Source organism: Phyllobates terribilis, unplaced genomic scaffold (genome assembly GCF_046119375.1).
Source record: "Phyllobates terribilis strain yellow unplaced genomic scaffold, ASM4611937v1 Scaffold_49__1_contigs__length_9717188, whole genome shotgun sequence".
NCBI lineage: Eukaryota > Metazoa > Chordata > Amphibia > Anura > Dendrobatidae > Phyllobates > Phyllobates terribilis.
Window position 1 is genome coordinate 7,744,515 of NW_027362809.1, and position 123,440 is coordinate 7,867,954.

A 123,440-nucleotide genomic window follows, 5' to 3' on the forward strand; every position below is an offset into this window, starting at 1 on the left:
TTCACACTGAAGGCATCAAAACTATGAATTAACACATGTGGAATTATATACTTAACAAAAAAGTGTGAAACAACTGAAAATATGTCTTATATTCTAGGTTCTTCAAAGTAGCCACCTTTTGCTTTGATGACTGCTTTGCACACTCTTGGCATTCTCTTGATGAGCTTCAAGAGGTAGTCACCGGAAATGGTCTTCCAACAATCTTGAAGGAGTTCACAGAGATGCTTAGCACTTGTTGGCCCTTTTGCCTTCACTCTGCGGTCCAGCTCACCCCAAACCATCTTGATTGGGTTCAGGTCTGGTGACTGTGGAGGCCAGGTCATCTGGCGTAGCACCCCATCACTCTACTTCTTGGTCAAATAGCCCTTACACAGCCTGGAGGTGTGTTTGGGGTCATTGTCCTGTTGAAAAATAAATGATGGTCCAACTAAATGCAAACCGGATGGAATAGCATGCCGCTGCAAGATGGTGTGGTAGCCATGCTGGTTCAGTATGCCTTCAATTTTGAATAAATCCCCAACAACGTCACCAGCAAAGCACCCCCACACCATCACACCTCCTCCTCCATGCTTCACGGTGGGAACCAGGCATGTAGAGTCCATCCGTTCACCTTTCCTGCGTCGCACAAAGACACGGTGGTTGGAACCAAAGATCTCAAATTTGGACTCATCAGACCAAAGCACACATTTCCACTGGTCTAATGTCCATTCCTTGTGTTCTTTAGCCCAAACAAGTCTCTTCTGCTTGCTCCCTGTCCTTAGCAGTGGTTTCCTAGCAGCTATTTTACCATGAAGGCCTGCTGCACAAAGTCTCCTCTTAACAGTTGTTGTAGAGATGTGTCTGCTGCTAGAACTCTGTGTGGCATTGACCTGGTCTCTAATCTGAGCTGCTGTTAACCTGCGATTTCTGAGGCTGGTGACTCGGATAAACTTATCCTCAGAAGCAGAGGTGACTCTTGGTCTTCCTTTCCTGGGGCGGTCCTCATGTGAGCCAGTTTCTTTGTAGCGCTTGATGGTTTTTGCAACTGCACTTGGGGACACTTTCAAAGTTTGCCCAATTTTTCGGACTGACTGACCTTCATTTCTTAAAGTAATGATGGCCACTCGTTTTTCTTTACTTAGAATTTGTATTATGGCAAGAAAAAAGCAGCTAACAGTGTATTCAGTAGGACTATCAGCTGTGTATCCACCTGACTTCTGCACAACACAACTGATGGTCCCAACCCCATTTATAAGGCAAGAAATCCCACTTATTAAACCTGACAGGGCACACCTGTGAAGTGAAAACCATTTCCAGTGACTACCTCTTGAAGCTCATCAAGAGAATGCCAAGAGTGTGCAAAGCAGTCATCAAAGCAAAAGTTGGCTACTTTGAAGAACCTAGAATATAAGACATATTTTCAGTTGTTTCACACTTTTTTGTTAAGTATATAATTCCACATGTGTTAATTCATAGTTTTGATGCCTTCAGTGTGAATGTACAATTTTCATAGTCATGAAAATACAGAAAAATCTTTAAATGAGGTGTGTCCAAACTTTTGGTCTGTACTGTATATACTAGCAAAATTACAAGCTCAATGGCTTTCTGTGGATGTATATAAACAGACGTAAACAATGATGCTGAATAATTGATACAGTCACTACCTTACCCTACCCCATACCTAAACAAAGAGTTTTCTGCCTAGCTGCGGAGGTTGGCACCCTAAGGACGATAATGGTGCCCCCGCTCACTGGTGGCTGTACCTCAGAAGCCCTAGTTAACTGTGATATACACTACCGTTCAAAAGTTTGGGGTCAACCAGACAATTTTAAGTTTTCCATGAAAACTCATACTTTTATTTATCAAATGAGTTGCAAAATGATTAGAAAATATAGTCCAGACATTGACAAGGTTAGAAATAATGATTTTTATTAGAAAGAATACTTTTCTCCTTCAACCTTTGCTTTCGTTAAAGAATGCTCCCTTTGCAGCAATCACAGCATTACAGACCTTTGGCATTCTAGCTGTTGATGAGGTAATCTTGAGAAATTTTCCCCCATGATGCCTGAAGCCCCTCCCACAAGTTGAATTGGCTTGATGGGCACTTTTTGCGTACCATAAGGTCAAGCTGCTCCCACAACAGCACAATGGGGTTGAGATCTGGTGACTGTCCTGGCCACTCCATTACAGATATAATACCAGCTGCCTGCTTCTTCCCTAAATAGTTCATGCATAATTTGGAGGTGTGTTTTGGGTCATTGTCCTGTTGTAGGATGAAATTGGCTCCAATCGAGCGCTGTCTACAGGGAATGGCATGGCATTGCAAAATAGAGTGATAGCCTTCCTTATTCAAAATCCCATTTACCTTGTACAAATCTCCCACTTTACCAGCACCAAAGAAACCCCAGACCATCACATTACCTCCACCATGCTTGACAGATGGAGTCAGGCACTCTTCCAGCATCTTTTCAGTTGTTCTGCGTCTCACAAATGTTCTTCTGTGTGATCCAAACACCTCAAACTTTGATTTGTCTGTCCATAAAACTTTTTTCCAATCTTCCTCTGTCCAGTGTCTGTGTTCTTTTGCCCATATTAATCTTTTGCTTTTATTAGCCACTCTCAGATATGGCTTTTTCTTTGTCAATTTGCCCTGAAGGCCAGCATCCCGGAGTTGCATCTTCACTGTAGACGTTGACACTGCCGTTTTGCATGTACTATTTAATGAAGCTGCCAGTTGAGGAGCTGTGAGGCGTCGATTTCTCAAACTAGAGACTCCAATGTACTTGTCTTGTTGCTCAGTTTTGCAGCGGGGCCTCCCACTTCTCTTTCTACTCTGGTTAGAGCCTGTTTGTGCTCTCCTCTGAAGGGAGTAGTACACACCGTTGGAGGAAATCTTCAGTTTCTTGGCAATTTCTCGCATGGAATAGCCTTAATTTCTAAGAACAAGAATAGACTGTCGAGTTTCACATGAAAGTTATCTTTTTCTGGCCATTTTTAGAGTTTCATAGAACAAACAAATGTAATGCTCCCGATTCTCAACTAGCTCAAAGGAAGGTCAATTTTATAGCTTCTCAAATCAGCCAAACCATTTTCAGCTGGGCTAACACACTTGTGCAAGGGTTTTCTAAACATCCATTAGCCTTCTTACACAGTTAGCAAACACAATGTATCATTAAAACACTGGAGTAGTGGTTGTTGGAAATGGGCCACTATACACCTACGTAGATATTGCAATAAAAACAAGACGTTTGCAGCTAGAATAGTCATTTACCACATTTACAATGTATAGAGTGTATTTCTGATTCATTTAATGTTAGCTTCATTGAAAAAAAATGTGCTTTGCCTTCAAAAATAATGAAATTTCTAAATGACCCCAAACTTTTGAACGGTAGTGTATCAAAAAATACACTGATACATTAAATAGAAGCAGATATATCGCAAGGTATATATAAAGGAAAGGGTATGGTACACATCAGAGTATGGTTCAATAATCCGCCTCAACGTGTTTCCCCAACAGCTTCATCAGGAGGGATGATAATTCATGATGTTCAGCATAGTGTACCTAATAGCCAGGTGTCCATGTATAAATATCCCACTTCATCCAAAAACCCCTCCCCAGACTAGGAGACCCATTCCCATTTCTAAAGGTGAATGGTCATAGGATATATAGAATGGAGTCTGTCTACAAAAATGTACTGCGCCTGCGCTACTTCTCATGAGCTAGAGGTCCTATAATGTCCGTCCCCTAGTGTGCATATCCGGAAGTGACGTGGTTTACACTGAAACACCAGATAAACTGATTGCCGCCGCGCCACTTGTACCCGTGACTGCGCATATCATATAATGGGGCATTACACTGTGTGGGGGGCATCATACATCCTGCATAAGGGGCATTACACTGTGGGGGCATCATACATACTGCATAAGTGGCATAATGGGGGCATTACACTGTGTGGGGGCATCATACATACTGCATAAGGGGCATTACACTGTGTGGGGGCATCATACATACTACATAAGGGGCATAATGGGGGCATTACACTGTGTGGGGGCATCATACATCCTGTATAAGGGGCATAATGGGGGCATTACACTGTGGGGGGCATCATACATCCTGCATAAGGGGCAAAATGGGGGCATTACACTGTGTGGGGGCATCATACATCCTGCATAAGGGGCATAATGGGGGCATTACACTGTGTGGAGGCATCATACATCCTGAATAAGGGGTATAATGGGGGCATTACACTGTGTGGGGGCATCATACATCCTGAATAAGGGGTATAATGGGGGCATTACACTGTGGGGCCAGTAAAGGGGTCCTGTACTATGAGAACAATACGTTTCCTCCTTCCTGTCTCCATAGTTGGGTCGTATGTATCTATTACAGGAAACAGAACAAAAACCTTATGATTCTTATAAAGGGGCAACACAAGACCCCAAAAGAGTCTCCGTGCTGAAGGGGTTAATGCCCCCTGCGCCCAGTAATGGGGTCTCCACATACCTCCACCTGCAGAGCCGCCACCACATATATGGCTGCTCTGTGCGCACAGGAGCTGTGATGAGGTCACAGGAGGGGAGGAGTCAGGGGTCACATGATCAGGGGCCTCAGTGGATGCAGGACTCTGCTGTGCTGGTTGTCATGGTGCTGGATGAGCTGAAGTTTATGTGTGGGGTCAGGAGGGGTTTACAGTGTGGATGTAGCAGAGCCGCGTGTGTACGAGGCGTATGGAGCGGAGCCGCGTGTGTACGAGGTGTACGGAGCAGAGCCGCGTGTGTACGGGGTGTACGGAGCAGAGCCGCGTGTGTACGGGGTGTACGGAGCGGAGCCGTGTGTGTACGAGGTGTACGGAGCGGAGCAGCGTGTGTACGAGATGTACGGAGCAGAGCCGCGTGTGTACGGGGTGTACGGAGCGGAGCCGCGTGTGTACGAGGTGTACGGAGCAGAGCCGGGTGTGTACGAGGTGTACGGAGCCGTGTGTGTACGAGGTGTACGGAGCGGAGCAGCGTGTGTACGAGGTGTACGGAGCAGAGCCGCGTGTGTACGGGGTGTACGGAGCGGAGCCGCGTGTGTACGAGGTGTACGGAGCAGAGCCGGGTGTGTACGAGGTGTACGGAGCAGAGCTGTGTGTGTACGGAGCGGAGCCGTGTGTGTAAGAGGCGTATGGAGCGGAGCCGCGTGTGTATTAGGTGTACGGAGCGGAGCCGCGTGTGTACGGAGCGGAGCCATGTGTGTACGGAGCGGAGCAGCGTGTGTACGAGGTGTACGGAGCGGAGCCGCACGTGTACGAGGTGTACGGAGCGGAGCCGCGCGTGTACGAGGAGTACGGAGCGGAGCCGTGCGTGTACGGAGCTGAGCCGCGCGTGTACGAAGTGTACGGAGCGGAGCCGCGCGTGTACGAGGTGTACGGAGCGGAGCCGCGTGTGTACGAGGTGTACGGAGCGGAGCCGCGCGTGTACGAGGTGTACAGAGCGGAGCCGCCCGTGTACGGTGTGTACGGAGCGGAGCCGCGCGTGTACGAGGTGTACGGAGCGGAGCCGTGTGTGTACGAGGTGTACGGAGCAGAGCCGCGTGTGTACGAGGTGTACGGAGCAGAGCCGTGTGTGTAAGAGGCGTACGGAGCGGAGCCGCGTGTGTATTAGGTGTACGGAGCGGAGCCGCGTGTGTACGAGGTGTACGGAGCGGAGCCATGTGTGTACGAGGTGTTCGGAGCCGCGCGTGGACGAGGTGTATGGAGCGGAGCCGCGCGTGTACGAGGTGTACGGAGCAGAGCCACGCGTGTACGAGGAGTACGGAGCGGAGCCGTGCGTGTACGGAGCGGAGCCGCGCGTGTACGAGGTGTACGGAGCGGAGCCGCGTGTGTACGGAGCGGAGTCGCGCGTGTACGAGGTGTACGGAGCGGAGCCGCGCGTGTACGAGGTGTACGGAGCGGAGCCGCCCGTGTACGGTGTGTACGGAGCGGAGTCGCGTGTGTACGAGGTGTACGGAGCGGAGCCGCGTGTGTACGGAGCGGAGTCGCGCGTGTACGAGGTGTACGGAGCAGAGCCGCCCGTGTACGGTGTGTACGGAGCGGAGCCGCGCGTGTACGAGGTGTACGGAGCGGAGCCGCCCGTGTACTGTGTGTACGGAGCGGAGTCGCGCGTGTACGAGGTGTACGGAGCGGAGCCGCCCGTGTACGGTGTGTACGGAGTGGAGTCGCGCGTGTACGGGGTGTACGGAGCGGAGCCGCGTGTGTACAGAGCGGAGCCGTGTGTGTTCGAGGTGTACGGAGCAGAGCCGCGTGTGTACGAGGTGTACGGAGCGGAGCCGCGTGTGTACGAGGTGTACGGAGCAGAGCCGCGTGTGTACGAGGTGTACGGAGCAGAGCCGTGTGTGTACGGAGCGGAGCCGTGTGTGTAAGAGGCGTACGGAGCGGAGCCGCGTGTGGATGAGGTGTACGGAGCGGAGCCGCGTGTGTACGAGGCGTACGGAGTGGAGCCGCGGGTGTACGAGGTGTACGGAGCGGAGCCACGTGTGTACGAGGCGTACGGAGCGGAGCCGCGGGTGTACGAGGTGTACGGAGCGGAGCCGTGCGTGTACGAGGCGTACGGAGCGGAGCCGCGCGTGTACGAGGCGTACGGAGCGGAGCCGCTCGTGTACGAGGCTTATAGAGCGGAGCCGCACGTGTACGAGGCGTACGGAGTGGAGCCGCGTGTGTACGAGGCGTACGGAGCAGAGCCGCGTGTGTACGAGGTGTACGGAGCGGAGCCGTGTGTACGAGGTGTACGGAGTGGAGCCGCGGGTGTACGAGGTGTACAGGGCGGCGCCGCGCGTGTACGACGTGTACGGAGGTGAGCTGCGCGTGTACGGAGCGGAGCCGCGCATGTAGGAGGTGTACGGAGCGGAGCCGCGCGTGTACGAGGTGTACGGAGCTGAGCCGCGCATGTATGAGGTGTGCGGAGCTGCGTGTGTACGAGGCGTACAGAGCAGAGCCGCGTGTATACGAGGTCTACGGAGCGGAGCCGCACGTGTACTAGGTGTACGGAGCAGAGCCACGCGTGTACGAGGTGTACGGAGCAGAGCCGCGCATGTATGAGGTGCACGGAGCGGAGCCGAATGTGTACGAGGCGTACGGAGCAGAGCCGCGTGTGTACGAGGCCTACGGAGTAGAGCCGCGTGTGTACGAGGTGTATGGCGCGGAGCCGTGTGTGTACGAGGTGTACGGAGCGGAGCCGTGTGTGTATGAGGTGTACGGATCGGACCTGTCTACGAGGTGTACGGAGCAGAGCCGTGTATGAGGTGTAAGGATCAGAGCCGCGCGTGTACGAGGTGTACGGAGCGGATCCGCGCGTGTACGAGGTGCACGGAGCGGAGCCGTGTGTGTACGAGGCGTACGGAGCAGAGCCGCGTGTGTACGAGGCGTACGGAGCAGAGCCGCGTCTGTACGAGGTGTACGGAGCGGAGCCGCGTCTGTACGAGGTGTACGGAGCGGAGCCGCTTGTGTACGAGGTGTACGGAGCGGAGCCGTGTGTATGAAGTTTACGGAGCGGAGCCGCGTGTGTACGAGGTGTACAGAGCAGAGCCGTGTGTGTACGAGGTGTACGGAGCAGAGCCGTGTGTGTACGAGGTGTACGGAGCAGAGCCGTGTTTGTATGAGGTGTACGGACCGGAGCTGTCTACGAGGTGTACGGAGCAGAGCCGTGTATGAGGTGTAAGGATCAGAGCTGTGTGTGTACGAGGTGTACGGAGCGGAGCCACGTGTGTACGAGGTGTATGGACCGGAGCTGTCTACGAGGTGTATGGAGCGGAGCCGTGTATGAGGTGTACGGAGCAGAGCCGTGTGTGTACAAGGTGTACGGACCGGAGCTGTCTACGAGGTGTACGGAGTGGAGCTGTGTACGGAGCGGAGCCGTGTGTGTTTATATTCTGTCTGTCAAAACATGGATAGAACATGAACGTGAAAAGCAGAGGTGTGAACGAGCCCTAGGACTGACACTGCGCCTCCTTTATTTCATCCATGCTGAGGTCTTCATTGAGGCTGTGGAGATGATGGGGCTGATTTATTGCAGGTTCATGCTGTTTGATCAATGTGCACGTGTTTAGGCTAAGTTTACACAAACCACTAGGTGGCGCTTCCTCTGTGCTAGGAATGTGTGCTTCCGTTTTGCAGCATCTTTCAGTGCGCGATGCCTCGCTCTAGACCATGCCCCTTTCCAGTAAGGCGACGCCCAGTTGTTGCAGAATGTCCTGAATAAGGTATAAATGATGAAACAAGTTGACCACATAGGCGGCTTCTGTTGAATGAAATGAGAGAGTTGTAGCTGTGGAATATTGTACAATGGATAATACAAAAAAAAATAGGACTCGCACACCTTTAGTATTTAATTAATCCTCTATGTTGCCAATATACCAACATACTAATACTCGATGTGTCAGCGCACTGCGACTACTGATTACATGAACTCCAATATTGCTGTAAACATTAGGTGCTTAGTTAGCGGTTTTTGATCAACAAGCACAAAGGTTCCAACCACATCAAGGTGACATTTTAATATGGATGGTCCCTAACGACTATATGTCCTACCTCTCTATGTGCCAAACATTGAAAGTTACCATATTATGGTCGCTGCTTCCCAAATGCTCCCAGACCTGTAGATCTGAAAAATAGGACCCGCACACTTTTAGTATTAAAGTACAGGTGCACAAATACGCTATGTGGCAATGTACTAACATACACATGTTACACGATGCGTCAGAGCGCTGCGACTAATGATTACATTAACTCCAATATTGCTGTAAACGTTAAAAACGCAAGGTATTTAGTTAGCGTTTTTGATCAACAAGCACAAAGCCTCCAACCACGTCAAGGTGACCTTTTAATATGGATGGTCCCTAACCACTATATGTCCTACCTCTCTATGTGCCAAACCTTGTGTTGGAAAGATGGGTGGATAAGGGTGTTGAGCCCTGGAGGGGGCCATAGTGTGCTTACTAGTGATGAGCGAGTATGTTCGGTTAACCCTTTCAGCGAGTATGCTCGGGCGAGAACCGAGTATTTTCAGCGTATCACTCCCGTGTGCATGATTTGCGACTGTTTGACTGCTTTAATACATGTAAGGAATGCTTGTTTCTTAAGCATTAGTGCGCTTCTGGTCGGGTCTTCTGTTTACTTGCCCCTGTATCATCAAATGATGCACAACGCACTTACGGTAGTCTATAGTCGCCCCAATCATTTTGATGATGGCTCCTTCGCAATTTAGTGCAACCTCTTGAAGTGAGCTGGGTGTAAGTTAACTTTAGGAGCACGGTCTGGTCATTTTACACATTTTCGTGGATTAAACACTTTTGACTGTGCCAGGAAAGTTCTGATGTTACTTATCAATTACTTTTGTAAAGCCGCCTCTTCAGAGGGGAAGAGGACTAGAGTTCTAGCTCCACAATTTACCAGAGGAGCATGCATGGCTTATAAGTCTCCTCACTCTGACATGCCAGGCTTGGCTTGTCACTCTCCACAAGCAGAAATGTTTTCCCATAGACATGTTTTGTAAAGCTGAAAAGCCCAACCACATCTGCCATTGTTATACGAGCTTGTATCGTACCGTCCATACTCCGTGAATATTATATGCCTTACAGCATACATGTCAAACTCTGGCTTGTGGGCCAAATCTGGCCCGCAGGGTTGTTATATTTGGCCCGCAATACCAGAACCGCCATCCCCATGTGGGGCTATTATTTGTATGGAGGACTAGGTGGGACCCATCATACTGTATACTGGATGACACGTGACTTTGTCCAAGTTTTTCATTTTGACCCTCTGTGTGTTGGAGCTTGACATCCCTGCCTTACAGCAATGTGCTCAGGATTATATACACTGCTCAAAAAAATAAAGGGAACACTCAAACATCTCATCCTAGATCTGAATGAATGAAATATTCTCATTGAATACTTTGTTCTGTACAAAGCTGAATGTGCTGACAGCAAAATCACACAAAAATCATCAATGGAAATCAAATTTATTAACCAATGGAGGCCTGGATTTGGAGTCACCCCCAAAATTAAAGTGGAAAAACACACTACAGGCTGATCCAACTTTGATGTAATGTCCTTAAAACAAGTCAAAATGAGGCTCAGTATTGTGTGTGGCCTCCACGTGCCTGTATGACCTCCCTACAATGCCTGGGCACGCTCCTGATGAGGTTGCGGATGGTCTCCTGTGGGATCTCCTCCCAGACCTGCACTAAAGCATCCGCCAACTCCTGGACAGTCTGTGGTGCAACGTGACGTTGGTGGATGCAGCGAGACATGATGTCCCAGATGTGCTCAATCGGATTCAGGTCTGGGGAACGGGCGGGACAGTCCATAGCTTCAATGCCTTCATCTTGCAGGAACTGCTGACACACTCCAGCCACATGAGGTCTTGCATTGTCCTGCATTAAGAGGAACCCAGGGCCAACCGCACCAGCATATGGTCTCACAAGGGGTCTGAGGATCTCATCTCGGTACCTAATGACAGTCAGGCTACCTCTGGCGAGCACATGGAGGGCTGTGCGGCCCTCCAAAGAAATGCCACCCTACACCATTACTGACCCACTGCCAAATTAGTCATGCTGAAGGATGTTGCAGGGAGCAGATCGCTCTCCACGGCGTCTCCGGACTCTGTCACGTCTGTCACATGTGCTCAGTGTGAACCTGCTTTCATCTGAGAAGAGCACAGGTCTCCAGTGGCGACTTTGCCATTCCTGGTGTTCTGTGGCAAATGCCAATCATCCTGCACGGTGTTGGGCTGTCAGCACAACCCCCATCTGTGGACGTCGGGCCCTCATACCACCTCATACCAGACACATGCACATTTGTGGCCTGCTGGAGTTCATTTTGCAGGGCTCTGGCAGTGCTCCTCCTGTTCCTCCTTGCACAAAGGAGGAGGTAACGGTCCAGCTGCTGGGTTGTTGCCCTCCTATGGCTCCCTCCACATCTCCTGGTATCTGCTCCATGCTCTGGACACTGTGCTGACAGACACAGCTACCCTTCTTGCCACAGCTCGCACTGATGTGCCATCCTGGATGAACTGCACTACCTGAGCAACTTCTGTGGATTGTACTGTAGACACCGCCTCATGCTACTGTACCTCTAGGGGTGAGAGCAACGGCAAAATGAAAAAGTGACCAAAACAACAGCCCAAAAGGATGAGAACAGAGAAATGGTCTGTGGTCACCACCTGCAGAACCGCTCCTTCATAGGGGGTATCTTGCTAATTGCCGATCATTTCTACCAGTTGTCTGTTCCATTTGCACAACAGCAGGAGAAATTGATTCACAATCAGTTTTGCTTCATAACTGGACAGGTAGATTTCACAGAAGTGTGATTGACTTGGGAGTTACATTGTGTTGTTTAAGTGTTCCCTTTATTTTTTTGAGCAGTGTACTTTTCCAAACTGTCTTTATCTGGTAATACACATCACAAGAAGGGGTTAAAACAATAAGAGTCCCAGTTTGTTTTCTTGTACCATATACCTTCCATAATAAAACCTTCAGATAAGCTTTAGTGGTTCTCCTGAAATGACCCCGATAGAGGACTCAAACCTGCACTATGTCTACAAGACTGAAGAATGTTCAAGTTACCTCTGTGTCAAATGAACTGGGGTCAATATGTAGAGTTGTGTCCAGTGGCGGAAAACTGCGGCTTCAGATGATGGGCAAGCTCAGATGATGTTCATCACCATTATAAACAAGCTTGTGAATCAACTTTTGAAGACTCAACATGCTGGGGAGTACAGATGATTAAAGTGGTTGTTTGGTCACAGAATACTGATTAATTGGATCGGTCATCCATATGAGATCGGTAGGGTCCAACATCTAACAACCCCGTAATGAACTGTTATTTGTTCTGGTGTCTGCAGATTAGAAACACTAAGAACAAAGCTGCAAAGTATAGCTGCATTTAATCTGTAGTAGTCAGTACAAATTACTTGTGAGGCCACATCTAGAATGTGGGATCCAGTTTTGGGCTTCACATTTTAAAACAGTATTCGGAAGTTAGAGTCAGTTCAGAGGCAGCAGCTAGATTATTACAAGGGACGGAGACTTCTCATATGTTGAGAGGTTGGAAAAGTTGGGCTTTTTTAGCTTAGAAAAACGAAGCCTCAGAGGAGATCTCACTTATATGTATAAATACATGTGAGATCAATACAAAGGACTTGTGTAACGGGATGGGTGGTGGAGCCACTGTGCCGTGGTGCAAGGAGAGACTCGGGAAAATAACTAGGGACCTCACGAAATTCAACTTCGGATGTACAGCGGCTTGACTACTCCATGACCCAAGGAGGGGCGAGGAAGGTGGACCAGGTGCTAATCCGGGTCTGACATCGGGAAGATAGCAACTGACCCCCAAGGGACAGGAGGCAGGAACAAGCGGGCACGGCTGGTAGACTGGCAGGTGGGCACGGTTGGTAGACTGGCAGGCGGGCACGATTGGTAGACAGGCTGACGGACAGGCAGGTAAATGGAGATACATGCACTGGGACCTGAGAACTAACAAGAGTGTTTAGCAAACAAATTTACAACATTGCACAGGCACCTCCATGTTGGAGGAGGTGCCTTAAGTAGTTTATTTTATTTATTTTACTCACTTACATAGCGCCATTAATTCCACAGCGCTTTACAGACATTATGGGCACTGTTCCCATTGGGGCTCACAATCTACATTCGCTATCATTATGTCTTTTGGAGTATGGGAGGAAACCGGAGAACCAGGAGGAAACCCACACAAACTCCTTGCAGATGTTGTCCTTTTAGTGTAATCCAACCATTGGCCAGGGACATTCAGAATGGTGTGCGGCCCCTTAAGAGGCAGGAAGTGCACGTGGGACACTCTAGCCGGGGGCTGTGGCAGTAAGGGGGTCGGCGTCTCTGCCACGGGAGAGGGGCAGGAGGCAGAGACGCAGGCGCTACAACTTGCACATGACTTATTCCTTCCAAGAACCAGGGGCACTCATTACGTTTGGAGGAGAGGAGATTCCGGCAGCTAAATAGGAAAGGGTTCTTTACAAATAGAGCAGTCAGACTGTGGAATGCCGACCACAAGAGGTAGTAATGGCAGACACTAGAACAGTTTTTAAAAAATGGCTGGATGTTTTTATCACAACAAATGGCATTGGGGGTTTTAAATAATCTAGCGATAGAGAACGTATAACTGGTGGAGGAAGGTTGACCTTGATGGACCGGAGTCTTTTTTTTAACAATCTTTATAACACCAGCTACTTAAGCTCGGCTACTATTCTTTGCGGCCACTGCAGCTCAGCTCCATTGCAGTGACTGACAGAGGCCGGAAATGTAGAGGGAGAAATTGTGCGAATGCCTGTACAGGTCGAATTAACTTGTTCATAAAATCTGTTATGGCAATCTGCCAACAGCAGGGGGTGTCATTGCGCCCAGGCGTCACGATGGGAGGGAATAAAGGAGACCACAACCCGGTGATGCTCAGCAAGAGTCCCTCACTGTGGGAGGGTCAAGCGTATATTTTTATAGGTTTTCCAAGGGGGTTTCCAGAACTGGGGCCCCTCTACAAAGACACTCAATTGTCTAATTAATCCAGTAGTCTTACTTAATTGGTTACACCCAGTTATGCAACATTACATCTATTACTTATCTACTTTAACATAATACTCTTGGCAGGTGGCCATCATCATCTCAAGTTCACTTTAAGCAAAGTCATTCTTGTTCTTAAAGTTATATGAAGCTCTCAATCGCCATCTTGGATATCTGTATGTCGCAGCAGAAATTCTTCTTAGCACAAAGTCTTATATAATTCAAACACATCACACAATTAATATAAGAATCTGTTCCTTCACAAAATCCTTGCGGAAAGTGCGATATCCATTGAAGATGTTGATTAGGGTTAAGAGAATCAGTTGCACAGTGGAACTCTCTCATAGTAATGGTTATCTATCTCATTCACTTGAGTAGGATGGTACATCAAGAGGAGGCAAGAACATATACAAGAGAGCAGAAAGTAGTCATAGCTAAGATTGTAACTTTCATTACTGATGCTTTGCAGAGGTGAAATCTAGTACCATTGGATGAGAGACTTGGGGAGGAAACCTGAATCAAATTAATTTGGAATGGAAAATCTGTGAAACTGAGAAGGAAGTTGGCAAAATCCTGCTTTAACTCCCACAAAGACAGCTATTTATGAAGTGCAACCAAAAGAGTCATTCCACATACAGTTCCTGATGGTTTAATGGGAATGACTCCAAAACATTTACTAGGTGTCCATCATTTTTGAAGGTTGGTACTGTAAAATCTTTGGAAGTGCACCCCAGCCACCACCATGCTTCACCATAGGCAGGATGTTCTTTTTAGCATTTGCTTCATTCATCCTCTTTCAATAATACTTTTATCCATAGGCCTGAAAATGTTCAGTTTTGTTTCATCGCTCGACAGGACAGAATCCCAAAATTCCTGTGACTTATTGACATGATTTTGACACTGTTAGAGCTGACAACTCTGGTCAGTGAAGGTGTACTTCTTGGAGATGGGTCATGCTTCCTTCAAGTCCAGGTAATGTAGTCAGTGTTACTGGGACTTTGAATGTTTTTAGAGTTACAGCTGGAAGCAGTCTTTACAAGTTCAATATCTTTGCAATTCTTTTGTATTCTTTTCCTTGTTTCCACTAAGCAATGGTCTCTTCACAACTTTTTCAACCACTCTCGAGAACACAAGAATATTAATGAACCAAAGGGAGTTAACCATAAAGACTGGGCTAAGATTCCTCAGGAATGAGGCAAAACCGATGTCTGGGTATGTAGCAATGTTTACAGCTGGTGATAACTGCCATAATGATAATAATTTTTATAGCGCCAACATATTCCGCAGCACTTTACAATTTTAGGGGGACTTATACAGACAATACAGACGTTACAAAATAAGCATAACTCATATCAAAAGGAGTGAGGGCCCTGCTCGCAAGCTTACAGTCTATGAGGACATAGGGGGGGGCACAAAAGGTATCATGTACATATGTTATATAATATAGCCATAATATACTAAATAGGGTATGTACATAACACTACATGAACTGTTCGCCAGTCAGTACGTGTACATTACAGACTATTATGTGCATGAATGGTATGAATATGAATTTGAAGAAAATTTTAATATGGGCTAAACTAGGACAGTTAGATAAGTATGTTAAGGCGATAGGCCAGTCTAAAGAAATGGGTTTTTAGGGCACGCTTAAAACTGTGGGTATTGGGAATTAATCGAATTGTCCTGAGTAGTGCATTCCAAAGAATTGGCGCAGCACATGAGAAATCTTGGAGACGAGAGTGGGAAGTTCGGATTATGGAGGATTTTAGTTTAAAGTCATTGGCAGAACAGAGGGCATGGGTAGGGTGGTAGACTGCGATGAGGGAGGAGATGTAGGGCGGTGCTGAAGCATGGAGCGCTTTGTGAGTAAGCATGATAAGTTTATATTGAACTCTGTATTGGATGGGCATAGGGAACAGGCATTGGTGTAGCGGTTGGAGAGGAATATGATCCTTGCTGTTGCGTTAAGGACAGATTGGAGATGGGAAAGTTTAGAAAGAGGGAGACCGATTAGTAAAGAGTTGCAGTAGTCCAGGCGAGAATGAATAAGAGCTACAGTAAGAGTTTTTGCCGAGTCAAAGGTAAGAAAAGTTCTGAGTCTAGAGATGTTTTTGAGGTGTAGATGACATGAACGAACGAGTGATTTGATGAGAGGAGTGAAGGAAAAATCTGAATCAAATATGACCCCAAGACAGCGGGCATGTTGCTGGGAGTAATGGTAGAGCCACAAACGGAAATAGGAATAAAGGGCATAGGTAGGTTAGTGGAGGGAGGAAATACAAGTAGTTCAGTTTTTGGCAGATTCAGTTTTAGATAGAGGGAGGACATACTGTTAGAGACAGCGGAAAGACAATCACTGGTCTTTTGTAATAATGCAGGGGTGATATCTGGAGCTGAGGTTTATAATTGGGTGTCATCAGCATAGAGATGGTACTGGAAATCAAATCTGCTGTTTGTTTGTCCAATAGGAGCAGTGTATAAGGAGAAAAGAAGGGGGCCTAAGGCTGAGTTCACACGATGCGTTTTTCATGCGTTTCCGCGGCGTTTTTGCAGCTGCGTAAACGCCGCGGAAACGCATGAAAAACGCATGGTAGAAGGGCAGCAATGTTCCCCAATTGAAATCCGCATGTGCTGTGCCCATGATGCGGATTTTTCCGCAGCGTAAACACTGCGGTCAAGAGTCCGCAGCATGTCAATTAATTTTGCGGAAACGCTGCTCTTTTGCCGCCATTGACTTGCATTAGACCGCATGGAATCCGCATCACTGTATATGTTGATGCGCTTTTCATGCGGTCTAATGTGCGGATGGTACCCGGGTGTGGATGAGAGGACTCTCATCCAGACCCAGGTACCATTAAAAAAAAAAGAATAAAATAAAAAATATATATATTCTCACCTTCTGACGGCCCGCGCTGCTTCCTGCTGGCTTCCCGGGCACTTCGCGGTTGAATGAAGGACCTTCGCTGACGTCAGAGTCATGTGACGGGTCACGTGACGCTGACGTCGGAAGGTCCTAAAGTCTTCACTGCCGGCAGCCGGGACCGATGAAGCAGGACACCGGGGGCCATCAGAGGGTAAAGTATAGATTTATTTTTTATTTTTTGACATTCACACACTATATAAATCCATGCCGGTTGCATGGATTTATATAGTGTAAAGTTGACAAGCACTTTCCAACTGATGCTAAAATCGCTTGGGAAGCGCTTGTCAACCCACATGCGGAAATGAAAGTGAAGACCGCTTCATTTCCGCATGTCCCTGGCAGGAAAACGCATGTACAATCCGCATGCGTTTTTTCCTGCCAGAGAGATGCAGAAACGCTCAGGAAAAAATCCTGAGCATTTCTGCATCGTGTGCACATACCCTTAGACTGATCCTTGAGGAACACTGACAGTAAGGGGAAGGAGAGAGGAGGAGGAGCCGGCAAAAGATACAGTGAAGGAGCGGTCAGAGAGGTAGGAGAACCAGGAGAGAACAGTGTCGTTGAGGCCAATAGTGAGGAGCATAGTGAGCAGGAGCTGGTGATCCACAGTGTTGAATGCTGCAAAGAGATCCAGGAGAATCAGCAGGGAGTAGTGGCCATTAGATTTAGATGTTAGTAGATCATTAGAGACTTTAGGGAGTGCAGTTTCAGTAGAGTCTAAAGAGCGGAAACCAGATTGGTAAGGGTCAAGAAGAGAGTTATCTGAGAGATAGCGGATTAGACGGGAGTGGACCAGGCATTCCAGGAGTTTAGAGATAAAGGGAAGATTGGAAACAGGTCTGTAGTTAGCAGCGCAGTTCTGGTCAAGGGATAGTTTTTTAAGTAATAGATGTATGCTGGCGTGTTTAAAAGAGGAGGGGAAAAATACCAGATGAGAGGGAGAGGTTGAATATTTTAGGTAGGTGAGTGGTGACAGCTGGAGAAAGGGACTGAAGATGTGAGGGAATAGGGTCACTGGTGCAGGTGGTAGGGCGAGAAGATACAAGGAGCCTGGTCACTTCTTCCGTGACTGCATCTTGCTCATTTTCTGACTTTGAACCAATGTTGGAGGGAGGAGCATGCATAACATTTGGGGATTGGGAGAAAATTTCCTATCGGATATGGTCAAATTTTTCTTTGAAATAATTGGCCAGATTTTCAGCGCTGAGGTCGGTGGTCGAGGCCTGTGCTGTTTGATTAAGGAGAGAATGAAAAGTGTCATAGAGGTGTTCAGGATTATTGGACAGTAAGATGATGAAGTTGTTAAAGTTGGTTTGTTTGGAGAGGTGAAGGGCGGAGTTATATGTTTTAAGCATAAATTTATAATGGATGAAATCTTCGGCCAGGTTAGATTTTCAGCACAGCCGTTCAGCGCACCTGGAGCACCGCTAGAGAAAACGTGTTTGCGGCGTGTGCCAGGGTTGTTGCCATGTGTGCCGAGTTGTTCTAAGTGTAGGAGGTGCGGCTTCATCCAGGGCGCATTACAATATTTCGTTATAGTGCTTCAGTGCAGGGTCAGGACATGAGAGGGAGGAGATTGGGGCCAATGATGATTGCAACGTTTTCATAAATCTCTGGGTGTTAATGGCGCATATATTTCTATAAGTGTGGAAAGTGGGGGTGTCTTGAGTAGGGTTACAGTTCTTGACAGATAATGAAAGAAGGTTGTGGTTAGAGAGCGGAAGAGGAGAGTTAGTCAAGTCATGTACTGAGCATAGCCGGGAGAAGATCAGGTCCAGTGTGTTCCCGTCTTCATGTGTAGGAGAATTAGTAAGTTGTGAAAGGCCGAAGGAGAAGGTTAGCGATAAAAGATGAGCGAAAGATGGGGAAAGGGGATCGCCAATTGGGATGTTAAAGTCCCCCACGATGAGAGTGGGGATGTCACAAGATAGAAAATTTGGAAGCCAAGTGGAAAAGTGATCCAGAAACTGATGGGAGGTGCCCGGAGGGTGATACATACATGCCACTCACAGGGAGAAAGGCCGGTAGAGTCTGACAGTCTGGACCTCAAAAAGAAGGGAAGATAAGGGAGGGGTACTGGGGGTAAAAAAGTGCATTTTGTTGAAAGGAGCAGACCAACACCTCCGCCTGATCTGTTGTTAGTTCTCGGGGTATGAGAGAAGTGTAGGCCACCATATGAGAGAGAGCAGCGGCGGTGGTATCCGACTGCTGGATCCAGGTTTCAGTGAGAACAAGAAGGTTGAGGGAATTGAGAGGAAAAAGTCATGGATGTAGGAGAGTTTATTACATGCTGACTGCACATTTCAAAGGGCACAACTGAAAGAGACAGAAGGCATGCAAGGAATATTAATGAGGTTAGCAGGGTTTCTGAATGTAGCAGGGAAAGGGTTCTACTAAGTACTCAAGATGGAAAAAAGAGAACCACCGAATGATAGGTCCAATCATACAAAGGATTAAATAAATCACTTTATTTATGTAAGGGTGACAAGTGGCACTACATGCAAAGAAAAAGCCGCATTGTAGAGTCCAAAACACAGAAATAAATACAGAGTACAATTACATGATGAGCTGCATAATAAACATAATGGTAATGCAACAGGTACAAGTATTAGAAATATATATATATATATAGAACGAGTCCCCCAAGCATCCCCTAAGAATCTAGGAGAAAGAGCAGAAGTATGCTCAAGGATATAGAGCAAGAAAATGGACAACCAATATATATAGAAGTACTATGTGTACGTCACCCCCTGACGAAGGACGTGGTGTCCGAAACGCGCGTCGGGGTTTGCCGCGGAGTGCCACTCACACTGGCTGCAGTTTACACAGGTACGCTACACATCTTTCTCCCATACATATTCTTCTAATTGATTGTATGTTGTCCCTTTGGTATTGCTTGTACGTATATATTGGATATTTGATATAGATATGGTCAGTATTACAGTACACATAGTACTTCTATATATATTGGTTGTCCATTTTCTTGCTCTATATCCTTGAGCATACTTCTGCTCTTTCTCCTAGATTCTTAGGGGATGCTTGGGGGACTCGTTCTATATATATATATATTTCTAATACTTGTACCTGTTGCATTACCATTATGTTTATTATGCAGCTCATCATGTAATTGTACTCTGTATTTATTTCTGTGTTTTGGACTCTACAATGCGGCTTTTTCTTTGCATGTAGTGCCACTTGTCACCCTTACATAAATAAAGTGATTTATTTAATCCTTTGTATGATTGGACCTATCATTCGGTGGTTCTCTTTTTTCCATGTGTGTTACCGAATGGTCTGCCATTCCTTATTGGTCCATACACTAAGCACTTGACATAAGTTTGACCAGGCCAACCTACAGGTGATAGTATGGTCTGTGTCCTGTGCTTTAAGATTCAGTGTTTTCTGTCTCTCCTAAGTACTCAAGATGCAGCTCATGAAGGGATGGAATCATTCTTGGATGGCAGGAGTCATTAAACGTGCAATTTTGTGGTGAATTTAGAGAAAACACATGTTATATTAGTTGTGTTGAGCTTTTTATATTGTTCTTGTTTCATTAGTTTATTGCAAACAGCAAAACGTTTGTAAGTTTTGGAAATAAAAGGAATTTGGAAAGGAAGTTGAATAATTTTTATTGCAACTATATGTATAATTACTTTTATATTTGGCAGCACTTTACAATGCACAGGGCACTTGTACAAATAAGACTTTTCCATAGAATAAGCTTGGTTATTATTCAAGGCAGCTCATAAAATGGTAGAGACAGAATCTAAAAATAAAAAACAGAAAATCCCATTGTATGATTTTTGCATAATTAATTTGCATTTTATTGCATGATATAAGTATTTGATCACCCACCAACCAGAAAGAATTCTGCCGGTTTTTCTTTAAGAAGCCCTCCTACACTGCATTCATAACCTGTATTAATTACACCTACATTTCCCACATTCTGAACATGAAAAAGGCTTCTTCCCTGTGTGGGCTTTCTGGTGGCTATCAAGATACTCTTTCCGAATAAAACATTTCCCACATTCTGAACATGAAAAAGGCTTCTCCCCGGTGTGGGTTCTCTGATGTTTGAGAAGATTTGATTTGTCTGTAAAACATTTCCCACATTCTGAACATGAAAAAGGCTTCTCCCCTGTGTGGGTTTTCTGGTGGTTATTAAGATGCGCTTTCTGCATAAAACATTTCCCACATTCTGAACATGAATATGGCTTCTCCCCTGTGTGAGTTTTCACATGCTCAATAAGATTTGATCTCTGATAAAAACATTTCCCACATTCTGAACATGAAAAAGGCTTCTCCTTTGTGTGGGTTCTCTGGTGTCGATCAAGATCCGCTTTCCGAATAAAACATTTCCCACATTCTGAACATGAAAAAGGCTTCTCCTCTGTGTGGGTTTTCTGGTGGTTATCAAGGTGCTCTTTCCGAATAAAACATTTCCCACATTCTGAACATGAAAAAAGCTCCTTCCCTGTGTGGGTTTTCTGGTGGTTATCAAGATACTCTTTCCGAATAAAACATTTCCCACATTCTGAACATGAAAAAGGCTTCTCCCCGGTGTGGGTTCTCTGATGTTTGAGAAGATTTGATTTGTCTGTAAAACATTTCCCACATTCTGAACATGAATATGGCTTCTCCCCTGTGTGAATTCTCTGATGTATAACAAGATCTGATTTATGATTAAAACGTTTACAACATTCTGAACATGAATATGGCTTCTCCCCTGTGTGAATTCTCTGATGTATAACAAGATCTGATTTATGATTAAAACGTTTACAACATTCTGAACATGAATATGGCTTCACCGCTGAGTGAGCGCTCCGCTCCTTAGCTCCCTTTCTTTGCTCAACATTCTGTAATAAATCAGAAGATAGGACCACTTGATCATAAAATAGATCTTTTCTGTGAAGGGCTGATGTTATATCTGAAGCAATGGCATACTCTTCATATGTATCTGGTGTGATACCATGATCATCGGCTTTCAAATCTGAGGATATCATATGTCTTTCTGAGTTCATGGTAAAGGCATCTGCCAAGAATAAAACAAACATATTTGTAATAATGTAACTGTATATTTATATTGTTAATGTTATATTTATTAGGATTTCTATATGAAATAGCAAAATTCAGCTATTAACCAAATAAAAGTGTGATGACAAAATAGATCTCAATCTATCGATAGAGCAAGATACTGATATTAGGACACTACACAGTTTTTCAGCAGTTTTCTGATTTCAGTGTTGATCCTTAAATGAACTTTAGCAGAGCAGGGAAGCGCGGTGGAGCAGGGCAGCACGGTGGGGCAGGGCAGCGCGGTGGAGCAGTATGGTAATGAACAGTGAAGCCCTGCCATTAAACCAGATGCAAGCCAGAATTTATTAATTTATGTGCAATGACCATCTAAAATTATGTCATTCAGTCGAGGCGGAGAAGGAATTTTGTTACACAGCCACCATCTGCCTTTAGCAGTAGTGGCTGAGTGGCATTTAAACAGTTAGGTACACATCGCTTCCCCCCCATGAGTTATTATTGCAGCTGTGGGTCTGGTAAAGTCCCCCATGGCTGCCATGTTGGTCCCCAGTGGCTCCCAATGCGCGGACTGTGTACAGAAGACACTGACTGTATGACTGTATGACTGTATGATGTCAGCCAGGTGCGTTTCATTCTGAAATTCTGCGGCGTTTTAGAGAAATTCATACTGTAATAGACTAGTCGGACAGGCGGGTTCCCGGCGGCTTCTCTCTGCCTGCTGTCTTAGATTGACAGGCCTCTGCCTACGTGATCTATTACTTGTATATGGGGAATTATTTTTGCATAACGAGCTGTGGTTTTTAATGGTGTTTTTTTTTTGTGTTTTGGTCACTTTTTGATTTTTTTTTTATTATGCAGAATAAGCAAAAGCTGCAATTCAGACATAGTTTCTCATCTTTTTTTAAGTCTGTTCATTGTGCTAGATAAATATTGAAATAGTTTTATACATACAAGTTGTTATGGAAATGGTGATACCAAATATGCCAGGTTTGTTTTTTATCTTTCAAATTAAGCTATTTTTTATTGGCAGCATTGGGCATTTGGGGATTTTTTCTTGCATTGTTTAACACTTTTTTTTAGACTTTATTTACAGAATAATATAATTAATTATTGAGATAATACAGTGCAGAACCAGAAAATTACACCCAGCATTTCAATTTTTGTTCTCAGATTCTTCATTGTAAAGTCTTACCGATAACAGGATTATGACCGCACCATGAGAGAGGGGATCCGCCCTTCAAGGACAGGAAACCGGCAGGCTTAAAAGGTTGGCACCTCTCCTCCCCATCAGTTGGATTACAGAGCACGATAGGACCTCCATTGGTTGTTGCCAAAACACAAATCTTACCCGCACCACAAATCACAACTAAAACTGTGAACTTATAACACTAGTGAAAGAAGTGCTCACACACACGTGACGGGAGGGATTATAAGGGTGCTGTCATGGGTTCCGAAAAAACACATTACTGGTAAGTAACTAAGACTCACCCATGACAGCACCATGACAGAATTACAGAGAAAATTATGAATTTAGGGAGGGACCACAGCCTGGAGCACCCTTCTTTCAAAGGTGAGGCCACGCCATCAAATGAAGATTGGCTACTTGTGGATAGTGAATTGGCCCCAGAGAGGAGATTTGGAATCTGCGGGAGGACCCACGAGTCGGTGACAGACATTGTCCTCAACCATGAAAAGCCCCTGACATGATGACTCTGCAGGAACGCAAGGAGTCGAGTCTTCTTACTGCCAACTCAACTGCAAGTAATTCCTTCAAGTTTGAGGAAAAAACTCTCTCGTCCCCTTGTCCAAAAGCCCTGGTTTACTACGTCTTCTGGATGAGCCCCCCAATCCCTGTGACTCACATCCGTGGTGAACAACTGTGTGACTTTATTTACCCAGAGAGCCCACCTGGACAGATTAGTGACATTCAGCCACCAAAGGAGGGACTGCACTGACATTGGAGATAGCGTCAACCTTCATTCCAGGTGTCCTCTAAAGGAAATGCCATTTCTTAACACATCCTACTGCAAGGCTCTAGTATGGAACTGGGCTCACAAGACTGCCGGAATGCATGAAGTTAGAAACCTAGAAGGGACACAGCGCTTCTTCTAAGGGACAGGATGGGGAATTTCAGGGCCCTTAACATCTGGCCTCAGATCTTTTCTTTTTTATCGCCTGGGAAATTATACTCCTGCACCTCTGAGTCCAGCAGAAGCCCAAAATAGTCCTGTATTTTTAGGGGCTCTATCTTTGACTTTTTAAGGTTCAATAGCCAACCTAAACATTCTTAGGTGGATATCACCTCCTGTAACTGACTAGTGCAATGCCGGGTCGAATTGCCTACAACCAGAAAATTATACAAATACGGTATAGTCAATACATTCTTCTCCCGGAGATGGGCCATCACCTCTTCTGGGAAGAGTAACTTTATTGCAGATTTTACACATTCCATTTTGAATGAAAGGATTCTCAGAAATTTAAAAAATCCCTTCAAATTTATTATCATCTTGAAAGAGCAGTCTGGTTTCTTGATTAGAAAGAGAGGGGATTAAAACCCCTTCCCTCTTTCTGACACTGAAACTTCTAATAGGACAGCCTTCTGTACCAGCTGAGACTTCGGCCTCTGGGGCCCGTTGCCCTGCTGACAAAGACCTAGAGGGTATTGCCACGAATCTTCCATGCGGGATTGAGCGGAACTCCATTTCTAGACCGGATTTTATCAGGCCGAGACTCCAACTGTTTCCCGATATTTTTTCCCAGGCCGGGAAGAAGGACGAAAGTCTCCCCCCACCTGGGTTGGAAATCACTGACTTTTCGGAATCCTGGGAGGAGGTTCCGAACATGAAGCTGCTACCTTTTCTTCTTTGATCTTTCCATTTGTCTTGATCTGTGGAGGTCTTCCAACGAGTGAACCTTCTTTTCCGGAATGATCGCTTGTAGGCTGGGATGGACAAGTTAGGATATCCCTTTTTAGCATCGCCTGCCTTTTCCAAAGCTGGGCCAAACAGGTGTTCCCCCTCATATGGAATGGCACACAGTTTCATTCTAGCCTGGAGTTTCCCTGGCCAACATTTTAACCATAAGTGTTTGAAATGGCTGCTGATCTTGATGCTAAACAAACTTGAAACAGCCGAAGCGAAGATAGAAAAGCTGCAGCCCCTCGCATAAGTGGGACAGTGGCCAAGATATTGTGTCTTGATATTGTGTCTTTTAACTGGGTTTCCAGATGAACCAACCAGATGATTAAGGATCTGGCTGCACATGTAGCAGCCATTGTTGGCTTTAAAGCACCAGTCAACATCTCCCATGTACATCTAAGCCGCTTTTGCTATGACCGAATGCAGTTTTGGGGCTTTGTCCCCGTTTGACAAGGAAGGCTCATCCAAGGGAAATCTCCTCTTAATTGATAGGGGAAGGGAGCCTCTCTTTTCAGATCTTTTCCATTCCCTCTAAATTAGGGGGCAGATTTTTTCATACCTATGCTTTTTTTGGTCCAAGCCTCCAAACATAATGTCCTGAACTGATTTCTCGAGTTTTGACTCGACTATCCCCATTGTGGTCCAAACTGCCTTTATGAGTTTGTCCATCTCATCTATAGGAAAACAAAGAATGACAGCGTTACCGTCTGAGGAGAATTCGTCATCATTATTTGAAACGCTAGACACATGTAACCCCGGGACCACTGGCTAGCCCTTTTTGCTCTTCTTACCTCTATGAACCTCTTCCTGGGAAAGGAATTTAAGGGACTTCCGCCATGATAATTGATCTTAAATCGGTGGCAGAGTTAGTGGTCTCCTCCGCTACTGTCTGCTCTATACAAGACTGGCAAAGTTTTTTTTTGGTTGGAGTCAGGCAATAGATTTCTGCAAAGAGCACACTCCTTGTGCTTAGACTTTGCTGCACACTTCTTTCCCTGGCAATAACTGCCAAAAAAGGGAAAGGCTACATCACTGAGTGAACTTTCACAAAGATCACTTACCAGTGTGAGGCAATCAAATAGTACGAGATTTAAAGGGGAACCCACCTCAGCCAAAAGACCATCTCTAGAGGCCGAAAACTCGTCTACTTTCCTGGAGCTCCTCTGTCTGGATTCGCCACTGCCTGCAGACCTCTGTCTCTCACAGATACTGCCACCAAAACTACTGCTACGGGGTCGACACTGTTCCGCCTGCTTCTGGGGCTTCTTATCAGGCTGCTGCTGCTCAGTGATATCCATTATTCTGGAGGGAACAATGAGCAAGGAAGCACCGATCCATGCTCCTGCCGTCATTTAGATGCCGGAGAAACGCTATTCCCCACCTCTCCAGGCCCTTCCGGAACCACCGGTTCCCACACAGTTCCGGTCAAGTGGCTCACGCTTCATCCAGGAATGCCCCAGTTGTGCAATCTGGACACGCCCCGGCCGCTGTTAACATGCTGTTCAGGCGCATCCTGGCATTGAACACGCCTTCTTCGCATCGGAGAGGCGCACCTTCAGACTGGAAAACGCCAGCTGGCGTGAATTCCAAGGAAGCACTGCACATGCTGCTGCCCTGTATCTCACTTCCAGGCATGTGCCAACACCCGATGAGCCACGCTATCCTCTCCCAGGATGCTGCTCACCTGCGCCCGCACACAACCGTGAAAGTCCTCCTGGACCCACTGTGGCGCTTCTAGGGACCCTGCACTGGGAGAGGCAGGGAAAATACCGCTGTCTGAACCGTCCGTCTGGGCCTGGGAGAATAATCTTCCGGTACAAAGGTTCACTCATCAAGGACAGGAAAACAACTGATCTGTGGGAGAGGTGCTGCCCTTTTAAGCCTGTGGGTATCCTGTCCTTGAAGGACGAATCCCCTCTCTCGTGGTGCTGTCATGGGTGATCGATAAAATTCATTTTATATAATTCATCAATTATATTTTATTTTACATAATGCATCTGTGGCGCCCCTGCGGGTTCAGTCGCCACAGAGGTACAGCATCTCACCCAGAGATGTCGTATCTCACGCTCAGGTAAGGAAAGAGTACTGCCCGGGACCCTAACACCTGCATCCAACACTACACTACTCCAGACCGGCAGGAGGGGCAAGATGCGTCGCTTCCTGCTGAGCCCTGTCCCTGGCTGAAGCAAGGGGAACCAAAGTCAGTGGGAACCATGTAGTGGGTGTGGGTGGAGGAAGAAGTTCAGGGGAGCACTTGTTAGGGATAGTATATAGAGAGAAGCCATCTTGAAGAGATCAGGTCAGTCAGAAGAGGCCAGTGAGAGGAGCAGGAGCTCTAATCTGGAGGAGGGCCTAGCCAGAGAGGCCCAAGGCTGGAGAGAGAGAGAGGAGCAGGAAAGGCTCCAGAAACGTGGAAGGGACCCCAGGGGTACAGGTAGTGCTGGATGCCACCCGTACGCCCGAATCTGCCAGGAGGTGGAGGGGTCAGGACGCACAGAGGGGACCGGTCCCTAAATTAACAGAGTTTTTTAAGCCACAACTAGGAAACCGGAGGCTGCAGTATTTCAGGTACTGTAGCCACAAGCCACATCTAATCACCAGAAAGGTGGCCATAGAGGACCTAGGGGACAGAGAAGACGTCGCCCGGCAAGATCCACGGCCACTGGCCTGATACACTGAGTGTGAGGTGCAGGGAGACGGCCAGAAGGAACACATAGAAGGGGGTCCCGTTACGTACTCCGGAGAGACCTGGGAGTTTGCTGAACCCCTCCCTGAGTAAGCACAGAACGTCGTGGGAAGTTACTCTAGTACTGGTAACTGGAAGTCTAAGAAACCGTGAGTAAACCCTGAGGACTGCACCTTACTGTCTCAATGATCATTATCTGCGCCATCCTCTGCACTACACCATAACAGCAACATCTACACTGCCCTGGAGCTTAGCTCTACCTGTGGAGAGCTATACCAACTCTGCTGCATTACCAACAGCTCCAGAGGACCTGCTCCGCAGCGGTGGCTCCCTTTAGCCGCATACCACAGGTGGCGTCACGAACCGTATCTAAGAACTATAAATCCCCTGTAAATAAATATTCCCCTTTTGATTGAACGCCCTGGGTCACGGACCGGATCACCGCCGCTGTGACATCTCCCCTAGCAACGACCGGCCAGGCACCGTGTACCCCGCGGCCCAGGGGGGCGCGTCACATCTAGTAGTGCGGGCCTAGGTAAAATAGGAAGCAGGTCAGTGAAGGCACAGTGAGCTGTCATAAGAGCATACAGATGAGTATGTAAGCAGCGCACCAGATAGAGCACCTCCCACAAGCCGCCCCGAAGCATAGCATTATCTCCAAACTGAAAGTAAAGATTACACAAGAACCACAAGATTTCATCAACCAAGGTATCATATTAACCAGTGTAATGTCGCCCACTAGACAGTGTATGTAGCTTACGGAGCACAATCCTGCTGACAGATGCGCTTTAAGTTTACGAAAATCTGAAAATTTGTCCGAAAATTTAGAAAATTTTGCAATTTTGTAAATTGGAATTTTCATGCCCTTAAATCAGAGAATTATGCTACACAAAATAGTTAATAAATAACATTTGTCACATGTCAACTTTACATCAGCACAATTTTGGAACCAAATTTCTTTTTTGGGTTAGGAAGTTATAAGGGTTAATAGTTGACCAGCGATTTTTCATTTTCCCAACAAAATTTACAAAACCATTTTTTTTTAGGGACCACATCACATTTGAAGCGATTTTGAGGGGCCTTTATGACAGAAAATACCTAAAAGTGACACCATTCTAAAAACTGCACCTCTCAAGGTGCTCAAAAACACATTCAAAAAGTTTATTAACCATTCAGGTGCTTCACAGGAATTTTTGGAATGTGGAAGAAAACAATGAACATTTAACTTTTTTTCACAAAAATGTTAATTTAGACCCAAATTAATTTATTTTCGCAAGGGTGACTGGAAAAAAATTGACAGCAAAATTTGTTGTGCAATTTTTCCTGAGCACGCATATACCCCATATGTGGGGGAAAACCACTGTTTGGGCGCACGAATTGAAGATGCGCCATTTGACTTCTTGAATGTAAAATTTGCTTAAATAATTAGCAGATGCCATGTCGCGTTTGGAGAGTCCCTGAAGTGCCGAAACAGTGGAAACTGCCCACAACGGACCCCATTTTGGAAACTAGACCCCTCAAGGAACTTCTCTAGATGTGTGGTGAACACCCTGAACCCCCAGGTGCTTCACAGAAGTTTATAACGTAAAGCCGTGAAAATAAAAAAAAAAATTACTTTTTCCACAAAAATGATCTTTTAGCCCCAATTTTTTTATTTTCACAAGAGTGAGAGGAGAAAATTTACCCCAAAAACTGTTGTGCAATTTCTTCTGAGTACGCAGATACCCCATATATGGGGAAAATACACTGGGTGCACGGCAGGGTTCAGAAGGAGAGGAGCACTGTGTGACTTTTTGAACTCAAAATTGGCTGGAATCAAGAGGGGACGCCATGTAGCGTTTGGGGAGCCCCTGATGTGCCTATATAGTGGAAACTCCCCAAGTGACCCCATTTTGAAAACTAGACCCCTTAAGGATTTTATCAAGGGGTATGGTGAACATTTTGAACCCAGAGGTACGACACAGAATTTGATAACATTAGGTCATCATATTGAAATAGTTGTCATTAGTCTTGAGTGCAAGTGCTCGTTACTTGAGTTTGCATCGGGTACTCGGGTATGCACCATGTATCGCGGGTGCTCGAGTGACATGTGCGAGTCCCCGCCCCGCATGTTTCACGGTTGTTAAGACACCCAAAAAAACATGTGGGGATCGCTCGTGCATGGCAGGCAATCCCCGCAATGTTTTTTTGGCCACAAAGCATATGGGGCAGAAACTCGAGCATGTCACTAGAGCACCCGCTATACTCAGTGCATACCCGAACACCCGATGCAAACTCAAGTAACGAGCACTTGTGCTCAACACTAGTCATCATTTTTTTCTTTACTTTTAAAAAAATCATAACCCTAACACAGCCCTAACCCCTAACACAACCCTAAGCCTAGCACAACCCTAACCCTAGCACAACCCTAACCCTAGCACAACCTTAACCCTAGCACAACCCTAACCCTAGCACAACCTTAACCCTAGCACAACCCTAACCCTAGCACAACCCTAACTCTAGAGTTTATTTTTTTCACCGTTCCTCGTGCGATATAAGTGATTAGACAACTTTATTCTTCAGGTCGGTGCGATTACAGCGATACCAGATTCATATAGGGTTTCTATATTTGGCAGCTGTCACCCCCTAAAGCGCAGAAAAATAATTTTTCCATATTTCGGCTGAAGAGTCATGTAAGGGCTTGTTTTTTGCGGCACAAGTTGACACTTTTCTTGGTTCTGTTTTCGGGCATGTGACATTTTCTGATCGCTTTCTATTCTGATTTTTGGGAGGCAATTCAGGAATTGCTTTTTTTTTTTTTTTTTTTTTTTTTTTTTTTTTTTTTTTTTTTTTTTTTAATGCCATTCCGCGTGTGGTAAAATTTATTCTTCTGGTCAGTACCACATTTATATTGTTTTTTAAGGTTTGGGGCTTTTATACAATAAAAACTATTTTATAGAAAAAAATATTTTTTTGCATCGCTTTATTCTGAGGGCTATAACTTTTATTTTTCGGCTGATGGAGCTGTATGGTGGCTTGTTTTTTGCAGGACAAGATGAAGTTTTCAGCAGTATTATTTTTAATAACATTTGTCTTTTTGATCGCGTTTTATTTCATTTTTTGTTTGGCGGTATGATGATAAAGCATAATTTTTTTCTTCGTTTTTTATTTTTTGACTGTGTTTACTAAAGGGGTTAACTAGTGGGACAGTTTTATAGGTCAGGTCATTCCGGATGTGACGATACCAAATGTGTGTACTTTCAATGTTTTTTTTTTTTATAATAATATTTATTTATGGATACAGTATATTTTGATTTTTTCATTATTTTTAATTTTTAATTTTTAATTTTTTTAAATATTTTTACAATTTTTATTTTATTTTTCCCCACTTTCTGGCACTTTTTTAATTACTTTTACACTTTGTCCCACTATGGGACTTTCACTTTTTGCAGCCTGATCACTTGCATAGAATAAAGATGCAGGAGCATCTCTGTGCTATGCAGGCTGTCAGTCTTGCACTGGCACAAGTTAGTTAGAACGTGCACTGAGAACGATCTAACTAACTTGCTAATGCCTGGTGACCCGGATGTTGTCATGACGACATCAGGTCACACGGCAACTACCGGACCCAGCAGACACAGCGCGGGATCCCGGATACAAGGTAAGAGGGGTTACCTCCCCTTGCTCCCGGAATGATGCAATCAACTTTGATCGCAGCATTTTGGGGGTTAATCTGCCGCTGTGGGACAGCTCCTGGCACATATTACCGGGTGTTAGCCATAAGGCCCAGGGCACAGGGACGTACTATTACTGACATTGTCAGTAGGGGGTTAATAAACAATTAATATAACGATTACAAATCCGGACAGGACACAGATTCTTACATGTAATACAATTTTTTGTAATCCGTGACTTCTCTGCATTTAGTGGTCACTACTCACCTGGATAGTCATATGTAGGAATCTCCTCTCTACACCGCTCATCACCCCTCACACATGTTTCTGTAGTAGTAATATGGGTCAGATCTTCACCCTGAAACAAATATTATAAAAGTCACAGACAGATGAGAAGTCACATCTATGATCAGCTCTAATCCTGCCATCTCCACCATTCTCATTACACAAGTATAAAACATATAATACTGGTGGATAAAACAAGACTGAACACAAGACCTTCACAGCCGTCTACACATCATAGAGAAGATCTCATGACACCTTCTCTCCATCTACCTGATGATCCTGAGGAACATTGGGGTCTTCTTGTTTACAGTCCCGTGGAAGAAGAGGACGGGGACATCTCTCTGGTGTTGTCCTCTTACTGGATAGATCTGGAGGAAACACATACAGGGACTGAATTCATTCTTTACATACAGATAATTATAGGTCGTGTGTATTTAGTCCAGTCTATTACCTGGTGATGTGAGGGGCTGGGGAACCTCCATCATGACGTCCTTGTACAGATCTTTGTGTCCTTCTAAATACTCCCACTCTTCCATGGAGAAATAGATGGCGACATCCTGACACCTTATAGGAACCTGACACATACAATGATAATGTCACCACTGCGATCCCTTCATAGCTTTACTGTATAATGTCCCAGCATTCCCAGCAGTGTCACCTCTCCAGTCAGCAGCTCAATCATCTTGTAGGTGAGATCTAGGATCTTCTGGTCATTGATGTCCTCATGTATCAGGGGGTGAGATGGAGGCCATGTGATTGGGCTCAGGCGTCTTCCCCATCCCTCAGACACAGGGTCCTGACAGCGCTCACTAGAGGTCTTCTTCACTACTGTGTAATCCTGGTTATGGAGAGTCACATTAATAAATCTCACTCCAGACATTTCCAGAGTCCTCACCTCTCCAGTTCTGTCCATCTGTTATTCCCATAGATAAGAATGGTGTCATGTGACGTCATCAGAATCTCTCACCTCTCCAGTAAGCCGGAAGAGGATCTCTAGGGTGAGGGGTAATATCCTCTCCACCATCTTGTCTCTGTCCATATCCATCTTTGATGGGTAATTCTGAAAAATTCTCTTATATAGAAGATCTTCACTGAGAGGATCTGATATTGTAGAGACCTGAATGAGAAGATGAGAAGATGTAAGATCATCAATAATTCTATGTAATAATACAATTACTGATTCTGGTATAAAGTAGTAATCTGTGGATCTGATCCTGGATGATGCCGGAAGAAGTGGAGGATTTTTATGGCAGCCATTAATGAGCTTCGCTCTGAGGACCAGAGGAGGTTCGGCCTGAACGCTGCACTCGTGGTGTGAACACGGACATAGTCGATTATTTAGGGATATTCTCTTGTTCTTCCCTCCGGTGATTTGTGGACTAAACTCGCTCATTCAAGAGAAGAGGTCCAGGAAAAAGAACGGACTGTCCACGGACCATATCTGAGCCAGTGTCTGAGCAGAGCCGTGACGGACTGCTCCTGCCGGTGACTCAGCGGCTCCTGATGAGTCACGTAGACGGAGCAGCGGCTTCTCTTTGGCTCTGCTTTCTTGATGGGACGTGACTGACGACATCACACTGATTGTCAGCTGCCTCCCTGCGAGCAGCCAATCAGAGGGATGATTTATTTCACCATGCAAGAAAAACAGACACAAAATAGATGCACAGTGTGAATAATGGCTAATCCTGATAGGGAGTAATGGAGACGGCACATACCTCCACCTGCAGAGCCGCCACCACATATATGGCTGCTCTGTGCGCACAGGAGCTGTGATGAGGTCACAGGAGGGGAGGAGTCAGGGGTCACATGATCAGGGGCCTCAGTGGATGCAGGACTCTGCTGTGCTGGTTGTCATGGTGCTGGATGAGCTGAAGTTTATGTGTGGGGTCAGGAGGGGTTTACAGTGTGGATGTAGCAGAGTCGCGTGTGTACGAGGTGTACGGAGCAGAGCCGCGCGTGTACGAGGTGTACGGAGCAGAGCCGCGCGTGTACGAGGTGTACGGAGCAGAGCCGCGTGTGTACGGAGCGGAGCCGCGTGTGTACGAGGTGTACGGAGCAGAGCCGCGCGTGTACGAGGTGTACGGAGCAGAGCCGCGTGTGTACGAGGTGTACGGAGCAGAGCCGCGCGTGTACGAGGTGTACGGAGCAGAGCCGCGCGTGTACGAGGTGTACGGAGCAGAGCCGCGCGTGTACGAGGTGTACGGAGCAGAGCCGCGCGTGTACGAGGTGTACGGAGCAGAGCCGCGCGTGTACGAGGTGTACGGAGCAGAGCCGCGCGTGTACGAGGTGTACGGAGCAGAGCCGCGCGTGTACGAGGTGTACGGAGCAGAGCCGTGTGTGTACGAGGTGTACGGAGCGGAGCCGCGCGTGTACGGAGCAGAGCCGTGTGTGTACGAGGTGTACGGAGCAGAGCCGCGTGTGTACGAGGTGTACGGAGCAGAGCCGCGTGTGTACGAGGTGTACGGAGCAGAGCCGCGTGTGTACGAGGTGTACGGAGCGAAGCCGCGTGTGTACGAGGTGTAAGGAGCGGAGCCGCATGTGTACGAGGTGTAAGGAGCGGAGCCGCGTGTATACGAGGTGTAAGGAGCGGAGCCGCGTGTACGAGGTGTACGGAGCGGAGCCGCGCGTGTACGAGGTGTACGGAGCAGAGCCGCGTGTGTACGGTGCAGGAGAAACAGACACAAAATAGTAGCACAGTGTGAATAACGGCTAATCCTGATAGGGAGTAATGGAGACTCCACATTAGTGATGTGTTGTTCGTGAACGATCCGAGGCACAGAGCCGCTCACCACTGGGAGCTGAGCCACAGAGACAGATTGTTTTTTCCCCGCTTTATTGCTTTTCAGCTGCTTCGCTTCTTCCTGACTGTGGACTGGGAGGAGGAGGAGACTCAGAGCCGGTTTCCCATGATGCTTTGTGACTGGCTCCTCCCACATGAGCACAAGTGATTGAAGTCTGGCCTCCTGCAGGTGGAGAAGTGTATTGTGTCCTGGACCCGCCTGACCCCCGGAAACTGACAGCTGCGCCCCCCGCACTGCACACTGACACTGCACCCGGAGATGGAGGCGGGGCTCTGACTCACCCACTGCCCCATAGCCTGCGGCTACTGTACAAGAGGATGACAAGACCCCCAGAGACCCCCCACCACTATGCTCCCTGCTTTGTGGCTGGCACTGGGCATGTGCCTCACATGGGTTCCACAGCTGAGCTACTGGCATCTGTGGGGCGAAACTACAACTCCCAGCATGGTTGTCAGGAAAGGACATGCTGGGAGTTGTAGTTTCACGAGCCTTAAAGTGGCAGGGTTTGCCGGGATCTGTAGTTCTACAGCCAAATAATTTTTGGAATCTGTAGTTCTGTATCTGTATGGTTGCTGGGATCTGTAGTTCTCTATATACTTGCTGGGATCTGTAGTTCTGTATCTGTATGATTGCTGGGATCTGTAGTTCTCTATATACTTGCTGGGATCTGTAGTTCTCTATCTGTATGATTGCTGGGATCTGTAGTTCTCTATCTGTACGATTGCTGGGATCTGTACGATTGCTGGGATCTGTACGATTGCTGGGATCTGTACGATTGCTGGGATCTGTCGTTCTCTGTATGATTGCTGGGATCTGTCGTTCTCTGTATGATTGCTGGGATCTGTCGTTCTCTGTATGATTGCTGGGATCTGTCGTTCTCTGTATGATTGCTGGGATCTGTAGTTCTCTATCTGTACGATTGCTGGGATCTGTACAATTGCTGGGATCTGTACGATTGCTGGGATCTGTCGTTCTCTGTATGATTGCTGGGATCTGTCGTTCTCTGTATGATTGCTGGGATCTGTCGTTCTCTGTATGATTGCTGGGATCTGTCGTTCTCTGTATGATTGCTGGGATCTGTCGTTCTCTGTATGATTGCTGGGATCTGTCGTTCTCTGTATGATTGCTGGGATCTGTCGTTCTCTGTACGATTGCTGGGATCTGTCGTTCTCTATCTGTGATTGCTGGGATCTGCAGTTCTCTATATACTTTCTGGGATCTTTAGTTCTTTATATAATTGCTGGGATCTTATCAATACAAGTAGGAGTATAATTCGCGCTTGGGTAGTGGGAAAAGGGAAAATAGGGAGATACCAATGTGAAGGCGTTACTAAGGACTAGTCGTAGGTTGGATAAAAATTAAATGAGCTTTATTTGGAATAAATAGATAAAAAGTATTAAAAACAGTTAAAAGTTGATGAAGTCTCCGAACCAGAGGCCAGTATATCTTAGAGAATAGAAGTAATTTATTATATTTTGATAGAAGATGATCCTTAACGTGGTCCAGAGGTGTAAAACCTGTGGAAAAGGGTAAGGGGGGTTAGTTTAGTGGGATTATTTAATAAGGTCTAGATGAGATAGATGGTAACCTTTGTACCTGCTATAAGGTCCTTGTTCTTATTTCTGTACTGGTGGATAAGTACCAGGGACTATGGACTGCTAGGTAGGTGATCTTATTCCGTGGTGGGAGAACCTACGGGGCTAAATAATAAGTATGGAGGATTAATTAAAATAGAGAGGTGCTACAAGGTAAATAGAATGAATGTACCTATTGTAATCCGGGCGGATATTAGTTTGGGGTAAGAAGAGGTTCAGGGGCTCTGGGCTTCCTGTAGAACTGGTGTCCTCGATTATCACTTTATTTTACCTATGGTGCGAAGGTAGAGGGTGGGTAGAAAACTATTTTTGCCCTGGTGGGGGCTATAAATAGGTAGTGAATAATTACCTGATGATGCAGATGTGCTGCAGTAGGTGACCTGTAGCAGTCAAGGGGAGGTTAGGTGGGTCTCATACAGTGGTGGCCCTGTACGTCCTGGTGGTTATGACAAATATACCTGTAGTGAGGTAAGTCACATGGGTCAGGTGAAGCAAGATGTCAACTAAGTCAAGGTAGAAGAATCCTTAATAGGTATACCTTGTCAGGGGAGTTTGTTTATGGCACGGTGGTTCCCCTAGGTCCTAGAGCCGGTCGGTGCCAGATAGGAGAAATAAATGGTAGGGGTAGCCTCTGTGTATAGATAGGCCTGGTTCTAGGAGAGAAGCGGCCGGTTAATCAATAGAGGATAAAGCTGTGTATGTTGACGAATCAGCGCAACATCCAGTTACTCACAGTTGGAGAGGTCTACGTGGATCTTAATAGGACAGTCGTCCCAGGGTCGGTGGCGTCCTGTCGGCAGGTACCGTGACTGTTATCCGGAGCAAGAGCGGAGTCCCGGCCGGTGACTTCCGCTTCTCACGTGACCTCGGATAGGGAAAGCACGCACTTCCTGCAGAAAGCGCGCGAGACTTGTGTGACGCGCTGACACGTAACACACAGGATACAGCGGCCTCTTAGCGCTAGTGTGAGCATAAGTGAGTAGACCCCCTATATTCTCAGTACGTTATACATACAGCGCTCAGCATAAGTAAGTACACCCCCTGTATTCTCAGTACATTATATACACAGCAGTCAGCATAAGTGAGTACACCCCCCTGTATTCTCAGCACTTTATACATACAGCGCTCAGTATAAGTGAGTACACCCCCCTGTATTCTCAGTACGTTATACATACAGCGCTCAGCATAAGTGAGTACACCCCCCTGTATTCTCAGTACGTTATACATACAACGCTCAGCATAAGTGAGTACACCCCCTGTATTCTCACTACATTATATACACAGCAGTCAGCATAAGTGAGTACACCCTCTGTATTCTCAGTACATTATACATACAGCGCTCAGCATAACTGAGTACACCCCCTGTATTCTCAGTGCGTTATACATACAGTGCTCAGCATAAGTGAGTACACCCCCCAGTATTCTCGGAACGTTATACATACAGCGCTCAGCATAAGTGAGTACACCCCCCTGCATTCTCAGTACATTATATACACAGCGCTCAGCATAAGTGAGTACACCCCCCTGCATTCTCAGTACATTATATACACAGCAGTCAGCATAAGTGAGTACAGCCCCCTGTATTCTCAGTACGTTATACATACAGTACTCAGCATAAGTGAGTACACCCCCTGTATTCTCAGTACATTATATACACAGCAGTCAGCATAAGTGAGTACACCCCCTGTATTCTCAGTATGTTATACATACAGTGCTCAGCATAAGTGAGTACACCCCCTGTATTCTCAGTACGTTATACATACAGTGCTCAGCATAAGTGAGTACACCCCCTGTATTCTCAGTACATTATATATACAGCAGTCAGCATAAGTGAGTATACCCCCTGTATTCTCAGTACATTATATATACAGCAGTCAGCATAAGTGAGTTCACCCCCTGTATTCTCAGTACGTTATACATACAGTGCTCAGCATAAGTGAGTACACCCCCTGTATTCTCAGTACGTTATACATACAGTGCTCAGCATAAGTGAGTACACCCCCTATATTCTCAGTACATTATATACACAGCGTTCAGCATAAGTAAGTACACCCCCCTGTATTCTCAGTACGATATACATACAACGCTCTGCATAAGTGAGTACACCCCCCTGTATTCTCAGTACGATATACATACAACGCTCAGCATAAGTGAGTACACCCCCCTGTATTCTCAGAACATTATACATACAGAGCTCAGCATAAGTGAGTACACCCCCTGTATTCTCAGTACATTTTATATACAGCAGTCAGCATAAGTGAGTACACCCCCTGTTTTCTCAATACGTTATACATACAGCGCTCAGCATAAGTGAGTACACCCCCCTGTATTCTCAGTACGATATACATACAACGCTCAGCATAAGTGAGTACACCCCCCTGTATTCTCAGTACGATATACATACAACGCTCAGCATAAGTGAGTACACCCCCCTGTATTCTCAGAACATTATACATACAGAGCTCAGCATAAGTGAGTACACCCCCTGTATTCTCAGTACATTTTATATACAGCAGTCAGCATAAGTGAGTACACCCCCTGTTTTCTCAATACGTTATACATACAGCGCTCAGCATAAGTGAGTACACCCCTCTGTATTCTCAGTACATTATATACACAGCAGTCAGCATAAGTGAGTACACCCCCTGTATTCTCAGTACATTATACATACAGCGCTCAGCATAAGTGAGTACACCCCCTGAATTCTCAGTACATTATATATACAGCAGTCAGAATAAGTGAGTACACCCCCTGTATTCTCTGTACGTTATACATACAGTGCTCAGCATAAGTGAGTACACCCCCTATATTCTCAGTACATTATACACACAGCGTTCAGCATAAGTACACCCCCCTGTATTCTCAGTACGTTATATATACAGTGCTCAGCATAAGTGAGTACACCCCCCTGTATTCTCAGTACATTATATATACAGCAGTCAGCATAAGTGAGTACACCCCCTATATTCTCAGTACATTATATACACAGCAGTCAGCATAAGTACACCCCCCTGTATTCTCAGTACGTTATACATACAGTGCTCAGCATAAGTGAGTACACCCCCTGTATTCTCAGTACATTATATACACAGCAGTCAGCATAAGTGAGTACACCCCCTGTATTGTCAGTGCGTTATACATACAGTGCTCAGCATAAGTGAGTACACCCCCTGTATTCTCAGTACATTTTATATACAGCAGTCAGCATAAGTGAGTACACCCCCTGTATTCTCAGTACGTTATATATACAGCAGTCAGCATAAGTGAGTACACCCCCCTGTATTCTCAGTACGTTATCCATACAGTGCTCAGCATAAGTGAGAACACCCTCTGTATTCTCAGTACATTATATACACAGCAGTCAGCATAAGTGAGTACACCCCCTGTATTCTCAGTACGTTATACATACATTGCTCAGCATAAGTCAGTACATTATATATACAGCAGTCAGCATAAGTGAGTACACCCCCTGTATTCTCAGTACGTTATACATACAGTGCTCAGCATAAGTGAGTACACCCCTCTGTATCCTCAGTACGTTATACATACAACGCTCAGCATAAGTGAGTACACCCCCCTGTATTCTCAGTACGTTATATATACAGCGCTCAGCATAAGTGAGTACACCCCCTGTATTCTCAGTATGTTATACATACAGTGCTCAGCATAAGTGAGTACACCCCCTGTATTCTCAGTATGTTATACATACAGTGCTCAGCATAAGTGAGTACACCCCCTGTATTCTCAGTACGTTATACATACAACGCTCAGCATAAGTGAGTACACCCCCCTGTATTCTCAGTACATTATACATACAGAGCTCAGCATAAGTGAGTACACCCCCTGTATTCTCAGTACATTATACATACAGAGCTCAGCATAAGTGAGTACACCCCCCTGTATTCTCAGTACATTATACATACAGAGCTCAGCATAAGTGAGTACACCCCCTGTATTCTCAGTACATTATACATACAGAGCTCAGCATAAGTGAGTACACCCCCTGTATTCTCAGTACATTATATACACAGCAGTCAGCATTAGTGAGTACAACCCCCTGTATTCTCAGTACATTATATATACAGCAGTCAGCATAAGTGAGTACACCCCCCTGTATTCTCAGTACGTTATACATACAACGCTCAGCATAAGTGAGTACACCCCCTGTATTCTCAGTACATTATATACACAGCAGTCAGCATAAGTGAGTACACCACCTGTATTGTCAGTGCGTTATACATACAGTGCTCAGCATAAGTGAGTACACCCCCTGTATTCTCAGTACATTTTATATACAGCAGTCAGCATAAGGGAGTACACCCCCTGCTTTCTCAATACGTTATACATACAGTGCTCAGCATAAGTGAGTACACCCCTCTGTATTCTCAGTACATTATATACACAGCAGTCAGCATAAGTGAGTACACCCCCTGTATTCTCAGTACATTATATATACAGCAGTCTGCATAAGTGAGTACACCCCCTGTATTCTCAGTACATTATATATACAGCAGTCAGCATAAGTGAGTACACCCCCTGTATTCTCAGTACGTTATATATACAGCAGTCAGCATAAGTGAGTACACCCCCTGTATTCTCAGTACATTATATACACAGCAGTCAGCATAAGTGAGTACACCCCCTGTATTCTCAGTACATTATACATACAGCGCTCAGCATAAGTGAGTACACCCCCTGAATTCTCAGTACATTATATATACAGCAGTCAGCATAAGTGAGTACACCCCCTGTATTCTCAGTACGTTATACATACAGTGCTCAGCATAAGTGAGTACACCCCCTATATTCTCAGTACATTATATACACAGCGTTCAGCATAAGTAAGTACACCCCCCTGTATTCTCAGTACGTTATATATACAGTGCTCAGCATAAGTGAGTACACCCCCCTGTATTCTCAGTACATTATATATACAGCAGTCAGTATAAGTGAGTACACCCCCCTGTATTCTCAGTACGTTATACATACAGTGCTCAGCATAAGTGAGTACACCCCCTATATTCTCAGTACATTATATACACAGCAGTCAGCATAAGTGAGTACACCCCCTGTATTGTCAGTGCGTTATACATACAGTGCTCAGCATAAGTGAGTACACCCCCTGTATTCTCAGTACATTTTATATACAGCAGTCAGCATAAGTGAGTACACCCCCTGCTTTCTCAATACGTTATACATACAGCGCTCAGCATAAGTGAGTACACCCCTCTGTATTCTCAGTACATTATATACACAGCAGTCAGCATAAGTGAGTACACCCCCTGTATTCTCAGTACGTTATATATACAGCAGTCAGCATAAGTGAGTACACCCCCTGTATTCTCAGTACGTTATCAATACAGTGCTCAGCATAAGTGAGTACACCCCCCTGTATTCTCAGTACATTATATAAACAGCAGTCAGCATAAGTGAGTACACCCCCTGTATTCTCAGTAAGTTATACATACAGTGCTCAGCATAAGTGAGTACACCCTCTGTATTCTCAGTACATTATATACACAGCAGTCAGCATAAGTGAGTACACCCCCTGTATTCTCAGTACGTTATACATACATTGCTCAGCATAAGTCAGTACATTATATATACAGCAGTCAGCATAAGTGAGTACACCCCCTGTATTCTCAGTACGTTATACATACAGTGCTCAGCATAAGTGAGTACACCCCTCTGTATCCTCAGTACGTTATACATACAACGCTCAGCATAAGTGAGTACACCCCCCTGTATTCTCAGTACGTTATATATACAGCGCTCAGCATAAGTGAGTACACCCCCTGTATTCTCAGTATGTTATACATACAGTGCTCAGCATAAGTGAGTACACCCCCTGTATTCTCAGTACGTTATACATACAGTGCTCAGCATAAGTGAGTACACCCCCTGTATTCTCAGTACATTATATATACAGCAGTCAGCATAAGTGAGTACACCCCCTGTATTCTCAGTACGTTATACATACAGTGCTCAGCATAAGTGAGTACACCCCCTATATTCTCAGTACATTATATACACAGCGTTCAGCATAAGTAAGTACACCCCCCTGTATTCTCAGTACGTTATACATACAACGCTCAGCATAAGTGAGTACACCCCCCTGTATTCTCAGTACATTATACATACAGAGCTCAGCATAAGTGAGAACACCCCCTGTATTCTCAGTACATTATACATACAGAGCTCAGCATAAGTGAGTACACCCCCTGTATTCTCAGTACATTATATACACAGCAGTCAGCATTAGTGAGTACACCCCCCTGTATTCTCAGTACATTATATATACAGCAGTCAGCATAAGTGAGTACACCCCCCTGTATTCTCAGTACGTTATACATACAACGCTCAGCATAAGTGAGTACACCCCCTGTATTCTCAGTACATTATATACACAGCAGTCAGCATAAGTGAGTACACCCCCTGTATTGTCAGTGCGTTATACATACAGTGCTCAGCATAAGTGAGTACACCCCCTGTATTCTCAGTACATTTTATATACAGCAGTCAGCATAAGTGAGTACACCCCCTGCTTTCTCAATACGTTATACATACTGTGCTCAGCATAAGTAAGTACACCCCTCTGTATTCTCAGTACATTATATACACAGCAGTCAGCATAAGTGAGTACACCCCCTGTATTCTCAGTACGTTATATATACAGCAGTCAGCATAAGTGAGTACACCCCCTGTATTCTCAGTGCGTTATATATACAGCAGTCAGCATAAGTGAGTACACCCCCTGTATTCTCAGTACGTTATACATACAGTGCTCAGCATAAGTGAGTACACCCCCCTGTATTCTCAGTACATTATATACACAGCAGTCAGCATAAGTGAGTACACCCCCCTGTATTCTCAGTACGTTATACATACAGTGCTCAGCATAAGTGAGTACACCCCCTGTATTCTCAGTACATTATATATACAACAGTCAGCATAAGTGAGTACACCCCCTGTATTCTCAGTACATTATCTATACAGCGTTCAGCTTAAGTACACCCCGCTGTATTCTCAGTACGTTATACATACAGCGCTCAGCATAAGTGAGTACACCCCCTGTATTCTCAGTACATTATATACACAGCAGTCAGCATAAGTGAGTACACCCCCCTGTATTCTCAGTACATTATACATACAGCGCTCAGCATAAGTGAATACACTCCTCTGTATTCTCAGTACATTATACATACAGCGCTCAGCGTGCGTGAGTACACCCCCCTGTATTCTCAGCACATTATACATACAACGCACAGCATAAGTGAGTACACCCCCCTGCATTCTCAGTACATTATATACACAGCAGTCAGCATAAGTGAGTACAGCCCCCTGTATTCTCAGTACGTTATACATACAGTACTCAGCATAAGTGAGTACACCCCCTGTATTCTCAGTATGTTATACATACAGTGCTCAGCATAAGTGAGTACACCCCCTGTATTCTCAGTACGTTATACATACAATGCTCAGCATAAGTGAGTACACCCCCTGTATTCTCAGTACATTATATATACAGCAGTCAGCATAAGTGAGTACACCCCCTGTATTCTCAGTACGTTATACATACAGTGCTCAGCATAAGTGAGTACACCCCCTGTATTCTCAGTACATTATACATACAGTGCTCAGCATAAGTGAGTACACCCCCTGTATTCTCAGTACGCTATACATACAGTGCTCAGCATAAGTGAGTACACCCCCTATATTCTCAGTACATTATATACACAGCGTTCAGCATAAGTGAGTACACCCCCTCTATTCTCAGTACGTTATACATACAGCGCTCAGCATAAGTGAGTACACCCTCTGTATTCTCAGTACATTATACATACAGCGCTCAGCATAAGTGAGTACACCCCCTGTATTCTCAGTGCGTTATACATACAGCGCTCAGCATAAGTGAGTACACCCCCCAGTATTCTCGGTACGTTATACATACAGCGCTCAGCATAAGTGAGTACACCCCCCTGCATTCTCACTACATTATATACACAGCAGTCAGCATAAGTGAGTACAGCCCCCTGTATTCTCAGTACGTTATACATACAGTACTCAGCATAAGTGAGTACACTCCCTGTATTCTCAGTACGTTATACATACAGTGCTCAGCATAAGTGAGTACACCCCCTGTATTCTCAGTACATTATATATACAGCAGTCAGCATAAGTGAGTACACCCCCGGTATTCTCAGTACATTATATATACAGCAGTCAGCATAAGTGAGTACACCCCCTGTATTCTCAGTATGTTATACATACAGTGCTCAGCATAAGTGAGTACACCCCCTGTATTCTCAGTACGTTATACATACAATGCTCAGCATAAGTGAGTACACCCCCTTTATTCTCAGTACATTATATATACAGCAGTCAGCATAAGTGAGTACACCCCCTGTATTCTCAGTACGTTATAAATACAGCAGTCAGCATAAGTGAGTACACCCCCTGTATTCTCAGTACGTTATACATACAGTGCTCAGCATAAGTGAGTACGCCCCCTGTATTCTCAGTACGTTATACATACAGTGCTCAGCATAAGTGAGTACACCCCCTATATTCGCAGTACATTATATACACAGCGTTCAGCATAAGTACACCCCCCTGTATTCTCAGTACGTTATACATACAACGCTCAGCATAAGTGAGTACACCCCCGTGTATTCTCAGTACATTATACATACAGAGCTCAGCATAAGTGAGTACACCCCCTGTATTCTCAGTACATTATACATACAGAGCTCAGCATAAGTGAGTACACCCCCTGTATTCTCAGTACATTATACATACAGAGCTCAGCATAAGTGAGTACACCCCCTGTATTCTCAGTACATTTTATATACAGCAGTCAGCATAAGTGAGTACACCCCCTGTTTTCTCAATACGTTATACATACAGCGCTCAGCATAAGTGAGTACACCCCTCTGTATTCTCAGTACATTATATACACAGCAGTCAGCATAAGTGAGTAAACCCCCTGTATTCTCAGTACATTATACATACAGCGCTCAGCATAAGTGAGTACACCCCCTGAATTCTCAGTACGTTATACATACAGTGCTCAGCATAAGTGAGTACACCCCCTGTATTCTCAGTACGTTATACATACAGTGCTCTGCATAAGTGAGTACACCCCCTGTATTCTCAGTACATTATATACACAGCAGTCAGCATAAGTGAGTACACCCCCTGAATTCTCAGTACATTATATACACAGCAGTCAGCATAATTGAGTACACCCCCCTGTATTCTCAGTACGTTATACATACAGTGCTCAGCATAAGTGAGTACACCCTCTGTATTCTCAGTACATTATATACACAGCAGTCAGCATAAGTGAGTACACCCCCTGTATTCTCAGTACGTTATACATACATTGCTCAGCATAAGTGAGTACACCCCCTGTATTCTCAGTACATTATATATACAGCAGTGAGCATAAGTGAGTACACCCCCTGTATTCTCAGTACGTTATACATACAGTGCTCAGCATAAGTGAGTACACCCCTCTGTATCCTCAGTACGTTATACATACAACGCTCAGCATAAGTGAGTACACCCCCCTGTATTCTCAGTACGTTATATATACAGCGCTCAACATAAGTGAGTACACCCCCTGTATTCTCAGTACGTTATACATACAGTGCTCTGCATAAGTGAGTACACCCCCTGTATTCTCAGTACATTATATACACAGCAGTCAGCATAAGTGAGTACACCCCCTGTATTCTCAGTACATTATATACACAGCAGTCAGCATAAGTGAGTACACCCCCTGTATTCTCAGCACTTTATACATGCAGTGCTCAGATTAAGTGAGTACACCCCCTGTATTCTCACTATATTATTTACACAGCAGTCAGCATAAGTGACTACACCCCCTGTATTCTCAGTACGTTATACATACAGTGCTCAGCATAAGTGAGTACACCCCCTGTATTCTCAGTACATTATATACACAGCAGTCAGCATTAGTGAGTACACCCCCTGTATTCTCAGTACATTATATATACAGCGTTCAGTATAAGTACACCCCCCTGTATTCTCAGTACGTTACACATACAGCGCTCAGCATAAGTGAGTACACCCCCCTGTATTCTCAGTACATTATATACACAGCAGTCAGCATAAGTGAGTACACCCCCCTGTATTCTCAGTACATTATATATACAACGCTCAGCGTTAGTGAGCACACCACCCTGTATTCTCAGTTCATTATATACACAGCAGTCAGCATAAGTGAGTACACCCCCTGTATTCTCAGTACATTATATATACTGCGCTCAGCATAAGTACACCCCCCTGTATTCTCAGTACGTTATACATACAGCGCTCAACATAAGTGAGTACACCCCCCTGTATTCTCAGTACATTATATACACAGCAGTCAGCATAAGTGAGTGCACCCCCCTGTATCCTCAGTACGTTATACATACAGTGCTCAGCATAAGTGAGTACACCCCCTGTATTCTCAGTACATTATACATACAGCGCTCAGCGTGCGTGAGTACACCCCCCTGTATTCTTAGCACGTTATACATACAACGCTCAGCATAAGTGAGTACACCCTCTGTATTCTCATCACGGTATACATACAACGCTAAGCATAAGTGAGTACACCCCCCTGTATTCTCAGTACATTATATATACAACGCTCAGCGTTAGTGAGCACACCACCATGTATTCTCAGTTCATTATATACACAGCAGTCAGCATAAGTGAGTACACCCCCTGTATTCTCAGTACATTATATATACTGCGCTCAGCAAAAGTGAGTACACCCCCCTGTATTCTCAGTACATAATATATACAGCGCTCAGCATAAGTGAGTACACCCCCCTCTATTCTCAGTACGTTATACATACAGCGCTCAGCAAAAGTGAGTACACCCCCCTGTATTCTCAGTACATTATACATGCAGCACTCAGCATAAGTGAGTACACCCCCTGTATTCTCAGTACATTATACATACAGCGCTCAGCATAAGTACACCCCCCTGTATTCTCAGTACATTATACATACAGCGCTCAGCATAAGTGAGTACACCCCCCTGTATTCTCAGTACTTTATATATACAATGCTCAGCATAAGTGAGTACACGCCCCTGTATTCTCAGTACGTTATACATACAGTGCTCAGCATAAGTAAGTACACCCCTCTGTATTCTCAGTACATTATATACACAGCAGTCAGCATAAGTGAGTACACCCCCTGTATTCTCAGTACATTATATATACAACGCTCAGCGTTAGTGAGCACACCACCCTGTATTCTCAGTTCATTATATACACAGCAGTTAGCATAAGTGAGTACACCCCCTGTATTCTCAGTACATTATATATACTGCGCTCAGCAAAAGTGAATACACCCCCTGTATTCTCAGTACATAATATATACAGCGCTCAGCATAAGTGAGTACACCCCCCTCTATTCTCAGTACGTTATACATACAGCGCTCAGCAAAAGTGAGTACACCCCCTGTATTCTCAGTCCATTATATACACAGCGCTCAGCATAAGTGAATACACCCCCCTGTATTCTCAGTACATTATGTATACAGCGTACAGCAAAAGTGAGTACACCCCCTGTATTCTCCGTACGTTATACATACAGCGCTCAGCATAAGTGAGTACACCCCCCTGTATTCTCAGTACGTTATACATACAGCGCTCAGAATAAGTGAGTACACCCCTTGTATTCTCAGTACATTATACATACAGCGCTCAGCATAAGTACACCCCCCTGTATTCTCAGTACATTATACATACAGCGCTCAGCATAAGTGAGTATACCCCCCTGTATTCTCAGTACTTTATACATACAATGCTCAGCATAAGTGAGTACACGCCCCTGTATTCTCAGTACGTTATACATACAGTGCTCAGCATAAGTAAGTACACCCCTCTGTATTCTCAGTACATTATATACACAGCAGTCAGCATAAGTGAGTACACCCCCCTGTATTCTCAGTACATTATACATACAGCGCTCAGCATAAGTGAATACACTCCTCTGTATTCTCAGTACATTATACATACAGCGCTCAGCGTGCGTGAGTACACCCCCCTGTATTCTTAGCACGTTATACATACAACGCTCAGCATAAGTGAGTACACCCTCTGTATTCTCATCACGGTATACATACAACGCTAAGCATAAGTGAGTACACCCCCCTGTATTCTCAGTACATTATATATACAACGCTCAGCGTTAGTGAGCACACCACCCTGTATTCTCAGTTCATTATATACACAGCAGTCAGCATAAGTGAGTACACCCCCTGTATTCTCAGTACATTATATATACAGCGCTCAGCAAAAGTGAGTACACCCCCCTGTATTCTCAGTACATAATATATACAGCGCTCAGCATAAGTGAGTACACCCCCCTCTATTCTTAGTACGTTATACATACAGCGCTCAGCAAAAGTGAGTACACCCCCCTGTATCCTCAGTACGTTATACATACAGCGCTCAGCATAAGTGAGTACACCCCCTGTATTCTCAGTACATTATATACACAGCGCTCAGCATAAGTGAATCCACCCCCCTGTATTCTCAGGACATTATGTATACAGCGTACAGCAAAAGTGAGTACACCCCCTGTATTCTCAGTACGTTATACATACAGCGCTCAGCATAAGTGAGTACACCCCCCTGTATTCTCAGTACGTTATACATACAGCGCTCAGAATAAGTGAGTACACCCCTTGTATTCTCAGTACATTATACATACAGCGCTCAGCATAAGTACACCCCCCTGTATTCTCAGTACATTATACATACAGCGCTCAGCATAAGTGAGTACACCCCCTGTATTCTCAGTACATTATATATACAGCGCTCAGCAAAAGTGAGTACACCCCCCTGTATTCTCAGTACATAATATATACAGCGCTCAGCATAAGTGAGTACACCCCCCTCTATTCTCAGTACGTTATACATACAGCGGTCAGCAAAAGTGAGTACACCCCCCTGTATCCTCAGTACGTTATACATACAGCGCTCAGCATAAGTGAGTACACCCCCTGTATTCTCAGTACATTATATACACAGCGCTCAGCATAAGTGAATCCACCCCCCTGTGTTCTCAGTACATTATGTATACAGCGTACAGCAAAAGTGAGTACACCCCCTGTATTCTCAGTACGTTATACATACAGCGCTCAGCATAAGTGAGTACACCCCCCTGTATTCTCAGTACGTTATACATACAGCGCTCAGAATAAGTGAGTACACCCCTTGTATTCTCAGTACATTATACATACAGCGCTCAGCATAAGTACACCCCCCTGTATTCTCAGTGCATTATACATACAGCGCTCAGCATAAGTGAGTACACCCCCCTGTATTCTCAGTACTTTATACATACAATGCTCAGCATAAGTGAGTACAAGCCCCTGTATTCTCAGTACTTTATACATACAGTGCTCAGCATAAGTAAGTACACCCCTCTGTATTCTCAGTACATTCTATACACAGCAGTCAGCATAAGTGAGTACACCCCCTGTATTCTCAGTAAATTATATATACAGCAGTCAGCATAAGTGAGTACACCCCCTGTATTCTCAGTACGTTATATATACAGCAGTCAGCATAAGTGAGTACACCCCCTGTATTCTCAGTACGTTATACATACAGTGCTCAGCATAAGTGAGTACACCCCCCTGTATTCTCAGTACATTATATACACAGCAGTCAGAATAAGTGAGTACACCCCCTGTATTCTCAGTACGTTATACATACATTGCTCAGCATAAGTGAGTACACCCTCTGTATTCTCAGTACATTATATACACAGCAGTCAGCATAAGTGAGTACACCCACTGTATTCTCAGTACGTTATACATACAGTGCTCAGCATAAGTGAGTACACCCCCTGTATTCTCAGTACATTATATACACAGCAGTCAGCATAAGTGAGTACACCCCCTGTATTCTCAGCACGTTATACATGCAGTGCTCAGAATAAGTGAGTACATCCCCTGTATTCTCAGTACATTATATACACAGCAGTCAGCATAAGTGAGTACACCCCCTGTATTCTCAGTACGTTATACATACAGCGCTCAGCATAAGTGAGTACACCCCCCTGTATTCTCAGTACATTATATACACAGCAGTCAGCATAAGTGAATACACTCCTCTGTATTCTCAGTACATTATACATACAGCGCTCAGCGTGCGTGAGTACACCCCCCTGTATTCTCAGCACGTTATACATAGAACGCTCAGCATAAGTGAGTACACCCTCTGTATTCTCATCACGGTATACATACAACGCTAAGCATAAGTGAGTACACCCCCCTGTATTCTCAGTACATTATATATACAACGCTCAGCGTTAATGAGCACACCACCTGTATTCTCAGTACATTATATACACAGCAGTCAGCATAAGTGAGTATACCCCCTGTATTCTCAGTACGTTATACATACAGTGCTCAGCATAAGTGAGTACACCCCCTGTATTCTCAGTACATTATATACACAGCAGTCAGCATTAGTGAGTACACCCCCTGTATTCTCAGTACATTATATATACAGCGCTCAGCATAAGTGAGTACACCCCCTGTATTCTCAGTACATTATATATACAGCGTTCAGCATAAGTACACCCCCCTGTATTCTCAGTACGTTATACATACAGCGCTCAGCATAAGAGAGTACACCCCCCTGTATTCTCAGTACATTATATACACAGCAGTCAGCATAAGTGAGTACACCCCCCTGTATTCTCAGTACATTATACATACAGCGCTCAGCATAAGTGAATACACTCCTCTGTATTCTCAGTACATTATACATACAGCGCTCAGCGTGCGTGAGTACACCCCCCTGTATTCTCAGCACGTTATACATACAACGCTCAGCATAAGTGAGCACACCCTCTGTATTCTCATCACGGTATACATACAACGCTAAGCATAAGTGAGTACACCCCCTGTATTCTCAGTACATTATATATACAGCGCTCAGCATAAGTGAATACAACCCCCTGTATTCTCAGTACATGTATACAGCGCACAGCAAAAGTGAGTACACCCCCTGTATTCTCAGTACGTTATACATACAGCGATCAGGATAAGTGAGTACACCCCCCTGTATTCTCAGTACGTTATACATACAGCGCTCAGAATAAGTGAGTACACCCCCCTGTATTCTCAGTACTTTATACATACAATGCTCAGCATAAGTGAGTACACGCCCCTGTATTCTCAGTACGTTATACATACAGTGCTCAGCATAAGTAAGTACACCCCCCTGTATTCTCAGTACATTATACATACAACGCTCAGGTTAAGTGAGTACACCCCCCTGTATTCTCAGTACGTTATACATACAGCGCTCCGCATAAGTGAGTACACCCTCCTGTATTCTCAGTACATTATACATACAACGCTCAGCATAAGTGAGTACACCCCCCCTGTATTCTCAGTACGTTATACATACAGTGCTCAGCATAAGTGAGTACACCCCCCTGTATTCTCAATACGTTATTCATACAGCGCTCAGCATAAGTGAGTACACCCCCGTATCCTCAGTACGTTATACATACAGCGCTTAGCATCCGTGAGTACACGCCCCTGTATTCTCAGTACGTTATACATACAGCGCTCAGCATAAGTGAGTACACCCCCCTGTATTCTCAGTACGTTAAACATACAGCGCTCAGCATAAGTGAGTACACCCTCTGGATTCTTAGTACGTTATACATACAGTGCTCAGCATAAGTGAGTACATCCCTCTGTATCCTCAGTACATTATACATACAGCGCTCAGAATAAGTGAGTACACCCCCCTGTATTCTCAATACGTTATACATACAGCGCTCAGCATAAGTGAGTACACCCCCCTGTATCCTCAGTACGTTATACATACAGAGCTCAGCATAAGTGAGTACACCCCCCTGTATTCTCAGTACATTATATGCAATGCTCAGTGTGAGTACACCCCCTGTATTCTCAGTACGCTATACATACAGCGCTCAGCATAAGTGAGTACACCCTCCAGTATTCTCAGTACGTTATACATACAGAACTCAGCATAAGTGAGTACACCCTCCTGTATTCTCAGTAAATTATACATACAGAGCTCAGCATAAGTGAGTACACCCTCCTGTATTCTCAGTACATTATACATACAGAGCTCAGCAAAAGTGAGTACACCCTTCTGTATTCTCAGTATGTTATACATACAGCGCTCGGCATAAGTGAGTACACCCCTCTGTATTCTCAGTACGTTATACATACAGCGCTCAGCATAAGTGAGTACACCCCTCTGTATTCTCAGTATGTTATACATACAGTGCTCAGCATAAGTGAGTACACCCCTCTGTATTCTCAGTATGTTATACATACAGTGCTCAGCATAAGTGAGTACACCCCTCTGTATTCTCAGTATGTTATACATACAGTGCTCAGCATAAGTGAGTACACCCCTCTGTATTCTCAGTATGTTATACATACAGTGCTCAGCATAAGTGAGTACACCCACAGCATCTTCAGTATGTTATACATACAGTGTTCAGCATAAGTGAGTACACCCCCTGTATTCTCAGTACATTATACATACAGCGCTCAGCATAAGTGAGTACACCCCTTGTATTCTCAGTATGTTATAGACACAGCAGTCAGCATAAGTGAGTACACCCCCTGTATTCTCAGTACATTATACATATAGTGCTCAGCATAAGTGAGTACACCCCCTGTATTCTCAGTACGTTATACATACAGCGATCAGCATAAGTGAGTACACCCCCTGTATTCTCAGTACATTATATACACAGCAGTCAGCATAAGTGAGTACACCCCCTGTATTCTCAGCACGTTATACATGCAGTGCTAAGCATAAGTGAGTACACCCCCTGTATTCTCAGTACATTATACATACAGCGCTCAGCACAAGTGAGTACACCCCCTGTATTCTCAATACATTATATACACAGCAGTCAGCATAAGTGAGTACATCCCCTGTATTCTCAGTACGTTATACATACAGCGCTCAGCATAAGTGAGTACACCCCCCTGTATTCTCAGTACGTTATACATACAACGCTCAGCATAAGCGAGTACACCCCCTGTATTCTCAGTACGTTATATATACACCGTTCAGCATTAGTGAGTACACCCCCTGTATTCTCAGTACATTATATACACAGCAGTCAGCATTAGTGAGTACACCCCCTGTATTCTCAGTACATTATACATACAGCGCTCAGCATAAGTGAATACACTCCTCTGTATTCTCAGTACATTATACATACAGCGCTCAGCGTAAGTGAGTACACCCCCCTGTATTCTCAGCACGTTATACAGTGCTGGCCAAAAGTATTGGCACCCCTGCAATTCTGTGAGATAAAACTCAGTTTCTTCCTGAAAATGATTGCAATCACAAATTCTTTGGTATTATTATCTTCATTTAATTTGCTTGCAAGGAAAAAACACAGAAGAGAATGAAGCAAAAATCAAATCATGGATCATTTCACACAAAACTCCAAAAATGGTCCAGACAAAAGTATTGGCACCCTCAGCCTAATATTTGATTGCACAACCTTTAGCCAAAATAACTGTGAACAACCGCTTCCGGTAACCATCAATGAGTTTCTTACAATGCTCTGCTGGAATTGTAGACCATTCTTCTTTGGCAAACTGCTCCAGGTCCCTGATATTTGAAGGGTGCCTTCTCCAAACTGCCATTTTGAGATCTCTCCACAGGTGTTCTATGGGATTCAGGTCTGGACTTATTGCTGGCCACCTTAGAAGTCTCCAGTGCTTTCTCTCAAACCATTTTATAGTGCTTTTGGAAGTGTGTTTTGGGTCATTGTCCTGCTGGAAGACCCATGACCTCTGAGGGAGACCCAGCTTTCTCACACTGGGCCCTACATTATGCTGCAAAATTTGTTGGTAGTCTTCAGACTTCATAATGCCATGCACACGGTCAAGCAGTCCAGTGCCAGAGGCAGCAAAGCAACCCCAAAACATCAGGGAACCTCCGCCATGTTTGACTGTAGGGACCGTGTTCTTTTCTTTGAATGCCTCTTTTTTTTCCTGTACACTCTATGTTGATGCTTTTTGCCAAAAAGCTCTACTTTTGTCTCATCTGACCAGAGAACATTCTTCCAAAACGTTTTAGGCTTTCTCAGGTAAGTTTTGGCAAACTCCAGCCTGGCTTTTTTATGTCTCGGGGTAAGAAGTGGGGTCTTCCTGGGTATCCTACCATACAGTCCCTTTTCATTCAGACGCCGAAGGATAGTACGGGTTGACACTGTTGTACCCTCGGACTGCAGGGCAGCTTGAACTTGTTTGGATGTTAGTCGAGGTTCTTTATCCACCATCCGCACAATCTTGCGTTGAAATCTCTCGTCAATTTTTCTTTTCCGTCCACATCTAGGGAGGTTAGCCACAGTTCCATGGGCTTTAAACTTCTTGATGACACTGCGCACGGAAGACACAGGAACATTCAGGTCTTTGGAGATGGACTTGTAGCCTTGAGATTGCTCATGCTTCCTCACAATTTGGTTTCTCAAGTCCTCAGACAGTTCTTTGGTCTTCTTTCTTTTCTCCATGCTCAATGTGGTACACACAAGGACACAGGACAGAGGTTGAGTCAACTTTAATCCATGTTAACTGGCTGCAAGTGTGATTTAGTTATTGCCAACACCTGTTAGGTGCCACAGGTAAGTTACAGGTGCTGTTAATTACACCAATTAGAGAAGCATCACATGATTTTTCAAAGGGTGGCAATACTTTTGTCCACCCCCTTTTTTAGGTTTGGTGTGGAATTATATCCAATTTGGCTTTAGGACAATTCTTTTTGTGTTTTTTTCATTGAAGACAAATTAAATGAAGATAATAATACCAAAGAATTTGTGATTGCAATAATTTTCAGGAAGAAACTGAGTATTATCTGACAGAATTGCAGGGGTGCCAATACTTTTGGCCAGCACTGTACATACAATGCTCAGCATAAGTGAGTACACTCTCTGTATTCTCATCACGGTATACATACAACGCTAAGCATAAGTGAGTACACCCCCCTGTATTCTCAGTACGTTATACATACAGTGCTCAGCATAAGTGAGTACACCCCCCTGTATTCTCAATACGTTATTCATACAGCGCTCAGCATAAGTGAGTACACCCCCGTATCCTCAGTACGTTATACATACAGCGCTCAGCATAAGTGAGTACACCCCCTGTATTCTCAGTACGTTATACATACAGCGCTCAGCATAAGTGAGTACACCCCCCTGTATTCTCAGTACGTTAAACATACAGCGCTCAGCATAAGTGAGTACACCCTCTGTATTCTCAGTACGTTATACATACAGCGCTCAGAAAAAGTGAGTACACCCCTCTGTATCCTCAGTACATTATACATACAGCGCTCAGCGTAAGTGAGTACACCACCTGTATTCTCAGTACGTTATACATACAGCGCTCTGCATAAATGAGTACACCACCCAATATCCTCAGTACGTTATACATACAGCGCTCAACATAAGTGTGTACACCCCCCTGTATTCTCAGTAGGTTATACATACAACGCTCAGCATAAGTGACTACACCCCCCTCTATTCTCAGTACGTTATACATACAGCGCTCAGCATAAGTGACTACACCCCTCTGTATTTTCAGTACGTTATACATACAGTGCTCAGCATAAGTGAGTACACCCCCCTGTATTCTCAGTACGTTATACATACAGTGCTCAGCATAAGTGAGTACACCCCCCTGTATTCTCAGTACGTTATACATACAGTGCTCAGCATAAGTGAGTACAACCCCCTGTATTCTCAGTACGTTATACATACAGCGCTCAGAATAAGTGAGTACACCCCCCTGTATTCTCAGTACGTTATACATACAGCGCTCAGCATAAGTGAGTACACCCCCGTATCCTCAGTACGTTATACATACAGTGCTCAGCATAAGTGAGTACAACCCCCTGTATTCTCAGTACGTTATACATACAGAGCTCAGCATAAGTGAGTACACCCCCCTGTATTCTCAGTACGTTAGACATACAACGCTCAGCATAAGTGAGTACACCCCTCTGTATTCTCAGTACGTTATACATACAACGCTCAGCGTAAGTGAGTACACCCCCCTGTATTCTCAGTACGTTATACATACAGCGCTCAGCTTAAGTGAGTACACCTCCCTTTATTCTCAGTACGTTATACATACAGAGCTCAGCATAAGTGAGTACACCCCTCTGTATTCTCAGTATGTTATACATACAGCGCTCAGCATAAGCGAGTACACCCCTCTGTATTCTCAGTACGTTATACATACTGCGCTCAGCATAAGTGAGTACACCCTCCTGTATTATCAGTACATTATACATACAGAGCTAAGCATACTTTAGTACACCCCTCTGTATTCTCAGTACGTTATACATACAGCGCTCAGCATAAGTGAGTACACCCCCCTGTATTCTCAGTACATTATACATACAGCGCTCAGCATAAGTGAGTACACCCCCCTGTATTCTCAGTACATTATACATACAGCGCTCAGCATAAGTGAGTACACCCCCCTGTATTCTCAGTACGTTATACATACAGCGCTCAGCATAAGTGAGTACACCCCCCTGTATTCTCAGTACCTTATACATACAGCGCTCAGCATAAGTGAGTACACCCCCCTCTATTCTCAGTACGTTATACATACAGTGCTCAGCATAAGTGAGTACACCCCCCTTTATTCTCAGTACGTTATACATACAATGCTCAGCATAAGGGAGTACACCCCCCTGTATTTTCAGTACGTTATACATACAGTGCTCAGCATAAGTGAATACACCCCCTGTATTTTCAGTATGTTATACATACAACGCTCAGCATAAGTGAGTACACCCCTCTGTATTCTCAGTACATTATACATACAACGCTCAGCACAAGCGAGTACACCCCCTGTACTCTCAGTACGTTATACATACAACGCTCAGCATAAGTGAGTAGACCCCCTGTATTCTCAGTACATTATATATACAGCGTTCAGCATAATTGAGTACACCCCTCTGTATTCTCAGTACATTATACATATAGCGCTCAGCATAATTGAGTACACCCCTCTGTATTCTCAGTACATTATACATATAGCGCTCAGCATAATTGAGTACACCCCTCTGTATTCTCAGTACGTTATACATACAACGCTCAGCATAAGTCAGTACACCCTCCTGTATTCTCAGTACATTATATATACAGAGCTAAGCATACGCGAGTACACCACTCTGTATTCTCAGTACGTTATACATACAGCGCTCAGCATAAGTGAGTACACCCCTCTGTATTCTCAGTACGTTATACATACAACGCTCAGCATAAGTGAGTACACCCCCCTGTATTCTCAGTACGTTATACATACAGTGCTCAGCATAAGTGAGTACACCCCCCTGTATTCTCAGCACGTTATACATACAACGCTCAGCATAAGTGAGTACACCCCCCTGTATTCTCAGTACATTATATACAATGCTCAGCGTTAGTGAGTACACCACCCTGTATTCTCAGTTCATTATATACACAGCAGTCAGCATAAGTGAGTACACCCCATGTTCTCAGTACATTATATATATTGCGCACAGCAAAAGTGAGTACACCCCCCTGTATTCTCAGTACGTTATACATACAGCGCTCAGCATAAGTGAGTACACCCCCCTGTATTCTCAGTACGTTATACATACAGTGCTCAGCATAAGTGAGTACACCCCCTGTATTCTCAGTACATTATACATACAGCGATCAGCATAAGTGAGTACACCCTCCTGTATTCTCAGTACATTATACATACAACGCTCAGCATAAGTGAGTACACCCCCTGTATTCTCAGTACGTTATACATACAGTGCTTAGCATAAGTGAGTACACCCCCTGTATTTTCAGTACGTTATAAATACAGCGCTCAGCAAAAGTGAGTACACCCCCCTGTATCCTCTGTACGTTATACATACAGTGCTCAGTATAAGTGAGTACACCCCTGCATCCTCAGTACGTTATACATACAGCGCTCAGCATCCTTGAGTACACCCCCCTGTATTCTCAGTACATTATACATACAGCGCTCAGCATATGTGAGTACACCCCCCTGTATTCTCAGTACAATATACATACAGCGCTCAGCGTCAGTGAGTACACCCCCTGTATTCTCAGTACATTACACATACAGCGCTCTGCATCAATGAGTACACCCCCCAGTATCCTCAGTACGTTATACATACAGCGCTCAACATAAGTGAGTACACCCCCGTATCCTCAGTACGTTATACATACAGCGCTCAGCATAAGTGTGTACACCCCCCTGTATTCTCAGTACATTATATACAATGCTCAGTGTAAGTGAGTACACCCCCTGTATTCTCAGTACGTTATACATACAATGGCTCAGCATAAGTGACTACACCCCCCTCTATTCTCAGTACGTTATACATACAGCGCTCAGCATAAGTGAGTACACCCCTCTGTATTTTCAGTACGTTATACATACAGTGCTCAGCATAAGTGAGTACACCCCCCTGTATTCTCAGTACGTTATACATACAGTGCTCAGCATAAGTGAGTACAACCCCCTGTATTCTCAGTACGTTATACATACAGCGCTCAGCATAAGTGAGTACACCCCCGTATCCTCAGTTCGTTATACCTCTGTATCCTCAGTACGTTATACATACAGCGTTCAGCGTAAGTGAGTACACCCCCTGTATTCTCAGTACATTATAAATACAGCGGTCAGCATAAGTGAGTACACCCCCCTGTATTCTCAATACGTTATACATACAGTGCTCAGCATAAGTGAGTACACCCCCCTGTATTCTCAGTACGTTATACATACAGCGCTCAGCATAAGTGAGTACACCCCCCTGTATTCTCAGTACGTTATACATACAACGCTCAGCGTAAGTGAGTACACCCCCCTGTATTCTCAGTACGTTATACATACAGCGCTCAGCTTAAGTGAGTACACCCCCCTGTATTCTCAGTACGTTATACATACAGAGCTCAGCATAAGTGAGTACACCCCTCTGTATTCTCAGTATGTTATACCTACAGCGCTCAGCATAAGTGAGTACACCCCTCTTTATTCTCAGTACGTTATACATACCGCGCTCAGCATAATTGAGTACACCCCTCTGTATTCTCAGTACGTTATACATTTAGCGCTCAGCATAAGTGAGTACACCCCTCTGTATTCTCAGTACGTTATACATACAACGCTCAGCATAAGTGAGTACACCCCCCTGTATTCTCAGTACATTATACATACAACGCTCAGCATAAGTGAGTACACCCCGCTGTATTCTCAGTACGTTATACATACAGTGCTCAGCATAAGTGAGTACACCCCCCTGTATTCTCAGTACGTTATACATATTATACATACAGTTCTCAGCATAAGTGAGTACACCCCCCTGTATTCTCAGTACGTTATACATACAATGCTCAGCATAAGTGAGTACACCCTCTGTATTCTCAGTACGTTATACATACAGCGCTCAGAATAAGTGAGTACACCCCCCTCTATTCTCAATACGTTATACATACAGCGCTCAGCATAAGTGAGTACACCCCTCTGTATCCTCAGTACGTTATACATACAGCGCTCAACGTAAGTGAGTACACCCCCTGTATTCTCAGTACATTATACATACAGGGCTCAGCATAAGTGAGTACACCCCCCTGTATTCTCAGTACGTTATACATACAGCGCTCAGGATAAGTGAGTACACCCCCTGTATCCTCAGTACGCTATACATACAGCTCTCAGCATAAGTGAGTACACCCCCCTGTATTCTCAGTACATTATATACAACGCTCAGCATAAGTGAGTACATCCCCCTGTATTCTCAGTACGTTATACATACAGCGCTCAGCATAAGTGAGTACACCCCCCTGTATTCTCAGTACGTTATACATACAACGCTCAGCGTAAGTAAGTACACCCCGCAGTATTCTCAGTACGTTATACATACAACGCTCAGCGTAAGTGAGTACACCCCCTGTATCCTCAGTACGTTATACATACAACGCTCAGCGTAAGTACACCCCGCAGTATTCTCAGTACGTTATACATACAACGCTCAGCGTAAGTGAGTACACCCCCTGTATCCTCAGTACGTTCTACATACAGCGCTCAGCATAAGTGAGTACACCCCTCTGTATTCTCAGTACGTTATACATACAGTGCTCAGCATAAGTGAGTACACGCCCCTGTATTCTCAGTGCATTATATATACAGCGTTCAGCATAAGTGAGTACAACCCCCTCTATTCTCAGTACGCTATATATACAGCGCTCAGCATAAGTGAGTACACCCCCGTTTTTTCAGTACGTTATACATACAGTGCTCAGCATAAGTGAGTACACCCCCCTGTATTCTCAGTACGTTATACATACAGCGCTCAGCATAAGTGAGTACACCCCCGTCTATTCTTAGTACGTTATACATACAGTGCTCAGCATAAGTGAGTACACCCCCCTGTATTCTCAGTACGTTATACATACAACGCTCAGCATAAGTGAGTACACCCCCCTGTATTTTCAGTACGTTATACATACAGTGCTCAGCATAAGTGAATACACCCCCCTGTATTTTCAGTACGTTATATATACAGCGCTCAGTATAAGTGAATACACCCCCCTGTATTCTCAGTACGTTATACATACAGCACTCAGCATAAGTGAGTACACCCCCCTGTATTCTCAGTATGTTATACATACTACGCTCAAAATAAGTGAGTACACCCCCCTGTATTCTCAGTACGTTATACATACAGCGCTCAGCATAAGTGAGTACACCCCCCTGTATTCTCAGTTACTTATACATACAGCGCTCAGCATAAGTGAGTACACCCCCCTGTATTCTCAGTATATTATACATACAGTTCTCAGCATAAGTGAGTACACCCCCCTGTATTCTCAGTACGTTATACATACAATGCTCAGCATAAGTGAGTACACCCTCTGTATTCTCAGTACGTTATACATACAGCGCTCAGAATAAGTGAGTACACCCCTCTGTATCCTCAGTACGTTATACATACAGCGCTCAACGTAAGTGAGTACACCCCCTGTATTCTCAGTACATTATACATACAGCGCTCAGCATAAGTGAGTACACCCCCCTGTATTCTCAGTACGTTATACATACAGCGCTCAGGATAAGTGAGTACACCCCCTGTATCCTCAGTACGTTATACATACAGCTCTCAGCATAATTGAGTACACCCCCCTGTATTCTCAGTACATTATATACAACGCTCAGCATAAGTGAGTACATCCCCCTGTATTCTCAGTACGTTATACATACAGCGCTCAGCATAAGTGAGTACACCCCCCTGTATTCTCAGTACGTTATACATACAACGCTCAGCGTAAGTACACCCCGCAGTATTCTCAGTACGTTATACATACAACGCTCAGCGTAAGTGAGTACACCCCCTGTATCCTCAGTACGTTCTACATACAGCGCTCAGCATAAGTGAGTACACCCCTCTGTATTCTCAGTACGTTATACATACAGTGCTCAGCATAAGTGAGTACACGCCCCTGTATTCTCAGTGCATTATATATACAGCGTTCAGCATAAGTGAGTACAACCCCCTCTATTCTCAGTACGCTATATATACAGCGCTCAGCATAAGTGAGTACACCCCCCTGTATTCTCAGTACATTATACATACAGTTCTCAGCATAAGTGAGTACACCCCCCTGTTTTTTCAGTACGTTATACATACAGTGCTCAGCATAAGTGAGTACACGCCACTGTAGTCTCAGTACGTTATACATACAACGCCCATCATAAGTGAGTACAGGTATCCTCAGTACGTTATACATACAACACTGAGCATAAGTGAGTACACCCCCCTGTATTCTCAGTACGTTATACATACAACGCTCAGCATAAGTGAGCACACCCCCTGTATTCTCAGTACGTTATACATACAGCGCTCAGCATAAGTGAGTACATCCCTCTGTATTCTCAGTACGTTATACATTCAACGCTCAGCGTAAGTGAGTACACCCCCCTGTATTCTCAGTACGTATACATACAGCACTCAGCATAAGTGAGTGCACCCTTTGTATTCTCAGTATGTTATACAGTGCTCAGCGTAAGTGAGTACACCCCCCTGTATTCTCAGTACGTTATACATACAGCGCTCAGTATAAGTGAGTACACCCCCCTGTATTCTCAGTACGTTATACATACAGCGCTCAGCATGAGTACACCCCCCTCTATTCTCAGTACGTTATACATACAGTGCTCAGCATAAGTGAGTACACCCCCCTGTATTCTCAGTACGTTATACATACAGTGCTCAGCATAAGTGAGTACACCCCCCTGTATTCTCAGTACGTTATACATACAACGCTCAGCATAAGTGAGTACACCCCCCTGTATTTTCAGTACGTTATACATACTGTGCTCAGCATAAGTGAATACACCCCTGTATTCTCAGTACGTTATACATACAGTGCTCAGCGTAAGTGAGTACACCCCCTGTATTCAGTATGATATATATACAGCGCTCAGCATAAGTGAGTACATCCCCCTGTATTCTCAGTATGTTATACATACTGTGCTCAGCATAAGTGAGTACACCCCCCTGTATTCTCAGTACATTATACATACAGCGCTCAGCATAAGTGAGTACACCCCCCTGTATTCTCAGTACGTTATACATACAGCGCTCAGCATAAGTGAGTACACCCCCCTGTATTCTCAGTACGTTATACATACAGCGCTCAGCATAAGTGAGTACACCCCCGTCTATTCTTAGTACGTTATACATACAGTGCTCAGCATAAGTGAGTACACCCCCCTGTATTCTCAGTACGTTATACATACAACGCTCAGCATAAGTGAGTACACCAGCCTGTATTCTCAGTACGTTATACATACAGCGCTCAGCATAAGTGAGTACACCCCCCTGTATTCTCAGTACATTATACATACAGCGCTCAGCATAAGTGAGTACACCCCCCTGTATTCTCAGTACGTTATACATACAGCGCTCAGCATAAGTGAGTACACCCCCGTCTATTCTTAGTACGTTATACATACAGTGCTCAGCATAAGTGAGTACAACCCCCTGTATTCTCAGTACGTTATACATACAACGCTCAGCATAAGTGAGTACACCCCCCTGTATTTTCAGTACGTTATACATACAGTGCTCAGCATAAGTGAATACACCCCCCTGTATTTTCAGTACGTTATATATACAGCGCTCAGTATAAGTGAATACACCCCCCTATATTCTCAGTACGTTATACATACAGCACTCAGCATAAGTGAGTACACACCCCTGTATTCTCAGTATGTTATACATACTGCGCTCAGAATAAGTGAGTACACCCCCCTGTATTCTCAGTACGTTATACATACAGCGCTCAGCATAAGTGAGTACACCCCCCTGTATTCAGTACCTTATACATACAGCGCTCAGCATAAGTGAGTACACCCTCTGTATTCTCAATACGTTGTACATACAGTGCTCAACATAAGTGAGTACACCCCTTTGTATTCTCAGTTCGTTATACATACAGCACTCAGCATAAGTGAGTACACCCTCCTGTATTCTCAGTACATTATTCATACAGAGCTCAGCATAAGTGAGTACACCCCTCTGTATTCTCAGTACGTTATACATACAGCGCTCAGCATAAGTGAGTACACCCCTCTGTATTCAAAGTACATGATACATACAGCGCTCAGCATAAGTGAGTATACCCCTCTGTATTCTCAGTACGTTATACATACAACGCTCAGCATAAGTGAGTACACCCCTCTGTATTCTCAGTACGTTATACATACAGCGCTCAGCATAAGTGAGTACACCCTCCTGTATTCTCAGTACATTATACATACAGAGCTCAGCATAAGTGAGTACACCCCTCTGTATTCTCAGTACGTTATACATACAGCGGTCAGCATAAGTGAGTACACCCCCTGTATTCTCAGTACATTATACATACAGCGCTCAGCATAAGTGAGTACACCCCCCTGTATTTTCAGTACGTTATACATACAGTGCTCAGCATAAGTGAATACACCCCCCTGTATTTTCAGTACGTTATATATACAGCGCTCAGTATAAGTGAATACACCCCCCAGTATTCTCAGTACGTTATACATACAGCGCTCAGCATAAGTGAGTACACCCCCCTGTATTCTCAGTATGTTATACATACTGCGCTCAGCATAAGTGAGTACACCCCCCTGTATTCTCAGTACGTTATACATACAGCGCTCAGCATGAGTACACCCCCCTGTATTCTCAGTACGTTATACATACAGCGCTCAGCATAAGTGAGTACACCCTCTGTATTCTCAGTACGTTGTACATACAGTGCTCAACATAAGTGAGTACACCCCTCTGTATTCTCAGTACGTTATACATACAGCACTCAGCATAAGTGAGTACACCCTCCTGTATTCTCAGTACATTATTCATACAGAGCTCAGCATAAGTGAGTACACCCCTCTGTATTCTCAGTACGTTATACATACAGCGCTCAGCATAAGTGAGTACACCCCTCTGTATTCAAAACACGATACATACAGCGCTCAGCATAAGTGAGTACACCCTCCTGTATTCTCAGTACATTATTCATACAGAGCTCAGCATAAGTGAGTACACCCCTCTGTATTCTCAGTACGTTATACATACAGCGCTCAGCATAAGTGAGTACACCCCTCTGTATTCTCAGTACGTTATACATACAACGCTCAGCATAAGTGAGTACACCCCTCTGTATTCTCAGTACGTTATACATACAACGCTTAGCATAAGTGAGTACACCCCCCTGTATTCTCAGTACGTTATACATATAGCGCTCAGTATAAGTGATTACACCCCTCTGTATTCTCAGTACGTTATACATACAGCGCTCAGCATAAGTGAGTACACCCTCCTGTATTCTCAGTACATTATACATACAGAGCTCAGCATAAGTGAGTACACCCCTCTGTATTCTCAGTACGTTATACATACAGCGGTCAGCATAAGTGAGTACACCCCCCTGTATCCTCAGTACGTTATACATACAACGCTCAGCATAAGTGAGTACACCAGCCTGTATTCTCAGTACGTTATACATACAGCGCTCAGCATAAGTGAGTACACCCCCCTGTATTCTCAGTACGTTATACATACAGCGCTCAGCATAAGTGAGTACACCTCCCTGTATGCTCAGTGCGTTATACATACAGCGCTCAGCATAAGTGAGTACACCCCCCTGTATTCTCAGTACGTTATACATACAGCGCTCAGCATAAGTGAGTACACCCCCCTGTATTCTCAGTACATTATACATACAGCGCTCAGCATAAGTGAGTACACCCCCCTGTATTCTCAGTACGTTATACATACAGCGCTCAGCATAAGTGAGTACACCCCCCTGTATTCTCAGTACGTTATACATACAGTGCTCAGCATAAGTGAGTACACCCCCGTCTATTCTTAGTACGCTATACATACAGTGCTCAGCATAAGTGAGTACACCCCCCTGTATTCTCAGTACGTTATACATACAACGCTCAGCATAAGTGAGTACACCCCCCTGTATTTTCAGTACGTTATACATACAGTGCTCAGCATAAGTGAATACACCCCCCTGTATTTTCAGTACGTTATATATACAGCGCTCAGTATAAGTGAATACACCCCCCTGTATTCTCAGTACGTTATACATACAGCACTCAGCATAAGTGAGTACACCCCCCTGTATTCTCAGTATGTTATACATACTGCGCTCAGAATAAGTGAGTACACCCCCCTGTATTCTCAGTATGTTATACATACAGCGCTCAGCATAAGTGAGTACACCCCCCTGTATTCTCAGTACCTTATACATACAGCGCTCAGCATAAGTGAGTACACCCTCTGTATTCTCAGTACGTTGTACATACAGTGCTCAACATAAGTGAGTACACCCCTTTGTATTCTCAGTACGTTATACATACAGCACTCAGCATAAGTGAGTACACCCTCCTGTATTCTCAGTACATTATTCATACAGAGCTCAGCATAAGTGAGTACACCCCTCTGTATTCTCAGTACGTTATACATACAGCGCTCAGCATAAGTGAGTACACCCCTCTTTATTCAAAGTACATGATACATACAGCGCTCAGCATAAGTGAGTACACCCCTCTGTATTCTCAGTACGTTATACATACAACGCTCAGCATAAGTGAGTACACCCCTCTGTATTCTCAGTACGTTATACATACAGCGCTCAGCATAAGTGAGTACACCCTCCTGTATTCTCAGTACATTATACATACAGAGCTCAGCATAAGAGAGTACACCCCTCTGTATTCTCAGTACGTTATACATACAGCGGTCAGCATAAGTGAGTACACCCCCCTGTATTCTCAGTACATTATACATACAGCGCTCAGCATAAGTGAGTACACCCCCCTGTATTTTCAGTACGTTATACATACAGCGCTCAGCATAAGTGAGTACACCCTCCTGTATTCTCAGTACATTATACATACAGAGCTCAGCATAAGTGAGTACACCCCTCTGTATTCTCAGTACGTTATACATACAGCGGTCAGCATAAGTGAGTACACCCCCCTGTATTCTCAGTACATTATACATACAGCGCTCAGCATAAGTGAATACTCCCCCCTGTATTTTCAGTACGTTATATATACAGCGCTCAGTATAAGTGAATACACCCCCCAGTATTCTCAGTACGTTATACATACAGCGCTCAGCATAAGTGAGTACACCCCCCTGTATTCTCAGTATGTTATACATACTGCGCTCAGCATAAGTGAGTACACCCCCCTGTATTCTCAGTACGTTATACATACAGCGCTCAGCATGAGTACACCCCCCTGTATTCTCAGTACCTTATACATACAGCGCTCAGCATAAGTGAGTACACCCTCTGTATTCTCAGTACGTTGTACATACAGTGCTCAACATTATTTATATGCGTCTTTTTGATCGCGTGTTATTCCACTTTTTGTTTGGCGGTATGGTGATAAAGCATTGTTTTTTGCTTCGTTGTTTTTTTTTGTTTTTTTTTTTACTGTGTTCACTGAAGGGGTTAACTAGTGGGACAGTTTTATAGGTCAGGTTGTTCCGGACGCGGCGATACCAAATATGTGTACTTTTATTGTTTTTTTTTATAATAATATTTATTGATGGGTACATTATATTTTTATTTTTGGTGGATTATTTTTTTTATTTTTTTTTTTATATTTTTGCAATTTTTTTTTTTTTTTTCCACTTTCAGACAGTATATACACTTTATTACTTTGTCCCACTCTGGGACTTTCACTTTTTTTTCTCTGATCGCCTGCATGGCACAGGAATGCAGCACCATCCCTATGCCATGCAGGCTATCAGCGGTGCACAGTGTGAAGATTGTTTGGAGATGCACTGCGCATGACCAAAGAATCTTCCTGCTGTCTGGTGACCCGGATGTTGTCATGACGACATCGGGTCGTCATGGCAACACCCGGGAAGCCTTTGCAGACTGCGCTGGAAGAGGAGGTGAGTATCGGCGATCACCTCCCCTTGCCCCCGCAATGCCGCGATCGACTTCGATCGCAGCATCGCAGGGGTTAATGTGCTGGGAGCGGTGCAGGACCGCTCCCTGCACATAGTACCGGGTGTCAGCTGTGACAATCAGCTGACACCCGGCGGCGATCGCGCCCGCACAGCCTGTGTGCGCGCGCGATCGCGATGACGTACTAATACGGGTCTGACTCTTAAGTCCCAGGGCACAGACGCGTATTAGTACGTCAGATGTTGTTAAGGGGTTAAAGAGGAAAGTAGCTCCTACCTAGAAAACCCACTGACAATGTCTGAACTTGAGGATGCATTACAGTCCCTTGCTAATGAAAAGGCCCCCCGGCTCTGATGGACTGTCATGTAAATTTTTTAAAAAATGTAAGGATCTCCTAATCCCTAAACTATTAGATACTTTTAATGAAGCATTAGAATCAGGTCACATGCCAAAATCTATGAATGAGGCAATTGTAGTGGTCCTTTTGAAACCAGGGAAAGACCTGCTGTCATATCATCCCTTTTTTCTTCTATCGGTAGACACTAAAATAATTGCAGAGGCCTGGCAAATAGATTGTTTCACATTATTACAGAGATTGATCCTGATGAATAATCAGGCTTTATGCCAAACTGGTCCACAGCAATGAATTTACGAAGGCTTTTTTTGAATATTCAGAAATCAGATGTAATAATGGGACACAAAGCTATTCTTACTCTCAATGCGGCTAAAGAATTCGATGGCGTAGAATGAAAATACCTGTGGGAGGTTCTGAAAAGGCTTAAGGTGGGTCCCAAATTCCTATCATACATACAGGTTTTGCACTCTGGACCTCAGACTAAAATAAGAACTAGCGTTCTCTTATATGCTTCTCTTATATGTCCCCTGTCTCCCCTCCTTCTCACGATGGCCATTGAACCTATGGCCCGTATGTTGAGTGCTAGTCCGGATATTGTAGGCTTAGATGAATGTGTTCACTCTATGCTGATGATTTACTGATATATATACAGTTGAAACCATAAGTTTACATGCACTATATAAAAAGACACATATGCATGTTTTTCTCAATATCTGACATTAGTGATGAGCGAGCATGTGTGTTTAACCCTTTAAACGAGCACGCTCGGCTACTCGCCGAGTAGTTTCGGCGTGCTCGGCATTTCAGTTGAAGCAACCTCGTCTGCATGTGTCGTGGCTGTTACACAGCTGTGACATATGCAGGGATTGCCTGTTTGTTAGGCAATCCCTTCATGTGTCACAGCTGTATAACAGCAGCGGATGATGGCGGTGTTGAGGGAGGGCAGCAATGACCCGTCACGGTTGACCAAGTGAGTGTCAAATTATTATGTTACAAGGTTGATTGCGCAATCCAACAGGAAACCAGACTGAGACAAAGCTCTGTATGGGAGGATTTGGAGAATCTCTAATCCCGTTTATTTTACTTAGCATTATATATTGTTTTGAGTATATCAATAGCCAATCACCTACAGCCATACTACAGGCTTAAACCAATGTTAGTACAATTATTACGGAAACACACATATGGTCATATTATTGTTCGTTCAGCGCATGATGGAAAGTTACAAGGTTACACATCCCGGCTCAGACTAGTTAGATAACAGGAGCAGTGTGTCTCATAGAATGTTCTTGAGAGAAAAGGTTCTTGTGAGAAAATTGCATGTGAAACAAGAGGAAAGAAGGAAAGAATGTATGCTATGCAAAGAATAATAATAACATGATTTTAGCAAGCAGCAAAAATGAAGTAACTATAAAAGTAATTATAGCATGGATATCGATATGTCCTTTACAGCGGAAGCTGGTAAGATTGTGTCAATATCCACCATGAAACGAGTACTGTATCAACATGGGTTAAAAGGCCACTCTGCCAGGAAGAAGCCATTACTCCAAAAGAAACATAAAAAAGGCAGATTAATGTTTGCAAATGCACACAGGAACACAGACCTTAATTTTTGGAGACATGTCCTGTGGTCTGATGAAACTAAAATTGAACTTTTTGGACATAATGACCATTGTTGCGTTGGGAAGAAAAAGGAAGAAGCTTGGATGCCTAAGAACACCATCCCAACTGTGAAACACGAGGGAGTCAGCATCATGTTGTGGGTTTGTTTTGCTGCAGGAGGGACTGGTGCACTTCATAAAATAGATGGCATCATGAGAAAAGAACATTATGTAGCAATACTGAAGCAACATCTGAAACATCAGCCAGGAAGTTAAAGCTTGGGCGGAAATGGGTCTTCCAAATGGACAATGACCGAAACAAAGTGGCTTAAGGATAATAAAGTCAATGTTTTGGAGTGGCCATCACAAAGCCCTGATCTCAATCCTATTGAAGATTTATGAGCAAAGCTGAAAAAGCAGGTGCGAGCAAGACGACCTACAAACCTGGATCAGTTACAGCAGTTTTGTCAGGAGGAATGGGCCCAAATTCCAACCAACTATTGTGAGAAGCTTGTGGAAGGATATCCCAAACGTTTGACGCAAGTCATTCAGTTTAAGGCTAAGGGCCCACAATGCAGAAATGCTGCAGATTTTTTCCGCATCTCCCTGGCAGGAAAAATGCATGTGAATTTTACATGCGTTTTTTTAATGGACATGGTGTGTATTTTTCCGCAATGATAATGGGGACAATGGGGCACGTATTACCAAGCATTTTGTAAGCGTTTTCGCTGCGGAAATTCTGCTGCAAAAATGCTTGAAAAACGCATATTGGGCACGCAGCCTAAGGGCAATGTTACTAAATACTAATGAAATGTATGGAAACTTTTGACTTTGCAGTAAGTAATAAAAATGCCTTAAACATTCTCTCTATCTCTCATTATTCTGGCATTTGGCAAATATTAAAAATTATGGTAATCCTAATTGACCTAAATCGGGAAAGGTTTATTCTGATTTCATGTCAGCTATTTAGAAAATCATGTATATGTGTCTTTTTATAAAGTATGTAAACTTCTGGTTTCTACTGTAGGTGATATCCAGAAGTCTACTGATCCTATTCTGAACATTATTGGAGAGTTTGGTGAATGGTCAGGCCTGTCCATTAATCGGGATAAGTCGGTTATTCTACCATGTGATGATATCCCTAATTCGAGCATATTAGAACATACACGAATACAAACGGTTGAGAAATTCTAATACCTTGGTATAAGTATAACAATAAGATCTCCGGATTACATTGTACTGATTCTATATCTTCTTCTGGAAAAGTTTAAAGAGAAAATCGATGCGTGGTGGAGATTACCATTATCAGCTGTAGGAAGAGGGAACTTATTAAAAATTATATTGATGCCCCAACTCTTATACATTCTGCATAGTGCCCCTATTTGGATCCATAATTCCCATTTTCAGAAAATTCATAGCAAGTTTCGTTCTCTTATATGAAAAAGAAATCGGCTAGGATAAAATGTGAATATCTACAAAGTGACAAGGAATCTGGTGGATTGGCGATTCCTAATGCACTAATATATTATATTGCAACATTGGGGTGGGTGGCAAAGCGCTGCAAACCCAAATAGTATTAAGGGGTTAATTACCTCAGGACACCGTGGAATATTCCTATTCATATAGTGGAACTGAAAGACCTCGCACACAAGAAATCCATATACCCTACACTTGCTCTACTCTACAAGGTCTGGGATAGGGGTAGAGATATAATGGAAATAGGAGACTGCAATGAATCTACACCTATATGGTTTAATAATAAATATGCAGAGGTCTATAAATTAGAGGGATTTTGGAGTTGGGTGGATAAAGGAATATATGCAATATAAAACATATTGTCTGAAGGGATACTTAAGACCTTTGATCAATTAAAGGACCTTTGATCAATTTGGGTTGACAAATAAACAATTCTATAAATATCTACAGTTTCGGCATTCATTTAATGCACAATCAAGATGGACTCCCTTTTGGGTAGAAAATAATACTTTTGTTAAGTTGGTATTAGAGAAGGGAAATACTAAGCGTTGTATTTCTGATATTTTATTGAGTCCTTCTTGATAATTATTTTAAAAAAATTTCCTTCTCCAGCTAGACAAAAATGGATGGAGATATAGGTCCAATTTCTGAGGATTAGTGTTGAGCGAGTATGTTCTGTCCGAGTATTTATAGCTGCTTGGGGATATGGTTGAATCGCTCCCGTGTGCATGATTTGCAACCGTTTGACAGCTTTATTACATGTGAGGAATGTGTAAGAAAGACATTCCTCCCATGTAATAAAACTGTCAAACAGTTGCAAATCATGCACATGGGAGCGATTCAAGCATATCACCGAGCAGCTGTAAATACTCGGAGCTCGGCCCGAGCATACTCGGCGAAAGGGTTAATAGAATATACTCGCTCAACACTACTGAGGATCAATGGAGAGCGGTATTAGAACTGGTACCCCAATTATCTTTACATGAGGTTCAGAGATTTTCCCAGATCATATTAATACACAGGAAATATAAGACGCCTAGATTCCTATGTAACATAGGATACCGGACTGTCACTGAACGTCCAGGATGTAACATGGATGCTGCGGGCCTATTACATCCGCTATGGGAATGCCGGGAGTTAGGTAAATACTGGAAAGGAGTTCTGTCTATTATAAAGAGGGTATATAAAATAGATATTCAACCAGACCCCAAAAATGCCTATTAGGTATATTAGAGGATGATATGGAATTTGACCCAATTTCAATAGGGATTTCACATATTTTATTTCAAGATAGGAAACATATTCCATCCAAATGGATTAACCCCTTACCTCCAGAAATTGGTGAACTCAAAAATAGGGTAAATAATATTATCAGATTAGAAAAAGGGGTATATAAAAAACGAAACTGAATGAATAAATTTGAGAAAATATGGGGCTTATGGTTGGATACACCTGGAATGCCATCAAGGGGGTTATTGTTGGAGAGACAATGACTTATGGGAGAAGGGGGGTATTGGCGAGGTCTAATGTTTCATTGTAATGTGTATTGGAATTCCTTAACATGTGGTATGGGTTATAGGATTATAATGTTTATTACAATATTATGGTTATATAAGAGATTTCAAGAATGTGGAATGTTAATTGTAAGATATAGTAACTGCAAGTTATCAGACGGTAATAGGAAAGCTGAAAAGATCTATAGGAGAGATGCATGTATGTCATCCCTATGGTATGTTATTTGATTATTGTATGAACTGGTTTCTTGTTTTGTCAAAAAAAAAAAAAACTAGTGAAAAAAATCTCAGAAGTGAATTGGATTAAAAAAAAAAGATCACGAAAAAGGCTTCTCCACTGTGTGGGTTCTCTTGTGACTATCAAGAATCATTTTACGATTAAAACATTTCCCACATTCTAAACATGAAAAAGGCTTCTCCCCTGTGTGAGTTCTTTGGTGATTAACAAGATCTGATTTCTGATTAAATCATTTCCCACATTCTGAACAGAAAAAAAGGCTTCTCCCCTGTGTGAATTCTCTGGTGCTTAATCAAAGCTGATTTAAGGGTAAAACATTTCCCACATTCTAAACATGAAAAAGGCTTCTCCCCTGTGTGAGTTCTTTGGTGATTAACAAGATCTGATTTCGGGTTAAATCATTTCCCACATTCTGAACAGGAAAAAGGCTTCTCCCCTGTGTGGGTTCTCTGGTGTTTATTAAGATGTATTTTCTGGTTAAAACATTTCCCACATTCTGAACATAAAAAAGGCTTCTCCCCTGTGTGAGTTTTCTGGTGACGAACAAGATCTGATTTCTGGTTACAACATTTCCCACATTCTGAACAAGAAAAAGGCTTCTCCACTGTGTGTATTTTTTGGTGGCTATCAAGATGCGCTTTCCGGTTAAAACATTTCCCACATTCTGAACATGAAAAAGGCTTCTCCCCTGTGTGAGTTCTCTGGTGACGAACAAGATCTGATTTCTGATTACAACATTTCCCACATTCTGAACATGAAAAAGGCTTCTCCCCTGTGTGAGTTCTCTGGTGATTAACAAGATTTGTTTTCTGGTAAAAACATTTCCCACATTCTGAACAGGAAAAAGGCTTCTCCCCTGTGTGGGTTCTCTGGTGTTTATTAAGATGTATTTTCTGGTTACAACATTTCCCACATTCTGAACATAAAAAAGGCTTCTCCCTTGTGTGAGTTCTCTGGTGACGAACAAGATCTGATTTCCGGTTAAAACATTTCCCACATTCTGAACATGAAAAAGGCTTCTCCCCTGTGTGACTTCTCTGGTGATTAACAAAAACTGATTTCTGGTTAAAACATTTTCCATATTTGGAATAAAAAAATCTATTATACATTGTGTGTATTTTTTGATGTTTAAGAATAGACTTTTCGAGGGTAAAACTGTTTTCATTTTCTGAATGTGAAAATGACTTATTTGCTTTAGGAGCAGTTTGTTTTGTAATGCTTATTTTATTTTGATTTTCCTTAGTAGTCGGTAATGAATCAGCAGACAGGACATGTTTCATAGAATTAGATGATAGATCTTTGCTGTGAAGGGATGATGGTATATCTGGAGTAATGGCATTCAGTTCAATTGTATCCTGTGGGATCTCAAGATCATCCAATTTAAAAATCTCCTGTCCATCTGATCTTCTGGTACAGTCGTCTGCGAAGAAAAAAAAACAATTATTAATTTTGAATAAAATATCCTTGAAATTTATATTTTTGAACATTTCTACTTAAAATGTCTAAACAATCAGATCCCTGGGCTACATGCTAATCCAGGGAAATGAAGAGATATATGCTCAAGTTCAAAAATCAATTTTATTAGACACAAATCTAAACAATAGAGGATTTAAAATATTCCTCTATTTTTTAGATTTGTGTCTAATAAAATTGATTTTTAAACTTGAGCATATATCTCTTCATTTCCCTGGACTAGCATGTAGCCCAGGGATGTGTTTGTTTAGATTGATTTAGAAGTGGTATGCAATCTTTATTTATTTTTCTATGGGATTCTTGTGTTAATTGCACTTGAAAATGTCTGTAGAAATGGCAAGTTATTGATAGAATGACAGTTCACAGTCTAATAAAAAACCTCATAGGATGAACCAGTAGAGTGTGGTGTTCAACTTTTTGTTCATTCTGCCTCAAAAATACAGAATAAGAAGCCATCAAAAAATGTTATGTAGGGAAAAATAATACCAATGAAAACTTCTACTCATCTCACAAAAAACAAGTCCCCACTCAAGTCAAACAGAGGATTCTACATTATTAGATTCTCAAAGGCTCTTTAGAATCAACATGGCTTCCATAAACCAATCCAGCAAAATCCGCTTTTTCGAAGTCAAATCTCCCCCTCACTTCTGAGCCTTGCAGTGTGCCCAAACCACATTTAGCCTCCATGTATTTGGCATTACTATAGTGAGAAGAACCAACTTAATTTACGGTGTGCGTCTCCTGGAGCACAATCTGGGCATTATGTGTTTGGTAAAAAAAAATGGCCAATGTGCAGTTTTTACTCTCCAACATCCACTGAGTGCTAATTTTCAGAAAGTGCCTATGGAGTCAAAATAATCAAAACTTTTATAGATTAATTCACTGAGGGTTATAATTTCCAAAATGAATTCACTTTATGGGGATTTTTACTGCCCGGGTTTTCTGACATTTTGTCATATTAGGGCTTCTGCAAATGGTGCGTCCCATCTCCTCTGGGATCTGCTCCTGCGACATCTGCTTCTCTCACCAGTAGAGAAATTTTTACCGCACACTCATTCTGTAGGCGGCGCTGGTGATGGAGGAGACGTCAGGAACCAGAAGTTCTGGGTGGCGCAGTCTCTGTCCAGCCACTAAGATTAGGGTGCCTGGGACCTGTAGTACCATCCAGTCTGGCAGTATGGGTGTGTTTGTTGTCCAGCTGAAGTAATCTGCTCCCTATTTCAGCCATTTGGAAAGCAACGCACCCTACTAAAGCTGGAAGCATATTGCCGGAAGCTGCCAGATACAGCCTTGTCCTCCTCTGGTTCAGTCCTCTGTGCTCAGCTCCCGGCTTGTGTGTTTGTTTCCTCTTGTGATCCCGGCCCGTTTACTGACTACTTTTGTGTCTTCTGATTTTGTATTTTCTCTGCCCTCATGGTTCTGACCCAACTACCTGACTATTCTTCTTGCCCTCTCACTCCACAGAACAGTAGGTAACACCGTGGCCCAAGCCTAGGGGTCTCTGTCTAAGTCCAGATCCATGTTGAGGGGTTAAATAAGTGATGAGCCAAGTAATCCCTGGGATCTGGAAAATGAAGTAGATAGCGCCAAGCCTGTTTGTGGTAGCCTTCTTTTGAGCTGCCAGGTGACCATGAACAGTGCCCCCAATACATTGTGTCTGTAAACTATCCCAGCAAGATCTGCATTCAAATAACTAAATGGCGCTTCTTCCCTTCTTAACCTGCCATGTGCCCAGACAGTAGTGTACAATCGTATATAGGGTATTGTCGGATTCAAGAGAAGTTAGAAAATAATTTGTAAGGTCCATTTGTTTCCTATTATCCTTTGTGAAGAATCTCAAAGTTATCACCACATAAAGTGACACGTTAGATTAGAAAAATGGGGCCTGATTAAAACGCAAAACTGGCTGCGAGAACGGGTTAAATCAGAGTATTTTGGACACTAACTACTATAGTCAAAAACTGTGAGTATAGACAATAACATCTACTGAAATGATCAAACTCAACAGTCTTCATCAGTAAAAAGTGAGTAATTAGTGGTGAAACCTCTTGGCAATCTAAACTATCGTAAGGGACAATATTTTCTATCCGATGAGTTTCAAGAAGAAATATTAGACGTTCAAAGAGAACTTTTTATAATAGTGCAGAGCTGAGGTGTCTTAAATTTAGATCTCGGACATTTGGAAAAAGCAATGGAGAACGTTTTTCAAAAGACTGCCAGGGTGTAATGAGTCTCACATAAGTGAGGCCGGCCGATCCCACCACAACCTGTAAAAAAAAAAAAGAAATTTTTTTATTCTATGTTAGATCCCAAACAACAATGTATATTTGGGGAGAGACCTCCAACACTAAACTTGAGTTTAGAGAAAGTATTAGTGCTCCCATTTCAGAGATTGTGCAGTAATCTGAATTCCTTAGGATGGAAAACATAATGGAATTTATGACATGGAGTGAATCCATGAAACCAGGGCTGGAGCCACCACATCTCCTGCAGGTGTGAATAAATGTATATTACAGCCATCAGCCACGCACAGCTTAGAGATATATCATGGCACAGGTGTAATGTTTTCTGTATAGTTTATCACAATCCTGTTTGAAGTTAGATTTAAAATACATTTTAAAGTTTAGATAAAAGGAAACTATGTTGTTATTGCATCATTACCCTCTTGCTTTCTCTTACAGGCCCATCATAATATTTTTCTTCAAGTGATTTTCTCACTAGTCAGCACATTCTATGTACGCTGTCATTTGGCTTTGTGGTTTACAGATCTGGGCAGGTAAAGGTCAGTGTCTCCTAATCCCAGGGGGTAGGTGGATCCTCCAGGTTGTAAGTTCTATAGAAAAGGGCTTTCCCAATTCACAAAGTCATTTGAACATTTTCAGATGGTGGCGAATGTTATGCTCTAGCGGCAAAATGGTGATCACACGTTTGTGATACGGTCGGACTACACCACCAATAAAGCAGCCACAGCCGGTGACTGAGAAGACTATATGACCTCTCTGCATTTAGTGGTTACTACTCACCTGGGTAGTCATATGTAGGAATCTCCTCTTTACACCGCTCATCACCCCTCACATATGTCTCTGTAGTATTAATATGGGACAGATCTTCACCCTGAAAGATATATTGTAAAAGTCACAGACAGATGGAGAAGTCACATCTATGATCAGCTCTAATCCTGCCATCTCCACCGCTCTCATTACACAAGTATAAACCATATAATACTAGTGGATAAAACAAGACTGAGCATAAGACCTTCACAGCCGTCTACACATCATAGGGGAGATCTCATGGCACCTTCTCTCCATCTACCTGATGATCCTGAGGAACATTGGGATCTTCTTGTTTACAGTCCTGTGGAAGAAGAGGACGGGGACATCTGTCTGGTGTTGTCCTCTTACTGGATAGATCTGGAGGAAACACATAAGGGGCTGAATTCATTCTTTACATACAGATAATTATAGGCCGTGTGTATTTAGTCCTGTCTATTACCTGGTGATGTGAGGGGCTGGGGAACCTCCATCATGATGTCCCTGTACAGATCTTTGTGTCCTTCTAAATACTCCCACTCCTCCATGGAGAAATAGACAGCGACATCCTGACACCTTATAGGAACCTGACACATACAATGATACAGTCATCCCCCCAATCCTTTCATAGCGTTACTGTATAATATCCCAGTATTCCCAGCAGTGTCACCTCTCCAGTCAGCAGCTCAATCATCTTGTAGGTGAGTTCTAGGATCTTCTGGTCATTGATGTCCTCATGTATGAGGGGGTGAGGTGGAGACCCCGTGATTGGGCTCAGGTGTCTTTCCCATCCCTCAGACACAGGGTCCTGACAACGCTCACTAGAGGTCTTCTCCATTATTGTGTAATCCTGGTTATGGAGAGACACATTAATAAATCTCACTACAGACATTTCCAGAGTCCTCACCTCTCCAGTTCTGTCCATCTGTTATTCCCATAGATAAGAATGATGTAATGTGACGTCATCAGAATCTCTCACCTCTCCAGTAATCCGGAAGAGGATCTCTAGGGTGAGGTGTATTATCCTCTCCGCCATCTTGTGTCTGTCCATATCCATCCTTGATGGGTAAAATCAGGAAAATTCTCTTCTATAAAAGATCTGAGAGGATCCGAAATTGTAGAGACCTGAATGAGAAGAAGATGAGCCGATGTAACATCATAAAAACCCTGTGTAATAATACAATTACTGGAGATAATAAGGGGAAACATATGAGGATATTTATTATTTTACAGTATTTAGTTTTCTTCTTTACATCTAGTAATAAAACCTATATATTTTAGGCCACAGACAACAAGCAGTTTCTTCCTTGGAGTCTGCAGCTGAATACATTTCTCATAGACTCATCTTCCATAACGCTAATTCTCGTCTCATTTACAGACACTGGAATCGGCATTAGCAATACTGCAGGAGATATTCATTACACGCGACATGAGAAATAACTACTTCATGATGAGGACGACATCTTCATCTTCATCTACTACGGCTCTAGAAACATATTTGGCCAGAGTCCATCACTGACTACATCACCACCCGTCTATATGAATGTTTCCCATCTTTCCTGGTCTGTAATCTTCTATCTCGTTAGATCTTATGTCTCATTCACACATATAAGTTTGAGGCATTTAGAAAACCTTTTTTGTTTTCACAAACTCCTCGGACAGAAATTATTAGATACCAAAGTCTCCTCGTACAGTGTTTTATGGGGTTTATTTCTGGCCTTAGGCTTTCCTATACTGCAAGAAAAACACCAGAAAAAAACAGATATTAAAATGTTTCAAAAGAAAATTGGTACCAACAAATCTTGTAAAAAGAAAAAAACATGCAAAAAGAAATTTTCTTATTTTTTAATACGTTAAACATTTAAGAAAAACAAAAAACCTCTTTTGGGCATCAGGACATAGATGTACACCGCAGGGATGGCACAGGTGTGACTGCAACAAAAACCCTGGCAGTCGAACCACTTGCTGCTGACAAAAACAAACATGGCATCTCAGAAGGTTTGGTAGAGTTTAGCTGAAAGCCCCTTCTCCCCCAAGGTCTTGATAATATGGGGCCGTCTAGTTACAACGATACCATGGTAGTTTAACCACTTGCTGCTGTCAAAAGCAAACATGGCATCTAATAAGGTTTGACAAAGTTGGGCTAAATGCCCCTCCTTCCCCAAGTACTCGATAGTATGGGGCCGCCTAGTTACTACGATACTTAAATGTCTAATAATGGTGTCTGCGCCTGCAATGTACAAAAGTCTATTAGGTCGGGCCAGAGGCAGCGTTCAATAAACTTTTAACGCCCCCATACACATTAGACTAAAGTTGCATGAAAGCACTGATTTCGGGGGTTAGGTCGACTATATAATGTATTTGGGGGCCTCCTGACAGATGATGTCAGGGCAGAGAAGGATCTGGCATCCTGAATTTCAGAGGCTAATCCGTTTGTTCTTCCTGTAGATAATCCTCCCCTAGAGGAGTCTGGAGGTGACCCTCATACAGATCACAGGAAAGCTGGAATATTTGGGAGTATGGGGGAGTCTGGAGAGATAGCCGTCTGCCAAATGACCGTTCAGTCAACACTTATCTCATGTGTATGGGGCCGTTAGTATTACACTGACAGGCAGTGATAGTACACGGCACTACAGTAGTACAGTGCATCACCGGAGCGATCAGAGGCTTGTATGTTGTATGATCGCACTAATGAGAGTGGTTTAAAAAAAGTTTAACATGAAAAAAAATAGATCAGTTTTAGCAACAAGAAAAATCTGTCACTATAGGAACAACAGACTCACTGCACAATATAGGTTGAGTCACGTCCATAACAACTTTACTATACTCTATTATCCTATAGACATCCTATACACAGTGGAGTAGACTGAAATCACAGATCCCAATATAAAACATAAATATAACCATATATATATAACCCGGACCAGATGGTATGGAGATGAATGAGGGAGACCAAAGTCCAAAAATAAACTTTACTTTACAAGAACTTGATATACATCAGATAGCAGGCACAACACTTCATGGATGCTTCTTCTGTATTATGCAGAGTCAAGAACCGGTTACACGTGTCGGTACTTAACTTTTGTTATAAGCTACAACAGTCCAGCAAATCATTATAAGTAGGCCAAACATCCCGCACATATTATATATATATATATATATATATATATATATATATATATATATATATATATATATATATATATATATATATATATATATATATATATATATATATATATATATCACACACACACACATACACTGTGGCTGGTGGGGGAGCAGCAGCGTAGCGGGGCTCAGGAGGCAGGAGCCACCTACTGTAGATTACACTGTGCTCGCTGCTAAAGAAAATGAATATTCGCTGCTTCCCACGCCCATGGATGTGGGGAGCAGTGAATATTCATTCTCCTTAATAGCTCTCACAATGTTGCCGCAGCACGGCTACAGCTACGGCTCGGCGGTCACGTGTGCTCACTATTAAAGAGAATGAATATTGCTGTGGCATTTCATCTTCAGTTCTTCGTAGGAGAACTCATGTCCCAGTTTGGCGACACTGTAGCTTCCTCTCCAGACAATTGTTTGCTTAAACTCTGTTAGTCTAAGATAAGGAATCGTCCATATCATTTCCCTTCCGCTGACATCCCCACTATCATCATGGGTCACTTCAACATCCCCATTGACACTTCCCTCTCATCTGCCTTTAAGCTTCTATCTCTCACTTCCTCTTTCGGCCTCGCTCAATGGTCCTCCACAGACACACACAAAGATGTCCACACTCTGGACCTCATCTTCACCCGCCTCTGTTCCCTATCTAACCTCTCTAACTCACCTCTCCTTCTTTCTGACCACAACCTACTTACATTCTCTTCCCTCTCCTCTCGAGGTGCTCAATCCCCACTCCACAAACCTGCACGCCCTAGCAGAAATCTTAAACACCTTGATCTACGTTCACTTTCCGAGTCTCTTCTCCCTCTTGCAAACATAAGTTCCTTACACAATGCAGATGCTGCCGCTTTATATAACACCACTATATCTGCATCTCCCAAATCGGCTTCCCCTCTCAGACATACCAAAGCTCACAAAATTAACAGGCAACCCTGGCACACCAGCCTGACTAAAGAACTGAGGCGGGCTTCCAGAGTTACTGAGCAGAGATGGAAAAGATCCCACTCCAAAGAGCACTTCATGGCACCACTTTCAAGTCCACACTCACTGCAGCAAAGCAAACATACTTCTCATCTCTCATAGCTTCCCTGTCTCACAACCCTAAAAAGCTATTCAACACTTTCAATTCTTTCCTCCATCCCCCAGCACATCCTCCCTCTCCAATCATCTCAGCTGAAGACTTTGCCTCATTTTTCAAGCAGAAGATTGATAACATCAGAGAAAGCTTTGGCCGACAACCCCCACAGCCCCTGCTCATATTTACTCAGTCCTCCTCCTCCAAAACCAGCTTCTCCGCCATCACGGAAGATCAACTTTCCGCTCTACTCTCAAGATCACATCTCACCACAATGACTGCTCATTCTCCATAGTCCCACAAGCTGGCTGCCCTGGGGTAACCTTGGACTCTGATCTCTCCTTCAAACCACATATCCAAACCCTTTCCACTTCCTGCCGACTCCAACTCAAACATATTTCCCGGATCAGTACATTCCTTACTTAATAATCTGCAAAAACCATAGTCCATACCCTCATCATCTCCCGCCTCGACTACTGCAACCTCCTGCTCTGTGTGGCCTCTGTTCTAACACTCTCGCACCTCTCCAAATTATACTAAACTCTGCTGCCTGTCAAATCCACCTGTTCCCTCGCCTCTCCCCTCTGTCAATCCCTTCACTGGTTCCCCATTACCCAGAGACTCCAGTACAAAGCCCTACCCATGACATACAAAGCCATCCACAACCTGTCTCCTCCATACATCTGTGACCTAGTCTCCTGGTACTTACCTACACACAACCTTCGATCCTCACAAGATCTCCTTTTCTACTCCACTCTATGCTCTTTGTCTCTGTTTTGCTCTCGCCTTGGAATCCTGATTCCCACTGCTATTATATCTTTGTTTTCCTTCAGAACGTACCATCTGATGTCTTCCTTTGGGCACACAACACCATATCAATTCAAGTCACCAGGTAGACCAAAAATTTGTATTTCTCACTTAATTTTCCCTATCTGACTCATCACCAGGAAATTGTTCTCCTGTATGCCCATGTAGCTCAGAATGAGGCTCCTACACAGTATAATGGCCCCACACAGTAGGATGGCCCCCACAGCCCCTCATAGAGTATTATGGCCACAATAGCCTGCTAAACAAAATGAGGACACGCACTCAATATGGAGGCCATTAAAGTCCATCAAAGCACCCAACACAGTTTAATGGCCCCCAGCAGCCTCCCACTCTGCATGAGAGCCCCAACAGCCCTTCACTTAATATGATGCCACCATAATTCCTGATATTAAGAAAAAAACACACACACACACTACTCAACCAACTCCGTTCCTGGGTGCACTGCTCCGGTCTGTGCAGTGTGAGTACTGAGCTCCATACTACAGGTGTAATGTAGTGACATCATTGTGCCTGCAGTGCACAGAGACTCAGATTCACAGGCGAAGGCTGAATGATGGATCAGTGAGCTTTCGACTTCCTGATTCATTATCCTATTCAATGGTATTACCGTCACAGGAATGTGGTTGTAGCTGAAAGTTTGATGATTGGGAAGGAGAGGGTGCCCGTTGCTGACCCGCACCGAGCCCTCTCAATTCACAGGCATTATAGTGGCCACACAAAATTGTGTGTCTAATGGGTAGTACTGTGGGAAACCCTCTGCCCCCCAAATTAAAATATATGCACTAAAAACTGGACTAACAACATATATATACTTAAAACTACAAGCTGAATGGCTTACCCTATCCTGTACCTAAACAAAGCTGTTACAGCCTAAGTGCGGAGTTTGGCACCCTAAGAGACGACAGTGGCATCCAGACTCACCGGTGGCTGTCCCTCAGAAGCCCTAGATAACCCTGATTAGTATATATCAAAAAATACACTGATACATTAAAATAGGACCACGTATGTCTCAAGGTATATGTAAAGGAAAGGGTATGGTACTCTTCAGAGAATGTTTCAATAATCCGCCTCAACGCGTTTCCCCAACAGGTTCATCAGGAGACTTGATTCAGGGATGTTAATTCATGATGTTCAGCATAGTGTGCCTAATAGCCAGGTGTCCATGTTTAAATATCCCACTTCATCCAAAACCCTCCCAGACTAGGAGAACCATTCCCATTCCTAGAAGTGAATTGTCATAGGATATATAAAATGGAGTCTGTCTACAATAATGTACTGCGCTTGAGCTTCTTCTCATGCGCGAGAGGTCCGATAATGTCCATCTCCTAGTGTGCATGTCCGGAAGTGATGTGCTATAAAGTTTAACGGCAGATAAACTGATTGCTGCCACGCTACTCATACCCTTCACTGCGCATGACCGTAGTTATGCATTCCACGCCGGAGAGCATCTAGGGTAATTTTTGGCGATTGTGCATGTCCGGATGTGCCGGAGTGCATATTGAATCTGGATTGCATTCCTCCCATATAGAAAAGTCCTGTCTCTGAGATCAGCATCATGGGAGACTAAAAACAAGTATTGCACATCCTCCCATCATGCAATAGGCATGTAGATGTACTTTATCACTACATAAAATATGGGATGAGAGCCCACAGTATATTCCTAAATGGTCAAATTTGACCCTTATTACATAATTGGAGATATACAATGATCACCACACTTGTTAATTACTAAATAGTATATGTGGGATATAACTGATAAGAGCTAATTCTGATATAGGAGCTCAGATATCTTGATGAAGTAAAACAATATGTGAACCTCATTCACTGGGAACTGAGTAGAAATGGGTAGAGTATAAAATCCAAAAATGTAATTCAGAATATGGATGTATTCACACAAAACAGGCATAGGAAATTTGCTCATCAAGTCCCTTAGGGGCTCATCAATCCAGTCTGGAAATCCACTCTTTCCTTTTTGATACATCTATTGTGATCACCTCCTCTCACATTGGGTTTAACCACCTCAATGATGCAAAAGGAGAGGTTTCCGGTTTCACTCGATGTGCACTGTTCATGTGTCTCACTAATTGGGGTATCCTGACCATGGCATAAAATTACCCAAATGCCCCCTCCCCCACCCTCCTCCTAGACTGCCTCTTGGTCGTTCATACATAATCTAGGGGACAGGTGCATGTGGCCACATATAAAAGTCCTGAGGTTTTACAGTTGGAATAATCCCTCTGGAAAATGATTTTAACTGTAGAGGAACTCAAGAAAGATTTACAAGGTCTCATCCAATTACATGTACAACATTATCCACATCTAAAGAAACCGCAGACTCTTCAATCCAGCTAAGTCCACTTGGGTGCAGGTTTCTATAGAAACTATGCACTAAACGGTCCCTAATTGATCGACCCTTTCTGAAAGTTATTGTGGGAGTAGATCACACAGCACCCTCAGGTCCAGGGTTTTCTCAGGATATTAAAGATATGGTCACTCCGATTCTCATAAGTTCCTATTACTCGTGTTATCCCATCTTTTTCTTGCTCTCTTGGTTAGGTATAGAGGAGTGTCTGACTCTCCTGATTTTCTGCAAATAATCGTGTGAAATCCAAAATGTACTGTGGGTACCCTTTTTCCATGAATCTGGTGTTCATGTCTATATTAAAATCTGTGACATTAGAGCAGTCTCTTCTCAACCGTAAAAATTGGCCCTTGGATATTGCTTTTTTAAAGGAGGATGGGGTGGTGACTATCCCACTACAATAGTTTATTAGTGCTTCTAGGTTTATGGTAGATGAGTGTCCCTAGGGCCCCATCCCCTTCATTCTTGATTAGTACATCCAGGAAAGGCAACTGGTAATATTTAACCCCTTTCTGACGTATGACCTAATAGTACGTCTTGGTGACCTGGGCCTATTAGACCAATGACGTACTATTAGGTCATACGGCAATCGCGCCCGCACACAAGCGGTGCGGGGCGATCGCCGACGGGTGTCAGCTGATTGTCACAGCTGACACCTGGTACTATGTGCAGGGAGTGGTCCCGCACCGTTTCCGGCACATTAACCCCCTCAATGCTGCGATCGAAGTCAATCGCAGCATTGCGGTGGCAAGGGGAGGTGATTCGGATACTCATCTCCTCTTCCGGCCTCCAGCGCTGTCTGCCGCGGCTTCCCGGATGTTGCCATGACGACCCGATGTCGTCATGACAACATCCGGGTCACCAGACAGCAGGAAGATTCTTTAGTCATGCGCAGTGCATGACAAAATAATCTTCTCCCTGTGCAGCACTGACAGCCTGTACAACACAGGAATGGTGCTGCATTCCTGTGCTATACAGGCAATCAGAATAAAAAAAGTGAAAGTCCCAGAGTGGGACACAGAATAAAAGTCCACAAAGTGTTAAAAAATGGAAAAAAAAAAAATAAAAATTATTGTAAAAATATTATAAAAAAAATAATCCACCAAAAATAAAAATATAATGTACCCATTAATAAATATTATGGAAAAAAAAACAAAACAATAAAAGTACACATATTTAGTATCGCCGCGTCCGGAACGACCTGACGTATAAAACTGTCCCACTACTTAACCCCTTCAGTGAGCACGGTAAAAAAAAAAAAAAAAGCAAAAAACAATGCTTTATCATCATACCGCCAAACAAAAAATGAAATAACACGCGATCAAAAAGACGAATATAAATAAAAATGGTACTGCTGAAAACGTCATCTTTTCTCGCAAAAAACAAACTGCCATACAGCTCCATCAGCCGAAAAATAAAAAAGTTATAGCTCTCAGAATAAAGCGATGCAAAAAAATATTTTTTTCTATAAAATAGCTTTTATTGTGTAAAAGCGCCAAAACATAGAAAAACAATATAAATGTGGTACCGCTGTAAACGTACTGACCCGAAGAATAAAGCTGCCTTATCAATTTTACCACACGCGGAACAGCATAAAAAAAAAAAAAACATAAAAAAAATTCTGGAATTGCTGTGTTTTGTTTATTCTGCCTCCCAAAAATCGGAATAGAAAGCGATCAAAAATTGTCAAGTGCCTGAAAATGGTACCAATAAAAACATCAAATCATCCCCCAAAAAACAAGCTGTCACATGACTGTTGGCCAAAATATGGAAAAATTATAGCTCTCAAAATATGGTGATGCAAAAACTAGATTTTACCAAAAGATGCGTCTTTTAGTGTGTGACAGCTGTCAATCATAAAAACCCGATATGATTCTGGTATCTCTGTAATCGCACCGACCCGAAGAATAAAGTCGTCTAATCACTTATACTGCACGAGGAACGGCGTAAAAAATAAACTCTAGGGTTGGGCTAGGGATTTTTTTCAAAAGTTAAAAAAAAAAGATGACGATATGGCGACTAGTGTTAAGCACAAGTGCTCACTACTTGAGTTTGCATCGGGAGCTCGGGTATGCACTGAGTATCGCGAGTGCTCAAGTGACATGCTCGAGTCTCTGCCCCATATGCTTCATGGCCAAAAAACCTTGCGGGGATTGCCTGCTATGCACGGGCGATCCCCGCATGTTTTTTTTGGGGTGTCTAATAACCATGAAACATGCGAGCAGGGACTCGAGCATGTCACTCGAGCACGCACGATACATGGTGCATACCCGTGTACCTGATGTAGACTCAAGTAGCGAGCACTTGCGCTCAAGACTAATGACAACTTATTCAATATGATGACCTAATGTTGTCAAATTCTGTGTCGTACCTCTGGGTTCAAAATGTTCACTATACCCCTTGATAAAATCCTTGAGGGGCATAGTTTCCAAAATGGGGTCACGTGTGGGGGGGTTTCCACTGTTTAGGCACATCAGGGGCTCTCCAAATGTGACATGGCGTCCGCTCTCAATTCCAGCCATTTTGCGTTCAAAAAGTCACACAATGCTCCTTCCCTTCTGAACTTTGCCATGCGCCCAAACACTGTATTTTCCCCACCTATGGGGTATTGGCGTACTCAGGAGAAATTGCACAACAGTTTTTGGGGTCCACTTTCTCCTCTTACCCTTGTGAAAATAAAAAAATTTGGGCTAAAACATTTTTGTGGAAAAAGTTAGATTTTTTTTATTTTCACAGCTCCATGTTATAAACTTCTCCAAAGCACTTGGGGGTTCAGGTTGCTCACCACACATCTAGATGAGTTCCCTGAGGGGTCTAGTTTCCAAAATGGTGTCACTTGTGGGTTTTTTCCACTGCTTAGGCACATCAGGGGCACATCCGCTAAGTATTCAAGTAAATTTTACATTCAAAAAGTCAGATGGCGGTATCTGCGTGCTCAGGAGGAATTGTACAACAAATTGCATGGTGCAATTTCTCCTGTTACCCTTATGAAAATGCAAAATTGGGGGCTGAAAAACATTTTTGTGGGAAAAATGTGAACATTTTATTTTTACGGCTCAATGTTCTAAATTTCTGTGAAGCACCTGGGGGTTTAAGGTGCTCACCACACATCTACATAAGTTCCCTGAGGGGTCTAGTTTCCAAAATGGTGTCACTTGTGGGGGGTTTCCACTGTTTAGGCACATCAGGGGCTCTCCAAACGCAACATGGCGTCTGCTAATTATTCAAGCAAATTTTACATTCAAAAAGTCAAATGGCGCTCCTTCCCTTCTGAGCTCTGCTGTGTGCCCAAACAGTGTTTTTTCCCCACATATGGGGTATCTGCGTGCTCAGGGCAAATTGCACAACAAATTTTGGGGTCCATTTTTTCCTGTTACCTCTGCGAAAATAAAAAAAAGGGGTCTAAAGTAACATTTGTGTGAAAAAAGTTAAATGTTCATTTTTTTCTTCCACATTCCAAAAATTCCTGTGAAGCACCTGAAAGGTTAATAAAGTTCTTGAATGTGGTTTTGAGCACCTTGAGGGGTGTAGTTTTTAGAATGGTGTCACTTTTGGGTATTTTCTGTCATAAAGACCCCTCAAAGTGACTTCAAATGTGATGTGGTCCCTAAAAAAATGATTTTGTAAATTTTGTTGGAAAAATGAGAAATCAATGGTCATCTTTTAACCCTTATAGCTCCCTAATAAAAAAAAAAATGTTGGTTCCAAAACTGTGCTGATGTAAAGTAGACATGTGGGAAATGAAATGTTATTTATTAACTATTTTGTGTGACATATATCTCTGATGTAAGGGCATAACATTTTAAATTTTGAAAATTGCAAAATTTTCCAAATTTTCACCAAATTTCCGTTTTTTTTTCACAAATAAATGCAAGTGATATCGAAGAAATTTTACCACTATCATGAAGTACAATATGTCACGAAAAAACAATCTCAGAATCAGGGGGATCCGTTGAAGCGTTCCAAAGTAATTACCTCATAAAGTGACAGTGGTCAGAATTGTAAAAATTGGCCAGGTCATTAACGTGCAAACCACCCTCGGGGGTAAAGAGGTTAAACTCTGATATAAATCTCAGGCCCACTCTACGGCTATTGAGTTCCCTGACAAATTCAAGAAACTTTTCACTCGTTCCTGACCAGATGATAAAAATGTCGTCAATATATCTATACTAAGCCCCAAGATATGGTTGCCACCACTTATGATCATCTATGAATATTGTGTTTTCCTCCCACCAGCCCAGAAATAGGTTAGCATACGAGGGGGCACAGTGGCTCCCCATCGCAGTACCCCTGAGCTGGTGGAAGTACTTCCTGTCAAAAAGAAAGAAGTTATTATGAGTAAGAGTGAATTTTAGAAGATCCTCCATAAAGTCATTATGTCTGCTATACTCTACTGATCTCGATTTCAAGAAACATCTTACTCCTCTGATACCATCCTCATGCGGTATAATACTGTACAAAGACTAGACATCTAGTAAGGCCTGCTCCCCTACATGCATGTATACATTATTATTATTATTTATTATTATAGCGCCATTTATTCCATGGCGCTTTACATGTGAAAAGGGGTATACATAGCAAAAACAAGTACAATAATCTTGAACACAATGTGACAGCGACTGGTACAGGAGGAGCGAGGACCCTGCCCGCGAGGGCTCACAATGTACAAGGGATGGGTGAGGATACATTAGGTGAGGGTAGAGCTGGTCATGCAGCGGTGGTTACTGCAGGTTGTAGGCTTGTCGGAAGAGGTAGGTCTTCAGGCTCCTTTTGAAGGTTTCCACGGTCGACGAGAGTCTGATGTGTTGGGGTAGAGAGTTCCAGAGTAGGGGGGAAGCACGGGAGAAATCTTGTATGCGATTGTGGGAGGAGGAGATAAGAGGGGAGTAGAGAAGGAGATCTTGTGAGGATCGGAGGTTGCATGCGGGTATGTACCGGGAGACTAGGTCAGAGATATATGGAGGAGACAGGTTGTGAATGGCTTTGTATGCCATGGTTAGGGTTTTGAACTGGATTCTCTGAGCAATGCGGAGCCAGTGAAGAGATTGACAGAGAGGAGAGGCCGGGGAATAGCGGGTGGGACAGGTGGATTAGTCGGGCAGCAGAGTTTAGGATAGATTGGAGGGGTGCAAGAGTGGTAGAAGGGAGGCCACAGAGCAGGAGGTTGCAGTAGTCAAGGCGGGAGATGATGAGGGCGTGCACTAGTGTTTTAGCAGATTCATGGTTGAGGAATGTGCGGATCCGGGAGATATTTTGGAGTTGGAGTCGGCAGGAAGTGGAAAGGGCTTGGATATGTGGTTTGAAGGAGAGATCAGAGTCCAGGGTTACTCCAAGGCAGCGAGCTTGAGGGACTGGGGAGAGTGGACAGCCATTGACATTGATAGATAGGTCAGTTGGGGGGGGTGAATGGGATGGCGGAAAGATGATGAATTCTGTTTTGTCCATGTTAAGTTTTAGAAATCTAGCAGAGAAGAAGGATGAAATAGCGGACAGACATTGTGGGATTTTGGTTAGTAGGGAGGAGATATCTGGTCCAGAGAGGTAGATCTGTGTGTCATCAGCATAGAGGTGATAATGAAAGCCATGAGACTCTATGAGCTGTCCCAAGCCTAAGGTGTAGATGGAGAAGAGCAGAGGTCCTAGTACTGAACCTTGGGGGACACCGACAGATAGGGGGCGAGATGAGGAGGTGGTGCGTGAGTGGGAGACACTGAATGTCCTGTCGGTTAGGTATGAGGAGATCCAGGATAGGGCTAAGTCTGTGATGCCAGGAGATGAGAGAGTTTGTAGTAAGAGGGAATGGTCCACTGTGTCGAAGGCAGATGACAGGTCGAGGAGGAGGAGGACGGAGTAGTGTCGCTTAGATTTGGCGGTTAGTAGGTTGTTGGTGACTTTAGTCAGTGCAGTTTCAGTAGAATGGTGCGGTCGGAAACCAGATTGTAGGCGGTCGAAGAGAGAGCAGGAGGAGAGGTGGGAGGACAGTTCAGAATGGATGTGTTGTTCTAGTAGTTTTGAGGCATAGGGGAGAAGTGATATGGGGCGATAGCTAGTCAGAGAGGATGGGTCAAGGGAGAGCTTTTTGAGGATGGGTGTGATTGAGGCATGTTTGAAGCATGAGGGGAAGATACCAGTTGTTAGTGACAGGTTAAAGAGGTGGGCTAGGGTTGGGATGAAGATAGTGGTAAGGTTTGGGATGAGGTGGGACGGGATTGGGTCAAGTTCACAGGTGGTGAGGTGTGATTTGGTGAGTAAAGAGGATAGTTGATTATCCGTAGGTGGTTTTGGAGGAGGAGGGCTTAGTAGGTGTGGGGAGGGGCTGTGGGGGCTTTAGGCAAAAGCTTTGTCTGATGGTGTCAATTTTCTGCTTGAAGAATGAGGCAAAGTCTTCGGCTGAAATAAGAGGAGAGGGAGGAGGCACTGGGGGACGGAGGAGAGAATTGAAGGTGTTGAATAGTTGTTTGGGGTTGTGAGACAGGGAGGATATGAGGGATGCGAAGTATGTTTGTTTTGCTGCAGTGAGTGTGGACTTGAAGGTAGTGAGGGATTGTTTGAATGCAATGAAGTGCTCATTGGAGTGGGACTTTTTCCATCTGCCCTCGGCAACCCTGGAGGCCCGTCGCAGTTCTTTAGTTAGGCTGGTGTGCCAGGGTTGTCTATTGATTGTGCAAGCTTTGGTATGTGTGAGGGGGGCGACCGAATAGAGAGCTGCAGCTGTTGTGGTGTTGTATAAAGTGGGAGCAACATCTGCATCATGTAAGGAACTAATGTCTGTAAGAGGGAGGAGGGATTCAGAGAGTGAGTGTAGGTCAAGGTGTCTGAGCTTTCTGCGAGGGTGTGCAAGTTTGTGGAGTGGGGATTGTTGACCTGGAGAGGAGAGGGTAGAGAATGTAAGTAGGTTGTGGTCAGAGAGAGGGAGAGGTGAGTTACAGAGGTTAGATAGGGAACAGAGATGGGTGAAGATGAGGTCCAGCATGTGGCAGTCTTTGTGGGTGGGTGTGGAAGACCACCGAGTTAGACCGAAGGAGGAAGTGAGGGATAGAAGCTTAGAGGCCGCTGAGAGGTAAGTGTCAATGGGGATGTTAAAGTCACCCATGAGGATAGTGGGGATGTCAACGGAGAGGAAATTAAGTAGCCAAGTGGTGAAGTGGTCAAAGAAAGTGGTGGTTGATCCTGGGGGGCGGTAGATGACAGCCAGTTGGAGGGGGAGTAGATGCGCACGCAGTGCACTTCAAAAGATGGGAGAGTAATTGAGGGCGGCAGTGGGATATGGGTGAAGGAGCAGTTATCTGAGAGGAGGAAACCTATTCCTCCACCGTGCTTGCCGGTGGGGCGCGGGGTATGGGAGAGGTGGAATCCGCCATACGAAAGTGCAGCAGGAGAGGCCGTGTCAGAGGGGTTGAGCCAGGTTTCAGTGATGTCGAGGAAGGAAAGCTTGTTAGTGATGAAGAGGTCGTGAATGTAGGAAAGTTTGTTGCAGACGGAGAGAGCGTTCCATAGAGCTCCTGTTAGGGGGACTGGGGAAGCAGGGGCTGGGAGGATGGGTATAAGGTCAGAAGGGTTACGAGAGTTTGGGATAGATTGTGGGTAGGAGGTGGAAGTGATTGTAGGGATGTGATGTGGTGAGGAGGGCCGGGATGTGGAGAGATGTCGCCAGCAGTGAGGAGGAGCAGAGAAAGCATTAGTAGGTGGGAGCAGGAGAGGGCATGAGGTGGCTGTCTGTGTTTGGAGACAAAGGATTGTACAGTACAGACCAAAGGTTTGGACACACCTTCTCATTTAAAGATTTTTCTGTATTTTCTTGACTATCAAAATTGTACATTCACACTGAAGGCAAAAAAACTATGAATTAACAAATGTGTAATTATATACTTAACAAAAGAGTGTGAAACAACTGAAAATATGTGTTATATTCTAGGTTCTTCAAAGTAGCCACCTTTTGCTTTGATGACTGGTTTGCACACTCTTGGCATTCTCTTGATGAGCTTCAAGAGGTAGTCACCGGAAATGGTGTTCACTTCACAGGTGTGCCCTGTCAGGTTTAATAAGTGGGATTTCTTGCCTTATAAATGGGGTTGGGACGATCAGTTGTGTTGTGCAGAAGTCTGGTGGATACACAGCTGATACTCCTACTGAATAGACTGTTAGAATTTGTATTATGGCAAGAAAAAAGCAGCTAAGTAAAGAAAAACGAGTGGCCATCATTACTTTAAGAAATGAAGGTCAGTCAGTCCGAAAAATTGGGAAAAACTTTGAAAGTGTCCCCCAGTGCAGTTGCAAAAACCATCAAGCGCTACAAAGAAACTGGCTCACATGAGGACCGCCCCAGGAAAGGAAGACCAAGAGTCACTTCTGCGGATAAGTTTATCCGAGTCACCAGCCTCAGAAATCGCAGGTTAACAGCAGCTCAGATTAGAGACCAGGTCAATGCCACACAGAGTTCTAGCAGCAGACACATCTCTTCAACAACTGTTAAGGGGAGACTTTGTGCAGCAGGCCTTCATGGTAAAATAGCTGCTAGGAAACCACTGCTAAGGACAGGCAACAAGCAGAAGAGACTTGTTTGGGCTACAGAACACAATGAATGGACATTAGAGCAGTGGAAATCTGTGCTTTGGTCTGATGAGTCCAAATTTGAGATCTTTGGTTCCAACCACCGTGTCTTTGTGCGACGCAGAAAAGGTGAACGGATGGACTCTGCATGCCTGGTTCCCACCGTGAAGCATGGAGGAGGAGGTGTGATGGTGTGGGGGTCCTTTGCTGGTGACACTGTTGGGGATTTATTCAAAATTGAAGGCATACTGAACCAGCATGGCTACCACAGCATCTTGCAGCGGCATGCTATTCCATCCGGTTTGCGTTTAGTTGTACCATCATTTATTTTTCAACAGGACAATGACCCCAAACACACCTTCAGGCTGTGTAAGGGCTATTTGACCAAAAAGGAGAGTGATGGGGCGCTACGCCAGATGACCTGGCCTCCACAGTCACCAGACCTGAACCCAATCTAGATGGTTTGGGGTGAGCTGGACCGCAGAGTGAAGGCAAAAGGGCCAACAAGTGCTAAGCATCTCTGGGAACTCCTTCAAGATTGCTGGAAGACCATTTCCGGTGACTACCTCTTGAAGCTCATCAAGAGAATGCCAAGAGTGTGCAAAGCAGTCATCAAAGCAAAAGGTGGCTACTTTGAAGAACCTAGAATATAAGACATATTTTCAGTTGTTTCACACTTTTTTGTTAAGTATATCATTCCACATGTGTTAATTCATAGTTTTGATGCCTTCAGTGTGAATGTACAATTTTCATAGTCATGAAAATACAGAAAAATCTTTAAATGAGAAGGTGTGTCCAAACTTTTGGTCTGTACTGTATGTTGAGGAATAGCTCTGAGGAGGAGGTGAGATGGATGGGGAGAATGGAGGGAGAGATGAAGAGTTCCTTACTAGGTGTAGGGATGAGGGGTGGTTGTAAGAAGTGAAGGATTAAGGGGGCGAGAGTGAAAACAAAGACAAACATTGTTTACTGGGACTTAGTATCCAGTTACCTTCAGGATTAATTCTTATTTCTCATACTTCAACTAATGTCCATACTTAAGGTAATGGCCACAGACTAAAGTCTGACATAGACTCCTGGCCCGCAATATATTTGTAACAGAATGCATTCAGCTGGGAACCAGAGGGGAGTGGTCTGTGCTCATCTTGATCAGCTGATTAGGGCTGAAACAGATGCTGGATAGTCAAAGACTAAGTAAACAAGGTCATAAATGAAAGTGGGGGGTAGCTGGTGTAACTTGGAGGACATACTATTAGTAAATAGGAGTAGAGAAGTATAGAGAAATCTGCATGGGAGTCAAGACGGAAAAGCTGGGTCACATACCATTAGTAAATAGGAGTATACATAGAGGGGAGCAGGCAAAGGCAAAACCATTTTCCAGAGGGATTATTAAAACTATAAAACCTCAGGACTTATTCTAACTGCAGAACATCAGGCGGTACTATGAGAACATTATACTGTGTGGGGGGGCATCATACATACTGCATAAGGGGCATTACGCTGTGTGGGGACATTCATACTGCATAAGGGGCACAATGGGGGCATCATACATCCTCCATACTTTCGTATGGTGGATTCCACCTTTCCCACACTCCCCGCCCCAATGGCAAACATGGTGGAGGCATAGGTTTTCTCCTGTCAGATACCTGCGCTTTCACCCAAATCCCACTGCCACCCTCCGTTACACTCCCCTCTCTTGAGGCGCACTGTGTGCGCATCTATTCCCTCTCTGACCTCCAACTGGCCGTCATTTACCAACCTCCAGGGCTAGCCACCACTTTCTTAGACCACTTCACCACCTGGCTGCTTCACTTCCTTTCCGCTGACATCCCCACTATCATAATGGGTGACTTCAACATCCTCATTGACACTTCCCACTAGTCTGTCTCTAAGTTCCTATCCCTCACTTCCTCCTTCGGCCTTGCTCAATGGTCTTCTGCAGCTACTCATAAAGATGGCCACACACTGGACCTCATCTTCACCCGCCTCTGTTCCCAATCTAACCTCTCTAACTCACCTCTCCCTCTCTCTGACCATAACCTCCTCACATTCTCTACCCTCTCCTCTCCAGGTGCACAATCCCCACTCCACGAACTTACACACCCTCGCAGAAACCTCAAACACCTTGACCTACACTCACTCTCTGAATCCCTCCTCCCTCTTACAGACAAATTCCTTACACAATGCAGATGTTGCTGCCGCTTTATATAACACAATAGCTGCAGCTCTCGACTGGATCGCCCCTCTCACACATACCAAAGCTCGCAGAATCAACAGGCAACCCTGGCACACCAAACTTACTAAAGAACTGCGACGGGCCTCCAGGGTTGCGGAGCGGAGATGGAAAAGGTCTCACTTCATCGCATTCAAACAATCCCTCACCATTTTCAAGTCCACACTCACTGCAGAAAAACAAACACACTTCTCATCTCTCATATCTTCCCCGTTCCACAACCCTAAACAGCTATTTAACACTTTCAATTCTCTCCTTCGTCCCCCAGCGCCTCCTCCCTCTTCTCTCATCACAGCCAAAGACTTTGGTTCATTCTTCAAGCAGAAGATTGACACCATCAGACAAAGCTTTTGCCCAAGTCCGTACAACCCTTCCTCAGATCTAATCAACCTTCCTCCTCCAAACCCCACTTCTCCACCATTAGAGAAGGTCAAGTCTCCTCTTTACTCTCCAAATCACACCTCACCACCTGCGAACTTAACCCAATCCCATCCCACCTCATCTCTAACCTTACCACAGTCTTCATCCCAACCCTAACCCACCTCTTCAACCTGTCACTAACAACTGGTGTCTTCCCCTCATGTCTCAAACACGCCTTAATCACACCCATCCTCAAAAAGCCCTCCCTTGACCCATCCTCTCTGACTAGCTACCGCCCCATATCACTTCTCCCCTATGCCTCAAAACTACTAGAACAACATGTCCACCTTGAACTGTCCTCCCAGCTCTCCTCCTGCTCCCTCTTCGACAGCCTACAATCTGGCTTCCGACCGCACCACTCGACTGAAACTGCCCTGACCAAAGTCACCAAAGACCTACTAACCGCCAAATCCAAGCGACACTACTTCATCCTCCTCCTTCTGGACCTGTCATCTGCCTTCGACACAGTCGACCATTCCCTCTTACTACAGATTCTCTCATCTCTTGGCATCACGGACTTGGCCCAATCTTGGATCTCCTCATACCTAACAGAGAGGACATTCAGCTACTCCGACTCACGCACCACCTCCTCATCTCGCCCCCTATCTGTCGGTGTCCCCCAAGGTTCAGTTCTAGGACCTCTGCTCTTCTCCATCTACACCCTCGGCCTGGGACAGCTCATAGAGTCTCATGGCTTTCAGTATCACCTCTATGATAATGACACACAGATATACCTCTCTGGACCAGATATCTCCTCCCTACTAACCAAAATCCCACAATGTCTGTCTGCTATTTCATCCTTCTTCTCTGCCAGATTTCTAAAACTTAACATGGATACAACAGAGTTCATCATCTTTCCACCCTCTCATTCATATCCCCCGTCTGACCTATCCATCAACGTCAATGGCTGTTCACTCTCCCCAGTCCCACAAGCTCGCTGCCTTGGGGTAACCCTGGACCCTGATCTCTCCTTCAAACCACATATCCAAGCCCTTTCCACTTCCTGCCGACTCCAACTCAAAAATATCTCCCGGATCCGTGCATTCCTCAGCAAAGACTCTGCAAAAACACTAGTGCATGCCCTCATCATCTCCTGCCTTGACTACTGCAACCTCCAGCTCTGTGGCCTCCCTTCCAACACTCTTGCACCCCTCCAATCTATCCTAAAATCTACTGCTCGACTAATCCACCTGTCCCCCCACTATTCCTCGGCCTCTCCCCTCAGTCAATCACTTCACTGGCTCCCCATTGCCCAGGGACTCAAGTTCAAAACCCTAACCATGGCATACAAAGCCATCCACAACCAGTCTCCTCCATACATCTGTGATTTAGTTTCCCGGTACTTACCTGCACGCAACCTCCAATCCTCACAAGATCTCCTTCTCTACTCCCCTCTTATCTACTCTTCCCACAATCGCATACAAGATTTCTCCCGTGCATCCCCCCTACTCTGGAACTCTCTAACCCAACATATCAGACTCTCGCCTACCATGGAAGCCTTCAAAAGAAACCTGAAGACCTACTTCTTCCGATAAGCCTACAACCTGCAGTAACCACTACCCCACCACATTACTGCATGACCTCCTCTACCTCCACCCATCCCTTGTAGACTGTGAGCCCTCGCAGGCAGGGTCCTCTCTCATCCTGTACCAGTTGCTGACTCGTTTTGTTAAGATTATGTAAATGTTTTTGCTATGTATACCCCTATCACATGTAAAAGCGCCATGGAATAAATGGTGCTATAATAATAAATACTAATAATAATAATAATAATAAGGGGCACAATGGGGGCATTACACTGTGTGGGGGCATCATTCATACTGCATAAGGGGCATAATGGGGGCATTACACTGTGTGGGGGCATCAAACATCCTGCATAAGGGGCATAATGGGGGCATTACACTGTGTGGGGGGTACCATACATCCTGCATAAGGGGCATAATGGGGGCATTACACTGTGGGGGGCATCATACATCCTGCATAAGGGGCATAATGGGGGCATCATACATCCTGCATAAGGGGCATAATGGGGACATTACACTGTGTGGGGGCATCATACATCCTGTATAAGGGGCATAATGGGGGCATTACACTGTGTGGGGGCATCATACATCCTGCATAAGGGGCATAATGGGGGCATTACACTGTGGGGGGCATCATACATCCTGCATAAGGGGCATAATGGAGGCATTACACTGTGTCGGGGCATCATACATACTGCATAAGGGGCATAATGGGGGCATTACACTGTGTGGGGCATCATACATCCTGCATAAGGGGCATAATGGGGGCATTACACTGTGGGGGGCATCATACATCCTGCATAAGGGGCATACTGGTGGCATTACACTGTCGGGGCATCATACATATTGCATAAGGGGCATAATGGGGGCATTACACTGTGGGGGCATCATACATCCTGCATAAGGGGCATAATGGGGGCATTACACTATGTGGGGGCATCATACATCCTGAATAAGGGGCATAATGGGGGCATTACACTGTGTGGGGGGCATCATACATACTGCATATGGAGCATAATGGGGGCATTACACTGTGTGGGGGAATCATACATACTGCATAAGGGGCATAATGGGGGCATTACACTGTGTGGGGGGCATCATATATCTTGCATAAGGGGCATAATGGGGGCATTACACTGTGTGGGGGCATCATACATACTACATAAGGGGCATAATGGAGGCATTACACTGTGTCGGGGCATCATACATACTACATAAGGGGCATAATGGAGGCATTACACTGTGTTGGGGCATCATATATCCTGCATAAGGGGCATAATGGGGACATTATACTGTGTGGGGGCATCATACATCCTGTATAAGGGGCATAATGGGGGCATTACACTGTGTGGGGGCATCATACATCCTGCATAAGGGGCATAATGGGGGCATTACCCTGTGTGGGGGCATCATACATACCACATAAGGGGCATAATGGAGGCATTACACTGTGTGGGGCATCATACATACAGCATAAGGGGCATAATGGGGGCATTACACTGTGGGGGGCATCATACATCCTGCATAAGGGGCATAATGGGGGCATTACACTGTGTGGGGGCATCACACATACTGCATAAGGGGCATAATGGGGGCATTACACTGTGTGGGGGCAGCATACATACTGCATAAGGGGCATAATGGGGGCATTACACATCCTGCATAAGGGGCATAATGGGGGCATTACACTGTGTGGGGGCATCATACATTCTGCATAAGGGGCATAATGGGGGCATTACACTGTGTCGGGGCATCATACATCCTGCATAAGGGGCATAATGGAGGCATTACACTGTGTCGGGGCATCATACATACTGCATAAGGGGCATAATGGGGGCATTACACTGTGTGGGGGCATCATACATCCTGCATAAGGGGCATAATGGGGGCATTACCCTGTGTGGGGGCATCATACATACCACATAAGGGGCATAATGGAGGCATTACACTGTGTGGGGCATCATACATACAGCATAAGGGGCATAATGGGGGCATTACACTGTGGGGGGCATCATACATCCTGCATGAGGGGCATAATGGGGGCATCATACATCCTGCATAAGGGGCATCACACATACTGCATAAGAGGCATAATAGGGGCATTACACTGTGTGGGGGCATCATACATACTGCATAAGGGGCATAATGGGGGGCATTACACATCCTGCATAAGGGGCATAATGGGGGCATTACACTGTGTGGGGGCATCATACATCCTGCATAAGGGGCATAATGGGGGCATTACACTGTGTCGGGGCATCATACATCCTGCATAAGGGGCATAATGGAGGCATTACACTGTGTCGGGGCATCATACATACTGCATAAGGGGCATAATGGGGGCATTACACTGTGTGGGGCATCATACATCATGCATAAGGGGCATAATGGGGGCATTACACTGTGTGGGGGCATCATACATCCTGCATAAGGGGCATAATGGGGGCATTACACTGTGTGGGGGCATCATACATCCTGCATAAGGGGTATAATGGGGGCATTACACTGTGTGGGGGCATCATACATCCTGCATAAGGGACATAATGGGGGCATTACCCTGTGTGGGGGCATCATACATACCACATAAGGGGCATAATGGAGGCATTACACTGTGTGGGGCATCATACATACAGCATAAGGGGCATAATGGGGGCATTACACTGTGGGGGGCATCATACATCCTGCATAAGGGGCATAATGGGGGCATTACACATCCTGCACAAGGGGCATAATGGGGGCATTACACTGTGTGGGGGCATCATACATCCTGCATAAGGGGCATAATGGGGGCACTACACTGTGGGGGGCATCATACATCCTGCATAAGGGGCATAATGGGGGCATTACACTGTGTCGGGGCATCATACATACTGCATAAGGGGCATAATGGGGGCATTACACTGTGTGGGGCATCATACATCCTGCATAAGGGGCATAATGGGGCATTACACTGTGTGGGGGCATCATACATCATGCATAAGGGGCATAATGGGGGCATTACATTGTGTGGGGGCATCATACATCCTGCATAAGGGGTATAATGGGGGCATTACCCTGTGTGGGGGCATCATACATACCACATAAGGGGCATAATGGAGGCATTACACTGTGTGGGGCATCATACATACAGCATAAGGGGCATAATGGGGGCATTACACTGTGGGGGGCATCATACATCCTGCATGAGGGGCATAATGGGGGCATCATACATCCTGCATAAGGGGCATAATGGGGGCATTACACTGTGTGGGGGCATCACACATACTGCATAAGGGGCATAATGGGGGCATTACACTGTGTGGGGGCATCATACATACTGCATAAGGGGCATAATGGGGGCATTACACATCCTGCATAAGGGGCATAATGGGGGCATTACACTGTGTGGGGGCATCATACATCCTGCATAAGGGGCATAATGGGGGCATTACACATCCTGCATAAGGGGCATAATGGGGGCATTACACTGTGTCGGGGCATCATACATACTGCATAAGGGGCATAATGGGGGCATTACACTGTGTGGGGGCATCATACATCCTGCATAAGGGGCATAATGGGGGCATTACACTGTGTGGGGGATCATACATCCTGCATAAGGGGCATAATGGGGGCATTACACATCCTGCATAAGGGGCATAATGGGGGCATTACACTGTGTGGGGGCATCATACATCCTGCATAAGGGGCATAATGGGGGCATTACACATCCTGCATAAGGGGCATAATGGGGGCATTACACTGTGTCGGGGCATCATACATACTGCATAAGGGGCATAATGGGGGCATTACACTGTGTGGGGGCATCATACATCCTGCATAAGGGGCATAATGGGGGCATTACACTGTGTGGGGGCATCATACATCCTGCATAAGGGGCATAATGGGGGCATTACACATCCTGCATAAGGGGCATAATGGGGGCATTACACTGTGTGGGGGCATCATACATCCTGCATAAGGGGCATAATGGGGGCATTACACATCCTGCATAAGGGGCATAATGGGGGCATTACACTGTGTCGGGGCATCATACATACTGCATAAGGGGCATAATGGGGGCATTACACTGTGTGGGGGATCATACATCCTGCATAAGGGGCATAATGGGGGCATTACACTGTGGGGGGGCATCATACATCCTGCATAAGGGGCATAATGGGGGCATTACACTGTGTGGGGGCATCATACATCCTGCATAAGGGACATAATGGGGGCATTACACTGTGGGGGCATCATACATCCTGCATAAGGGGTATAATGGGGGCATTACATTGTGGGGCAGTAAAGGGGTCCTGTACTATGAGAACAATACGTTTCCTCCTTTCTGTCTCCATAGTTGGGTCGTATGTATCTATTACAGGAAACAGAACAAAAACCTTATGATTCTTATAAAGGGGCAACACAAGACCCCAAAAGAGTCTCCGTGCTGAAGGGGTTAATGCCCCCTGCGCCCAGTAATGGGGGTCTCCACATACCTCCACCTGCAGAGCCGCCACCACATATATGGCTGCTCTGTGCGCACAGGAGCTGTGATGAGGTCACAGGAGGGGAGGAGTCAGGGGTCACATGATCAGGGGCCTCAGTGGATGCAGGACTCTGCTGTGCTGGTTGTCATGGTGCTGGATGAGCTGAAGTTTATGTGTGGGGTCAGGAGGGGTTTACAGTGTGGATGTAGCAGAGCCGCGTGTGTACGAGGTGTACGGAGCAGAGCCGCGTGTGTACGAGGTGTACGGAGCAGAGCCGCGCGTGTACGAGGTGTACGGAGCAGAGCCGCGTGTGTACGAGGTGTACGGAGCAGAGCCGCGCGTGTACGAGGTGTACGGAGCGGAGCCGTGCGTGTACGAGGTGTACGGAGCGGAGCCGCGCGTGTGCGAGGTGTACGGAGCAGAGCCGTGCGTGTACGAGGTGTACGGAGCAGAGCCGTGCGTGTACGAGGTGTACGGAGCAGAGCCGTGTGTGTACGAGGTGTACGGAGCAGAGCCGCGTGTGTACGAGGTGTACGGAGCAGAGCCGCGTGTGTATGAGGTGTACGGAGCAGAGCCGCGTGTGTACGAGGTGTACGGAGCAGAGCCGCGTGTGTACGAGGTGTACGGAGCAGAGCCGCGTGTGTACGAGGTGTACGGAGCAGAGCCGCGTGTGTACGAGGTGTACGGAGCAGAGCCGCGTGTGTACGAGGTGTACGGAGCGGAGCCGTGCGTGTACGAGGTGTACGGAGCGGAGCCGCGCATGTGCGAGGTGTACGGAGCACAGCCGTGCGTGTACGAGGTGTATGGAGCAGAGCCGTGCGTGTACGAGGTGTACGGAGCAGAGCCGTGCGTGTACGAGGTGTACGGAGCAGAGCCGTGCGTGTACGAGGTGTACGGAGCAGAGCCGTGCGTGTACGAGATGTACGGAGCAGAGCCGTGCGTGTACGGAGCAGAGCCGTGCGTGTACGAGGTGTACGGAGCGGAGCCGGGCGTGTACGAGGTGTACGGAGCGGAGCCGCGTGTGTACGAGGTGTACGGAGCGGAGCCGGGCGTGTACGAGGTGTACGGAGCAGAGCCGCGTGTGTACGAGGTGTACGGAGCAGAGCCGCGTGTGTACGAGGTGTACGGAGCAGAGCCGCGTGTGTATGAGGTGTACGGAGCAGAGCCGCGTGTGTACGAGGTGTACGGAGCAGAGCCGCGTGTGTACGAGGTGTACGGAGCAGAGCCGCGTGTGTACGAGGTGTACGGAGCAGAGCCGCGTGTGTACGAGGTGTACGGAGCAGAGCCGCGTGTGTACGAGGTGTACGGAGCGGAGCCGTGCGTGTACGAGGTGTACGGAGCGGAGCCGCGCATGTGCGAGGTGTACGGAGCACAGCCGTGCGTGTACGAGGTGTATGGAGCAGAGCCGTGCGTGTACGAGGTGTACGGAGCAGAGCCGTGCGTGTACGAGGTGTACGGAGCAGAGCCGTGCGTGTACGAGGTGTACGGAGCAGAGCCGTGCGTGTACGAGATGTACGGAGCAGAGCCGTGCGTGTACGGAGCGGAGCCGTGCGTGTACGAGGTGTACGGAGCGGAGCCGGGCGTGTACGAGGTGTACGGAGCGGAGCCGCGTGTGTACGAGGTGTACGGAGCGGAGCCGGGCGTGTACGAGGTGTACGGAGCGGAGCCGGGCGTGTACGAGGTGTACGGAGCGGAGCCGGGCGTGTACGAGGTGTACGGAGCGGAGCCGGCGTGTACGAGGTGTACGGAGCGGAGCCGCGTGTGTACGAGGTGTATGGAGCGGAGCCGGGCGTGTACAAGTGTACAGAGCGGAGCCGCGCGTGTACGAGGTGTAGGGAGCGGAGCCGCGCGTGTACGAGGTGTAGGGAGCGGAGCCGCGCCTGTACGAGGTGTAGGGAGCGGAGCCGCGCGTGTACGAGGTGTAGGGAGCGGAGCCGCGTGTCTACGAGGTGTAGGGAGCGGAGCCGCGTGTGTGCGAGGTGTACGGAGCGGAGCCGCGTGTGTACGAGGTGTACGGAGCCGAGCCATGTGTTCGAGGTGTACGGAGCGGAGCCGCGCGTGTGCGATGCGTACGGAGCAGAGCCGTGCGTGTACGAGGTGTACGGAGCAGAGCTGCGTGTGTACGAGGTGTACGGAGCGGAGCCGCGTGTGTACGAGGTGTACGGAGCGGAGCCATGTGTTCGAGGTGTACGGAGCGGAGCCGCGCGTGTGCGATGCGTACGGAGAAGAGCCGTGGTGTGTACGAGGTGTACGGAGCAGAGCCGCGCGTGTACGAGGTGTACGGAGCAGAGCCATGTGTGTACGAGGTGTACGGAGCAGAGCCGCGTGTGTACGAGGTGTACGGAGCGGAGCCGCGCGTGTACGAGGTGTATGGAGCGGAGCCGCGCGTGTATGAGGTGTAGGGAGCGGAGCCGCGCGTGTACGAGGTGTAGGGAGCGGAGCCTCCCATGTGCGATGCGTACGGAGCAGAGCCGCCCGTGTACGAGGTGTACGGAGCAGAGCCGCATGTGTACGAGGTGTACGGAGCAGAGCCGTGCGTGTACGAGATGTACGGAGCAGAGCCGTGCGTGTACGGAGCGGAGCCGTGCGTGTACGAGGTGTACGGAGCGGAGCCGGGCGTGTACGAGGTGTACGGAGCGGAGCCGCGTGTGTACGAGGTGTACGGAGCGGAGCCGGGCGTGTACGAGGTGTACGGAGCGGAGCCGGGCGTGTACGAGGTGTACGGAGCGGAGCCGGGCGTGTACGAGGTGTACGGAGCGGAGCCGGGCGTGTACGAGGTGTACGGAGCGGAGCCGGCGTGTACGAGGTGTACGGAGCGGAGCCGCGTGTGTACGAGGTGTATGGAGCGGAGCCGGGCGTGTACAAGTGTACAGAGCGGAGCCGCGCGTGTACGAGGTGTAGGGAGCGGAGCCGCGCGTGTACGAGGTGTAGGGAGCGGAGCCGCGCCTGTACGAGGTGTAGGGAGCGGAGCCGCGCGTGTACGAGGTGTAGGGAGCGGAGCCGCGTGTCTACGAGGTGTAGGGAGCGGAGCCGCGTGTGTGCGAGGTGTACGGAGCGGAGCCGCGTGTGTACGAGGTGTACGGAGCCGAGCCATGTGTTCGAGGTGTACGGAGCGGAGCCGCGCGTGTGCGATGCGTACGGAGCAGAGCCGTGCGTGTACGAGGTGTACGGAGCAGAGCTGCGTGTGTACGAGGTGTACGGAGCGGAGCCGCGTGTGTACGAGGTGTACGGAGCGGAGCCATGTGTTCGAGGTGTACGGAGCGGAGCCGCGCGTGTGCGATGCGTACGGAGAAGAGCCGTGGTGTGTACGAGGTGTACGGAGCAGAGCCGCGCGTGTACGAGGTGTACGGAGCAGAGCCATGTGTGTACGAGGTGTACGGAGCAGAGCCGCGTGTGTACGAGGTGTACGGAGCGGAGCCGCGCGTGTACGAGGTGTATGGAGCGGAGCCGCGCGTGTATGAGGTGTAGGGAGCGGAGCCGCGCGTGTATGAGGTGTAGGGAGCGGAGCCGCGCGTGTACGAGGTGTAGGGAGCGGAGCCTCCCGTGTGCGATGCGTACGGAGCAGAGCCGCCCGTGTACGAGGTGTACGGAGCAGAGCCGCATGTGTACGAGGTGTACGGAGCGGAGCCGCGCGTGTACGAGGTGTACGGAGCGGAGCCGCGCGTGTACGAGGTGTAGGGAGCGGAGCCGCGCGTGTACGAAGTGTAGGGAGCGGAGCCGCGCGTGTACGAAGTGTAGGGAGCGGAGCCGCGCGTGTACGAAGTGTAGGGAGCGGAGCCGCCCGTGTGCGATGCGTACGGAGCAGAGCCGCCCGTGTGCGATGCGTACGGAGCAGAGCCGCGCGTGTACGAGGTGTACGGAGCAGAGCCGCATGTGTACGAGGTGTACGGAGCGGAGCCGCGCGTGTGCGAGGTGTACGGAGCGGAGCCGCGCGTGTACGAAGTGTAGGGAGTGGAGCCGCCCGTGTGCGATGCGTACGGAGCAGAGCCGCCCGTGTGCGATGCGTACGGAGCAGAGCCGCGCGTGTACGAGGTGTACGGAGCAGAGCCGCATGTGTACGAGGTGTACGGAGCGGAGCCGCGCGTGTACGAGGTGTACGGAGCGGAGCCGCGCGTGTACGAGGTGTAGGGAGCGGAGCCGCGCGTGTACGAAGTGTAGGGAGCGGAGCCGCGTGTGTACGAGGTGTACGGAGCGGGGCCGTGTGTGTACGAGGTGTACGGAGCGGAGCCGTGTGTGTACGAGGTGTACGGAGAGGAGCCACGTGTGTACGAGGTGTATGGAGCGAAGCCGCGTGTGTACGAGGTGTTCGGAGCGGAGAAATCCTATCCACTATGCTGTAACACCTTGCCAAACCTGCAGCTGCTCTGACCATGAGCACATACCCTAACAGTTCCCATAGAACACCATATCACATACATAGCAGCAGCTTTTGTTTTGGCCAAAAGATTTTGTAAGCCGCCGCCACGACAAGGAGACTCTTCTGGCAGGGCCCTACTCTACTCTAACCTATTAAACATTTCTTAAAATATCCAGTACTCTATCTAGGTATATTTTTATTTATTTTTCTATAAGGGAATGTGTCACATACATTTTTTCAAATAATATTACATACAAAGGGACAAAAACCGTCACACCATGACCAGACCACATATTACTACATACAAGTAATACTACATACAAGGAACATAGAATTAAACCTCATACTCTTGTTCATGCATATTTGTATCCCACCCTGTATATAAACTGTTTATTGCAGGAAATTTGTGTGAAAACCACCAATGTTAGGAAATCCACCCGCATCTGATCTGGTGCAAGGCATAATATCCTGGCAAAGGATCATAGAGCCGCAGATATACCGAGCATTATCAATCATATCAACGGGAGGCAAATAGATGCATCATTGTAAAACAGATGAAAACAAGTATGTACAAAACACTGGTGAGATTACTGTGGAACATTGCAATGGTGAATCAGATTAGATGGAATGTACAAATCCATGCTATCCAGGAGTTGGATGTATAACAGATCAATTGCAATGGGATACGTCTGCATAGAGTCTGATGCAAAACCTGATCGTGAGGCTATAGGTATAGCAAGCATTTCTATCTGTATCACTGAAAAACAGATTGTCATGGAAATATTGAAAATCTTTTCTTCTCCCCTGTCATAGATATTAAGAAGTCTCTCTCCCAGACCCCTCTTCCCTCCTCCCCTATAGTAATTGTCCACGGGAGAAGAGCTGACACTTTGGCCAGTAGCCTCTATGCAAGTTAACACACACATGAGAAGAGCCTTGTAAGCTAATGCTGGCCCAAAAGCTGCTACCAAACCCAATTAACACAGGCTTGTGATAGATTTACAGCTAACTGAGAAGGTTGTATTTCCAGTGCTTCAAAGGGAATGTAACAAAGGCCTGCAGACAGCCCGAAGCCGATACTGAATAGGGAATAACTAAAGTTCCATACGTCCGATAATAATGAAGCCTATATTTTGGGTGGAAGGGTCAGCTAAGGAACAATATGGATATTTTTCCGTCGCTGTAAGCCCCTCTGGGGAGCTGTGGCGCAAAAGTAGCAAAATAGCAGATGGCAGCTATACTGTATGTGGTCTCTGGAGAAAGGTAAAATCATAACGGAAAATATGGTATCACTTTCGGGCCTCTACGATCAACCCACGATAAGTTATTGCCAAAAACAGATATCTAATAAAAATATGAAGGCTGGAGACCAGCCCCCATGATGTCATCACAGGGGGTGTGGGGGCAGGTCTCCCCTTAGGCATAAAAGAATCCATGGAGGATGGATCAGCACTTATGTTGGAAGTTACAAATTTTGTGTAGTACGGGTCACATTCTCTGAACGGGCATCGGAGTGCTTCCCTCCACCTATACTGAGTCGTCCCTGCGAACTGTATAGAGTAAGTTGAGAATTGGAAGACTACAGTAATGTGTTGCCTGACAAAGGTTTTCTATAGAATGTGGTGTCCACTTTATGAGATGTTACTATCCCAGTCAGGAAAATATCCAGAAATGGAGTGGAAATCAAAGGTTCGCTGACAGTGAATTTTAAATTTAAGGAATAGGAATTCAATTACAAAACAATTTGTGACACTAACTGGGGGTCACCTCTCCATACCAAAAGTACATCATCAACATATCTACCAAACCAAAAAATGTGCTCAAAAAATGGATTATCATCAGAAAAAATGTAAATTTCTTCCCACCACGACATGCACAGAATAGCCAAAGATGGTGAGAATTTGGAGTCCATGGGGGCTCCAAGTACTTGTAAATAATATTTAGAATCAAACATAAAATTGTTATGGGACAACAAATATTTTATGTTATAATGAACCTTTGTAAATTCACAGAATATCCACTATATTTATTTAAATGGTGTTGAACGGCAATGACGGCCAATGAGTGAGGGATGGAGGAATATAGGTTGACAACATTGCTGGTGACAAACCTATATTCTTTCTGCCACACGAACCTGTCAAAAACCCTCAGGACAGACGTAGTATCTTTCACATAGCCTGGTGTTGGAATAACCAGAGGATACAAATGTTCACCAGCCATTGGTTAAATTCTCATTCAATTAACCCATACCCGAGATAATAGGGTGAAGGGTGGGGGAGGGGAGATACCCTTGTGTGTTTTGGGGAGCCCATGAAAAATGGGATAATCAGGTAACAGCCAGCGCTGAATTTTGTTATTAAACCCCAACAAATAAATGCCTTCCTCCAGAATAGTGGACAACATTGTTATATACAAATTGGTAGGATTCATAGAGAGCACCGGAGCAGATTTCATATATCAATAGTTCTAATAGCACATACTCCGGGGGCATGAAAACATTGTGTCCATACAGAATAATGATCTCACACATTTTTCTTTCTTTGGTCTTGTAAAAGTTAATTATCCGGTAAGGGGTGGAAACAGACAGAAACCCCTTAATATGCGTGAAGCCTTCTGGATCTGACGTGTAAATACTAAATACCCTTCGGGTAATGAATTTCCGCAGTGACCGGTTTTACATCTATTGATGAAATTCATACTGGTTTCTTCCCAGCAGACATCTATATGGTGACATTCCAGGTTTTCTGAATTTATTTTGTGTTTTTCCGGTTATTATTTGCCGGTGTACTTATTTGCCTTTCTGTATATTGGCTATCATTGCTGATTCATCTTCACAGAACGCACATAAATGATGCAAATATCTTAAATATTTTTCAACAATGACGGAGTATTTCCATTGCAATGTTCTGCAGCTTATTTATCTCCCATTTCTCATATATTTATTTTTGTCAGTTTTCTCGCAATATAATTCAATGATTTGTTTTTCGTTGATACAGATAGAAATTCCCGCTACATCCACAGCTTCACGATTCAGTTCTGCGTCAGATATTTGTTTTTGTCAGTTTTATTATAATTAGTGTTGAGCATTCCGATACTGAAATATCGGGTATCGGCCGATATTCGCGGTATCGGAATTCCGATACGTAATTCCGATACTTTTACAATATTGAATACCGGAATCGGAAGTTCCCATAATGCCTGCGCTCTGCAGTGTCTCTGAACGATGACAAGCTGGATGGCAGCACTCAGCTGAGATCCAGCCTGTCATCAGAATGCCATCCCAGCGTGAGAGAATTCTCCTGATTGTTTAAAAGCCGGCACGCGGTAAAAAGCCGGCGGGCGGTAAATAGCCGCCGGCTTTTAAACAATCACACAGCCCCATACTGCTTCCCCGCAGCCTCCCACCCCGATCCTCCGCTCCCCTCGCCACCTCCCATCCTGATCGTAAGTTAAGACCGGGCGGGGAGCGCAGCACCAAGGAGCGGGGAACGAAGGACCCGGGCGGGGAAGCCGGCAGTGAAAAGACTTCACCGCCGGCTTTCCCGTTCTGTGCTGCGCTTTCCCGCCGGTTATTTCAAATGAACAGCTGAGGTATCAGGTGATGCCGATCAGCTGTTCATTTGAAGTCGCCGCGGTGCCCTCGGAGGGTTCATGTGAGTTCATGCTTGACTGCATTGCATGAACTCACATGAACTTTCCCACGGCCGCACAGGTCAGCCTCACCTCCCAGACCATCAGCCCGTCATGATTAGTGTGTGTGGGTGTCTGTGCGATGTCTGCGGGGGTGTGCGCGGTGTCTGTGCGATGTCTGCGAGTGTGTGCGGGTGTGCGCGGTGTCTGCGCGATGTCTGCGAGTGTGTGCGGGTGTGCGCGGTGTCTGTGCAATGTGTGCGGGTGTGTGCGTGCAGGCAGACATAGGCCGATGTGACACTACTACTCCCATCGGCCTATGTCTGTCCCCCGTCCACTCGTGCCAGCAGGATCAGCTCGATGGGAGCAGTAGTTCCCATCAGCCTGATCCTGCTAATTAAATTGCCCCATGGTCCCCAATAAATTTTAAATACATGTCATTGGTGGCCAGTGGTTACCTACAATAAATTAGTTTATACATTACCTGTCCCCGCCGATCGCCACCTAAAATAAAGTAAAAAATAAAAAACTACACCTATACTCACCTAGACACCTAATTCCCCGAAGCCATCGATCTCCTGTAATAAAATATAAAATAATAAACCACAACCTTATCCTTACCCCTCCGTAGTAGTCAACGAGTGTCCCACGAAGATCTCCAGTTCAGAGCAGCCACATAGAATGTGACCGCTCTGAACCGCTGCCGCCGCTAGAATGATGGGGCCGTAAAGCAGCCCCGTCATTCCATAAGCGGGTTCACCGGAGTTCAGGCAGCGCTGCTCCGGTTAGCTGCTTTACGGCCCTGCTGTATCGTGAGAAATTCCCACGGTACAGCAGTGCCGTGAAGGAGGTCTCCGGAGCTGCGCTGCCTGAATGCACTCCGGTGACCTCAGTCAGTGGCTCCCGCTGCCGGGAGCGGACGTGTTCCCGGCAGTGTGAGCTTACAGCAGCCATGCACAGCTGTCACCATCTCCAGATGTGACAGCTGTGCATGGGAGATCAGCGCAGGAACGTGGACAGGTAACTATTTTTTTTTTTTAGTAAACTAAGAATTAAATAAAATGGTGTGTTTTATTTCAAATAAATTATTTTTTTCTGGGTGTAGTGTGTTTTTTCTTTTTAACACTTTGTAGGTTTGTAATGGGGGTGTCTTATAGACGCCCATCATTACTAACCTGGGCTTCATGGCAGCTGGCGCTGACATGAACCCCAGCCCTATTACCCCACTGCCACCGCTACAGGGCAGTGGGAAGAGCGAGGCTAAGTGCCAGAATTGGCGCATCCTATGGATGCGCCATTTCTGGGGCGGCTGACGGCTGGTGTTTCTAGCCTGGGAGGGGGTCAATATTCATGGCACCCTTCCTGGGCTATTAATATCAGCCCCCAGCTGTCTGCCTAGCCTTTGCTAGCTATTAAAATAGGGGGGACCCCACGTCATTTTCTTGGGGGGGTCCCCCATTTTAATAGCTAGTAAAGGCTAGGTATTCTGCTGGGGGCTGATATTAGTAGTCTGGGAAGCTCCGTGGGTATTACCCTCTACCCAGGCTTCAAACATCTGCCCCAGCCGTCTGCTTAACCTCCGCTAGAGACTAAAATTATGGGGGATCCCACGCCAATTTTTTTTTAAATAAATCCTTTATTTTAACACTAAATGACAAGTACAGTAATCAACACTGTCACTGTACTTCATATATATGTGACTGACATGTTTCTATCTATCTAATCTATGTGTGATTCTCTATTCCTTCTATTCTAAATTGTCGGGTACAGATACTGAATTGCCGGCCGGCTTTCTTAAAGAGACGGTGCATGAAAACACTATTATTTTTTTAAATAAATCCTTTACACTAAATGACAAGTACAGTAACCAACACTGTCACTGTACTTCATATATATGTGACTGACATGTTTCTATCTAATCTATGTGTGAAGCTCTATTCTGTCTGTTATAAATTGTCGGGTACCGCTGCTGAATTGCCGGCCGGCTTTTTTAAAGAGACGGTGCATGAAAACACTATTATTTTTTTTAATAAATCCTTTACACTAAATGACAAGTACAGTAAGCAACACTGTCACTGTACTTCATATATATGTGACTGACATGTTTCTATCTATCTAATCTATGTGTGAAGCTCTATTCTTTCTGTTGTAAATTGTCGGGTACCGTTGTATGCGCTGATGAATTGCCGGCTTTTCGCATAATACATTCTACATTATTCTTAGTTGTTTTACTTCATGTAGAATTAACCTACAAGGAAAGAAAGGGTTTATTTTCATTCCGATATTAGTGTCCCATTGACTTGCATTGGTTTCCGGTATCGGAACCGGCGATATCCGATACTTTTTGAGTATCGGTCCGATCCAATCCGATACAATATTTTCTGATATCGGAAGGTATCGCTCAACACTAATTATAATGTAATTACCTGTTTTTCGTTGATACAGATAGAAATGCTTGCTACATCTATAGCCTCACGATCAGGTTCTCCATCAGACTCTATGCAGACTTCTCCCATTGCCATTGATCTGTTATACATCCAGCTCTTGGATATCATGGATTTGTATTCTCCATCTAATCTGATTCGCCATTACAATGCTCCACAGTAATCTGATTCGCCATTACAATGCTCCACAGTAATCTGATTCCCCATTACAATGCTCCACAGTAATCTGATTCGCCATTACAATGCTCCACAGTAATCTGATTCGCCATTACAATGCTCCACAGTAATCTCACCAGTGTTCTGTACTTGTTTTCGTCTGTATTACAATGATGCATCTATTTGCCTCCCGGTGATATGACAGATAATGCTCGGTATATCTGCGGCTCTATGATCCTTTGCCAGGATATTATACTTTGCTCCAGATCAGATGCGGGTGGATTTCCTTGTGAATTTTCTACTATGTATTCAATTTTGATTCCCCTTTATATGTTCATTGTTATAGGTTTATAGTTTCTCCATATTGGTTATTGTGCATATTATTTTATATTATATTTTTACGTGTGTCAGATCGATAACAATATTTCTATTCACAACATTGATATGCGTTTTCTCTGTTTATTGGACATTGCGATGCTCTATACTGAATCTATCATCCATCTCATGCATACATGTTCCTGTCCCTCTATAATCAGTATATCCTCCCACCTTCCGTTGCTATAGTTGATGGCATTTGTGATGTTCTGACCCTGTGATCTCACATCTGTACACTTAATCCCGGTGTTGTGTTCCTATAAGGGATAATCCCCTGGCAGCTAACACGGGTGGTCTTCACACAAATGTCCTGCAATAAACAGTTTATATACAGAGGGGGATACGGATATGCATGAATAAGAGCATGAGGTCTAATTCTATCTTATTTTTCACCATCATGGTGTTTTGCATTTCTGGCTTGTTGTGTGACGCTTGCAATGATCACCTTGTCTGTATTTGATCTAGTTGCCTTCAATGTGAACTGTGGCTGGGATTTTCTTCACACCTTTTGCATGTCTAATTGATTTCTCATTTCGTGTCATGTGACTCCATTCTGCTTGTATATATATGACTTCATTGTCCTTTACTCATCTGCTATAACTAAGGGCGCAACCCTAGCGCCAGAAACACATAAGAATTTTACTTTTTTTTGTTTTTTTTAAATGATCCAATACATTTCTTTCATATTTTACCAGTTAGAGTGATTTTCTCCTTTTCGTTTTCTTCATATGTCTGTGCTCACCAGTGGGACCGGCACCCTTCAGTGGACTATCTTCACCCTGTTTGGATTCAGCGTTGCAGCTCCCTAACCCTCCCTCCTGTTTCTTCACAATATTTTAACACGTATCCTAGGCCTCGATGTTCCCCATACAAACTTGCTGTTAGAATTGTTGAGACGGGAGAAAAAGGTCTGAGGAACGCAGACCGGAACGGTGTGAAATATATAAAGAAGATTTGGTAAAATGTCCATTTTGATCACACTAATACGACCAAACCAGGACAAGGGTTTCAAGTTATAATTCATTCGATTTTTAACCATTTGTTCAAGGATGGGGGATATAATTTAAAAGATACAGATCATCCAAGTTCCCCAGAATTTGTATACCCAGGTACTTAATTGTGTCTTTCTGCCACTTAAAGGGAAAGTTAGAAATTAGTTATTTTGTCAGTTCAGGGTTAAAAGTTATGTTCTTGGCTTCTGTTTTAGAGTAGTTGACTTTAAAATTCCTTACATGGCCGAGTTATTCGAATTCCTTTATTATAGAGAAATGAGATCATTCGGTTTGAAACATAGAGCAACAGGTCATCTGCGTATAGAGCTAGTTTATAGTGATGTGAGTCTATAGTAACTCCTCTAATATCTGGATTTGTGTGTAATGCTACCGCTAAATGTTCCATCACCAATGTGTATAGGAGAGGTGATAAGGGACACCCTTGTCTCGTCCCCTTTTTAATAGAAAATGTGTCAGATAGAAGGCCGTTTACCCTATCGCTTTAGGGTCAGTGTATAAGGATAGAAATTTAGATAACAAGAAAGAGTTCAACCTAATTTGTGGTAGGGTGCTCTTCAAGAAAGTCCAATGAACTGTGTCGAACGCTTTTTTAGTGTAGGCAGAAACAAGGCACATTGGGAGCCCTGTTTTTCGCATGTAAAATTAACAACGTTTTATTTTTATTATCACGAGCTTCTCTGCCCTTAATGAAGCCAACCTGATCGTTGCTGACAATTGAGGGTAGATAGTGGGAGAGCCGTGTTGTAATTACTTTAGAGAATATTTTGACGTCTACATTATTTAATGATATTGGATGAATATTAGGGCAGGTATTTGGTCCTTTTCCAGGCTTTGATAAAACCGTTATATGAGCCTTAAGTGATTGGGGGTCAAAAGGGGGAGTCTTCTGAGATATTATCAAACACTTTGGCTAAAAATGGTAATAACTGGCAGGAAAACATCTTATAAAATCTATTATTGAATCCATCTGGCCCCGGGCTCTTCCCGATAGGGAATGATTTATTGGCCTCTCCTGTCTCTTGTTCAGTGAAAGCTTTGTCTAGTATCTCCTGCTCAGGGGTCTGTAAGGAAGGAACGGCAGTGTCCATAATATATTTGTCATTTTTAGTTTCAAGAATATTAGGTGACATGTCGCGGTATTGTCCATGAATATTATATAGCGAACTATTAAAGAAACTAAATTCTTTAGCTATGTCAATGGGGTTATGCGTTTCTGGCCCGGGTGCCCCTTTTATTTTGGATATGTATGTCCTTTACATGTGTGGATGTAACCTCCTTGCCAATGAGCAACCACATTTACCTGCGAATTCGTACGAGAACCTTCACATGTGATCTCGGCATTTTGTATACGTTTGATCTAGTAAAGACCTTCCCTCCTTTCTTTTTTCAATCAGATCATTTTTATTTAGCAAAACAAAGAATTACCAACATTTTCTTTTTTTAAATAAACTTTGACAAAAAAAATAAAAAATAAAAACCAGTAAACAATACAAGAACCGGTTTACAATTATATAAATCCCAATATCGCTCCATAGTACAATGGTTTGGAATAGTAATTTTACATTTGTACATAAATATCTGAATACTTCCTGACGGCTTATTTTTTTTCCTATTGAGACATCAAAAGAAAAAGAATATATCTAAGAAGAGGCAATTGTGTGGACTGAGACAATTATTATTTGCTGACACCTTAGGTATAAGGATATAAATTCCTGGCTTACTGTAAGGAAATGGACAAACGATCCAGGATAGTATTTCTGTGAAGGTTCTTTGAAGCAATACCTGGGGCATTTAACCATTGTTCCCATATTTGTATGAATTTCATGAGAGCGTTCCTTTAATATAAGACCCCCTTTCCAAGCATAGAGTGTTATTTTTCCTGGATTTTAGTTCTGATATCGTTGGGGGAGATCCAATGTAGTGCCAACAACTTCCTGGCTTGGAATAATATTCTTGAGCGACCTATTGCCATATGGAGTCTGGGTCTACATCCTCTCTCAGGAGTCCTAGGATACAGATTTTAGGTTACAACTGAAGTTGTATCCCAAATACAGATAGTACAAGAGCGATCACCCCCTTCCAGTAGTTGCCAATATTTCCACATTCCCACGTCATATGCATCAGGTGCGCGTCATTTTGACCACATCTAGGACATGTGTCATCCGTTTCTATTTCAATTTTAAATAAAATACTTGGGTATCTATATACTCTATGAATGAGAAGAATTCTGGACAATCTTTGTGACTCTGACAATGAAAGTGTCGGTGTCAAATCCAGTATTTCCCCCATTGCTCCTCAGATAACGGACCCACATCCTCCTCCCATTTTGTCTTAACTATCAATATTATCCAAATGTAGGGCCAGTAACTGCCTATAAATAAGGGTTAATAGACCTTTTGTATCCACTGCTTTAGCAATGGTATCTATTGGGTGATGTCTATCAATCAGTAGGACGTTTATTCTAGTACCCCCTATCCTCCCACTCACTAATATTATTTAGTTTCTGTAGCTCTGGTAAGTTAGAGTTGTGCCATAAAGGAGTATAGTTTGTGTACTTTCCAATCCCCAGAATATTTTTACCCCTATCCCACACCTTATATATTAACTTTAGTGTACGACATTTTAAGTAATTTTCTCGAGGAGGCCCCATATCTAGTACCGAGAATGGAAGCTTCCACTTGGTTCCTTCCATAAGTAGGTGCCCTGAAATTACACAATATTTATCCCATCCATGAAACTACTTTAGCTCCATTCTAGGGTTAAGCCGGTCTGCGTATACCTGGAAGGAAGCAGATCGTTTATGTTGTTTGTCAAGGAGATCAATCGGCTCAAGCGAATGAGACTTTAGCTGTTCTCTCCTTTTTTGAGCTTTTATCTATGTTTTATTATTATCCCTCTGAGGACACATGTGAGTGCTTCCCATTTAAGTGGTAAGGCAGCTTCATCATGCTCATATATTTGAAGGAGTCTATAGTCTCAAGAAGGTCTGAGACACAGAGTGAGTCTTTCAGCAGATTATCATTTAGGTTCCAACATCTGAAGTCTTGGTGGAGTTCGGCATAGTCAGATCTATAATACAACAGGAGATGCGTGTCTCTGTCTGAAGCCTTTATAGACAGCGCAAGCGCGACAAACCTGCGCAGTCCGGCTCCAGACAGAAGCAGGCATGGAGCCGTTACAGGTAAGAGGAGCGTATATGGCGCCGGAGATCACAGTATGCGTAGACACTGAACGCATACCGCGATCTCCGGCGCCGTACTTACATACTTACCTGACCGGGAGGAGCGTTGCCGTGGCGCCTCTCTTCGCCGGAGACCGAGGCAGGAGTGAAGGTGTCGGAATCAGCACATGCACATAGCGCTATTTGCAGTGTGTCTTCAGCAAAATGGCGCCGGACAGCGCGGTATGGGCATGCTCGTACTCTGACGCCGCACTCCTCCCCCAGCCTCCGGCAGAACAGAACACCGCAGTGCTGGAGCACAGAGAAGAAAGGTGAGATTAAGTGTTTATTTTTTTGTATGTGTGCAGCATGAAAGGGATGAGGGGGCCACACATACCAGAATTGGGGAGTGAGGGGGCAACACATATCAGGATTGGGGGATGAGGGGTACCAAGCATACCAGGATTGGGGGATGAGGGGTACCATGCATACCAGGATGAGGAATGGAGTGCCATGCATACAAGGATTGGTGGGTGAGGGGACCATGCATACCAGGATTGGGGGGTGAGGGGTGCCATACATACCAGAATAGGGGTGAGGGGTACCATACATACCAGGATAGAGATGGGGTACCATGCATACCAGGATAGGGACGAGGGGTACCCTTCCTACCAGGACAGGAATGCGGGGTACCATGCATACCAGGATGAGGGATGGGGTGCCATGCATACCAGGATAGGAATGCGGGGTACCATGCATACCAGGATAGGAATGGGGTACCATGAATACCAGGATAGGGATGAGGGATACCATACATACCAGGATAGGAATGCGGGGGGGGTACCATGCATACCAGGATGAAGGGTACCATGCATACCAGTATAGGGATAAGTGGTGCCATGTATACCAGTATATGGATGAGGGGTGCCATACATACCAGGATAGCGGATGGGGTGCCATGCATACCAGGATAGGGATGAGGAAGCCATATATACCATGATTGGGGATGAGGCGTGCCATGCATACCAGGATGAGGGATTGGCTGCCATGCATACCAGGTTTCTGGGATGAGGAAGCCATACATACCAGAATTGGGATGAGGGGTGCCATGTATACCAGGATGAGGGATGGGGTGTCATACATACCAGGATAGGGATGTGGGGTATCATGCATACCAGGATAGGGATGAGGGGTACCATGCATACCAGGATGAGGGGTATCATGCATACCAGTATAGGGATGAAGGGTACCATGCATACCAGTATAGGGATGAGGGGTGCGATACGTACCAGGATAGGGGATGGGGTGCCATGCATACCAGGATAGGGATGAGGGAGCCATATATACCAGGATTGGGGATGAAGCGTGCATTGCATACCAGGATAAGGGATTGGGTGCCATGCATTCCAGGTTTCTGGGATGAGGCCATACATACCAGAATTGGGATGAGGGGTGCCATGTATACCAGGATGAGGGATGGGGTGCCATGCATACCAGGATGAGGGGTACCATACATACCAGAATAGGGATGAGGGGTACCATGCATACCAGGATAGGAATGAGGGGCACCATGCATACCAGGATGAGGGATGAGGTGCCATGCATACCAGGATTGGGGGATGAGTGGTGCCATGCATACCAGGATGAGGGATTGGGTAACATACATACCAGGATTGGGATGAGGGGTGCAATGTATACCACATTTGGAATCGGGTGCCATGCATACCAGGATTGGGGGATGAGGAGGCCATACATACCAGGATTGGGGATGAGGGGTGCCATGCATACCAAGATTTGGGATGAGGGGTGCCATGCATACCAGGATTGGGGATGAGGGGTGCCATGCATACCAGGATTGGGAATGAGGGGTGCCATGCATACCAGGATTGGGAATGAGGGGTGCCATGCATACCAGGATGGGGATGAGGGGTGCCATGCATATCAGGATGGGGATGAGGGGCGCCATGCATACCAGGATGGGATGGTGGGGACAGGATGGGGGCAGCAGAAATACTAGGAGGGGGGTGCACATATCAGCATGGGAGACCATATACCAATAAAAATGCTCGCCACCCGGGCATAGAATGGGTTCAATAGCTAATATACAGGAGCATGATCTGACCATACAGCAGTTCCTACCTGAGATGTAGGTTGCCATGTAGGCAAGTGACGGCTAATTAAGAAAAGGACTATATGGCTATGCATATTGTGTAAAGGAGAATAATAGGTATAATCCTTTACGCCTGGATGTAGTATCCTCCATACATCGCCCGGTTGAGACCAAAGCACAATTAGCAAAGCTTTTGTTTGTGTTTTAGATTGGTGACTCCAGCCCAGGGACGCGTCTAAAGAGGGATCCAAGACAAAATTAAAGTCACCTCCAATGATGATAAGGTCCTCCGCAAAATATTTTAGTTTGTAAGTAATGACGGCATGCCTTAATTTGGTCACAATTAGGGAGATAGAAGTTTGCCAAAGTCAAAATTTTGGAGTAGATGGAGATCTTAACAAACACATACCTCCTCTCCGTGTCAGACAGTGTTTCTACAATAGTAGGCAGCAGTGATCTGGGGCGGCCAAGACTCAGCACCTTAGACTTCAAAACTGCATTTTTCTGGGACGCCAAGATGAAGAATATCTATTAGTAAACTGAGGTACAGTATATGATCGCCTCTAAAGTGTGACTCCTGAAGAAAGAGAAAATGTACGTGCTGTTTATGCCTACGATAAAACACTTGAGCTCCTTTCTCTGGAACATTAAGTCCTCTGACATTCAATGCGCAAGGTTTGAGTTGTGCCATATTATATGAAAAAAAGGGGGAATGGAAGAGAGAAAGATTAAGAGAAAAGAGGAAGCATAGACGGTAGATAGTAACGTCTACCTCTCAGTGTCTAAGAAGTATAGATAATGAATATATCAAAACAGTAGGAAATTGCGAAACAAGCAGATCCCAATGCAAGTCCCTAACTGGGGGTTGTCTTTACAGGCGTAAGTCAAACTTTCAGTTCTAGGGTTCCTATTAGGTGGAACCATGGAATATAAAGCAAGTAATGTAATACAGCCCGATATTACAGTAGTATCATGTGAACTCAACTTATATGGTGGTCTAAGATCTTATATGAACTTAGACATTCTATATAGTGGAAGAGTGGCACCTAACGCTCTATTGAGATATATCTAATTATATGCTTAAATAAATAAGTATCTGCAAACTGTCTCTCATCAGGGAAGACAAGATTCATTTCAGGAGCTCATATAATTGGCAGGTTCCTTTCCCATCTGGCTGCATCACCATCAAGTTCCTGATCCATTGAACACCTTCTGTGACGTGCTGGAACTCTCTGTGGCAATGGTGGAGCAGGTGGCCAGTCAGATATATGGAATGTCTAGGGCATCCAAATAGGTCTCATGTTGCTTGTATCTTTGAAAATATGCAGCTGGAATGGGTACCCCCAGGAGTACATCAGGCCATTTTCCCAGATGGCATCAAGTAGTGGTTTCAATAACCTTCTTTTAACAAGTGTCATTTAGGATAGATATGTGAGCAATTATATGCGTTTTCCATTGAAATCACCAGGACCCAACTCTTCTGCTTTCTTCACAATGGCCTCTTTTACATTGAAAAAAAGTATGCGACAGATAATGTCCCTTGGACGCTCAGGATCTGGGCCATGGTTGCCTATTGCACGGTGCGCCTTATAAATCTCCACCTCCTTATCAATAGGATCACCAAGGATACTATGAATAATGATCGCAGTGTTGGCATAATCACTTGTGCATTGATGCGCTCAGGTATACCCCTTATCCAGATATTATTGCGATTTTCTTGATCATCAACCATATTAAACAGATGGTTTATTTACTGGCTGTGAAGATTCAGTGTTAGTTTCTGAGCATTATGATGGCCTCTAACGTGGACGATATTATCCTCTAATCTCTGTACCTTGTCAGTAAGCTGTGACAGGATAGAAGTGAGGGGACGTATTTCAGTATTGTATGTGGTCTCCAGCCTCTGAATATATTGCTTCATATCTTCTTTAGTAGGGATAGACGCAATCTGATATACAAATAAGTTATGTTGTTCCCTATATCAGAATAACCTGTGGCTGGGGGGTAAATGTCCCTGTGAAGCAAGCGCTGCTCAGTATGTGGGCTTTGGTGAGAGTACAGGGAGATTTGTGGAGCTGTTTTCTTGTGAGGCTTACATTAAGAGAGAAGTTGGTGCAGGACTTACAGGCTGGAGCTGTCTGGCATCATGAGGGTTAAGACTGCTTCTGTTTCCACACTGAGGTGAGGCAGTAATAGCTCCGGAGCAGGAAGATAAGACCTTCCATAAGAAACGCTGCATACCAGACATGCTGACAGAGGTGGAGGACCTCAGACTAACCTCGGATCTCTTCTTTCTTTCCCATATAGAAAGTCATGTTTGAGGCTGTAAATTGCTTAGAATTCCCCCAGGAACACGGTCTGAAGAGAGTGCTTTCAGTGTGTGCGTTTTCTTGGTGCTATGTCCAGGCCATGTCCTTCCTGTTGCTGTACAATACGTCTGAAGGTGGCGTTTATTGGGAGCAGGATTGTGTGATGTAACATCCTTACGGAAAAGCGAGTTGTGACACCAATGGAACGGCGCCAGAACAGGAAGTGCGTATGAGTGTTTTTATTTTAAAAAGGCCAAACATGAGGAATGAGAAGGAGTTGTCCTAGTAATGGACAACCCCTTTATGAAGATATAATTTTCGGTTAAAAATGAAAAAGGCTTCTCCCCTGTGTGACTTCTCTGAAGTTTGTTAAGGATTGATTTCCGTGTAAAACATTTCCCGCATTAAGAACATGAAAATGGCTTCTCGTCTGTGTGAGTTCTCTGGTGACTAAGAAGTGATGATTTCTTCACAAAACAATTCCCACATTCTGAACAGGAAAAAGGTTTCTCCCCTGTGTGAATTCTCTTGTGATTAACCAAATCTGATTTCTGGATAAAACATTTCCCACATTCTGAACAGGAACAAGGCTTCTCCCCTGTGTGAATTCTCTTGTGCTTAACCAAATCTGATTTCTGGATAAAACATTTCCCACATTCTGAACAGCAAAAAGGCTTTTCCCCTGTGTGAGTTCTCTGGTGCTTAACCAAACCTGATTTATGGCTAAAACATTTTCCACATTCTGAACAGGAAACAGGCTTCTCCCGTCTGTGAATTCTCTGGTGCGTAACAAAACCTGATTTCCAGCTAAAATATTTTCCATATTCTGAACAGAAAAAAGGCTTCTCCCCTGTGTGAATTCTCTTGTGCTCAACCAAATCTGTTTTCCGGCTAAAACATTTTCCACATTCTGAACAGGAAAAAGGCTTCTCCCCTGTGTGAATTCTCTGGTGCTTAACCAAATGTGATTTGCAGCTAAAACATTTTCAACATTCTGAACAGGAAAAAGGCTTCTCCCCTGTGTGAGTTCTCTGATGTCTGATAAAACTTGATTTCGCTGTAAAACATTTTCCACATTCTGAGCAGGAAAAAGGCTTCTCCCCTGTGTGACTTTTCTGATGTCTGATAAAATTTGATTTCAATGTAAAACATTTCCCACATTCTGAACATGAATAAGGCTTCTCCCCTGTGTGAGTTCTCTGATGTCTGATTAAACTTGATTTCTCTGTAAAAAATTTCCCACATTCTGAACAGGAAAAAGGCTTCTCCCCTGTGTGGGTTCTCTGATGTCTAACAAGATTTGATTTCTGGTTAAAAAATTTCCCACACTTGAAACAAAAAAATCTATTTTCTGCTGTGTGAATGCTTTGAGGTTTAAGAAAAGACTTTTCGAGGGAAAAACTATTTCCATATTCTGAACATGAAAATGGCTTCTTTGCTTTAGGAGCAGTTTGTTTTTTAATGCTTATTTTGTGACTTTGATTTTCCTTAGTAGTCGTCAATGAATCAGAAGACAGGACCTGTTTCAAATGATCAGATGACAGATCTTTGCTGTGAAGGGATGATGGTATATCTGGAGTAATGGCATTCACTTCAATTGTATCTTGTGTGATCTCAAGATCATCTGATTTAAAAATTGAAGATGTCAGCTGTCCCTCTGATCTCCTGGTACAGTCATCTGCCAAGAATAAAACCAATTATTATTTATGAATAACATATCCTTAAAATTTATATTGTTGAATGTTTCTACTTAAACTCTCCGTAAAAATGTACTTTATGTAAAAGTATTATTATTTACCAAGAAAACATCACAGAAAAAAAATCAGCCTTACCAACACCAAATCAGATAACAAATGCATTAGCATTTTAGTGTTGGTTGGGTGTACTGGGGTGTCTGTCCATTTGAGGTGCACTTATATAGTGCTGGGCAGCCTTCCTGATGTAATAGTATGGGCATCATCACTATCCTAAGCCAGACACTGTGCATCAAACCTACCTGTGTGACTGGCGTCCTATGCAAGCTTCATCTGTGTGCATCTTTAATACTAGGCAACCACCCCCTCCATGAATTGGTGGGTTTGTGAGTGGTTGCTCCATCAGTATTTTGCACCTGCGCAGCCCCCACCTTTATCATGGGGGTCTGCGGCATCCTGCCAGTGCATTTGTTATATGATTTGGTGTTAGTAAGGCTGTATCTTTTTCTGTGATTTTTTTAAATTTTGCCCTATGTTAGTCGTCATTATTCACCAAGACAATAACAGTTCACAGTCTAATAGAAAACCTCATAGGATGAACCGGTGGATCGTAGTGTTCAACTGTTTGTTAATTCTGCCTCCCAAATATGGAATAAAAAGCCACCAAGCAATCTTATGTAGGCAAAAATAATATCAATAATAACTTCTACTCCTCTCACAAAAAACAAGTCCCCACTCAGGTCCATCATCTGTCAATGGAAAACCAGAGGTTTCCACATTATTAGTGGCTCAAAGGCTTTTGAAAAGCAACATGGCTTCCATAAACCAATCCAGCAATATCCGCCCTCCCAAAGTCAAATCTCACCCTCACTTCAAAGCCTTGCAGTATG

The 123,440-nt window shown here is 44.9% G+C and overlaps 1 pseudogene; it reads right to left on the minus strand.

Moving 5' to 3' along the window:
- Positions 1 to 20,133: 20,133 nt before the first annotated feature.
- LOC141191653 (uncharacterized) lies at positions 20,134 to 101,378 on the minus strand (annotated as a pseudogene).
- Between the last annotated feature and the right edge of the window lie 22,062 nt (positions 101,379 to 123,440).